This window comes from Homalodisca vitripennis, chromosome X (genome assembly GCF_021130785.1).
Source record: "Homalodisca vitripennis isolate AUS2020 chromosome X, UT_GWSS_2.1, whole genome shotgun sequence".
Classification (NCBI taxonomy): domain Eukaryota; kingdom Metazoa; phylum Arthropoda; class Insecta; order Hemiptera; family Cicadellidae; genus Homalodisca; species Homalodisca vitripennis.
Genome location: NC_060215.1, coordinates 22,487,296 through 22,631,474, shown reverse-complemented (window position 1 = coordinate 22,631,474; position 144,179 = coordinate 22,487,296). Strand labels below are relative to the sequence as shown.

Below are 144,179 nucleotides of genomic sequence, written 5' to 3'. Positions count from 1 at the left end.
AACCATTGAATGACAACTTAACCAACAATAGCATTATGTAGTTTAATATAATTCATATTAATTATTGATTATTACATTTAGAACAACTGAGTTAGATTATATATAGTTATGTATAGGTTTTAGTTATACGGTTGCTTTATACTATTTTACGTTAACTAAAAGTGAGGCTAGGAATATGTATTACGTAACTGGGTAACATGTGAAATTACTAGCCTATGTCACAGTTCCTTCGATGAAATGATGCAGCCGAATGTAAAATTTAAACCTCCACGCCATGCATCAAGATTGTAGACGCTATTGCAAGTGGAGTTATTTGTCCCGTTAACGGTTTAATTAATATAATTTCGAAGAAAAATAAATATTATCACAATATATTACACCTACAACCAATAAAATAAATTGTTAATCGCTTTCCTCAAATTGGGACTGAAATTGAATTAGGATAACCAAATTTGTTGTCACCGTTGCTGCCAACGTAGTTAACATTCGCCTGCTGATTTGGAAAAATCCTCTTGCAGAAAACATTACGTTGTAAGCGGCCAGCTGCATCAAGAACGTTTCCAGTTGCTTCCTCAGTCCTGCATCCAAATCCTGGTTGATCAACTTGCAGATTATTGGTGCTGTCTCGTCCGCCGCTTGAGTGACGTCAGAGCTCGAAGAGACGACAACTAGCAGGTAACAGATGTGACACAGTGTTGTTATTATTATTAAGAGACTTACGTGTCTTTCATATGCGAGATGACAGTAGAATGTGAAGAGTTTTGCGGTAACATCGAGAAACTTACAGAAGACTGAACCCAGTAGGAGGTCACAGTAGAATGCATTTGCCTGGTCTACAGCATCAAGCAGCATTTGGTAGGCGCGCATATATGAATTCATCTTAGTACTGGAGGTACTGTCTTGTCTGTGATCGATGCATCGCGGGTTCCGGCGTCGCACTGATTGTCTATAGCTCTGGATGATCAACTCTTGTCTGATCCTAGCCTTAACTAGTCTGAATCTCTTCGCAATAGATTGAGTGACTTCATGGAATTGGGCCAAAACACAGATTTGTCTGCAGTGGAAGACTGCAAAACAAACAAGTGTCATAATACGTCGGATGGCCATTTCGTGATCTTTTATAAACTTTAGTTTCAGGTACACGTGAATCACGTGAGATATTACAGGAGTAGCCGTTATAACAACAAGTATTGTAGTGAACGTCACTGTCATGCAACATGCAGGTGGTGCCAGTTGCAGACTGCGGTCAAATCTCTCCAGAGTGTTGGACACGTCGAGAAACTTTGAGTACTTCCTGGCACAGATGTAGAACATGACTATTTCCGTCAACGTCGTACTTATAATGAGTATGATCAAAGAAAAATGAGTTGTTTTTGTATTTAAAACAGAGATGAGACCTCGCAATGACCACACATACAGGTGAAAACTCACGATAACTATTTGTAGTACAACCACAGTCAAGCCCCACCAGAACAACGCTGGAGAAAATGTGAGTCTTCTTCCTTTGGCTGATTCTGTCTTGTATGTCAGTGGGAACCCCATCATTATTTGAGAAAATAATAACACTTGTTTTGTGAGAACAACCATTTTGCCGTACTAGTTTTCACATTAGTTCTGTTCTATTTTTAGTAAAGCCACAGTCAATCCCCACCAGAACAACGCTGGATAAAATGTGAGTCTTCTGCCTTTGGCTGATTCTGTCTTGTATGTCAGTGGGAACCCCATCATTATTTGAGAAAATAATAACACTTGTTTTGTGAGAACAACCATTTTGCCGTACTAGTTTTCACATTAGTTCTGTTTTATTTTTAGTATAGTAATAATCATGCTCCTACATTACAACGCTGGAGGAAATTTAAGTCTTCTGTCTGTCTGATTCTGACATGTATATAAGTGTAACTATCATTATTAAGTAACAAAATAATAAAACTGTTTTTGTGAAAACAACAGATTTGTCGTAATATTTTTCACGCTATTTCTGTTTCTTTGTCTATGTAGTACAATGAACTAAAATGTTTTTAAATACCTGTAATTGCTACCTAGTTGTACCAATAAAACTAATTTCACATGTCTTTTATATATTGAGTTATACAATTTGTAGAAGATTTATATTAATATTTATTTTATTTTCTCCAATTGTATATGTTTAATTGTTATATGTTTTTGTCGATCGTCAATATTTCCCCAGAAGCTACTCAGTGCAACTTATCGTGATTCACATTAACGCATACAAAGTAAATATGTTTAAAGTGTTAAGATATTTTGTGCGATTCAGTAGAACAACAATAAGAGTACATTCTGGGACTCATAGTAACATTATATGCCTAACTCACTCCAGGTCCAACATTTAGTCATACTCTGATTTTCTTAATTGTATCCATGACACTAAACAAAAGTGTGGCTGAATTGAAACAATAACCTATAAGATCAATACGTAGGGACATTATTTATTCGTCGATGTATTGTTTCAAACATTTAAAGAGCACTTTACATAATATGTATTAGAATTAATATCGTGCCGAGTAATATTGACATCTCTAGAGTTACCTCAAATAGAAGGTCAAGGTCGAGATTTATATTCAGCTGATCATGATTCGCCAGCTCAAATTGTTTTAAGTACAGTAAAATTTTTCAACATATTTTTTCCAGATAGGGTTTGTATGATTTTTAAAAGAATTACTTGTAATGTTCATAATTTATGTATATTAACTGTATTATTATTATTAAAGTATTCATTATAATATTATTATACCTAATAATATATTAATATAGTCGGTATCTTAGTTTTAGAATAATTCTGAAATTCAACGAAAGATATTACATATTTAAACTTTAAACAATCTTAAGATATTTAAATACAAAAAGATCTCGTATTAAATATATAGACCCATGAAATATATACGATTAAATATAATTTACAACCTTAGTATTGACTTACATGAGTGTGTTTCAAAGCTAGTTAGGTATTATTTTCTTCAGAAATGGTCAATAAATTAGCTTTTCACACAAATTTAATCCCCTTAAAAATAGACAATTCTCTTCTCAATTTTAAAGTTAAAAATCAAATTTATTCCTACCTGTTCATTTCACTTTTGCTATGATTATTTTTTTAACTGCATTAGTATTTGAAAAGGATCAAGCAGTTATTGGTCATACGGGATAAAGTGAAAAAATATTTCAGAAAATAAATATTAGTAAATATAGCTTCTTTCGTAAAATACAGTCCATCATGTGATGCACTTTACTTTCTTTATTTATTATATCTAATCATAAAAGGGCTCATTTTAACCTAAATCTCTAACTCGGACTTCTTTGCTGATTTTCTGTTGGTTAAAAATCATGCGCCAGTAAAGAAGCTATGTAATTATCAGGTCTGTCAACCCTAGGGTTGAAAATGCTACAGTTTGAATGCTAGAAATCGACAAGTACAACGAACCACAAGCAAATATTACGTTAGTACAAGCAAGTGATCTTGAGGTGTCTCTGATGTCCAAACTATGCAAAAGAGTTCTTTTTAAAATGTATGTTACGAAATTTTGGATCATCTTAGACAGACGTGGACACTATATTGCATTATTCACACACACGTCACATTGTCAAATTTCAGACGATTCACTAAAAGGAAAGTGAAATGGAGCTCAACTAAACATTCTTGTTACATCAAACCTTTTAACAATAAATAGGTTTCTTTGGCCAACTTGGAATGTTATGAAAACAAATACACCTTAATTTACTAACATTTTAAGTGATTTATACAACACTGTCAACATTGTACTCATTGCACTAAAATTCTATCAAGAAAAGTAAGGGTTATGTTCAAGCTTTAAATATAACGTTCAACCGAAGAATCATTCTTTGGTTCTAGAATATTATATACATGTATAATTAAGAAACATATATATTTATCATGATACCTCACGCATTTTCAACTGATTTTTAGATCTAGAAAAATTAATGGTATCATCTGATTAACATTTATTGGTACATTTGCCAATGAGAGAGAAACTTTATTTAAGGCTTCAAATTTATTTTACTCATGCTCATGGTAAGGTTTTAAAATCAGAGTAAAATTTAGCGTAGTTTGGCATTTTAAAAATGTTGTTTTCGACAGAAGGTTTTACGTACTTTACTTTTCAAATGAATTATGTTTCTGCAGTTTTCGGGCTTTAGCATCACTGATTATTTGTAGCTTCTCCTTTGCTGGGACGTTCTTTCTTGAAATGTGAGACTGTTTCATCCTTAACTGTGATATACGCTGTGTTTCACAGTGCTGTTGTTTTATGGCTTTCTTTGATTAACAGCGAAAATTCCTAGTAAATTATCTCAGAAAATTAAACCTAAACCTACATATAGAAGGGAATAGAGGGCCAATTTGTGACCACAATAAAATGAAACTCATGAAGAGACACAGCACAACCCTAACCTCCCTTCCACCAAGCTATCAATTTGTGTGGTTACAATAAAAATACATATATAACAATCTGGAATATCAACACAAAAACAAATTTCCTTATGATATAATGGTTTAATAAAAAGTGTTTAACACAATTTTGCAGACCGAAATCTATTACAAAGGTGCCTGCACCAAAAAACACAAAAGCTAAACAAAAGTTTTAACAATGTGTTTTGTACAAGAACCTCAAAAACATTTTTTTGGGACATGACACTTTTAGATTAGTTAAATATGACTTTGTGTATATAAGCTTCAATTATGAGTTTTCAGGTAAATTAGCAATTTATAAACTGCTAGGTCTACAAAGCTCTAAATCAATAACACGCTTCGCAGTTTTGACTTTCGAATGAAAATCCCGAGAAACCAACAGAGAAAACATTACCTGAGCAGCCAGAATTGCCATAAAAAAAGAAGAAAATACCCCGAGAAGAAGAAGAAAGTTTATTCAACATTAAAGTTTTTTTCAAAATTTCTTTCCATACAAATTAACTTGCGTGATCTAGTTTCAAAAATATATAGATATAGTATGCTTTTCTTAAATAGCTTATGTTATGTTACGTTTTCTAATATGTAGAAGTTCACTTTTTGTGAAAATTGTACATAAAGATAACATGAGTTTTGCGCTCCCCTTAGTCACATAATAAATTCAATCTTTCAAAACAAAGCCAATGGGGAATATAATGTGATTATAGCAAGTAAAATACGATCATATTAAAATTTGGTAACAGTGACATTTGTTACTGAAACATTCTCCATCTAAATCACATTAATTAGTATTACACTTGAAACTTCAAAGAAGACTATTATTTTCAAAATTTTACTTTATGAGATTGAAAAATGTTCAGTGATAAATAATTTAAAGTTAGTCGGGTTTCGATGTTGTTGTAAAAATTCAAACACTGCTTTATAATTTGTAAAAGTACGCTCTAAATCGAGTATTTCCGTTCTGTCTGACATACTCCTGGGCCGGCCACAACGTTTTTGATGATAAAGTTATGCTTTACTGGGTAAATAATAATTACTTATATACGCAATCAGCCACTAATTATCGATCTGTCAGATGCAACTGTCAAATTGGGCTGCGGTTATCAAGCCCAATCAAAATATTTCTGAAAACAAATGTTGTGTTTTGTTTAAAATGTAAGCTGAACCAGTCTTGTTATATTGATCGTCGATAGAAACGATTAAATTATGTAAAATACGGCAGTAACACCATTTAAATAGCAGTGTAGCTGATTGAAGTTGTAAGCAATAAATAAACGATACGATTTTATACAAAAAGCAGTTTAAAATATAAACTTTACTTTTTCCTTTCTATTCTTCGAATCCCACTGTAATAAATTCATATTCTGGTTTTAATCTATGATATACCTTTTGAAAGTAATTTTATGTTTCCTAAGAGACTGAATTGAGGTGTGAATTTTAATGTCCATGTCAAATTTAGAGTAATAGAATAATTTCCTGATGTTTTCAAGGTATTGTTTTAATCGGTAGAAACAATTTTGGTCCGCTCACGCACTCGACAGAACGCACAGTAGTCCGTTTCTCTAAGAGACTTCTTGTATTTGGCGTGGAGAGGTATTTTAAGTATCACTAACTCCTTCAGATGTCTACTAAACCGTTTTGAAAGGCAGAATGTCCAATTATCTTAAAGGGTGAATGAGGACGTACACACTCCCTAAGCTGCTCACAAAATACCGAAAATAGAGAGTTAACATCCTTAGCAATTGGATCAAGTACTATCAAACCATTCCGAAGGTCTCTCTTTACGCCATCAAGATTGTATCTGTTCACAATGTGTATAAACTTCCCCCTCTCTGGAGATGAACATTTAGTGTAATTCTACCAGTTATGCATAAGGGTGAGTGGCAACCCTCATTAACCAGAAGTGGATCTATAGCAGTAGAGACATCAAAAACGGAGTCCAATTGTACCTCACTCTCTTTCAGGACGCCGCTAATTTGATCAACATCAAGGAGAACAGCCACATCGAGCAAACCAATCCCGGACGCGGAGGCTAGAGAACTGTCAGGGGAGACCCAGTTGAGCTTAGGGAGATTAAAGTCACCAACGAACACGATACAGCTGAATGGAGAGTTACTGGCTATAACTTCTTCAAATATCTGAATTTTTATGGATGCATATTCCACAGATACGAGTGTCAGTATTGGTCTTTACTTTGACAAACGAGACCTCACATCGTATGTCAGAGTACAAGATCTCAGAAGATTCCTTCCGAACAGCTATCATCACGCCCATACCGTAGAGCTTGAGGCTAATATATGTAAATCTGCCTTTGCGATAAACTATGTAGTTATTACATCCAAGCTCTGAGCATGAAATAGAAGGATTCAAATCATAATGGTGGAATGAATTGTATGTCTGAGGTAGTTAAATATATATCTATAAATATTTTAACTCTGTAAACGACAAGTAATTATTAGTGTGTATATATAAATAACATACTAATAATAATACCCCAGTGAAAGTATGGGAGGAGATCACAGGCTGGTGGTAGCTGATTTTCAAAGAATGAGGTTTGGAAAGGATACATGCAAAAGACTAACAAGAAATCAGAGACATGGAAGTTAAAAGATAACGAAAGTTTAGAGAGGAGTTTGTAAATAACATTAGAGGAACGATACCCAAGGGGGAGGTCAAAACAGGAGAGGAGGAATGGGACAAATTTCAAGAATGCTATAGTCAAAGCTGCAGAAGAAACATGTGGACGAACTTCAGGTAAAAGTAGGGATAAAGAGACCCCTTGGTGGAATGAAAGAATTGCTGAAGCAGTTAAAGAACAAAAATAGAGCTTGGCGAGAATGGTTTAAGGATAGGTCAAATGAAAAGAGGGATAAATGGAAGAGACTTGCAAGGGCATCAGCAAAGATGATGAAGGAGGCAAAGGAGAGGACATGGAAGGATTTTGAAGAAAAACTGAAATCAAACTTCAAAGGAAATAAGAAGATTTTTTATGGGGTGATAAGGAACAAGACGAAACCTAAAGAAAATGTTGACTAAGGTGGTGGATGTTTCAGGGGAAATCAAATGGGAGGAGAAAGAGGTTTTGAAGACGTGGAAAGAGTATTTTAAGGAACTACTGGAAGGAACAGAAAATGAAGAGGAAAGAAGAGATATGACAGAGGAGACAGAAGATGAAGAGGATTTTAGTATGTGCGAATTGGAAAAAAGCGGTTAAAGAGATGAAAGAGGGGAAATCTGCGGGAATAGACGAGCTGACGGCTGAGATGATAAAGGCGGCGGGCCCATTGGGAATTCAATGGTTGTACAGAGTGATTGAGAGTGATTTGGAAGGAAAGAAGATACCAGAAGACTGGAAAATGGGAATAATAGTGCCGATTTTTAAGAAAGGCAATAAGCAAAAATGCGAGAATTACAGGGGAATAACTTTGTTGTGCCATACACAAAAAATTTATGAAAAAATACTGTTGCAGAAAATTAGACCAGTACTGGAAGAAACAGGAAGAGAGGAGCAATGTGGTTTTAGGAAAGGTAGGTCAACGGTGGATGCTATTTTTGTGATGAGGACAAGTGTTAGAAAAGAGGTGGGAATACGGAAAAGATACAATGGTAGCGTTTATAGACCTACAGAAGGCATATGATAAGGTACTGAGAGAAAGGGATATGGGAGAGTATGAGAAAGAGAGGATTGCGTGAGGGAATAGTAGAAAGAATAAAGAACCTGTACGGCATATGTAAAAACAGGGTAAGAATTGAAGAAAAATATACAGATACTTTTAAAACAGAGAGAGGAGTAAGGCAGGGAAGCATATTGTCACCTTTCCTTTTCAATATTATAATGGATGAAATTATTCTAGAAGTACAAGGAAACAGAGGAGCAGAAGAACTTAAGACAATAGCATATGCGGATGACATAATGATATGGGAAAATAGGGAAGAAGAGTTAGAACGAGAGTTAAACAAATGGGCAAAAGTGGCGAAGAAATATGGTTTAGAGATGAACATACAAAAAATGTAAAGTAATGAAAGTAGAGAGAAGGGATGGAAAATAACAAAGACGTGTTTAGTTGAAGGAAAAAGACTTGAAAAGGTGAAGGAATTCTGTTATTTAGGAAGTATCATAACAGATAGGGGCACAATAAGAGAAAGAGATAGGAAACAGAATATGGAAGAGTGGAAAGTTTTTCAATATGGTAAAGAAAAATTGTGTGGAGTTGGAACATTGGGAAAGAAATCAAAAGTATTGATGTATAAATCTTATTTCCAACCAATTTTATTATATGGAGCAGAGACGTGGACGTGGACTAAAAATGATTTAAGCAGATTGCAAGCTGCAGAAATGAGATTTTTAAGAGGGATAGAGAAGACTACAAGAAGAGATAGAATAAGGAACAAAATAACTAGAGAAAGATTGAAGGTAGTTTCACTGCAAGAGACAATGGAAGGAAGAAGAATACAGTGGATGGGGCATGTGAAGAGGATGGGAGATAATAGAATGCCTAGAATAGCACTGGAGAAGGAGGAAAGGAGGAAGAAGACCAAGAGGAAGACCGAGAGGAAGATGGGAGGACCAAGTGTGGAAAGACATAGAGAGAAGGGGACTACAGAAAATACAGGTGGATGAAGAGGAGACCTGGAACGATAGACTAAAGTGGGAGGAGGCTATGTACGACGACCCGTGAGAACGGAAACGTCTGACGATGATGATGATGATGACTAATAATTTAGTTTATTTAAATTTAAATAAAATAAATTCTTTTCTGTACTATGAGCAAAGGAAAAAAAACTGAACTAAAAACTTACTGAAAAACTGTTCGTACCACGTGTGTCACGTGTTTCAAGTTTATATGAGTAACTAGTTTATTGTTACAAAGTTATATATACACACACACACACACACATATATATATATATATATATATATATATATATATATATATATATGATATGATGTTACTGAGACTTTAGCAGAAGGCAAAGGTCACACAACAATAAGCTAAAACAGACTACTTACTTTAGAACTCTTATATACTTCTACATCTCAGAGCAATAGAGTCTGAATACATATCTTCACAAGCTTTGAAAAGGAACTACACCACAATCTATACAGTACTCTGGTTGGAAAAATCTGAAGATAATTTTGTCTGGACTACTCTGTGAACAACGAAAAAGCACATTTCAAATGTTCACATATGCCACTAAACAACAGTCTTGGTCTAATGACAATTACAAATCATAGAACCAAATGCTAATATTCTGGGATAGAATACAGTACAGAGGTAAAGAACGAAATGATTCACGTTACCAGTCCAAATTATACATAAATAAGATTCTGAAAATGTAATAATGTTCTTTGTTTCTTAAATAAGCCACAAAAATGACAAAGTCAAACTTCATTAATCCTACATTTTTAAACATCTCCGACTTCAATCAGTTTCAACTTATATATTGCCAGTTTGCATTTCTAAAAATATGTTTCAAAACTATTATATTTTATAAAAAAGTGTGTAGTCATTATCATTTTACCCTAATGTAACCAATAAAATTGTAAGGATTTATCCAGAAGTGTAAAAATGTAGCTTTTACCACTTTTTAGCGCTATTTAAAAATTGTAAATTAATATTCAAGGACGAATTAAGTAACTTTTTTAAACTAACAGTGAAGAGTAATAAAGCAGGCTAATTTTTATACAGCCTGATCTTACAACACTTTTTATTGAAAACTAATAGATAATAGAAACATATATAAATAGTAGATAATAAATAGATTAAAAAACTAAATTTTTGAACCTATTTACCTCCAAAAAGGAGAACAAAGTACGCAACTGAGGTGTAAGTCACCCCATGTACAGACTTAATCTTAATATCACACACGTAACATGGGGATTAGGAACGTTAAAGAGTAGAGAAGTGAATCTCTTTCGACACCTAGCTGCATCGGTCCTCCCGGTGGTGTGTGGCGCGCGTGGCTTTATAAGGCGACATTACACGACACGGTCCCACCGAGAACTGCATATTTAAACCTCTCTCCTCACTTACATAGACAAGTATTTTCTATCCGTATTTGTATATTGTTATTTAAAATGTTTTTATCTATTGATTTAAATAAAACTTTCCTTTGTAATTAGATTAATTAGAAATTTTATCAGATGGTCAATGAATTTCAAAGGTAGAATTTAATTTTAATTTTTGTTTAACAGCATTGAATTTTTAACACATTTTATTACTTTTTACATAACATTGTGAACATTTTCGTAACATCAGTTACTCTTCTACTCTCGAAACATCTGCCAGGAACACAACAAACTATTATTAACCACGAGCGATAAAGCATAAAAGTTAAAAGCAACAATATTATAACTGGGGCTTCCATTTTCAGTCCTGTATATATACTTGTCTCACTTATTACGGATAATATTTATACATATATAGGTGCGTATACATACATGATGCGTTTTCTATTTTGCAAATATTTATTTATTAAAAACATCAAGTTATATAATGACAGAGTTTGCGTAATGCAGCAAATATCTACTTCTATGGGGAATTTATTTGCATTAAAATTCAACATCCATTCAATTCCCTCCATCATAAACAAATTAAATGAAATGGGAGGGAAGATTTTGATTACAATACAAATTAAATTCAATAAACATCTATAACACAAAAACCTTTAGCTTGAATTTATCACTCACTACCCATTGCTTTAGGCTCATTTTGTTAGCTAACCTTACATTGAGCCTTACTTACATTGGATAAAATTCACTTATTTGCACAATTCATTTTTTTATATGTAATTGAGTAGCATACATTGTTTAAATACTGAGTTAAAGCTTCACATTCATTACAAACTAAGAAAATATAAATTTAAAGGTGATTTTAAAGACTTATTTAATAAAAACCTACGGTTTATTGGAAATTGGTTGCCAACCTACTTACATTAAATAAAATTCACGTATTTGCATGATTAGTTTATTTTAAGTAATTGAGTAGTATACATGGTTTAAATACTGAGCTGAAGCTTCACATTCATTACAAACTTAGAAATTATAACTTTAAAGGTGATTTTAAAGACTTTATTTTCTTTAGTGAAAACCTACGTTTTATTGATAGTTTATACTAAGTTCTCAAAAATGTTTCGTTCGAGAGCCAAATTCAAAGATTTTAGGAGACAGGTGGGGCAAGTATTTTCACATGTATATTGATGAAAGACAATATGGTTAGAGAGATGTACTAACTACCAATTATCATGCAGTACAAGGATTCCGATTGTTTTTAAAAGGGCGATCCTATTTTAAACCTTATTCTGTCCACTCTCATGGGCCACTAACCTGTGCAAGGATATTATCAAACAGAATAAGTTGGTTCACAGGTATAATATGTTGATCTGAAAACTGAAAACATTCTACTTGTAAAGTGGTTTCTTCTCTTGAAGTTATAACTTAAGGCTTGTAAATTAAGTATTAAAACTTAAGGATGTGTAACAGTTTTGTTGATTGATTATTAATAAATAATTAACAAATACAATAATTGAATAAATATAGCCTTAAAAATATATTTATAAACCTACCTGTAAAATGGAGGTTTGTATTCTTGTATCTCTCTCTAGTTTCTTTTGACAAAAGTTCAATTGGTTAAAATTCGAGATCTGAAGGTGAACTTCCAATTTCAACTGTTAGTACAACTTTTAGGATTTTATATGCATTTTTCTGCTGTCGAAGTATCATTGATGTCAGCAAAGAGAGTTAGAAAATCCTTCCTTAGTTTCACAATTTTTCCTTCATACTAGTTTTCACTTGAAAATTTCTGCAATTTTAAAAGTGCCCAAACTATCTTGTTGGTCTCAAAGATAATGTCTTGTTGTAAAAACTTTCCCATATTGGAACAAATTACAAACGATTTTTCACTTTTAAGATTCAATTCCAAAAAATAAAATTTTGAGTTCAGTTGTACTGCAAATGCAAGCTTCCAAAGCCACCATATTTAAGCTCTTTTACTGGCTTGGCCTATTAAGTCATGATCATATCCAGAGCTTGACGTAGATATTTGCAGCACTTTAGTTCTACTTACACACCCTGCATAACAACGACAGGGCACGTCTGGATAGTCACTGTATATTTCTGAAAGATAATCCTTAAACTGGCAAAGTTTCAGAACGTGAGACCTAATATAATTCACTGCCTTAACGACAACCTGCATTATTTCTGAAATCTCATTTTTACTGCACAGGACTTGGTGAAAACGTCCTGAAAACGTCCTAAACCACAAACCTTATCTAATCCTTCAAATGTTACTAGTGGAGTAGAGAACAACCACTATATTGATTGTATTTATTTACCAGAGGTTTTCCGGACATTTAAATTATACAGTAAATCAGTTAAAACTACGTTTAGACATCTGCAACCTGACTGTTTACTTAGGAGAATAATAAACCAAACACATAACTACGACCTACCACCACGACCATACCAGAGCGTTGTGACACGCATAAGTCAGGAATCACAAAACTTTGTTGTACGTCAACTCTACATGCACACTACTACTAAAACTGTTACTTAATAAAAACAAAACACTAATTATAAAAACTCAAATAAAGAATACAGGTCACAATAGGTATGCTTTAACCGACCAATTCCAGAGAATTGACCAGAAGCCAATACTAAATTGAGAGCATCATAGTAAATACATTCTACTTTTTTGTTTTCATGCTGGCAGATAGTTCTGAAACATTTAGGATAACTTCAGATTTTACCTGTATAATCAAATTCAGTTCGGGTTTTCACTATCAGTATGAAATGAATAATCTTACTTCTATTTTAATAATGCATTACTGGATAATCACTTGTGTATTTTACTATCAGTAATACTTTAATAAGGTTCTAAAAACATTGCGGAAACAGCAAATTTACAGACAGTTATGACTTTGGTTCATTGTAACACGTATTCAATACTGACTTTAGATTATGTAAATATATAGCTTTTCGTGTGTGTAATAAACGGGCCAAACATGCCAGTAATTTTAACAAACTATGAATGAGACCGACTGGGCGAGGGATATAAGAAGGTTTATGTCATTTGAGTTACACCAATATAATTTACAGTAATATACTACAGCATATACATACCGATACAGCGGAATATCGAAAAACCTGACAGTCCGTCAAATCTTTAGTAACTTTCTATGAAGTATTATCGCAATATGGGACAGACAGATATGCTGCCTTTTGATCTTTGGATCTCACAATCAAGAGGGTTCTTTCATGTACCTAAAGAACACATGTACCAAGTTTGTAGTTTCTCAAGGATATCTTAGCGTCCTTCTGGATTCAAAAATGACGTTCTTGCCACACGTTGAAAACAGCTGTGAAAAAGCCAAAACGTTATTCAGGAAAATCACAAGATGCATGAGACTTAAGTATGGAGTAAAGCCGGTTGTGATGTGTACCTTTTACAGAACAGTGTTTGTACCGATCATAGGATATGCCATCGAAGTCTGGAAACATAAAATCAGCCATACTCATGTAAAGAGAACTCTGCGCGCCGCACAACGCCAGGTTTTACTTGGAATGACCGGAGCGTATTGTACAACCTCCTTCATGGCGATCACTGCCACAACAGGGGAAATGCCGATTGATTACAAGTTGGATGAAATGGCTCTTGTAGCCGACAGAAGAAGAGGAAAGACAAACCTCTCCAAGGAAGCTATTGAAAATCAATTAATGCAACGTTGGGAAGATGAGTGGAGAAACTCGGACAAGGGGCGACACACATATGAGATCTTTCAAGACTTAAGGAGAGGGCAAAGGATGAAACATATTGAAGTGGACTACTTCATAGTACAATACCTAACAGGACACGGAGCCTTCAAGACGTATTTGCACGAACATGGGAAAACAGATGAGGACACCTGTGAGTGTGGAGAGGTTGATACACCCACTCACTCCCTGCTGGAATGCTTGGAACACGAGCAATTTAGAACAAATCTTATGCAAGCGATCGAAGAGGAGGAATTGGAATGGCCCACCAATCTGAAAATGCTGGTTGAAAATCCAAGGACATATCTTGAATTAAGAATCCTTGCTAAGAAGGTAATTCTCGAAATGAATCTGTAACAAGAAATATGAACAAGAAATAAGAATAACAAACAAGAACAGGAAATAAGAATTACAAACAAGAGCAAGAAACGAGACTACAAGAGAACAAGAACAAAAACAAGAACAGGAACATACTGGTAAGAACACAACACAGGAACCATTTTATTTTATTAAGAGACACTCCAAGTATAAAAAACCGCAGAACAAGAACAAAAAAAAAAAAAACAAGAACAAAAATTATACTGGTACAATGGAATAAGCCTACAACAATGGAACAGTTTTATTAAAATGACATGCTATCTCGAACAAGTAACCTGATCAAGAGCAGGAGTGAGGCCAAGAAGAAGAAATTATGAACAAGAACAAGAAAAGCCCCACCTCCCCGAAGGTTAGGGACGGGCAACGAAGACCTGGCTACCCACTGTCTCAGAGGGCAATAAGAATCCAGGGAACGGCCAAGAGGGCACAAAATAACAAGAAAACTAGAAAAGAACAAGATAGTATGATTAAAGCTGTAAGAAATTTTATATATAGACTTGACCAAACACTAAAAAAAAAGACAAAACCCGATAAGGACATAATATTGAGCAGAACTAAGTGAGAGAGAGACTGTATAATTGATCGAGAAAAGCAAATGAAAAAAGACCGAGATAATAAGAAAAAAAAATAAATCAACGAACGAAGACGGAGAAGAAAGAAGAAAAGACGAGAAGATCAAGAAGACGAAGAAAGATGATGAGAGAAGATTAAGAAGAAAAACTAAATTGTAACAAGAAGAAAGAAGATTGAAAAAGATTATTGTTAAGTACCATAAATTTAAATATTGAATTTGCCACTCTGGTATGCCGTAAGGCTGGTACAGGATTTAAGTCTTGTGTTGGTCAATGAAAAAAAAAAGCCTGTATCTGTATATTTTTATTTAAAATGTTTTTATCTATCGATGTAAATAGAAAATATTCCTTGTATTTAACTTATTTGTAGTTTTTATTAGATGTTCAAGGGATTTCATAGGTGAAATTTAATTTTTATTTTTGTTTAACAGCATTTAAGTTTTTTTTTTTTCCTTTAATAACATGTTCATTGAGAACAGAAATGGTGTCAATTATACATAGTCATAATTCAAATCACATAGAGAAAAAAAATTATACATTTGTAAATGAGACAGTGAAATGTTTTAACAGATAAAGCGTTCTTTGGGATCGTTTTAGTCATGTTGAAGGAACTCGTTGATGGAGTAAAATGGACGTTCGGCCAACCAGCTGTGAAGTCTTGATTTCAGCTTGCTTCCACTTCCTGTTCTTATGTCCCTTGGTAGACGGTTGAAGAATTTAGCACCTTTATATGTGGTTTTTTTCTCATATTGAGTGAGGCGATGTGCTGGGAGGTTGAGGTTGGCATTACGTGTGCAGTAGGTGTGTAGATCCGATCCTCTCAAGAGATCTTCTCCATCCACGTACATCACAACTTCTTTGATGTAGAGTCCAACAATCGTTAAGATATTTAATGATTTAAATGCTTCCCTGCAGCTGTCAAGTCGTTGCAGTCCGGCTAAAGTTCTGACTGCCTTTTTTTGAATGACCAGGATTTTCTCGATGTTTTCTGCAGAAGCTGCACCCCAGACGGCAAGGCCATACCTTAAGTGTGTTTCGAAGAGTGCAAAATATGCAGTTCTTGCTGTTGCTAGGTCACTAATGGCCTTAATTTGTTTAATTGCATAGACACTAGTGTTTAATTTTTAGTGTTTAAGTTGTAAACACATTTGATAAATTTCAAGTATTAGTGAATTTTGAAGAATAAACAGTGTAATTCTCTATTGTAGAACTACCTGTCAGGAACACAGAGAACTACGTATACACGAGTGATAAAGTATAACAGTTACATGCAACAACATTAAAACTGGGGAAGTTATTGTTAGTCCTACACAGATTCTTGCACATAAGTTGGTGACAGCGTCAGATATCAGACGTTCCACTAAGAGGATAATGAACTGAAGCTAAACTCGATGTTCTTATTGATTAAGCTCTTCCCACCGTAACGTTTTATGTTGAATTTGTATAAGACCAAATTCCAGACCACGTTAGCGCTTACAGAAAAGATGTTGGAGTGGTGTCTGTTATAGGGTATTAATATATACAAACTGTCCAACTTATTGGAATCATTTCTTCTGACTGGAAGACCTGAATATCTGGGACAAGGTTAACTTTGAATGACCTTTATTTGCCTTAGGAATAGCATTGAACATTTCAATTTCAATTCATTTTTCCAAACGAGCAATTTTATCACTTCTTGTAACAATGACGGTTTATTCCGATCACTGTATTTTCAGGAGTAACAGTCATTTTAAAGATGTAATCATAATGATAGATAGTTAAAAAACATGACACCTCCTCAACACTATTGAAATAATAAACTTTTATGTCATAACGATCAACCGTGCACACAACTTAAAATTTTATTCCCATGGAATTGTTTAGTTGGCTATAATCGTATCGTATAGTTTTGTGCATTTAATATTATTTTCTGTTTATATGGTTTTTGCTGTTATAATGATTTTTTTGTAGTTTACTTTATTTTAAATTAACCCTAAATTTGATAATTAATGTTTACCTAATAGACTAATCTTTATAATAGATTGTGCCATTAGTTTAATTCTCTGTTAATTTATTAGTTTGCATTTTCATGAAAGTCATGAAATTGATAGTTCAGTTTACAGCATAAAATTTTATACTAAATAGGTGATTAAGTTGTCTGTCTAATTTTTTTTCTTCTGACTTCGCCTAATGGCTGTCAAATGATTGTAAAAATCCATATGACAAATAGACTTATTTATTTATTGATACCACATGTTGTATATTTGGTCCAGAAAAGGAAGAAAATTAATATTACAGAATGCTTTAATGTTTTATGTGCATTTAATATATATTTGTAAACACTACCTAAAACTGGCCAGTGACATTACACAAAATGCTAAACAATTTGTATCCTTTTCTTTGTTACATCGAGTTATGGCCTCTGGAATATGCATTTAAAACTAACATTACTTAGCATTAGAACCAAGTTTAATAAATTTCTCTGTTTACCAGTATCATCTGTCAAAGAGTGAATTGACTCTTGCTTCAGTAAACTATTTCTTGGTTTGATCTAAATATTACCATACCGATAGTTTTGTCCTTCAAAATGAATCTATTTGACATTTTTCAGATTATAGTTCATGGACTGGAGTGACTCTTCAGGTGTGACAAGTTGCACGATGGTGTCTATCCCTTCTTAAAGGTGCAACACCATTAATAGGCAACTTTAGTGTCAAGTCTGTCAAAGAAAAAGTTTCATAGATTTCTTTAGTGGATTTTCTATTACGTAAGAGTATAGATAGTATTTTATATAACTAATGCAAAATAATTTATATAAATGAAGGAAATGTGGAGTACACTTGTGCTGAATTGATACCTTTGATTGTATTAATTGTACAGGAGATAAATCAGCCTTACAGATAAGGTGTGCTGATATATTTTACTACCCGAGTCCCTCATTCCAAGGAGGGCAGTCCAAGCACTCACTTTTCCGTGCCTCAATTTATAGCATTGAATGAGTTCTCTTGTGATTAACTAATACAATCAAACATAAACAATTACCATCAAAAATAATGTTAACCACATTTTAGCTGAAACAGTTTCTCTGTTTTTATGAAAAAAAAACAGACTTATTTGGGGGAGGATCCTTGGACACTGATTTTTCTGGGAGGTATTCCATAACTCAGGCCACCTTATAGGAGCATATTCCCAAAGACTTGCACGTATACAATTTCTTTCTTAAGCCGTACATGTAATTATTGGAAATAAAATTTTGATGCACTAAACCAGTCAATACTTTTTCACTGTTATAAAAAACCTTACTCCTGATGTTACCATTTTAAATTTATCAACAGGTTTTCATCTTTCTTCAGTGCTAAAATGACACAAGTTGAGAAAGGGTGAAGATGGATGACACAAACCAAAGATTTAATACAACTGTATTTATTAATAAAATACGTAGCACATATACCTGAGGATACATACACATTTAGATATCAAAATATTGGGTGCTACAATACTGAAAATTAAATGTCATTATTAGATGAAACGCACAAATATTAGCTTAATTGAATACACTGCTATTTCATAAATGAATTTTCTGTGTCTTTAAATAGAACCACGAAACATGTGCTGAAATGGCCAAATTTGTAATTAGAAAACATATGCCTGTGAGTTTATACCTTAAAATACAACTGATTTGATTCTTTGCATGAGCATAATACTGTATCAATACAAGATTTACAACCTATATGAAGAGGAATTTTACAATTGTTCAATGTCTTTAAGGAAGAATTAAAATGTTAAGACTAAAGGCAACCAAGCATATAAGAGAACCTACGCGTCATATTTCATCAAACAAATGTGAAATGTTAGTTTAGTATTTTGTGCGATACAAACAATAAACTCACAGCCTATGTATCACCACTAAAGTAAGCAATTAATATACAAAAATATAATGCATTGGCTACATTCATTTCTTCACCTAAAAATCATAAAATTGCTTCAAGGGACTAAACCAAAATTGAAGTTTTGAGCAGGATCAAAGGCAATTTTATAATCAAGGTCACGTAACTGAAATGTAAACATTAGTTCATAACAGGAAAAATGTTTATAAAAATATAAATCTAAAAATACATCTTGCATAAATGGCAGACATTCAAAATGAATAAGGTCAGAGTCAGTCTTAATAAGTAGTCTTCCCTCTCTAACCCTACCTCTCATATTTTTTTTATATTGTTCAGGTATTTGGAGACTAATATATTAACTCTGCAATTCTTAAAAGTGTACATAAATAGTACCTTGGCATTTTTATTCTTTATTTTAGTAATACTTCTTTGTGCATTTACTAATGAAACTGTTCCTTGAGAGAATAAGAATTAAAAACCCCAAATTTAAGTTATACAATAATTAATAGCACTATAAGTATCTAGTATGTTGTGTGTTGTTTTTGAAAATATTCAAGTTTTTTAATGCTGAAATTAAAAAACATGTTACACATTCATTACCAACAATAAGATTCGGGTTAGAGAGGTTATGATATAGCTACAGGAATGACAACTTGTAAAAACTAAATAAATGTTTATTTTAGTAGCCCTAATTTAGATCATACAAATTATAAGTATAAATGAGACAGTTTTATTTTGGAACCATTTCCCAGCTACTGTTTTACAATAAAAACAAACAGCATACTAATGATGAATTATTTCAATTTATTACATTATTTAAGAACTGTCCCTTAAAAATCTATAACTAATCAGGTAGTAGTTTTGAAAACTTTGTTTCATTTGCTCATAAGAAAAAAGCTATTTTGAATTTTGAGCTATTTAACTTTATTGTCTGATTAATAGAACTTATTTTAATGTATAAAGTACTAAATAGTTTGCATTATATCTATCTACGAACCAATACAACTGCTCACTAAAGTTTATACACTATGTAGTAATAAAAAGTAATACTTGTTTGTAACTAAAATTAACATTTTCCCCCTTAAAATACCATATAAGGCTAACTCATTTGGCAGTTCATAGATTGTGTATTACAAATCAGATGGATTTAATTGATTTTATTATCAGTGTTAATTTCTTTGGGGACAGCACATTCACTGCTTGCAAGGGCAATAACTGCAATCATCACGTAATACTACTAACACTACCAATTTCTTTGGGGACACCACATTCACTGCTTGCAAGGGAAATAACTGCAATCATCACGTAATACTACTAATACTACCAATTTCTTTGGGGACAGCACATTCACTGCTTGCAAGGGCAATAACTGCAATCATCACGTAATACTACTAATACTACCAATTACTTTGGGGACAGCACATTCACTGCTTGCAAGGGCAATAACTGCAATCACCACTTAATACTACTAACACTACCAATTTCTTTTAACTTGTATTCCATATAAACCTGTCAGTCGTCTACAATGCACCGTTTCTATAGAGATTCTGGCAATGTATTGAATCACTAAAGTTAATGAATTATTATAGTACATGTATTTGCCCTGCCTCTGCCACTGCTACTGGTTATCACTTTGATTACTTGGCTCTCAATAGTCTCTCTTAAACATTATGGATTGGTCTGATGTTTACATGGAACAAAATGCCACTAAAGCTAAAAAATTTATAAATAACAGGTTGAAAAATTAAAGCCTTGGATGAAAAACTATATTTGTATGAATATCAAAATAAAATATTTAAAAAATTTAAAGAAGCATCCACAAAATCAAATTCTATGACTCCGTAGATGATGGAATTTTGTTGGAAAACCTTCAAAACTTGGAATTAGAGGAGTGGCTTTTAAACCGTTTGAAAGTTATTTAGCAAACAGGAAGCAATGTGTAAACATTTATTATTTTTTCAGTGAAATGGAGTATATACACCAAGGTGTCCCCCAAGGTTCTGTTTTGGGTACACTTTTATTTTTAATATAAATAAATGATTTTTGTGATGGTAAATTTAAAGGTAAACTCACATCATTAGCTGATGACACAGCACTGTCATACACGGAAGACAATATTATTTGCACTAAAGAACAAATTAATGTTGATTTAATGGCAATACAGTAGTTGTTTTTAGCAAACCATATGTTATTAAATACAGTAAAAACTAAATATATTAGTTTTAGATTAAGAAATGAGATGTGTTTTATTGAGCCATTAATGTATAAATTTGTTAAATGTTTATGTAAAGAATCTTCAAGCAATGTAGCTTGTAAGGAAATAGGAAAAACAAACCATATCGAATATTTAGGTTTGATATTGGACCAAGAAATAAATTGGAAAGTTCATATAGCAGATTTAAAGACCAAATTAAACAATTCAATAAGATATTTTTATTTTTTAACAAGACTTGTAGTGACAAAATTTAAGAATGTTATACTTCTCATTAATTGAAAAAAAAAATAGAAGAGAACATGGACTAGTATTTTGGACAGGTACTTATAACATAAATATTAATATTATGTAAATTCAACAAAAATAATTCATAACATTAATTTTAAAACATTAAAAAGAGAACCTTCGTTGCCCTTATTCATAAAGTTAAAAATATTATGTCTGAAAATCTTTAATTTACAAAGTATTGAGACTTTTTTCACAGAAAAAGTGGAAATGCTTCTCATCACTGCAATTCATACAGAAACAGACTTAGAAATCTGGAACTAATAGTTACACTTAATCCATACAATACTTTATTTACGAAAACCTACAATTTTCTAGCACCCAGATTCTACAACAAAATTCCTGATTACATAAAAAAATGAAATAGTAAATAATACTTTTTTTAGATATGTATAACCTTCGACTGGTGGTTGGTAGACGAATGCACAGACGTATTGTGACCTTCCATCGTCAAAAATAAACTTCAAACAAAGAATTTATACAGCTGTTCAGCAATAATTTCAGGTAAATCAATGTTTTTCTACACACCCTGTACTTGAATATTTCCTTCCTAGCATTCTACAGTTGACAGAAAGATTCAATTGTCGGTGGCTTGCACCAATCCAATTCTATTCTTAGTACATTCTCGACTTAATGGGCAATTGCTGAGCTAGTTAACACAGAACATTACATTGTCAGGGTCAGAATAATCAGGGCTTCCCTGTCGTTTCCTTATTCAAGAACAAATATTGTGTAAAATGGAAAATAAAACTACTGCCCCCACAAACTAACACTGATAATAGGCCTATTTACTAAAAAAATATTAACGCTGATAAATAAATTAAACTGAAATGTATCAAAAGCCTTAGAGAAAATATTATGCATTTATTAATTTATTATTTATATCATTTATTAATATATTTTAAATTTTGGATATAGTAAATTCTCCAAATATTGTATTACAGAAAGTAATATTAATTATGATTTCATACATTTTATGACACTACAAATTTACATAGCTTTTAACAAATAATTTTAAAATATTTAGTAAAAAACTTACAGCTAAAGGTGTAATTAGCGGAGGAAATGTAGGCAATGGGAAAATATAATTACAACAATCAGACTGATGGTGTGTCATCCTTACTGTCACCAAGGAACTAAACAAAAAGTTGAAATAAGATTAACAAGTCTCTAAAATAATGACAAGAGAGTTTTACCAAAATGATAACCTTTTCACAAGCAAAAAGTGCAATAATGAATATATTATAAGTTTGTTTAACTATCTAGTCAAAAACTCAATGTTTAACCAAAATTTAGGTTCCAAAATTTACAATGCATTTATTTTTTTATAAATAAATGCTTCTTTTATAGTCAAAATTGGTCAGAAAATACAATTCACTTATAAATGCTTTTGTTATAAGGTGCCTAAATGGTCTTTAATTCTTTAAATGCTTATACCTGTTGGATGATACTCAAACTGGGTGGACAATACAAGGTAATGGTTGAAACTTTAATACTTTTACTTTAAACTTTGCAATGCATTTCCAATTTTCAGGACTTCCTTTACTTTAAATATTGTACAGAATTTAAGTTACAAGTAAAAAAAAAACACCAACAAGTATACAACAATACTTCCATACAGATCACTTACACAAAATCTATTAAACAACTCGAATAATCATTATTTTAATTTATACAAGAGACTTCATTTTACTGCCGATTTCAGTGTATATTGACACAGGGCAGTGATATAAATAGATATGAGACAAGAGCTTGGGAGCACTTTCGAGCCTGACAACATAGAACAGTATCATTTGAACGCCTCCCTTCTCAAGCTGGGTTCAAATTCATTAACAGTCTCCATAACACTAAATTTACAAACAAATCCAAAAAAATTTTAAACCCAATTAAAACACTACCTGGTGTCTTGTGCTTTTTACTCAGTTGGCAAGTACATAGAGCACACTTACGATTGATATTCGCAGCGGTGTTAAAAAAAACCACGAATTTTGAATTTTGTTTCTTTGTATGTGTATGAATGTGTGACTGCGTGCAGCTGTGTGGAAAGTCGAGTGAACACTGCAAGAATTGGTATTATTGACTGTTACAATACAATATAATATATATTGTCAACGCAATAAATATATTCTATTCTTTTCTATTCTAAAAGCATTCAACGCTGTGTCTCATAGTATTTTACAAACCAAATTGTCCTTTTATGGAATTCTGGACCAGGTTCTAAGCTTCTTGCATCTTATTTGAGTGATAGATACCAATCTGTACTATTGCTTGGTATTATGTCTAGTTTTTAGTTGGTTAAGCATGGTGTTCCACAGGGTTCTGGGCTGGGATCATTTTTTTTTTACATTTATATGAAAGATCTCTCCACTGTAATTATGGATGGAGTGAGCCATCCATACCGGTTTGCTGATGACTTGGCCCTATCCGTCACTAGTAAAAGTGATCACATCTTGAAACTGAAACTTGACCACTGTTCTAACGCTATACTGGATAAGCGTAATGCTGATAGGCTTAGTTTGGATGATAAGAAAACCATTGAAATCATATTTGCTTACAATACAAGAAAATATGTAGATTATGAACTAGTAAAATTCTTAGGTATTACGCTTGAACCTCACTTGGGCTGGGAGTCATATTGAGTATGTTGTGAGGAGTGTGTCAAAAGGGATCTTGATGTTAAGCGTACTTAGCATGTATGTATCTCAAAATGCCCTTATCACTGTATACTATGGTCACATACATAGCCATATATCTTATGGCATAATGCTGTAGGGTAACCATCACTCTAATAAGATATTAGTACTTCAGAAAAAGGCAGTTCGACTGATATGTGGGGCCAAAAGCCTAGAGACCATTGTAAGCATTTATTTGTTAGGTTAAGTATGCTCACTGTAACTTCTCTCTACATATTAAATTGTTTAATCTATGTTAAAAAGCATATAAACCGTTTTTTGCTCTGTAGTAATATGCATTACTATACCACCAGGCAACGTAATAACCTATTTATTAAATATAATAAATATTCAAGAACACTGAAGAGCTTTGAGGTCATGGCACAAAAATGTTACAATGTTCTTTCAGTATGCACGAGAAAACGAGAACAGGTTTAAACAGTCAGTGAAAGTCTTTCTGGTTAGCAACCCTATTTATTCAACTGCTGAGTACTTTTTAATAGATTTTATTAACTTGCATGTTTAAACTAGCTCTTTGTAACGCTTTTTGATTCTTTTGTGTTTTTAGTATTGTTTATTTATTATTCTTTTAACCTGTCCTGTGACTTTTTATTTATTTTACTTATTTATTCCATGTAATTTTAACCATACTTATAGTTTAATACTTTGAATGCAATTTTACTTTAGTCTAATTATCATAGCACCTTAAAATAGTTTTTATTATTGTATGCTACACTGGCGAGACTCATTGCATGTACTGTGTATGGTGAATAAATAATCTTGAATCTTTGGAGCTGTTGCAAAAAACTGTATTCTTAATTTCTCTCTTTGATAAGCATTCAAATAAATATAATATACATTATTTGACTGACATTACATATCATAAAAGAACTTCAGATAATGTTAAGGTGCAAATCAATACATCTCTTTCACAAGGACTAATACCGTAGTTACTGGGACATTTATTTTACTAACATTATTCTGCATAAGGTTCCTTACATACAGTACCTGAGGTTGAATTAATAACAGTTAAATTTTATAAATATTTCAGTAAGTGCCAGTTTATTATACAACAAAGTTATTGTTATTTAAGGCACACATTTGCTATTATTAGCATATTTTCATGTAGAATTCTGGATGCTGGATTATACACAGAAATAGATTATAGAATATTGCTTAACTTCCAATACCACTCACTAGTACTAATAGCAATGGCGTTTTGATTATTTATAAAAGTTGAATTGAATTTTAAATGTTACCCTAACTTAAAAAATACCACCACTGATTTAATTGTTTTTACCCTCTAGACAATAACAAGTATAAAAATACCTATTGCCTTGATCTTTAACGGCTAAGCTATTTAAATTGATGGAATGTATTAAAATTAATAATAGACGTTTTTGAAAAAATATTGTTGGATGAAAAACAAAACTTTGAAGAAAAAACCTCAAAAAAGTAGAAAATTGAAAACAGGATTTTTACGAAGGAATAAAGGCTACATTGGTAAAAATCTATTGTTTTTTGGGAGTTGTTAAATAGAGACATGCAGATGTTTTATAGATATACTTTTTTGAATAAGGCCTCAAAATCAATATTGGCAAAAGAAAACAATAAAATTCACAATTTCTTACTTTAAATTAGAATCGGTTTCACAAAAACTCTGTTTATAAAACTCAAACATGTTGAACCCTACTGCAGAACACAAAAGGCTATAAGTTGATAAAATGTTCTATTTTGTCAAAATAAGGTTTCAATCGGTTCAATCTTTTGATCACTGGGAGTGAATAAAAAGAGTATATTTTGACGTCTCAAACCACTTTTTGCAGTAAAAAGGAAACATAATGTCTTTGGCTTCAAATCTTAATTATTTACTCATTGTGGAACAAGATGTAAATAACCAAATTATTAAAGAGCTTTAATAAAAAATTGTAGCATATTTTACCAACCTAATTTATTGTTAAAACATTTACAGGCTGTACAAAACTATACATACTTATTATTATGTACAACATGGACAATGAACATGTAGATAAACTAAGACAAAACTCAACAATGAACAATAGAAATTAATACATTTAAAGTTTAAGAAATCTTGACATTCGTGAACTGTAAGTTTGCTATAAGTCTTGGCAGTAACAACAACAAATTTAAATTAATTAGTGAAGAACACACAACTTTAGATACTCAAAATACACTTATACAAAGCAGTAAAATCAAACATTTTGAAGGCTGTTAAGTTTGTGACTAGTAAATTGTTTCAATCATTGAACATAGCATATATTAAATGTGTGGTATGAAGAAACAAGCTAGTCAATGAGAAGTGTAGGATGTAGCCTACTCAGGTGCTTTGGTCTCCATGTGGGCACAGACCAGGGCTCCGATGATGGATACCAGGGAACGGTCCAGCCATGACACGGGGTTGGGGTGGAGAAGACCGCCTTCGTAGAAGCCTAGATGCCCTCCATGTGCCATTTCAATATAAGCCACTTTGTTTTGATTACCTTGAAAAATATATTCCACTTTAAATTGTGTACCATACCATTCCAAGGCACAAGTCACATCGTTGTAGTAATTAATGTGACCTTCCACAATGTGATATTGTGTCATATAAGTAAATAAAACTAATAGCCCTGTCTCACTTGCACACAAACAATTATTTTGGTATTGTACTATGTGTGCAACTCAACTTGAATAGGGCTGAGAATGCAATTGTCGAGAATACAAAATTATATGAACACAGCTGATATAGTGTAAACACAACTAAATCTTTTGCAAAACTGAAGGTAACCAAATCTTTTGTCATAGTGACTGAGACAACTATAATTAAATAAAAATATTGAGTTTGCATTGAATCAACCTCTCCCACCATAGCTAAGTTATGTGTAAAAAAACTCAGTTCCTACGCCATTCTTTGGGATCATGTCTAAAACATCGCAGTGCATATGATGAGACAATGAGAACACCTCTTCATTTAGATTACACTTTATTTTGTAGTCTAGTTATCTCTGATGTCAAAATGACTCAAAGTATTTGTTTAGAACTATTTCATCACCAACTCATTTTTATCTGTTCAGATAGAGGTGGACTCCAGATTGCAGGATTGAAGTCTGAGACAGCGTCCAATTTCCGATACTGCACTAAGCAGAAGCTAAACTCAACATTCGCAACCATAATTGTTTATACCTCATAACAATGTTGACTACGATTCTTGTAATTTTGCTTACTTAGGGCTATCATAGACAATTAATTATTGTAACTAATTTAACTAAAAATTCTTTATGGACAAGTTACGGGGTTAGGCAAAAGTGTGGAAATGGCTGTATAGCCCTGGAAAAGCATTCTCTACAAATACCAAATTCAGCACACTATAACAACTAAAAAAACGTGTTTTTAATGAACTTTGGGACTTTGTCCCTCTTTCCAAAATGGGGGATATGGGGGGTAACTCCAAAATTTCATATGACACACCCCATCATCCGATACCTCATTAGAAAGGTCTTGTTAAAAGAATGCAAATGGTGAAAACTAGAGGTGTCTATCTTGTCCCATATCAAAAAGGCACTTATTTGAATCGTTTGCATAGTACACACTTTTATCTTCTTAACCATTTCATAAAGAATACCTGAACTCTGCACATTTTTATAAATTATTGTATCCTTTTAATATTACCTTATATTTGTTAAAATTATAAAAAAAATTACATTGATTTTCTTCGTACCTCTGACTGACCATCTCCCAAAGGTGACATCTGATCACCACGTACTCAGAAAAATAGCTTACTATTATCAGTAACAGTATGCAGTATATATACAGTCCTAATGTAAAAATGAGTCTAGGGCATTCAAAGACATCCAGTGCAAATACAACAAAACCCAGTAAAGCAATGATTTGATCTCAAATGATCTGGTACCACGAGTTGATAGAAACTATCGTGTAGACAAAGGTTCAATATAAACATTTTCAGAATGGAATTTCCTTGATTGTCTAGCTCAGTAACTTTTTTGCAATGTTTTCCAAAACTTTGCACAGATAATCACAAAAAATGGAATGGAAAGTTCTTCCGACATGACCTACAATTTTACTGAATTTCAATTGAAACAGTTTTGAAACACTCAAAAGGTTCGGTTCTTGCACCAAGCAATATATACCTTTTTCAGCATCTCAAATATCACCTTGGCGGTGAACACAACAACAATGGCCAAGAATTATAGAGGGTCCAGAGACTCATTGCTATTATGATGTTTCTCCAAAAATACTCTTCAGAACTATTTTTATGATATGACAAGTGGTAAAACAAAAGCTACTGCTATGTATAAAAAAAACAAAGAAAAGTATGTTAAAGCAAAACATCTATGCATTTAAAACAAACAATCTTTCTGTTTCCTCATATATAAGGAGTAGAAGGACATAAAAAGACATTATAAATTGATTTTTCCTTAAGTAGTTTAGCAAATTAGTCTTTCCCTTTACCTACTCTCTTTATGTTTTACCAGCTAAAGCAATTTACAGGAAAATATTCATATCTTAATCACATATCTTATTTATTTCATCTACATTTTAGTAATGTTTTTTACATTTTTCATGAGGGTTAGTTTTATTTCATATATTTTTATACAAGGTATTAGATTTATACAGGATTTAATTTTGCATTGTAATTCAACACACAACTAAAAATCCAAGTAATTATAAAAGTATTTCATTCAAAATTAAAAATTGTAATCATACCTTAACCTTCTATCATACAGTGTCCCACAAAGAAATATATGTTTAGTCTGCTGTTGCATGCTTATAACGCCACGGATCACTCTAAAATTTCACACACTCCTTAATACACGGGTACAAAAAAATTCTGTGAAGACTCCACCTCTCTGATATTTACAGAAATAAAATTATTTAAAAAAAATAATTAAAATAACATAAATCATTACTTTTTAGGTCTTGAAAATAAAGTTTCAAAGTCACAAATTTAATTAGATACAAACAAATTCGAAAATAAAATTTAATGCCTAGGAAATTTCTGTGATGAAATGTTTGTAAACTCCAGTTTTAAGTTCTGCCTTTCTCAGTTATGATGGTCACCTGGCGAGCGGAGCAATAAAGCAAAAACCAGTATGTTTTTCTCATATAGAGTTTGAGAATACTTTTTCACTGGCTTCTCGTTCCAACAACAGATTCTACCATTTATCTACAGATGCTTTAGTTGGTTACCCAGGAAGACAAGCTGTAAATGTCTAACTAATTTCACATTATTATAAAAAGCATTGGCCCTTTCATAACAATTGTTCATATGTAAAAGACACTTTATAAATTATAACTAACATAATACTTCACAGTAAAGAAACAGTTTATAATGCTCTATTTTAGTGTTGTTTTTATAGTGCTGCAATACAATAAATATTAAACAAAAACTAATTTTTTTAGAGACATTTTTGCCTATACAAATTCAATTTTAATGGGACATTCCAGGAACCTCTATTAACCCTGGAACTGATCGACATTACAATGTCGAACTGATACACATCCATTTTGACAGTTCATATAGTACAAAAGTCAACACTACCATCACTATTTATATACCATTTCAAACAAAAGACTGCTGATTTCAATGGTGAAGTTTTTTTTCTGTTTTGGCAACAGTGATGTCACGGTGACATCATAAACTTGCCAGAATGATTGTCATCTAGCTATTTTGAACCAGGTGTCTGTCTGTTTTGGTCTTTAGATCTAGTCACAAAAGGTATTTATTTTGCGAGATAGTGTTGACTACTTATAAACGAGTTTATTATGGATATTCTGAATCAATATGTAGTGTTTTTGTTAATAATTTCATAGTTTTCCGTGGGATATGTTGCAATTAGTAAGCCTAGGTCAATCTAGGCTATTGTGGAGTGCAGTGAAAGTGTTTTGGAGCTTCAATATCAGTGATATATCATGGGTATGGTTTATTATATTGGTTTATAGCGTGTTATAAGTTTGTTTTACGCTCTTATTTAAATAATAACCCAAAACTTTAATGAGTTTTTCATTTGGGAACTTGTTGACTTGTCAGACTCAGACAACATAGGATTTGACAATGACACCTAGGTATCCCTTTATGCTTTCTGGAACCCAAAACTAAGCCAATATTTCAGAACATTTCCAAACTTAGTATTTATTTATTGTAAAATTAATATATCAGTTAATATTTCCATATAAAAATTTACTTTTGAATTTTAATTTTTGAAAATAATGTACCCTTAGTAACAAATTTAGTTACTTTCCACCACTTTCCAAACATAAAAAGAAAATTAAAATTAGGTTATTCATTTTTTTTGTAGTGCATATAATTATATAAATTTTGGTATACTTTGGAAACATTTAGTGTAAGAATTATAATTTTTGTAAATAATCCTACTCACAGTAACAAATTTAGCCTTTTGTGTACTATTTGTGGTTTTTACAAAATATTTAATTTTTCTTCAAAAGAACCTGGATACCATTGTATATTTTCTGAAAATAGATAAAATGAAGAATAAATTGGAGTCTCAGATTCTAATATTTACTGTATAATCATACTTTACCAGGTGCAGTCCCACCACTTAAAAAAATATATGACAAAAAAATTTTAATCTAGTCATATTTTTAATGGTTTATATAATATGTTTATATACCATAATCATCTCCACGTTCTCCTGAAAAAAATAATTTATACACATATAGGTTTATAGTAAAAATGTATATTTTACAAAATGTTTAAAGTACAGGTAAAAAACACCAAAAAATGGCTTGCCCATATGAGGGAAAAGTGACTGCCAGTACCAGGGTTAAAAAGTGTGGAGTCTCAAAGTGACTAGCAGTAACAGAAAACCACACATATATATATTTCTTTGTGAGACACTTTATTTAATAGTTATATTGGAAATGCCCAATCTTAAGTTATAAACTGTTCTGAGTTGTACTCACAGGCAAATTGGCGGATAGGCTCCAACAGAGGATCAGGTATCAAAGGATCATCCTTGCTGTTGATGAAGATGACCGGTAGAGTGATGCCTTGCAAGTAGTTTATGCAACTGCTCCAATCGTACAGCTCTTCCACAGAGTTAAAACCGTAAATCTTCCTGGAAAACATAAAATGTGGTTTTAATAAGTTTAAATTCCAAAACCAGTTTAAATTTTCTAATAAGTACGAATATTCTACACGTTGACCTACATTTTTATTCAAAATTATTTTTAGTAAGAAAGATAAAATGATTGATTTGGTAACCACATTGTAAGACAAAACAAATATGAAATGTTTGAAAGTATCTTTAATTTTTTTTAAGTTTTTTTTATTCACTTTATTAAACAAACATTGAAAATCACCCAAAACAAGATTGTCTTTCCTTAAGATTTTGACAAAAATATTATAATTGTCTGGAGGTGAGTGTACATGTGACAGTTTTTTTTTTTTTACTTTCCAATGAATTGTGAATTGTTATTGTTAACATCAACTTATTATTGCAGTGTTCAAACATACCTTGTGTAAACACTCCAATAAAATTGTCTGAATAGTAATTATTTTCAGAAAGAGTGGAAAACCCCTGCTGAATTTTTTACCTTAAAAGTACAGTTCCCAAAGTATCAACAACTGAAATAAGTTAAAGTAGATTTCCTTCTACTTTTTACTGCTACTGTATTCTTTTTGTAAGAATTTCAATAACACAAATAAAATTTTAAAGATTTCTATTGTCAATGGCATTGAAATTTTTTTCAAAAATTTTAAACAATACCTATTTCTATTTTACTCACCTAGTATATGCATCGTCCAATTCCGGTAATGTAGCTGCAGATATGATTTCTCTTTCATTCAGGTTATAGGTGGTTTTGACCTCTTCACTCAGAAGGATACGATGGTGCCTTAAAATGATTGTCTTCATCGCCTCTGTCATGGCATACAAGTACAAGCGGCGGAAGTTCTGCCAGTTCAAGAGCCATTTGGTGCCTCTAAAACATAAAGAACAATGGTTGGATTCCATTCAGTGTACTGCAACAGACTCAGTGAGGCTTTATTTAACTCATGCATTTCTGAGGCTGAGTGATAGAGAGCTTGATAGCTCTAACTGAGTCTTTGTAATAAAGGTATTTTTAACTTTGACTATATCTTACAATCAGTGTATTGACAGACGTTCAAGAGGAGAGATGATGTTAATCATTTATGAACCAAAATTGACATCAGTAAGACAGAATCCCATTTGTTAACATAAAACTATTTCACTAATACAAAGCCTTTTTTAATTTTTAATGTTATAGTATTATTTTTTGAGTTGCAGTAAAATATTGATTAACCAGAGGATATGCGCCGCAAGCCAACTTGGATAGCGAGATTCTCGGTTCAAAGAAACACAAAAACAATAACACATGTAAGTAACCAACAAGCAACTGGAACGCTCATTACAGTCTGCACAGTGACAAAACTAAAGGCTTGTCATAAATTACATGGCCAAGACAATCACTTCAAGAGCTCCATAACAAGACCAATGCTTGTTAAAGTTTTTTAATCGTCTGGTCAAGAATAAAAATAAAAATTATAATTTAACCCATTGAGGTAAGCATACGCACTGGTTACGTGGCACTTGGTCGGGAACAAACGTTGAGTCACACACTGGTTCCGTGGGGACATTTGACATTACTGTTCACGAGTTCATTGTATTTCCGCTAGATATCGTTAGTATGTATATTACTAGGTCTTTAGATATCACAAACAAATAAATAATTTCATTTTCATACTGTGGCTAACCTGACTTTTAAAATATTTTGTGTCTGTTTCACTACTGATCAGCTGATAAGTCATCTTGTACATTATGTTCTCTGACTGTTGGTTTAGATTATGTATAATGATGGAGCGTGAAATCTTGCATGATTTTGAAGTTGATAAAGCATTGTACAGTGATAGTGATGAAACCTCTGATGATTGCATTATACCCCGATTTAGAAACCATTTCACTAATTTAGTTCTAGACGACTCAGACCCTGAGGATGGATATTATCTAATATTTCTAATATATAATATAAAAATGACTTGTCTGCACCCAGTGTTGTAAACTTTGAATCTTGCCATACAACAACATATTTACCATAGCTACTGACCTTTGAGTGGAACAATTAAAAAATCAGTAGTGAGTATTTTATTTTAATTTTTTTAGTTTGAAATGAAATGAAATGAAATGAAATGAAATGATTTATTAGCCCAATAGAACATTACAATGTTATAAGGCTCGTCAAGAAATAATAACACTAAATACTAAATAACAATTTAAAAAAAATACTAACTACAAACAATAACATATAGCTAACTACAACACAAGTAACATATAGCTAATACTAGGTTCATGGATATTTATTATCTTATCTTAATTAATTTTCTGTGGACGAAAATCGTAAAAGTATAAATTTCAGTTTGAAGCATGTATTCTTTAATAGTTTTTTTTGAAAAGCCTTTAAATGTAGGAATCTCTCTCCATGCTAAAGGGTAATTTGTTAAAAAAATGACTGACTATTTGTAAGAGAAAGATGTTTTAAAATGGGTTGTTCTGTGTATAGGAAACAGGTAGAAAATAACTATTACGTGTTGTGTAGTTATGATGGGAGATAAAGGGATTGGACTGTATTCTTTTATATGTTTGAGTTAAAACTTCCATTATGTAAATACTTCTTACTGTTTAAAATTTGAAGATTAAAAAAATGTCCTCTACATGATTGATTAAATTTCAAATTTCCTAGAATTCGGATTTGCTCTCTTTTGAGTTTTGAAAACCTGTTCAATAAATGGTGAACTTCCCCAGGAAACAATTCCATATCTCAACACAGATTCGAAATAGCCAAGATAAATAGTTTTTGCTGTTCTTAAGTCAGTCAAGTCTCTAATTTTACGAATAGCATAACATGCTGAATTTAGTTTCCCATTTAACTGACTGATGTGATTTTCCCATCTAAGATTGTCATCTAAAGTAACACCAAGAAATTTACAATTTTTGTAGAAGTAAGTTTACTTTGGTAAAAAGTTTATTTCTCAAGTTGTTCTCTAAAGTTTTCTAATAAAGTGAAAATTAAGTATGGATGTTTTGGAAATATTTAAGGATAGTTTGTTAGCTTTTAAGCCAGTTAAAAATCAAACTAATGTTATCATATAATTTTTGAGATAGTTCAGTTTTATTGTCAGATTTAATCAAACTAGTGGTGTCATCAGCAAAGAGAATTAATTTGTCACATAAATTGAACTGCTTGGGTAAGTCGTTTATAAAAATTAAAAATAATATTGGACCTAAAACTGACCCTTGGGGTACGCCTGCCTCCAAATAGCGGGCAGGAGATAGATATTTATGGACAGAACCAGCACTGTTTTGAACTATCTCTACAACCTGGCTGCGATCCCTCAGAAAGCTACTAAACCAATTGAGAAGCAACTCCTCTGATGCCATAATACTCCAATTTATTTAACAAAATTTCATGGTCTACACAATCAAAAAGCCTTTGGAGGTCACAGAACAGGGCCACAGGTCGATTGTCCCTGGTCCCAAGGCAGTTAGCACATAATCAGTTAAACTTATGATAGCATCTGAAGTTGACAAATTAGATTGAAAACCAAATTGATTTTTATTTATTATTGAGAATGATTTTAAAAAAATTTTTCAAGCCGTAATTTTTACAATAGTTTCTAATAATTTTGAAAAAACTGAAAGAACTGAAATAGGTCTGTTAATTTTCTGCAAGATTTGAATTATTGTTTTTAAATATTGGAGTTACTCTGGCTACCTTGAGACATTCAGGGAAGACTCCGTGAGTCAGGGAGCTATTCCACCAAAGAGCAAAGAGGTTTTGACAGGATGTGGATGTGTTCCTTCAATATCCTTGGGAGGTATTCCATCCAGGCCTGGTGGACTTACTTGATTTAAATTTTACTTATAACTTCAATTATCTCTTTTTCACAAACAGGATTAGAGATAAAAATGAACCATTACAAATGGATTTGGCAAAAAATTTTGTGGATCGTAATGCTTGAATTCAGCAAGTCAAGTTGGTTTGAGATAATATGAGAGGTACACTTGTGAAGTGCCTGTTAAATGCTATTGCAACATCCATTGGCTCAGTAATATCTTGTCCATTAACAATTAGATTAATGTTTTTTTTACAGAAGCGAATGATTTAGTCTCTGAATTAATGATATTCCAGGTTGTTCTTGGAATATTTTTAGAGGGATTGTATTTTATTTACTAGGGGTTCTCTTTTTGCGTAAAGGACTATTTTCTTATGATGTTTTAAGGTAAGTTTTATATTCTTTCCAGCTATTTTCTGTGTTTTATTGACTTGGCTCTGGCAAACAGCTCCCTTGACAGGACAGCACTTGCCCTAACCACATCAGTTACCCAGGAATATGGACTTGACTTAAGTTTTGTTATTGTTTTTAATGGGAATGCTAATTCATAATATAATATCAACTTATCAACAAATTTTGAGAAATTTGCATCAACCGATTCACCAGAAATCACATCAAACCAGTCCTCCTTTTGCAGAAAGTCATGAAACATTCTATGACCCTGCTCAGAAACATATCCTATGTGTAATTATTTTACTATTTTCATTTTTTAGTAATAAATTATTGACATTTATTTTTCAAAATTTGAGAAAAATTATGATCTGAAAAGCCAGAGTGAAGGTTAAGACTTGATAGCAGATTCTGAGGTATGTTACTAACAATATTATCTAAACAAGATTCAACATTTTTTGGTAACTCTAGTAGGTTCATTTATAAAATATCTAAAATTATAACATTTTAAAATATTCTTAAAAAGCTAAAGACTCTGAGTTATGGTTTAATAAATTAATGTTAAAAATCACCTAAGACAACTAAGTACTTTTTCTCTTTCAAAGCTAATTCAAATAACAATTGCAACTTGGAAATGAATATATGAATATCGGAGTCTGGTGTTCTGTAAACAACTAACAGTTAAAATATTTAATTTATTAGAATTAGTTGAAATTAACTCTATAGAGGAACATTCAAAAACAAAGACTTCACTAAATTTACAAATATCATTACGTTCAATAAATTGTATATGATTTTTTACAAGAAGACAAGAACCTCCCCGTGTCAAACTAATTCTACAATAAATTGAGGCTACAACGTAATTTTTTATCTGAAAATATTTTAAGTTTTTTGCTGACAACCAATGTTCACTTATAGCAATTATATCTACATTTACATCATGACTCAGATACTCCAGCTGTATAACTTTATTTAGGATACTTTTGAGCATTTTGGTGTAATAAGGTTAAGGTTTTTATATTATTAATATATTTGTTTTTTGTGAATCTATATGGTTCTTACAGGTTAAAGAAGTATTGTTTTGTGAATGTGATATACAGGCTAGGTTACTGTTAATATTTTCTTGCGCTGGATGTTTTTAGATATATGTTTTTATTCATATATATTTTTGAATTTTTAGATATATGGTTAATTATTTATTCTTATGTAAAAAACAATATGGGCCATATTAAAACAATGCTAAATACACAGTTTGAAATGTTTCACTTCAAAAAAAGTGTGTTGTTTTTTATTTTTATTTCTTTTTGGCAAAAACTTTTTTTATAATTATAAGTTTTAAAATAAAGCATTTTGCTCATTAAATTTTTTTATAGTTATTACAGTATAACTAAACTCTTACATTTTCACCTAAATTAATTGCTGATACCAGGCCTGCAGAAGCTTCTATAACTACTACATCAATGGGTTAATTTTAAATTTGTTCATATAACTTAAAATTTACTACTCAAAAATCATTTGTGACTATCTTTAAAAATATTTGGTCTTAATCAGATCAACTGTTTTCAAAGTTGCAGTTTGGTTCATAAGCATATAAAATCCTTAATTTTTTTAGTTATCACTGGCATGAAAACAGGAAGTTATTGTGTAAATCATTTTATTTATAAGTCTAAACAAAAATATAAGCTAAATTTTAATGTAACTCCTGTTATTGTTGCTCTAATAGGTAGTTTGTGGTTAACGTTTAAGCCTGCAAATCTAAACCCTTTGATCCAAGAGTAAATGTTTTGCTAATTAACAACTTCACATCTTCAAAACTAATTTTACAATTATGATAGACCCAATCATGTATTTAAAACATATTTAGGAAATCCCAGGTTTCTTCTATTGTTTTTCAACAGTACGTTATAATTTTGGAATAGAAGGAGCAGCAGACAGGTTAATGACCTTGGATGTGTTGAAGGTGAGGGTAGTTTGAGCAGTGACAATGCATGTGTTCACTCTGTCACTTCATTCATACTACCTCCCTTCCATTGCTATCACACAACTAGTTTTCCTGCATTTTTATTTAAATATCACACTTGCACTAAACAGAATCTGTGTCTCTTTTCGCCATAGTTTGTTACTGTGTTATAATATTTACACATGTACTATTGTAATTCACCTTTTTGTTTTCTGTATTGCAACCAACCTATGATACGTCACTTAAACTTCAGATTTAATTTTTACTGTAGGTTTTTATTTGAAAAATCAGGACAATATTTTGTGTAGACATCATCTACTGGTAGGCACAGTCATCTAAGTCTAGCTGATTATGCGGACAAATTCAATTTTATTATATTGACTTGCAGATCAACATCTATACAATGTGGGCTAGTGGTGATGATTCAATATCACTATTTACTACTTGTGAATCCACAGTACACATAACAATAATAATAATAAATGTGTGCTTACAAAATATTAAACAAAGTGTTAGATATTTTCCCTCCAGAAAAATTAACAATTTGAGAGTTAAGGAGCACAATATACCAACAAACGGTTTAAAATACACTTTTAACTTATGTAAGTCCAATTTCTTACTACTTCTTGACAGCAGAGAGCACTAGCAAGTTGAGCTGACTGTTCCCAAAAGTATGCAGCAGGCACAAATGAGTTATTAAGAAACAAAAACTGTTTGGCATTGAATACTTACTCAATTCCATCGTATCCTTGACAAATAGAGATTCCCCCAATCAGATTTGGTACTTTCTCCTTGTCCTTCTCACCCAGGTACTTGGCAACTATGTTGCCACCCATGCTGTAGCCTATGCTGACTACCTTGGTCTCCGGGTGTCGCTCACACAGATGATGCAACATGTCATGGAAGTCATTTGTATGTCCTTAAACCAACAACACCACTAATTATACGATTTTCAAAATCATAGAAAAGTGTAATACTTGACAATCAAAACATTCAGTTGTTAAACAGTTGAACACATGTGACAGTAGGCCTGCCTACTGTGCAATTTGTTTTTCACAAAATTTATCCAAGTTGTAAAAAATTAAATAATACTAATATTAATGAACTATGCTAATGATTTCAACTGCATGCTTAGCGATGAATAAGAATACTGATTTATTTAAACCATCATTTTAAACGACTTTGATATGCATTTTACAAATCAGCTGTATTTCATGTTGACAAAGTCAGATTTACAAACAACCATTTTCTTATATATCTCTGTCAAAAGGATAGTTTTCAAATTCTCAGTAGTTATCTATAAGGTAATAACAGGTAACAATGAAGTTATAATAATTAAATATATATATATATATATATATATATATATATATATATATATATATAAATAATCTATACTAAATAATAATTAAATAAATATATGAATAATCTATACTAAATAATAATTAAATAAATATACAAGGGTGAGTGGCTCTTGGTGTGACAACATTTTTTGGGTTATAATGCAATGTAAATGTGATACAATGGCGGTTATAAAAAAGTCTAACTCCAAAAATTAGGTCTGAAATGAATTATTTTCAGTTTTTCTAAAATACCCGTATTTTTGTACGTAAATCTGATATTTCTTGTCAACGTATACACATATGTGAGCAAACTACATCATTTTTAGATTCTCCGTTCAATTTTCAATTTGAAAAAGTTATCGGTTCAAATGGTAAGAAAAGGAAATTAAGCTTCAGGTCGATTCAAATGGCAAAGTTGCTAAGTTTCAGAAAAACTGAAATATCATCGAACCCCATCTTTTTACCACACCTTGTACACAAGAATGTGTCAAGTGATATTAAAAACTTTGTCATTTAATAGGCTTTAAAATGGTATGCCATATGACCGACTATTTAGGTGCTTGCCATTAAAAAAAATCAGTATAGGTTAAAAGTTAACACTGAGTAGTCATAGGACGGTATAATAAACATAATCTTTGAGCATTAGTAAAGATATTTAATAATGGAACTTTAATCAATTAACAATAAGGTAAATGAAAATTAGAATACCTCATGAACACAAAACATTAAAAGTAAAATCATTGCAGTTCATTCTCAAAATGGCGACCTTCTTTTCTCACACAAGCTCTTGCTCGCTTTCTCATTGCTCCTACAGTCATTTTAAAAGACAGTTTTTCCCGAAGCCTTTGAGCAGCCAGACCAATTCTGCCTCGTAATTCTTCTTCTGAAATTACTGGGGTGGAATAATCTTTCTGCTTAAAAAAAACCCCACACAAAAAAGTCTATAGGTGTAAGGTCGGGAGATCGGGCAAGCCATGCGACAGTTCCCCCACGTCTAATCCACTCGGGATAGTTTTCAGTCAGCCATTGACGTACTGTTGCAATAAAATGTGGAGGGCTCCATCCTGCTGGAATATAAGCTCGTCTCTTTCAACATTTTTTAAACCATGGAAAACAATGGTAGGTAGGTCATGTTGCAAAACATCTAAGTAGTTTGTTCCATTTACAGTTCCATCAAATATGTGAGGGCCAATCAATTGGTCGCCTAAGACTCCACACCAAACATTAATTCTAAAACGCGTTTGAAAGGATTGTTCCCTTGTCCGGTGTGGGTTTTGTTGATCCCAGCGGTGCATATTATGACAATGAAAATTCTTGTAAACAATGACTCATCAATCCAAAGGATTTTTCGAAAAAAATGACACTGCTCTATGTCTCTGTTTAGCAACCAACGACAGATTTGTATTCTAGGAGCATAATCAGTTGCTTTCAGACCTTGAACAGGCGTAAAATGGTATGGATGGAACTTATTCTTATGCAAAATGTCCAAAACCTTCCATTGTGATACACCTACGTCTCTAGCAAGTTGTCTACTACTAACTTCTGGATCATTCCGAACTGAATTTAGAACTACTTCATCTAATCCTACATCATGAACAATGTGTCCTACTTCGTTAGGTTATTTGTGAACTGTACCTCCCTCCAAAAGACGTTGATGGAGTCTTGAGAACACAGAATGATTGGGAAGTCGGCGATCAGGGTAGCGAGCTTGATACTCTCTTTAGGCAGCACGCGCATTTCCATCACAAAACCCGTAAATAAAGTGCATATCAGCGTATTCTCGAGTAGTGAACTCCATGGCAGCCTACACTTGACTAAATTGAGCAGAAAAATAGTTCATTGGAGGTAGAAGTAATTCATGTGGACACTGGTCTTACAAAACAAGATAAGGAATGAATGTACAATACTGGTGAAAGTGATAAGATAAGGAATTAAAACATTGATAAAAGGATGTGACCATTAATCCGTAACTAGCATCCACAAATTATTAGAAACTTCTTTACTTCTTTGTAATCTCAATTCCTTGTTTTATGACGCAGTTTTATAAAACATAAAAATTAAGTACAGTTGTTATTAAATTGTTTTAATCTTTTTGTAGCTTGCATGTTTTTTAATATTCAAACCGATAAAAGTAGGTATCTGAATACTTAACTATGGTCATATGGCATACCATTTTAAAGCGTAATAAATGGCAAAGTTTTTAATATCACTTGACACATTCTTGTGTAGAGGATGTGGTAAAAAGATGGGGTTCAATGATATTTCAGTTTTTCTGAATCTTAGCAACTTTGCCATTTGAATCGACCTGAAGCTAAATTTTCTTTTCTTACCGTTTGAACCGATAACTTTTTCAAATTGAAAATTTAACGGAGAATCTAAAAATGATGTAGTTTGCTCACATATGTCTATACGTTGCTGAGAAATATCAGATTTACGTACAAAAACACGGGTTTTTTAGAAAAACTGAAAATAATTCATTTCAGACCTAATTTTTGGAGTTAGACTTTTTTATAACCGCCACTGTATCACATTTACATTGCATTATAACCCAAAAAATGTTGTCACACCAAGAGCCACTCACCCTGTATAAATAATCTATACTAAAACTATGATAACAATAACACATACATACACTTAATACACAAACAGAAATAAACATAATAAAAAAATACATCAATATAGATAAAAATGTACTGCTAGTATCACAGGCTAAAAAACTATCAACAGAATAAAATAAATTCTCTTTTAACCACCTTTCCATTATTATTTTAAATCTTTTTATAGGGACAGGCCAAGCTGTTTCCGGTAATTTGTTAAATACATTAATTTTCATATATAGGTGGCTGCTTTTACTTTTTCCAAGTTTGATAGTACATAAATTTAGAATATGTTTTTTTTTCTGTTAAAATAACTATGAATTTTCTTTGTAGATAAAAAATAACATGAAGACTTTTTAACACTCACTAAACAACAATAAACATACAAATTTGAAATTGTCATTATTGTTAGCTCCTTAAAAATTTGTACACGTTTCTCTTTCAGGTACATTCTTAATAGCCCTAAATGCCTTTTTCTTAAGCTTTTAAGCCACTTAAAAGCTTTTTGTGGACCACTACTACTGCCCCACAATGTTATTCCAAAAAAGCACAATAAGTTGAAACTAGCATGTCTAAGGTAATACATTTTCTTAATTTACGTAATAGATAGACAACTCTTGACAATTTCTTACATAATTGTTCAATATCATGGTCCCAACCCAGTCTACTATCCAGAAGTATTTCTAATAACTTAACAGGTGTAACATCTTTATAAATTGTATTATTTAAAGAAAATATTATTTTTTCAGTTTTTTTTTCATTAACAAGTAATAAGTTAGCTTCGAACCATTTCAGAGCCTTTTGTCAAAGCCAGGTCCTCCTCTGTTATCAGTTCATCTAAACTTATAATTATTCATCTATATTATAATATAATATAACCCCTAGCTACATATTTCATTACATCAGTTGTTTCAATTACATTCCACTTGAAAATTATATTATTATTATTTTTTAACTAATATTGCGATCTAAAACATAGTTATTTACCAGTTCTACGGCATAATTATCAGACACGTCCTTATTTATTTCATTTAAATCCAACACTTTATCAACATCAATAAAATAATCATTAACAATCTTAGACTCTATTAAAATATCCTGGTTTCCTTTTGTTTTGTTTGACTCAGCTTTAACAACATTCCAAGCAGCCTTACGTTTATTGACGGAATTTGTGATATAATTATTATTTGCTATTTTCTTAGAATGAGTTATTCTCCTCCTATACAATCTTTTAGCCTGTAAATAATCATTTCTATATTCATTTTCATTTGTTGTATTTATATTGTTCTTAAACCTATCATATAAATTAATTACATATTCTTTAAGTCTGTTCAGCTCTGGAGTGTCATTTTATATTCAATCTATTAGAACTTCTTAATTTTATTTTCTTAATTTTGTAGCTTTCTTCAAAAGTATATAAAAGTAAAGAGGCACAAATAAGGAGTGACTACACACTGACAGAGCCCCAAGGACTTATTTTAAAATTTTTAGTTTACGCCAGTTCTTCAGACGAGGTTGTAGGTGGCAAGGGTAATACTGAAAAGGTTGTCATGCATTTACTGAAAGAAAAACTAGGTAATGGACACAGTATCTACATGGACAACTATTACAACAGTTAAAGTTTGTTCTGTAGCCTCTTGATGCATTAAAACTACTCAATAGGAAACTTTGTGCCAAGACTGAATATTTATTCCAACTGAAGTAAAATCAGCCATGCTCAAAACTAGTGAATCCATAGCCAGATACGGTAACAGTGTGATGATCGGAAAATGGAATGATAAGGTTGTAAATATTTAAAAACTAAAACAATAAACTGTAAACATTGGCAGTAAGACAGTAGGGTTGTGGCACGAGGGGTCCACTGGTGGCTGATGGAACAAAATATTCATTACCAACAGAAGGAACATTCCAAATCTGGTTTGGACCTATATTCTACGCTTCTGAAGATAGTAAATAAGGTGAGATTTTTACAAAAACAAAAATAATAGCCCTAGGGTACTCATTACTATTGACATCACGCAGCAAATGGGTTAGTATATTAAGAGTCAATTTAAAACAGTTTCCAATTTACCACAAACAGGCCATACTCAGCTGAATTCACAGAGTGCTCATGGCAGATAAACACTGCCGCCATAATCACATAATACTCCACCTCACATGGCCAGATTAAGCCATTATTAACCTTTAAAATAAGCTTTGAACCATTTTATATTTTCAGAACTTTGCTGTTTACCTTTGCTTTACAATCTCCCGAACTCAAACAATCCTGAACTTTATTTAAATGGGGCTTGGTAATTCAACAACATTTTTCTTAATTAATAGCCATTTTCACTTCTTTGACTTGCAATTTTAAACTCTGAAATACTCAAAAAATCATTATTATGCCACTATTCCTGCAATAACAAACTGTATTGTAGCACCAAAAATGTACTTTTTATATTTATAGCTGCAGCAGGACAAAAAAGGTGATTTTTAATGTCACTCTTTTCTTGTAGCTCTTTATTAGCTTTCACATTTCAATCACCCATAATTTGTTATGAAACAATAGGTTATATTTGCAATCTTTCTTCATATCCCTTGAAACAGTTGGTTAACTTTTAACTTTTTTGTTGGGCAGCAAACTTGCTACTGGCTGCCTATGATAAATCTATTGTTTTAGCCTGCATTGTGATTATCAAACACCCAAATCACCTACCTTGATTTATAACACATTACAGTTAGTATACAACTCACTTGTTAGTGATTGACATTTAACTTAAATGAGTTAAATTTATATTACTTGAGATGAATCATGCTTTGTTAAAGTAAATGTTACTTCTCTTGAAATTAGTTCGGTCACAAAAACTAAAACACACAACAGTTTTACATACATCTGATACATGACAGAAGTCCGCCCTGAAAATAAACACAAATAGTTTTCAGCTGTCCAGATTTATTTTATTTTTCAGTTACTGATTACTTTGTATAATATTGATTACTGGTAGTTTGGAGGATTGAATATATTATTCTATTTAATTTTGGAAGAACATGGCAGAGAGACACATGTGTAACTCTCTGACAAATAATAATACTAATTCTAAACCACTTCTAGAAGTGCTGGAAACACAAAATTTTGCATGTGGCTCTGCCCTTCAGACCTCTGGGAAAAGTCTGAAAACTGGACATTTACGTTTTAAATCCCTCAAACAATTTGCAAAATTGTGCAATTTTCACTCTTACGGACCTCTCTTTGAAGTGAGGACTGTTTTAAGCTCCATTGCAGGTGATTTTTTTTCAATTTAAACTTGGCACAAAATAAAAATTTGATTTGAATACAAAATAATGCAATTTACAAAATAGGTTTCCTTTCCTCTATCTTCAATGGTTTAGCCGCAAAACGTCAATAAATTCAAATATTTTATAATTCTTACGTGAGAATTTTGTTTTTGGGATCGATAGCGACTGAACAGTTAATTGTAGCTTAAATCTTAAATTTTTCATAGCTAGACAATGATGGGATCTACAAAAAAGATCAGGAACCTTTTTGTTGTACATCCTTCTGTAAACCCGGAAACGCTCTCAATGGCAAAATCTTTGTGAATTGGCAATTTTAGGATGTTTAAAGATTTGTATGTGACCAAAATAATGTTTATCTGTCTATACGTTTTCTGTAGGATATCTTGAGAACGAAATGGATATCTTACTGCACTGAAGACATAGTTCAAAAAAGATATATGTACCTACATGGGATTTGGCTGAGCGTTAGTGAAGTTTACTGGGCTAAGACGTTTTCTAGAACGAATTAATTAAGCTGTGACCTTGAAATTTTGGCATTTTACATCATTTTCAAGTTAAAAAGACATAGTTCAATGATGGTCAACATGCTCCCCGAGAATTGGTTAAGCGTTAACAAACCCGCAATAGTTAAATCAAATCAAAATATTCTTTATTCATATTGTATTACATGAATACAATTGAATGGTGTCAAAAACTTACAAATTAATACCACGTATTTATGATCTTTTACTAAATTAAAATAAGAGTACCGTACAATATCCTCATAGTCCATTGAGTGAATAAAGGGTTTTATTTATTAAATACATTTTTAATTAGTTTTTAAAATTTGAAAAAAAAGTTTCTGATTATATATTTTCAGGTATTTTCTTGTAAAAGTTAATTCCAGTACATTGTGGTTTTTTTTCTAGAAGTGCCAATCGATGGGAAGGAGCAGCCAATTCGTCTCTCCGTATTGTGTTGTACTGGTGATTAGTACCATTAAGCATTTGCTCTCTGATTCTTGACCTGACTGACAATATTACTTCATTAACATATAGTCCATAAACAGTAGAATCTGTAGTTCTGCAATGTTTTCCTTTACTGAGCTTTGTGGCTTTAGGTTCAATATAATTCCTATTGCCTTTTTTTGTACTTTTAGGATTGAATCAAGATTTTTGGAAGTTGTTCCTCCATATAAAGATATGCCAAAACTAATTATGGAGTGTATATAAGAAAAATAAATAATTTTTAAAGTTTTATAATCACACAGATATTTTAATTTTCTTATTGCATGTAAACCGGAGGATAATTTTGAAAGAACTTTATCAATATGACTGTCCCAGTTAAGATTTTGTCCACAATTAATCCCAAAAAATTACCTCTTCTTCTTGGGATATTTTAAACCCACCTGCGCTAATTGGTGGTTCATTAATTTTACAGTTTTGGAACATCATACAATTTAGTTTTTTCTAAATTAAGGAGCAGATTGTTTTCAGTGAAATTATCAGCAAGACTGATTAGATCACTATATATTTTGATTTCGGCGCAATTTTTTAACACAAACCTTTATCAAAATTATATATAAAATAAATGATTAAATGCTCTTCATATTTTAAGATAAGTAGAAAACATAATCTTTAGTTTTTTCCATAGTCCCTTGACACAGTGTGGTCTTGTGGCTAATACTGACAATGCCACGTGAGTGTACAAGTTCATTGCTCTTCCCATGGTGTTATGAGTGTTTTAGCTGTAAACTTATAATATTATGCTGTAGATGGAGCTTATATTGGTCACTGTTAAATTACATTAAAAACATAAAACCAATATTTAGTACATTTTATTGTACAAAACAATAAAATGTACTAAATATTGGTTTTATGTTTTTAATGTAATTTATAATATTATAGTTAAGTTACCCCTATAGCAGGACTTTTTTTAATATAGCTGGTAAAAATACACAGAAGTTTAGTAACCACTCAATTACCTTAGTGACAGTAGCCTGTTGAATACTGTCAATATTCAACAAAATAGATGTTTAATGAAAGTAACATAACATTATAAAACAAACTCTACAGCAAAATATGGTACAACAAGGATGACGTGTTTGTCAACAAACAAACGGGTAACAGTCAGAGAGACAAGTGAACAAAAACAACAATAGAAGACAAACGGCTGTTCTAGTATCGGCATAGAGTAAACACAAGTTATATTTAATGAGAAATTACTACAAGGAAAGACATCGGACTTTGTATATATTCTACAAATACAAAGTACAAAACTGGCAATATAACATATCAGTCAAATTAATGGAAAAATACGAAATAGTTATTAGAAAAGCGAGAGATAGATCACCCACTCAGGCTTTTTCACATAGTACCTTACAGGCAATAGTCCTTACTGCTGGTCCTTAAAGAGTTAATAATAATTATTTACAATAAACTCTTTTGCCATGATAGAAGTGTTTCAAAGAGCAATAATTGATCAATTTGAGCATGACGATGTCATATAATTTATTATATTCTGGGTGCCCCGGTATCCCCCCTATTAACTTTCTTATGAATAGAGATCGAGTGATTTACTTTGGGCGATGTTTATATAACCAACTGAGGAGCTTTATAAGGTATGAAAATATTTTACTCCCCCTCCCCCCACCACCCAATAGGGTATTTTGGGAGTAAGTCAAAGTGTTTAAATAGAAACCCCAAACAAGTGAGACCTCATTTTAAAGGTATTATAAAAATAAGAAGAATGGTGCAAACTAGATTGGTTTTTTCTAACCAAAGTCCATTAGGAAATCCTGGAAATAACAATAGCTGGTATTACCATGACATCTCTTTTTGTTTACTAGTTAGTATGTGAGACACATTCAATCCAGTTACTGTGTCAAAGGGGTCTGAATGTGTTTCACATCTCCTCAGTTGGTCATATAAACATCCCCCAAAGTAAATCACTCCATCTCTATTTATAATAACGTTAATAGGGGGGGGAGAAGATTTTTAACACCTGGGATATAAAACAAGTTTCTTTACATTTTGTTTAACTGTAAATTATAATATTAATTGTATAATATTAACAACAAATATGTATAGTTCAAGACGCACTGGAAACTACCATGGGATGAGCTGGAATGTTATGAGTGCAATCTTTCTTACTGCTAAGATCAAAACAGGTGCATGGGAGATTAATGGTCAAAGCCCAACACATTTACTTGCACTGATTTCCAAAATATTGGTGAATATTTCTCATTTCACTATACACTATTCAAAATGTTACAAAATATACTGTAGAAAAGTAAGAAAAGAATAACAAAGTAACAGTTTTTGGATCACCATTTATATTGAGGGGATGCTGAGTCAATACACGTAGTTGCATGAGAAGTGCTCTTCCTGCAGCTAATGTCAGTTTCATTTCGCATTCAGAACAGATATCCCTACAATAATAGTCTGTTAACTTGGCTATACAAACAAGATAATGGTGGTACAGTCATACAGTCTACTAGATGATCAAGCACACAATGACCAACTATTGACAACAACAGTATGACAGTATTAAGAGTGTCTGCACTCCTTCTCCAGCTTAGCCATTTGTATATCTTTTAACTGTCTGATCTGCCTATTTCCAGTAACTTTTGTGTTTATTTTTAGAAAACAACATGAAATCAACACGCAACATGACTATACTAAGATGTATTACCAAGCTATTATTTATTCATGCACAAAATGACTCAATATCACAAAAGAACCTTATTAGTAATTCTACTACAAAATATATGTAACATTATTTAATGACATTTAACTGTACAATAATAAACTAGTTTTCACCAAATGAAAATTATTCACTTTTAATAACTTGCAAACTTGTATAAAGTTCAAGATAAACATAGGTTTTTTTCATTAGCTGATCAGTTTACACAAATTAAACAGAACTAAACCACAGCTAATTCTATTTTGCTCTGCCACTTTTTAGGAAATAAAGTGTTTGAACTTCATTTTTTGGAAATAAATAAGTTTTAGAACTTCACTTTTTAGGAAATAAATAAGTGTTTGAACTTCACATCAAACTTGAAAATTAACAATTTCTGTATTAAAACACACATATTTTTAAATAATAATAAACATATTATCGATGCAATTTAAGCTTGAATACGTATTCACTTTAAAATGGTCACATTAAGACAAAATACCAACACAGAATTCTGACAAATTACTAAACTTTTTTTGTTCAGATAGTTTTAATTGCTTTTTATATTTTAGTTAAAACATAATTTTTGTCTAAGTGAAAATGTTTATATGTATACCAGTTTAAAATTAAATTAAGATATTCTTTAAATTTTTGCAGTAAATTTGATTTCAGTACAACGAACATTTATACAGAAAATTACAAACCTCTTATCTTAAGATTTAAGTCAATACTGTCAAGTAAACATTATATTAATTACATATAGACAAATATTGAAAAAAGAAGTCAAAAAGCATTTTATATATATATTTATTGTAACTATTTTTTTTTTTTTTTTACCAAAGGACTTTTAAACGGATTAGAGACAAATCTTATATATATAAAAATCTTGAGTCACGATGTATGTTGCCAATAAACTCCAAAACGACTGAACCAATTTCAATCAAATTTCACATGTATCCGTAATTTAGTCTAACTTAGAAGATAGGATAGTTATTATCTGAATTATTCGCTTATGTCGTGAATATAAACGAATAAAATGAAGAAAAGTTTTCAAAGCGCCTGCACATTATAACCTGCAATTACGAGATAGATACGTATATTAAACAGTGAAACACTATTTGAAGGCGCTAAGTTATGATGTATAATTGTCTAAACTAAATTTTTGGTTGAACTTAAAGGTTGAGTGGTAGACCACTTTGTAATAAAATACATTATGCATGTACAATACATTTTTGACATATTTTCTTGATCGTGACATCAAGGTAAAATCTACATCGGGGTTGGAAATATAATTTACTTCAACCAGAAATGCTCATACGCGGGCAAAACTTACGAAAAGCGTGCGAAGCCGCGGGAAACAGCTAGTCCTATATAAAATTTGTTTTAGACAGGTGGATTTGATTTACTAATAACAAAATTGTATGTCTAAAATAGCATTTATTTACATACCTACATGAAAAGTATAATGTTTTGTGACTCACCATATGTAAATATTCGACTAGTAGTGACTGGAATGGTTGGCAGGGCTCCAATGTGGTTGAGGACGGCACATCGGTAACCGTGACACTGAGCGTAGTGGACGAATGTGCGGATATAGACACTCTCTGAAGTATTACAGATTCCAGGAACTATTGCCAGAGTGATATCATCTATAAGCAAAAGTCCAACATCAATAATAATAATCTATTGTTTTTAACACACAGTTGCAGATATTTAGGTACTTATTTTTAAATTTATTATCATTTTTTTCAGTATTCTTCCCCTTTTCTTGGGCAATGTCTGAATATGTTTTTATATAGTCCCTCATTAAAAAAAATTATGAGTGTTGAATTGGAAATAAGACTGATATTCCTTCAACTTGGAAGAAACTCCAATGGGAAAATATCACCATCTAACTACATAAACCAAATTAGTCTGTTTATAAGGGAAATTCCATGACAGGAAAATCCAAAATGTAGGAGACACACTATTGGGATTTAGCAAAATTATTAAAGTTAATATACACCTACATTGTTAAAATCAGATAATTAAGACTATTTAAAATAATATTTAAAGTTTGTATAGAATATTCCTTGCACATAACAATTAAAAAGGGTGTTTCTGAACTTACGTAAAACCCCTGAGAAGTGTGACCTAGTTGTCAAAATAAGTCGTTGCTTTCCATTGACATAAGTCCTCAATATCATCTTTTAGGTAATACAGGTACCCAAAGGTAGCCTCAAAAATTTGATATTTAATTACAGCAGAAAACTAATTAACACAAAATTACAACCATTTTTTACTTGCGTTCATTTTTTGTGCATAATTTGTTTCTTCCATATCTGGTCATAAAAAAATCTGTGACATCTTTTCCTTGGTGGATTTTAAAGTCGTAAGTGTTCAATTTCCAAAGAAAATCTTAATTTAAATTACAAAGAACCTAAGATTGGAAATGTAAAAAAGTTTGGTGTTTTTTATATTTTTATAAGTACAAACTAGCATTTTAATAAAATTGACCAGATTGCTCATAGACCAAGCAATAAAACAATGGTTGTGGGTTAATTTTGGATACCGGAGTTCTGAAAATAGGCACTTGCAACCTCATGTTTATATAAAGAAAACATCTCATTTTGACCTATAGAATAATCTCCTGAGAGGTTTTACGTAGGTTCAGAAACACCCTGTGTTACAAATCAGTCAACTATGTAAAATTAAACATAAGTAGAATTTATGAAGGTAATAACATTATTACCATTCACATAAACTAAAATACTACGAAAATCAAAATTGAAGATATGTTTGGTGTTTAAACTGACTTTCAAATTTAAGGTATGCCAAAATCACGATAAGTTAAAACATGAAAAGAGTAAAAAAGAATTACTGACATAAACTTATAGTTATTGTTGTTTAGAATTATCAACTGACCATACAAAATACAAAACATGTTATTTATTTAAACATTAGCCTCTATTAGTCATGATTCAAATACTACAAAAAATGTCCTATACACCACATTAGAAACTTTGTTCAGTAACTTTTCTTCACTTTTTTAAGATGCAAACTTCCTTTTTCTTACCGCTCCTGAATTAAACCTAATTTCATTGACTTTGACCCGGTTAAGGAGTTTAAGTTTCGCTTTAGCTTTCAGTTAAGCTAATTATCACTCCTAGGCACTAAATAAATACAATTATATTGTCTAACTGATTATTTTAAAATAATAACACATTACTTTCTGAGAGCACAGCCCATAAATTACAATTCATCCCAATAAATATTGATTAGATTGTTGGTTAAGAAATTGATGGGCAAAACAGTAATTCATGTACATCAGATTGTTTCATAACAGCATTAGTAACTTGATGAATCACATTTTAATCTATCACATGACAAATGTCCACTTTCATAATGTTCCAGTTGTTTCTATAGATGTTGTAATTCTAATATTTATAACTAATTCCTCTTAAAAAGAATAAACACATAGTAACAGTAAGTTTGTAATCCTCGTAAGGGATTGGGGAGGGGGTTTGTATATTAAATTATACGGTGGACAAACACGTAAAATTTAATTTAATAACTTTGTTTCATGAAATTTCTACTAAATCTAGTATACAAAATGATGAGAATATTTTATTTTTCAATAGAATATGAATAAAAATTTACTCTTGTTGTGTATGAGTATGATCTATGAAAATTCATTTAGTTCACATTCGGTGCAATTTCAGTTGGATACTGTTACATACACATTGTACCTTGAAGTTGTCAGACAAGTCAACTTGTACAAGTTTTATTAGTCAATAATATAAATACTGGATTGCTAACCCAAACGGTGTAAGTCTAAAGAAGTCATTTTGATTTATTGTGATATACAGTTGATTGGAATGGCCAATAATTACTGATATGATGGGAATAATTTCTTAAGTTTTCTATTGGCTCCTCCTGTAGTTGTATTTAATAGACTTGATAGCTTTTACTCGATCAGCTGTATACCAAAAGTGGTAAGACAGAGACTAACTGTTTATATTGAATTGAATTAGATAGCACAAAGTTAAGTAGCTTTAGTTTTCCTCCAATGAAAGATGACTAAAATAATGTAAATCAATTCAGTTAAATTTTACTTTATCTGGTCTTGTTTCCCATATGCAATTATAAAAAGCATGAGTGAAAAGAATATTTCATAAATTTGCACAGACACTACCATAGCTACAGTGAATTGTATTTATTGTTTGCTTCAACCATTCACAGTGTTTGAGTACACCGAAGTTTCTGTTGCACTGTGAATTACAGTACAAGTAAAAGTAGTAGAAGTGAGTTCTTACTTTGGTATGCAAGTTATTAGATGTCTATATGCAATTAACATTGAACAAGCTGATTTCCATTATCAAATCTGTATAATGTGTGTTGACAGTAACAAAATTGTGAAAAACGTAAATTAACGTAAAGTAAAGATGCCTTATTTTACCAGGCGAAATTAGCGCTAAGAAGCCCCTCTCTAGCACTTAACTCGGGGACCAACAGCTTAAAGGTGACTTCCGAACCACCACCAACGCATCAATGAAGAAACTTAGGAAATACCTCTATGTTAAGAAACTTTAAAACACCGCCATTTTGGATAGGGTAAGCCTTTTGAGATCCAGTTAACGGCATTGTGTTCTACTATAAATGATCTTTAATTTTATGTACATCTCGACCTACACTCTTATTTAAGATTTTGTTCTGACTCCTTGCGGGACATCCTGCTAATGAGATAAAAACCTGACAATCACATAAACAATTGTATTATTATGGGTAATATTGATATACCAAGTCTCATTGCTTTACAAGAAATGGTTAAAAAGTTATTAAACCATTCCGGGATTTTTCAAGCACACTGTATAGAACTTAATATGGTGCTATTAAAAAAAGTGTTAACCAAAACATTCCCCTATTTGGTAACTAATACTCATAAAGGTATGCCCAAAGTGCCTAAAAGCTCAGGTGGGTTTTCTTTACATAAATATACTACACCAAAAACACCCAAAATGAATTGTTCCTTCTGTTATTAAAATATAACTATAAAAACATTAAGCCATAAAAAGTAAGATCATACACAATTTTGTATTTTGGTTTCATTCCCTAGTTGCATAGTACATCCAAATTAGATCTAGAATATTGTACCAATTTACCCTCATATTTGTGATCAAGAGGCTGGTATAGGTCATAGGTGAGCAAAGAGTTGTCTGGAAGATTCAGCTGGATACGTTCTCCTATGGGCCAAGGACACTTGAATCTCCCTATGACGCTGTGGACTACGGTCTGTACATGTCCACTAAAGCCCCAAAGACGTGTTGGAATGTACCTGAGGGAAAAACACTTTAACTTAATTATATGCAAGAGATAAAAATATATAATATGAGACAAAGGCTGATTCGCAATTACTGATATCTGCAAAAAAAAAAAGCTACATAGAATAATCACAAATTTAATTCTCATGATGGAAGACATCTTTTTCTAAATAGGCTAAATTTTTAAATAAAAAAAAATCAATATAAAATCTTTACACAGTACCGGTATTATATAATGGTATAAACGGTATCTGACGCCGGATCACATTGAACAATATGGTATGTGATCTGAGGACAGGAAAGTACCAATCGAAAATGGCCCTGGCATCATTGCAGGCTTCGGCACAACCCTGCACTTCTGGTGAAAAAAGAAAAGCATGCCTCGAAATAGTACAAATTCAAGCTTAGAACACGTGAGCGGATGTAAAGGTTATCTTCAACTTTAATACTACTAGTAACATACCTAATGTAAACCTATTTATATCACGTAATAACAAGATGGACAGAGTTGCCTACTTCTCGCCAACATTGCTTCCTTTTTGGAGGCAGAAAACAAGAACTGATCGACATAACAACATGTAATTTTCACAATAAGTCAAATAACGTGTCCTTTCTAATAATGTACATTTTAAGGTACCAGGTAAACTGTTTCAAAAATAGTGGTCTCCGGATAATACCAAAGTACCAATTATTATTATTTAGTATACAAAAATTGTAATAGCTCATAACAATTTCATATTTAGACCAGCAGAATATTTTTAAATAGACTGCTTATAATGAAGGATAGCTGTGAACGGACAAATAAATGACAAATTACTTGGGTTTGTTTCATTTTTCCAAAAATAAGTTTGTATGGGTCCGTTTCTATTTCGATAAATATATCTGTCTATCTAATAGTCTGATCTTATGTTCCCTGTCTTCCCGCTCCATCCAACTCACTTCACTACGTTACTTGTTTCTCAGTAACCTAATACCAGGAGAGCATTATCAGAACTGGTCCGGTCCTAGCCTCATTGCTTGGCTGTTGCTGGTTCCTGAGTAACCTAATAACAGAAAGACGTTATGACCACGCAAAATCATTCAGCCCAGCTGTTACTGAAATAACACAGTGTTGCTGGTAACACGTTATCTCAGTAATAAGTTACCCCTAAATTACTAAGTTACTGACACTAAAACGTTATATACCATCCATTTCAATGGAACCAAGTAAAATGGCGATGTACATGTGTTATTTGTATCACAAGGTGTCAGACACATTTAATCTACCTTTCAAAATTTTAAAAAGTAACTTAATGTTACAGTTTTGTTTGTTGCATTTTACAAAAATACACAGTCTGGATAGTTTTTTATTCATTATTAAGTTATTACTTTTTAAGGTATTAAATGGATTATATACTATAATTTGAAATACCTATAACATATTATTTCAGAAGTTGTTGAGGATTCATTAATCATGAATATCGATGATTCCATAGTCTTGAATATCGATGGTTCGATTGTGGTGGTGGCCACTTATTGTACTGCAGCCTCAGAGCACCTAATACCCTATCTGATGGTCTACTGACCTACCCAAGATCCAACAGCCTTATCCAAGAGTTTACCAACCTACTTGAGAGCTTGAGAGCTAACTGCCCTATCCAATGCAAAACAGACTACCACAGGCATACAACCCTACCCAAGAGTACACCCAATCCAAGAGCCGACTGTCCTGCCTGAGGGCTTATCATCCATTCCTCATAGGATCTTCTCCCAATTGGGAATATTTTGTTATTAGTTTTTGGGACTTTCAATTAAATTATTATCCTTTTCATTTATATAGGCTACACTTTCTACTTGATAAACCAACAAAAAATGTGAACTGGGGTCTTATAAACTAGTACTGTGATGATCTTCTTTCAAGGATTAGTTTCCGCATCCCTGGATCAACCAGATCTCGAGACTTGTTTTTCCGTCACCAGTATTCCACATCCTACACCTACCATAGTTGTCTGCCTAGACTCCAAAGAAGAGGAAATGCACTGTCTTCGGGGCTGGGATATGATTTCTTCTTTGATTCCGAATCAGCATTAAGAAGACTTTTTAAGTTATAAACTACTTACTACTATTTATTCTTACTTGTTATTGTGTACCAATTAGTCTTGATCATATGTTTACCATATCATGCACTTATTAACATTATTTATTGTGTCCAGTTCACATCTAAGTTTGTGATTTGTAGATTAATTAGTCATTGTTGTTGCTTATATAGTTATTATTAAATATTGTCATATGTTATGTTATTGTTTAAATTATTTATATTGTTGTTAACTTATTTATTTTTATCACTGTTAAATTTATCACACACATCAAATTATTGAATTTTTATCTATTTATTATTGTTAAAATATCATTATTATTGTTATTATTATTATTATCGTTTCTAACTTATTTATTTATACACTGTTAAATTTGATTTTTTTTTTTTTTTTTTTTTTTTTTTTTTTTTTTAGTGTAACAACGTAAGTAGATTGGTTGAGCAGTGTATACGGTGAGAAGTGATAGGTGGCGCCTTTATAGGGTCACAAAATTAAGTGAAATTGTTTGGTCCTGTGTGGAACTTTACTAATTGGATTAGTTCGGAGCAGAATAAAGTGCTTGGTGGCGCCTTTAAAGGGCCACATACAGAAATTCAAAAGTGGGAAAGTTCTCCTAAAACTGATTGTTATTTATGTACAATTGTTAGTTGCTTTTTGTTATTATTTAATTTACTCGTTATTGTTATGGATTTTAGTTGTTTTTTATATTCTTATCAATGTATCTGTCACTTATTTAGACTATCTTGGTAAGTTCTCTTTTATATAATATAATTAATAAGTAAGTAGTCAAGTATTCTTGAGTCTATAATTTGTCATTGAATGGAAATGGTGTAACCGTTGATACAAATAAATAAATAAATAAGTACCAATAGTATTGACACTACCCACATTAAACCTAAGTGCTATATTTTTCGTTTGACTTTTGAATTCACCAAATTTTTGAGGACACTAAAGCATTGTTAAAATAATAATTATTTAGCCTATATTCTAAAGACATAAAAATTACCAAAATGCTTAATTTAAAATGGTATAGGCCTAGGCCTACTTTAACTTCTTTAATGTTGGTCATAAACCTAAAAGCTGGACATAATAAATTGTTACTTACGGATTTTCAAGAATAGGTACCATTTTCAATATTACGGCTAAAAAGTTTTCATCCTTGCAAAATAACACAGGTTTTTGTGGTGCACTATTGACATTTAGAATACGAAACAAAAATATCAAAATAAGGGCAACAAATGCTAAAACAGCGGTGGACATTTTGACAGCACTGTAGATTACATTTATATTTAAAATTAGAATACTCGTGATTTAAATCAAATTAAACCACAAATTATTATTTCTCTATAACGCGCAAATTTTAAATCTAATTGAACAACGCCAGACTACTATTAAAAGAACCAGATTTATTTACACATAACATAATCCAGTTAACCTCAAATCTGAAGAATAAACACAAATACACCTCTCTTGTATGAATCATGAAGTGAAGATTAAATAATGAAACCTTACAATCCATGATTCACGTTTCCAAAAATAAATCATTAGGTTTGAGATTTCCCAGAATAGCCAACAGTACGAGTAGATGAAATCATATATTTACATAAACGTCATATAAAGATGTATGCCTACCTATTTTTATACATTTTAATAGAAAAATAATACCTATAAAATCAATTGTATACTCTATATTGTCTACACGAAAATATGGAATTAATCGCACCAATCTTTTTATCCTAACAAAAGTAACATTGTTTAATAACATATTTTTCCTTTATCTCTTTTAATATTTTAGTTCGTTTGTGACTGAGCAAAAATTTATGTCAAGTCCATCTAAACCCACTAAGAGCAATTTATTATAAAACTGCTTAAGAATCTGTTCCACACAAAAAGGAACAAGGTGCACGCCACACCACGGATTGCACAAAGGCTTCGCAAAGGTTACATGCAAACCTTCAAATATATGACTGATTTCATTTTAGAGATCTCCTGCAAGCAGATCGACAGACATACAATTTATACAACACAGAATTCACACAAAAATTACGCTCAGGCAAATTGCATAGTGATAGGCTTCGCTGAAGATTAGCGAATAAAAATACACAATCACCATTATTAACACTAATCAACACGAATACAATACTTTTTAACTGGGCATTTAAAAAAACTGCTTAGAAAGCTATATCTAGGCCTTGATAATAATTTTATTTAATTAAACTCAGGTTAGCCCATAACACTAGGTTAGAACAAAAGACAAATGATAGCTTTCGTATTAGAGTAAAATTAAAGCGAAACTTGGATAAAATAATGTTATTTAAAACATTCCATGAACCCATCTCTGATGACAGATAGGTCCATATGGTGTGAGCCGTACAAATGCTTAGTAAATATATGCACGGAATGTAGCAAATTTTAATTTAGTGGCAAAAAGTGACTCCTTTATGTGTTCTAACTGTGTCGCTTTGGTTGGAAATACACGAAACAAACAGATATACCTGTGAAGCAGGTTAAAGTAAAATTGTAAGCCGAGCTCCAAATCCTGGGATTTGAGAAAAATTCGATTGAGAGAGGAGACGGAATGAGATATTGAAAGAGTTTAAATTGTCTAATACAAAAAAAAACCTGAAACACCGAGAGTCCAGAGTATTGTAGACGTTTCTCCATAGTCGGCAACAAATCGTTATTGTGTGCCCATGGATGAACTTTTCTTTATGAGGGAGGGATTGTGAATTTTATGCTGTAGGTCGAAGAAAGGTGGAGGTTCATGATGAGATTGGAGCGAAACGGGGTATGAATGAGGACAGGTTACATATGCTGAAAATAAGGCTGACCTCCAAGAAAATGTTTAAAATGCAAAATGTTGTTTCAGCAGACACCCATGAGATACACTGTGTGAGATACGCCCATGGGACAGCTGATAAACAACAAGTTAAATAAGAAATGGGGAGCCGAGGTATGGGTGTGTCTATGTTCATCTTTTTTGGACGTTTGCTTATCAAAGCTGAAGTATGTGGAGGTATCTGGAGAGGAATGAATGTTTGGTGGTTTTAGATAGTATGAATAGAAGTAATGACTGTTTGAATGGATTAGAAGACACATAAACTTTACTTTGCTGAAAGCTTTATTTCAAAGAATACAGTGGCTAAATCCGTGACAGGAGGGTTGAATGAAACCTCTACAAGAAATAAGCTGCCGTAGATAACTTAGCGTGCTATTGGCTGGGAACGGTCTAAGATTCATAAAATGCAAATCTATTTTATGAACGAGGTGCTGGTTTTGGTTATTAAACGATGACTCAGATTTCACTATCACCAAACTGACTGGTGATTATAGTGATTCATCATAGCCCGGGAAAAAGGTATGGGATCAAAGGAATGGGATAGGAAGGAAGGCGATATATATTGTTTTGTTTGTTTTTCCCGATACATTCCGAAAGCGCTATGTAATACCATTCACACTCTGACAGATAACCGGTTTCACAGCATCAACGACTACTCTGAGAAACTGGGTATCACGGCCCTAATTTAGCATCTAATAACTTGAAATGTAAAATAAAATTATTATTGCTAAACAGGTATCGCACCATACTGTAAAGCTTAAAAGCCATATAATAAACCATATACATTTATGTATATAAAGATCGAAGGGCTCTTTTGGGACTAAAGGTAAAATCAATCTGTCAGGATTCGGTAAACAAATTTAACCCGCCTGGTTTAGACGTAAGAAACCCAATCCCTCAGGATTTAAGTTTTAATAAAATAATAATATCTTTATTACATTTAACAATTTCTGACATCGTATCGCAACCGTCAACTTATATACATTCTGTGCAAAACCATGCACACGTTTTATAGCAGTCAGACATAAATGTTATAAATTCATACAGGTACATCCATTCCGACATCAGATCCAGCGTTAATTTTCTTGGTTTCTAAATTTCCTAGCGACTTCTTCAACACAGTAAATGCTTAAGACAACAAAAAGCGTTTGAGACGTTTTTTTGAATTGATTTAAGATGTTTGAATATTTTACACTTTCAGAGAGCTTGTTGATTTGTCTGACACCAACTTGTTGCGGAAGGTGATGAGATAACGTAAGTCTGTGTTGCTGTGTTCTGAAGCTGTCCCTGCCTCTGGTTTCATATTGGTGAACGTTCCCGCCACGAACTAAGGCGCACTTGGACACACAGTACATGATCACCTCAGAAAATATAAATGTAATGGAAAGTCAGCAATATCAGCTCCATAAAAAATTCCTTAGACGACTCTCTGAATTTCAATTTTCTAATTACTCTGACAAAATGTTTTTGGAGTTATAAAAACTCGCTCCATTTTGTTTTTGGAACAAACCTCTCCATAGTCTTATTGCATACGCTAAATTTGCATGGATAAAGCTGTAATACGCCATGTTTAAAATGTTTGCGTAACAGAAAATTGGTTATTGTCTACATGTTCGTTCCAGGTCAGTCCTATATCAAGGAGTATATTCAAAAACGTCGTGGAATTAGTTTCCTCTAAAAGGTCTTTCTCCACAAAAACAGCAGGCCCTCTCCATAATCTCGCTGTCGAAGGGAGAAATTAACGACATTTGATTTCGACTGGTTGGTTTTCAAGTTAATTTCCAAAACGAACTCAATGATGAATTCAATTCCGTGAATGATGTGTTCTCCTGATCCTTAAGAGATTTATATTTTAAACAGATAGTCGTGTCATCAGCATATTTAATTAGTTTCCAATGCTGGATTACTGCAGTCAATTTGCCAACGTATATCAAAATAAACGAGGCCAAGGATTGAACACTGAGGGACATCATGAACAATTTGGATTTTTTCAGAAACAACGTTTGAAATCTCTACGCACTGATCTCGATCCTTAAGGTAAGAAGTGAGCCATAAGTGCGGGAGTCCGCGGAATCCACATTTTTCTAACTGGTACAACGGTGTCTCGTGGTGTACACAGTCAAAAGCTTTGGAAATGTCGAGAAATATGCTAAGCACGTAACCTCGTCACTCAAAACCATCGACATCATTTTCTACAAGATTATTTACTGCATCAATTGTGGATTAGTTTTTTCTCTTCCAAAATGTTCAGGGTTAAGAATAATTTATTTTGAGAATATTGTAATTAAACGATATCTTCTGAGGCTAACTACTTCAATTCAATAAGTTGGCGACCCTGATTTAACTTAATGGGAGATGATCCAGAATTTATGAGGAAAACTGGGAGTGGAACTTGTGTGGGGGGGAGTAGAAGGGTGTACGAGAATTGGATTGAAATGATTAGACTCCATAGTCCATCCATAACCTCTAAAAACATTTATTAAGTGTGTTGTTACAGCGATGCCTGTCGTGATTGTTATGTTTAATCAGTTAAATGCTGAACATGCTAGTCTTACCCGTAGTTATATTTGAGTGTGTCTTATAATGTTTGAGAATTTATAACTATTGAGATGTGGGTTTTTACAACTAATGTGTCAGTGTCCACAGGAGTATATAATTGTTAATATTATTCTCTGAGTTTATTATTATTTATTAGTAATTAATTTAATATTCAATAATTATACCATATAGAAATGGCTCGATCTTTGATACCAAGTCAACAGAAGTTAGCTGAAAAGCTAACCTTGCTCAATGATAGAGGAATTGGAATGCTAACAAGAATATACAACATCAAGAAGGTCAGTAATCTGTAAATTTTTACTGTGCATTGCTTACAAGTATTGTTTGCACCTGTGTTTCTATTATTACTCAATGAACTATACCCTGTAAACCCTATAAGTTGTACAGTGTTCTATAACAAGACCAATTTTGAGGCTAGGCCTAGTACATAATAAACATGTAGGCTAATATAGAGTTAAATTGTAACATACAATAATTATTTCAGCTAGTTGTGATTGAGATTGTTTACATTACGAAATTTGTAAGAAATCTAGTGTTTAATAAAAGATGTTTATTGGTATTAGGTTAAGCCTAAGTTTTGGAAATGTAAAATTTGTCAAGTTTATTAATTGCAAAATATTGAGAGGCATACACTCCTCTAATAATACTAATAAAATGTACTTTACAACCTCCGTTTTAACATAATCCTGTCAATGTAAGCCAGTACTTAAGTAATACCTAATCATATAAACTTGTATGTACTCTGTCTGCAAGTTACACAACCAAATTCTTCATTGCGTGCTGAAAACCCCATATGAAACAAGTGTACTTTAAATTAGTTTCAAAACAGATTTAGCCAATATAGACTTGCCAGCACAGAAATTATAGATGGTTAGTTCTAGGGTTAAGTTACTGTATTATAAGATTATAAAGTGCATTCTAAGATGTTTATTTATTTAATTGCACTGTAACATATATACCATTTTACAATAATTGACACAAACACTATATAACATGATAAAACTCTAACAAGAGCTAGAATTAGTAGATAGTAATTCGTTTTTAAATATAATTAAAGGTTATATGTAAAGATTTTTAATAAGTAACATTATAATTAGTAAACTTCACACATGTAAACTTAAAAATAACATTAATGACTTTGAAACAAGCAATTTAACAACATGTATTAAAAATAAATAGTTATTCGAATGTGGTATGAAAATAAATCATCATAGCAGTGTTAACTAGTTCTCAACAAGTACGGTATAGGAAGCAAAAGGGAAAGGAAGGAAACATATTATTGTGTATGTAGGAACTGATTGCTTTTTACAGCCAAGTGCATCATTACACCTGTTATTCATGCTCATGGACATGAGAGAGCAAAAATGATATAATTCAAAGCTTCTAGACTTTTCCCACTCCTACTCCTTACATTGATAGCAACCAATAACGTGACTAACAAACAAGGCAGCTCAGAAAAATCTAATGGGAGTCTAATGTCATCAGCACAAAGGCTGACTTTAGGCTCCAATTAAGCCACTTAATCATGTTTTGTGTGTTTGTCTGGTGTTTTGTAATTTTGTGACTTCTAACTGTTGATTAAGAACTACATCAGGACACATTATTTTGTTTAAGTAAATTAATAAAGTTGATGTTGATAAATATTTTACAATAAATATAATAATTTATTCTAATGAAAAGAAATGTAGTTTGGGTATTGAAGGTCATTTATTGTCCCTTAAAAATGTTATTACATTAAATCATATAAATATTTATATATAAAATCATAGTTACTACATTCAAGGCAACAAACCGCTGTAAAGAATTAAACACTGCACATACTTTGTATGTCCATCTGTGTGTCGTATCTGCTATGTTGACTGACAGTAGACCTGACAGAATTAGGTCTATTAATTTTCAAGAAATTTGGATAATATTTCAGGGGAATTTTGAATGCTATATTTTTAATATTTGCTATATTATGTTATCTTAATTTTTTTTCAGAACTAGGACAGTAGTTAATTCCTAATTTAAAAAGTGATACAAAACTTGTACAAATGCTTGTACAAATGACTTAAGTAGGCAAGAAAATTATTACTTCATTTAAATTGTGTTTTGTAAGTATATAATTTAGCAAAATTTTGATCACTAGTAAATATATAATTGTTGTTGCAGGCTTGTGGAGATGCCAAATCCAAACCTGGTTTTCTGTCTGATAAATCTCTTGAATCATCAATAAAGTATATTGTTAGACGATTTCCAAATATAGACACTAAAGGAGTAAGTATATCAACAAAGTATTTATGTTTTATATATATATATATATATATATATATATATTTATTTATAATCTGTTGTCGATGCTTTAATAATGGGCTTGTTTTATTATTTAGTTAGGGTTATTTTTTGAGTAAACCAAAAAACCATTAACCATAGAAATTGTTTTCAAATTTTAGGTGAGGTTGGTTAAAGTAAGTGATAAATCCTCTGAATTTCATGGAATTTGGAATGAACTCAACCATGTGAGATCACTGTTCTTTTAATTCTCTCGATGCCCAAAAGCCTGTGGTTGTAATACCCACAACGACTTCAATTCATTGCAGTTAATCATACGAGATGTATTTGGAAAGTAATTACCATTTTGGAAATAAGTAGTAAAACAATTTACAATTCCTTCTGCATAGAAACTTCGTGTTAGTGACGATAGCCACAATCCGAAGTGCTTCCTGCCGAGATCGTGATATATGTGCAGGGAGTATATAAGTGGTAGTCAGACGGTACCAAATTCGGGCTGTATGGTGGGTAATCAAACTGCTTCTGTGCACTGCAAGTCGCTTGGTTTTGTGAATATTGGTAAGCATCTTTGGAACCCATCAGGGACACAGCTTGTAATAACCTAGGCAGTTTTTAACAATCTTAGACCAAACAGTTTGTGAAATTAGTTTGAAAGTATCGTCATTGTGAACCGTCTGTCTTCATGAAGTTTTTTTATCAACTTTTCTTATGAGATCTTCATTGACAACAAAAGGGCAACTACTCCGAGCCACATCATGGATGTTTGTTCCAACTTCATTTAACATTCTAACATACTTTCTCACCATTCTGTCAGTTATCACATCTTCACTATAAATGTCTGCAACATCATGCAAACACTTTCACTGTCACTTGAAAATCTGAGTATCTCTTCTAGCACTCGATTGTCTTGAATATTGTCACGATTCTTTGTATTTACTAGCAAAAAAATCGTTGTAAACTAAAGTAATAGCAAACAAAACAATAAAAATGCAGACGACGTTTTAGCGGAATGACAGCAAACGACAGACGCAACGCAACTAGTTCATAAGCAAACCATTTTTTTTTTTCCGATATTCCAGATGACTGCCAACTACATTTTATAGATCTTAATCCATAGAGTAAGACATAAAAACATGGAAATAGCGAATGACTATCAATGCCAAAGTCCAAGTATGTTTAAATGTATTTTTACTACAGTAAGAGTCAGTGCCGTCAAAAGACGTTGTTGGCAGTCTATGGAATTCCATACGCGACGTCAAATCATGTCAGCAGTGAAAGTGTTAATTTGACGATAAATTTCAGCCAGTTTTTTATGCTTTGTGTTAAAAAATTAAATTACAGAACGATTCTCATAGTTGGCGGAATCAGTAATTTTCTTAAACATTTTAAATGTTCACAACAAGCAGAAAACACATTTTAGACCAACCAAAGTGGGATTGATAGCACGTGAATAAGGAAGACCTACACACATGCGCGGAAAACTGACTGCAGTGCTGTGATGAAATGCAATGAAGTGGTACTTACTTTTTGAACACACCTCGTACTACTGTGGCCACTGAAATGGCTTACAGGCATTGTTCTTTCCCAATCTATGAAACCTTATCTCAGGTGGATCTGAAACATGGAGTGTTATGCTGTCATTGCTACTTGAATGCTATTAATTTGTCTCATTATTCTTATGACATAAAACTATTTGTTGTATGGGTTTGGGTTTCCCAATATAGATTTAGATCGTAAGTTAGCCCAAAGTATTTTCCTGGCTCTTTAGCAGTTATTTCTGGATGACTGTGACACATTTGAGTCATTGTGAAACAATGTTTTAATTATTATTGGTGTATCACAAAAAAATTATAAGAATACAACCAAATTCTTGTATTATATGAGATTTCTTTAGAAATTAAGTTGCTGAGGCATCTGATAGCCAAATGTGTGGGGTTGTGATGCAATCTGAGTGGCGCTGTGTAGCTACATTCAGTGTGTATGTGTGGCAGTGTCACAGTGTAGGTCACTAAGGGCATTCTATGCTCTCTACATTAGTGTTAAAAATGGCCATGCAATCAACTCTCCTATCAACTGTGAAGTACGTAGCATTTTAACCCTAAGCGAGCCACAAATAAATAACCAAAACTACTCCTAAGAGCCACACACCTTAAAATTAAAAAAATTCCCACAAACCAAAACCAATTTTTTTATAATTCTTATAACATAAGAGGTATGAAAAACGACAAAATATTTTTTTTTAAACTCTTTATTGTTAATTTACAGCCAAAAAATGGTTAAATTATAATTTCACTGAAAAAATTTAATTTTGACATTCTATGTGTTCATATATAAAATTAACAATAGTTGAACACAATATTTGTAATATTTTACAAAAAAACAAGCATATGGTAATTTTTATTTAGAGAAAATATAAAGAATATAGTAAAAATTTGTATATACAAATTAAATAAAAGCAATGAAACTACAAAAAATTTCAATTTTCCAAGTATAAAATAAAGAACATACTACATTTTACAATATTATAACATGAGAAAACTTATAAATGATACTTATTGAAAATGAGCTACATATATGTGATCCTTAGGCGTAGGTTTGTTCTGTGTGGTACAGTTCAAAACACAGGTCAGGATGCAAGGCAGGCTTCGACGCGCACGTTGCGCACAATAAAGCCCTACATCACGATAATAATACATAAACTACACTGTACATTGATTAAAAATATTGATTAACATCAAAATTGAAAAGATAAATACGCAGATCGAAAATAGAAGGGCGAATAAACATCTACCTCACGGAAGTCTACAGGCAGACTGAGCGCGCGTCAGTAGACGTCGTTGGCTTGCGGGAGACTATGAACATCCGGCCGCCCGCCATTTTGTCGCTCGAACAAGAGCCGTGACCTTCAAAATAGACACAGACGGTTGTCCCTTGTTTAAATAAACCTTGTTTAACAGTTTTTACTAATTTTGTTACCCAGAAATGCTTTTAAATAATATATTTAAAAAAAATTTATTTTGCGTCAGTGGACGTTGTTGGCTTTTAGCGCTAGTTTAGGCATGACGTCTAGTAACGTCATTGGCTCGGAAAGGGTTAAGATTTCTTTTTGCAAAGAAATTGTAACTGGTGAAAATTCATCATGAGTTGTGTTCTGTGTCTGGAGAAACTATTATGAGCTATACTGCTGTTAAAAATTCTGCGTATTGTTTTATAAAGTATAAACCTGTTTGCCCATTTTTCACAATGAAATTCAAAGTGGCTGACTGTCTGAGGTTACAGATGACCTCGTCGATCAAATCAATGATAAGGTTACAGAAAATAGAACATTCATAATCACAGATCTTCCACATCATTTTCCTCAAGTATCAATAGTCATCTATTGTATGAAATTATGTGTAAGAAATTTGAATATTGATTAAGAGTTGAAAACCATCTGTCATACAGATGGCAGAATTGTATTAAATAACTAACCTATTAAAAATCTTTAGTTAGGTATGATAAGTGCTTAAATTTACAGTGGAACCTTGTTAAGTCGGTCTCTCCGGGTAACCCGGGGTCAATTTTGTTAACATGTACATATTGATGTGTGATGTACAAATGTCAAACAACAAATGCTCTGCAATTTTAAATGAGAATACAAGTCTATTATGACATAAAAGATATGATAACACTCATTAATAATGAGTCAAATCAAGATTAAATTAAAGAACAGAATAGGCTACTCAGCTGATGCTGATGTGTATTGTGTATATTATTCTCCATGCTACTGACTTATTAGAGGGAATGTGGTGTATGACATGACACTGATCAACCCGTCATGTCGACTGCTTGCGTGCGATGTGGAGACTTGGTTGAAGGCTGAAAGCAATGGAGATTTTGGCATGCTTACTGATAAGCAAATTATTGCTGCCAGTGTAAATACAAACGAAAGCAGTGACCATTAGGGAGAGAAAACAATCAAAACAACAAATACTTACAAGCTTTGTTTCAAGAAGTAAACAACAGTAATTCTTCATGTTATAATAATCTGTTACCACAGTTTAATATATTAATTAGTGTTTATGTACAGTTTATTCACAATGATTATGTATTCTAATTGTTTACATATTTTTCCCTCATATCTCATTATAACCCAGGTCTTCGTCATTTCGGATCTAGTCTGAAAGTGAAAATAAGTCGGACTCCTTTCAAAATATAGATCAGTATTCTACATACTATGAATCTCAACACTATTGTGTATTCTCTTACTTCCACTCACAACTTTAAATTAAATTTAAAGAAACCTCCCATTTCTGTAAAACTACTGAAATCTGGCAGACAACAGAAGAGTTTTTTAATGAGAATATTTACTTCATCAATCATTGTACTTCAAATAATACTTCAGAAAATATAAGTTTCAAAGCGCAAGTTTCCCTTTCATCACCCACACTGCTAAAAAAATAGTATACCAGGAACAAACAAGAACATTTCTCCCTCTACAATTGTTTCTAACATGGAGGAACAGCAAAGAGTTTTAGAGGAGGGTCAGAACATTAAAGGATATTTTTTTTTCAAAAATCAGTTAATTTGCAAGACTTTTACAAACTCAAGCAGAAAAATGGCAGAAATTCGACAATCATACATCAAAATGTGTACAGAATGGGGAATAATGGAAAAGTTAAATCATATTCTTTTTTCATTATAGTAACATGACATTATAGTAATCACAGAGCATGGGGATCTGTCAATAAAAACAAAGCTCTTTGGACCCTGGTAAACAGTGAATGATGAAGTGACCAGTTGGTAATTTACCTCACTGGTTAATTGGTCCTCCAAGGGTTAAAACTGTTATAAGACAAAAATGTACTTGTAAATACAGTTGCTCTTTCACAGAAAGAAATCATTGAATTAGATCACAATCTGAAGATTTAATTCTGTAAATTAAAGTTAGGATTGTCTATATAATTAATATTAATTGTATAATAATCTAATTATATAACATTATTAAGGTTTGGATGAAGGTAAAGGAACATATGTTCAGTTTTCATCAGGCCTGTCATGATATACAGGTTTAAAGTTTTGTCAGTTGAGTTACATTTGAATCATAATGTGTTTGTGAAATGTAAATTCTTTCTTCAATATAATTTGTTATCAAATAATATGCATCATATGATTTGTGCTTGGTCTGTACATGGCCTTTACAATAACACAATACTGTTATGGATTGAAATAGTTATTGTGGTGAACACAAAACATGTCTGTTTGTTTTTTAAATTATAAAATATAATAATAAATTAATATTGTAAGTGCTTTATCATAATTTTGTTAGCATTCATTTTTTATTTTATTGCTTTGCCCTTTTTGTGAAATTTGAGAAAATACAGTATTTGTATATAAGATCACAAAGATTTTTCTAAAATCTAATTGATTAGATAATTTTTCTGAAACCACGATGAAAGCATAGATATTGGAAAAATGTTCTGACACTTCTCAAACAAATGTTTGATTTTAGCTCCGACATGCAAAGAACTGATTGAGATGTCACATTTGGTTGTATAAACCTTTATGTCTCTGTGGTGTATTATGACAATTTCAATCCCATACACAGCTTAAATGAACCATTAACTCATTAATTGACATTAAAGAAAACTGGATAGCTAATCCATTTTTTCCTAATATACATTGCATATGGTACTACAGACTTCCTGCTAGCTGTGACAGCAGTATAAACACACTACAAATACACAGCCTTGTCTATTGTTAGCAGCTGTCAACCTAGCTGCAGGTGACTTGTTTTAAAACTATTGATTACATTAACTGTTTGTTACAGCTGCAAGCCATAACTCCAATACGAACTGAGATTATTAAATCCCTATCTCTCTACTACTACACATTTGTGGATCTATTGGACTTCAAAGACAGTGTTTGTGAGCTACTCACCACTATGGACGCTTGTCAAGTACATCTCGATATTGTAAGATTATTTATCATTACTCTATCAGTGTATGATATGTGTCTTGATTGTTTATGTGATATATAGTCAATTGTATTTATTTCCTCTCCAGTACGTGGCATAAGAGATATCACTGGAATGGTCCAAAAATCTCATGTTGGCCTTTAGTAGAAATATTTGTTTTTGGATCTCCGAGATTAAAATATAGGATTTTACAAAATATTTATTCTCCATGTGTGCAAATGAAGTGTGTCTCAGTGTTTGTATATTATATGTTCGTCTTCAATACAAATCATTAATTAGAAAATTAATTTTATATTAATGCAAACTAACTTTAATAAATGGTATTCTTTACGATCATCTCCATTTCATTAATACACTTATTTTGACGTAAAGTCAATCGAACAACTACAATAAATGTTGATGATGGAGCTTGTATTGGCTACTATTAACTTAATTACATTTAAGCACATAAACCAATACCTAAAACTTTTATTTTTGTGAGGCCTTTCAATAGCACATGTGTCTGACGAAGATATCCAGTCGGTCTTTTGATACAATGGTTTAGTTAAAGTAACCTAATCTGAGGTGATTGAGATAAGAACAGCACATGTTTTATTTTTGCAAATGACCTATTATTTTTTTATTTATTATTTTTTTCATTATTTTTTCTTTTTGTTTATTTCAGTGACAAATACAACTCCTGACAGTGCTAAGCTTATCAGCTAGGGTTTTTAAACGCTTCAACAATAAATGTGACACCTGTATTACATGTAATACATAATTGAAAGATTTATTTAGGATGAAAAGAAATCATTCTTGAAATAGAAAGAAACATAAAGCATATTATCTGTCATAGTTAATGTACTTTGTGTAATACATCCAGGTGACGTCATAAAAAGTGACAAGGTAGGTTGGAGACCAGATAGTGGATTGTTTTTGGGCTTACACCTTATATAACTGTGTGTTGTTCCTTTTTATTGTATTGTTCTGGGATTTCACTGACATCAGATTGTATGATTTGATTAGGAAATAATACAGATTTTAGTTATAATACATAGTTTAGATTCCTTTTTCCTTTGACTTTTGTACCTAACAAAAGATAAGTAACATTAGAATCAGTAAATTGTATCGTTTTTGCCATAGTAGTGGTAGTCATTTTACCATTAAATGGCAGGCTATTTAGGGACGTTGTATTTAGGGTTTTAAGCCGTAAAATATATAAGAGTGTAAACTATGTATGTTCTTTTTTCAGCATAATATGAAAAATATTAATATTTCAAACTGATTTGCATGTACTGTATATTAAGTGTAAATAAGTTAATTAATTAATTATAAGAGTTATTAAAAATGTTTGTAAACTTAGAATTAAAATAATCTAAGTTAGTCAAAATTTGCTTAATGTTATGTAGCTTGCAATTGCAATTTTGCTAATTACAAGTACATTTTTTATTATTTTATTGATTTTAATACTATTATACTAATATTTTATTAATACTTCTATTGTTAAGCAATTGCCCATTGTCTTATTACGTGACTTAGAATAATGATGCACTAACTGTTATTGATGTTCATGTGAATAAAGAATTATTGTCTATTTTCTATTTGTAAGAACTCTAATAATACTTTTTTTGAGAAAATTTGTTCCAACCTTTTTTGGGATCCCCATAAATTCAAATTCAAGTTCTTTATTGCCAGAACATCTTTACAATGTATAGCAGTATCAGAAACAAATTCAGCATGAACTATCATCTATGATATACATTGCCTAGGCCTAATAACAAGTGGCTATCCAATTACAGCATAATAATCACTGATGTCATATGGGCTGATATTAATCAATAGCTTTTTTACACTTTTCTTGAAACAATTAATTTCAAGTGATTTAAGATGAGAAGGAAGAGAGTTGTAGAGTTTAATGCCTGTTTCAGCAAAACAATTTAAAGTGGTTTTAAGGCTACATTGAGATGTTCTAAGAGAATTTGAGTTTCTAGTTTCTAGGTTATGAACAGATCTATTTGTAGGTATGGCATGTAAATTTCTTTTTGTATACAAAAGGCAATCTAAAATATAAAGTGCAGGTACTGCAAGAATACCATACTTTTTAAATAAAGGTTTACATTGAGTCCTCATGTTTACATTAGCTATAATCTTAATAGCACGTTTTTGTAAAATTAATAATTTTTTTTGTGTTACAATCATTGCCCCATACAATAATTCCATAAGATAAGAAACTATGAAGGTAGGCATAGTAGACAGTAATGAGGATATCTGTAGTTACAACATAGAATATTTTATGTATGCATGGTATAAAATATTACAAGTTTCAAAACAAAGTAAATTCTTTAATAACACTGATAGTACAATGTATCATGAATCACTGTGTGGACCCATCTCAGTGGTTTTTGAAGTGGTGTTAGGGTTCTGTGGAGGTGACTAAATCAATGATTTCACTCATGTCATTATTTTTGTTCTTATTTCAGTTTTTAAAATTGAAAATATATAATGTGTAAACAATTTAATACTGATATTATTAGAAGTATACTCTTGTAAGAGAATTGTATAGTTGTTTTCAAGACGGTTTAGAGGGAGCTCATGTAAGTATTTTTGGGACTTTTTCACTTGTTAAAATCTAAATTAAATTGTCAGTTAGTATAGTTTAGTTCTATATAAAGATGCACATGTTGATATTTAAATTGTGTTAAGAAGATATAAACAACATGTATTTTTTCTGCAGACTTTAAATTTTGAGCTGACCAAGGCCTACTTGGACCTTGTGGTGGCCTACGTCACTCTAATGATCCTTCTATCCAAAGTAGAGGATAGAAAAGCGGTGTTGGGACTTTTCAATGCAGCCCATGAATTGGTTCATAATCAAAGGCAAGTGACTAGCTTTATTCATATAGATGTTTACAACAGCCAAAATATTTCAATTTTCAATAGAAAATATAAGTATGTTGTGGAGAGTGATAATGTTTCCCTATGGTCAGGAAGTAGATAAGGAATGATTCATCACACAAAGAGATAAGTGATAGGAATTTCATAGTCACATACAGTTATCTCTTTTAAGTATTTATAGTATCTAGACAGTTATCCCCAACATGTACAAGTAAGTGTATGTAATACAATACACAAATTCAACCATACAGGATCTTTTACGATAAATAATCGATTGTGTAAAAGCATAATGCAATTGTTGCAAAACAATACAAAAGTTATTAAAAACACTCAGCATTATCAATCAAATTAAATGGTAAAAAATAATTTCCCTATTAAAATATTTCTTCAGTTCAGTTTTTAGTAGAAAACCGATCTAAGTTATATATCCATTTACCCTTTTGTGTATTCTCTCCCATTCTATGAAAATGTACTTTTTTCCCGTCTGCTGAATTGTAAAATATTTCATTCTCATGTATGCATTCATTAATTATTCACTATCAATCAATTCAAATATCTGTTCATTAAAATGTATATGGTACAAAGAATTTGTGTCAATGACCTTTATATCTAAAATTACTTAATAGACATGTTGCAGTCTTTTTATTAAGTACACTACTAATACCTAGATTCAATAAAATAAAACTTTAAACATGTAATTTAAGATATAATAATGTTAAAAACACAACATTCATAGTTGAAACTATGTGTAAAAGATTTTTAGTGAATAATCTGGAGTGCTTTTAAAATTATATATTTTCCCTAAATCCTAAAGTCATAATTGGTTCATGTCTAATATTACTTTCTAATACATTAAAAACTTTTCACAATATAAGAAGTTTTTTTGCTATGAAATTTTAATCGATGTTGTGGAATATTTACATTATTTGTACCTCTGGTATTCTTAAAATTGATTTAATTTCTTACTGTTAGTATCCTCAGAATATTATAAGTTATAGTCGCGGCAATAATATTTTTCACAATATAGTTTCACAACTTCATTGCCCTTTGTTCAGCGGTTTATTTTGCTCATATGTTATAATAATGTTTTCCACTATAAATAATTATATTCACAATATTATTGAATAAAAGCAACATTATCATGTACCAAACAGTGCACTTATCAATCATGTAATAAATTAACATACTCATTTCAGGTGGTTGATTAATTAGTTATATATATTTTTTTAAATATTTATCTTGAAATTATGTGCAACTACTATATATTTATATATAATTTTATATATTTATATATATAAATTTATATATATATATATATATATATATATATATATATATATATATATATATATAAAATTCAACCCAAGTTGTCCTTAGCACAATGGTGTATTAATTTATAAAAGATAAAATTAGATTGATGAAATGACAATGAAATATCAGAAGCATGTCTTTTCTATAACATACGTGCATAGTATGAACTATCAGCTTTTAACAACAGTGAATTGTTTACTGCTTGTTTTTGTTTTGTTTTGGCCATATCTGTGATATATCCTACTGTAGCGTTCATATTCATAAACTCATTTCAGTCAATCATGGTTTCAGTTTAGTGATACTTGGTATTAGTTAGTATTCTTTCATGGAAGCTTTTTTTATAACTTTAACCGATTATGTATATCCTGCTGATACCAAATTTTGATAATGTAAAAAATTATTAACAGTAATAGTTAATAGTCATTGGATGGTGTTATAATAACGATTTTGGGTTGGGTAAGTATTTAAACTTTAAACTCTAAAACACATTTTTGTTATGATATTTTTTAAAATTTTATTTATTTGTTATTTTTGGAATAGTTATTAAATTAAATCACTTTATGGTAATAATATTTTTCAGTTTTCTTAGTAATCTTTTCACAAGCGTTCAGTATGGTATTTATGATAATTTATCATAATAAAATTTTTTTTGTTAAATTGAATGTTAATTAAACTTTTCCAAATTATTTACTGACGTATTAATAATTAAAGTGATATGAAACATTCATAATATAATAATATAATTTTATTTATCAAACATTCTTTCAAGAATATTTTCAATTTTGTTGTATTTGCTTTTTATTTATTCCGTAGGAATGTTACTAGAATACATGTTATCAGGGAACAGTTAATTTAGGATGTTAATAAATGGAAGATAATAATGCAGATGTTTTTCTCTGTTTGGAGAGATGAACATAGGTTTTGATTTGCTAATCAAGAAGCTGTCAAACTTTGAGGCTGACGCCAAAATGTTCTAACACGGGTTGCTGCATTTGTTACAGTGATCAAAGTTTTCCTCGTCTTGGACAGATGATTATGGACTATGATCCTCCCCTCAAGAAGTTGTCAGAGGAGTTTGTGCCTCATGCTAAGCTGTTATACTCTGCTCTAATCTCGTTATGGCCTATCTATATTTCTCACAACCTCTCCGCAGACAAGTGGAGGTAAGATACAGTTAGTTGTTTCTAGTCAAACATTATTTATTAATGTTTTATAAAATTTAGTTAGAGTATTATAATATATAAAATAAGATAGATGAGATACTTTATCTTGTATGAAGGACCTGCTTTACAAATATGTGTCACTATAATAACCATCACCTAATTTTTCCGGTTCACACCGCTTCAAAGCATTGTAAATATTATTAAATACTTCAAGATAATTTGGCCTCAGTCTAGACTCAAACCACTACAACTACAGCCAGTTTTCAGTTGCCTTTTAAATTTGCTTTATTTTCGGCAAAAAACTTAGAAGGAAAATAAATACAGCAAACTTTTCTTGTTTTGTATTAATACACTTTATAAATTACTTAGTAGATAGAGTTTACACTTTTGCTACAAGAGAGCACCCCAGGATTGATTGATGTGCATGAAAAGAGCACCAAACTGCATGAGGGGTTGCACCCATACAATGTAAAACTTCAAAGAATTTAGTCCTAGAAAGATTTTAGAATAGTAGGACATAGATAGCCAAAGCACTTGGCTGTCTAAAGCAGGTGCACCAATAAAAGGTAACATAAGAAGGACTATGTTTAGAAGAATTTATTCATTATGGCAAATGTAAAATATATGTGACTAGCTACTTTACAAACCACTTACCATTCTTAAATACATTCACACTTATCATACTGTATATATAGGAATATGTATATATGGAGCCATGTCTAAATTTAACTTAGATAAAATTCTTACTAATCAAAAAAGCCTTAAGAATTGTGCTGATGTAATAAAATTTAGTTACAGTAAATTACTTATTTGCTAAGCTTAAAATTGTTACGGTTTATAGTTTATTGAGTTATTATTTAGTGTCTATTTGAAACAAACTACTGCTACGACACTTGTAACCAAGTGATTTTCGACCCCACATAATTTGGAATTTCACAAAAATAAAACTAGTTGCACAGATAAAAAATGTTTTTCACAGTTGCCAAATTAATTAAGATGGAATAAATTTAAATACAAACTAAAACAATATTTAACTGAGAAAGCACTATACTCCTATTCAGAATTTCCCTAGGTACTCTATGCTAGAAACATTCAATAAGAAATTATACAACATGTAAATTTTCAGAATCTGTAGAAGTCATTTCAAAGATTTCTGTTTTGTTATCACAAGTATTTTTGGTCCTTTTCTATTCTATAATTTAACATAGTTATTTGTCTTGAATTTATTCAAATACACTGTAATGTGTGACTTATTGAATAATGTATATTTTGACTTTAACTAGTAAAACTATGTATCATGACTCCAGTTATGTGCAAGGTATTCATTGATACTTTGCACTCCTTGATACAACACTTGGTTAGTCAGACTAAAACTACCAAATCGATTATGACTACAGTGATGAGTACAAATCATAATCATTTAGTTTTTAAAAGGAAAACAAAATAAAATCAAACAAAGAACTTTCTTGTACACTTTTCAACTAATCATATCAAACTCAAATAGTGAAATGCAAAACCAAACAAAATACCTTCTATTCTAAAATACTTTCTCTAAATCAAAAACTCCTTTATTTTCTATCTATGCACTATTGATTTAAATTGAGGTGGTTTATGTATTGTCCCAAGTTTTTAATGAGCTTTGTTAAATTTCAAATATTTTACTAAATGTAATATTCGATTAATATGTATCTCACCTAGCTCAATTTAATATTTTAGAAACATTCATATAGTGTAAATTAATACTGAAGATTTTGAAAACATAAGAGGAATCACAACTATCAAACATAGAATAGTGTATTGTTTCAATATCTTTCATGTTATAATAAAAAGGAAACATTTACTTTATATAGGTTTAAAAACATAATAACAACATGCCACTTCATACAAAAATGTGATAACTTTTAAATTTAGTAAAACAACTAAGCATATGATAGGTTAAGTTATTTTTTGTAATAAAAATTAAGGAGGAAGGAAAAAATAAACCTTAAGTTAGTTTTATGGACTATTTAGACATTGTGTTTTAAATCAATGATACTATCTGTAAATACTTTGAAATATCTGAAATTGAATAAAATACTTTTTTCTACACTTAATCAGCTCTTGCAAAAGGTAGAAACAAAATTAAACAAGTCTAATCAAAGTTTAATCTTAACTTTTTTATAATAAAATCAAAATAGTACTTAAAATTAAAATTTGTAAGAATTCAATTCAATTAATGCATAATTTCAATTATCAAATTCAAATAGGCAATTTTAAAATCTTCATTAAATATAAATTAACTTAATTACACATAAAATATATGTTGGTTATAATGAAGTTTTAAATCTAAACTATTCGGGAAAGTATTTAAACTATATAGTAAAACATAAAAAGTATTGATTACTTGAACTCCAATAGTTCAATAAAGATCAATTGAAATGTTTGCAAAATCATCCTGTACTTGTTATTGGCACAAAATCCCACCCAGTTCTGTGGTGGTCAGAGGAATGTTCAAAGGCTCTAAAAACCGCAGAAAATGTCTAAAAAATATTTAACAGATGTCCTATGGAACAAAATCTTGAAAGTTACAGAAGATGAGAGTAAAGGCAAGGCAAGTTTTCAAGTTGAGTCGGTGACAATCCTGGTTAGATTAAATTGAAAAAATAAAGAGAACCACTCCTGCGTCTGATCTTTGGAGAAAACTACGTTCAGTTTGCAGCAGGCCCTGTCCTCCTTCCATAATTGGTCTAGAACGTCGCGGTGATATAGTGACAGATCCTCAAACAGTTGCCAACTTGTTTGTGGCTCACTTTGAGGAAGTCTCAAAGACGTTGTCGTATTTGCTCGACTTTCAACATTCTAAAGCTGCTCAGGAAAGATAACCTATTAATTTAAATCGAAATAACGACTCCCCTTTAAACCTTCCCTTTACCATAAACAAACTTAATTTGTCCTTTAAGGCCACATCAAACTCCACTCCAGGTCCTGACAACATACATTATGCCATGTTGCGGAACCTGACGGAGGACACTAAGAAAGACCTTTTAACTTTATACAACAAAATTTACTTAGAAAATGTATTTCCTACATCGTGGTGTCATTCACATATTATCGCTCTACATAAACCGGGCCAGGATAGAGCGTCTCCAAGTAGCTATCGGCCTATATCCCTTACTAGTTACCTCTGCAAAGTCCTTGAAAGAATGGTCAATAGAAGGCTTGTTTGGTATCTGGCAAAAACAATCTTCTGTCGTCTGCTCAGTGTGGATTTCGGCAGGGTAGGTCTACTGCTGACCATCTGTTATGTTTGGAGACGTTCATCCTAAACTCTTTTATTCAAAGAAAACACTTAGCTGCTGTTTTCTTTGACTTGTCGGAAGCCTATGACACTGCTACTACCCAATGTGTGTTTTCACTGACTTTTATTAATTAGCAAGTTATGTCATAAATTTATAACACAATAAATAAAACTAAAAAACATCGGTATTTATTGTGTTATAAATTTTATGACATAATTTGCTAATTAAAAAAATTTTAGTGAAAACACATTGGTTAGTAAAGTGAAACGCCGCCTACCGCATCAGAATATGACGATCCAGTCAGAAATGGCAGCGCATAATGTACTTTACAATGTGTACCTAAAACAACCCGCCATTTTGGATTGGATAAACCTTTTGAGATGCGGTTTGCGGCATTCAACTCTACTAAGTGAGCTCTTTCAAATGAGGTATCACTCGACCCATGCTTCAATTTAAGTTTTCCATGTTTTCCTCTGTGGGCCGTCCCCCCATGGTTGGCATGTCATGGTAATAGCAAGGAAAAATAATTTACATAGTCATATGACACTGTGCAAAGTTTATAGATGTTATTTCCTATGGTTTTTAAAATATTAAGCCGTACCCATACTTTTCAAACACCCTGTATAAAAACTATACTATAACTATAAAACAATATAGTAATAATAAGTATAAAATTAGTTATATCAAATATCTATATAGTTTATACTTTTACTTTATAGCATGATTAAATGACGTTACAACAGTAGGCAATTGAGGCCATTGATAACCTCTTGTGTTTTATGGCCCTATAAAAAAATTAGGCTTTCTAATTATCTATAATATTTGTTATTTATTTAATACGTTTATTTTTTTATCGAATCACAGGGTCAATTTTCAAGTCAAATTATTTTTACAATCTATTTATAGTTTATTACATCAAGATTGTATTTCTATCCATAAAAAAATGCAGTATAAATTTTAAAAAAGTAGCAAACCATGTCTAAGACCTCAAACTCAATTTCTAAACTGGCAAAACCTTTAACAATAAATGCATGAATGTCTGTTTGTTCCAGGTCTGATCAGAAGTTAAGCCTTGTTGGAAACCCAGGACAGTTATTAAAGCCATCACAGACAGAGACTATATCCTGTGAATACTTGGCTCTCGAGTCAATGGAAAGATGGATTATATGTAAGTAATTACTAATTGACCTTAATACAAATTACTCTCTGTATACATTTATTTAGTTTATGAGTACATGATAATATGTGAGTAATTCCTATTTAACCTGTGTAACTTTATTTTCTCAAAAAAATTGTGTAGTTTATGAATACATTATGTGTATCAATTAAATGTTTTGACTAAGTGTAGTTTTTAAAGTTTAAATCAAACTAAGCTTCTTTGACAAACTGTATGGTAGTTGATAATTTTCCAATCAATTTTGATAGCCTCGTTACGTAACAAGGTTACATAATATTATGTGATTTAAATACTACCACCGATTAGACACCAAGAATAACAATTATAAAGGTTTAACCCATTGCGGATCGTATTGTTTTGGTGTGCGGGCACGAATTAATTTACGATCAGTGGCCGCACGAACAGCAATGGTGCGCCACATTGTATCGCTCGCTATTGTATACTAGAAATTCAGCTGTGAAGGTATTCGTTCAGATGGAACATGGGCCTGCTGGGGTATCCATGATGTAGGAACGATAACATGTGAGCAAGGTTCTGGGGTGGCAGGGATGATGTCTGAATCATAGTCTAAATAAAGCGGCTCGGGCGAAGCGATTTCAACACCCGGGCCATTGTCTAGACTAAACCCGCCAACATGTACGTCTGCGTTGTTTAGTTCTGTGTCACTAACCTTAAAGTATTATAATAACAATTGAGGAAAACACCCAATCAGAAGCACTAAAAAGCAGAGAGTAAACTCATATGAATGATTTTTCAACTTCAACATACAACTGCGATCTGTAGGATATTTATAAAACTTTAAAAAACTCTTAACGTAGTCCGTTGTTAAACACTCTTAGTTGACAAGTGAAGACGATCGCCCAATCTATCAGACATTAATAGAACTATTTGGAGTGAAACTTAAAAGCAGACCGCTTTTGCGACCTGAGCTCGTCATCGTTAGATCCGGCCGCTACGTGACGAGCCCAGCTCGTCAGTGATCCGCAATGGGTTAAATATCTGAATCCGTCAATTAATTCAGATGAGGAAACCGGTTTTTAAATTAGAATTCTATAAGGCCTTATCAGAGTGTCAATCACACATTTTGAGATTTAATAACACTTAGTAATTAAACAAACAACATTTTACAGCAAAATAAGAACGATTGGCCAATTGATCAGATACCGTATGACTGGTGTATAGTTGCAGTTGGATCTGTTGTCTGGTTGACTTAAACCTCATTCTCTATCCCATATCTTTGTTAATGTGTCTTCTACCCTGTCTAAAGCTCCGCAACATCCATGTGTCCATGTCTTATGTTAATTTGACTTGGACAACAGTTAAAAACAACGCAATTCTGCTTGAAGGGTTATAATGTTCGCACATTTTCTTGGAAGATTTAAGAATACAAAGTGTTGCTGAGAAATTTATACAACTACATATTCTTCCATGATAATACACCTACTAATCCAATTGTCTCAATATTTCATTTTTTTCACATGAGTACTCAATTTGATTTCATTTTATTTACACAAAGAACAGTGTTTTGACAACATACAAAAGTAGGTATGTACAAAGGTACAAACCTCATAAATCAACCATAATGTAAGAATGAGGATGATAGCTTACACAAAAGAATTTATTATTATTCAACACATCATCCTCTGCCACTAATTCCCGTAAATAAGAAACAAATTAGACTACTAGCAGGGTAAATACTTCTTTGTAAACTCCCAACTTAGTACAGCTATATTCTGGGACGTTTTGGATACCATCTCATATTCTAACATCCTTGATTAAGAAGTTCATTATTAACAAATGTTTTACTTAATTAATATCTTAATTCCAACTCAGAGCATGACTTTCTCTTCCCTATTTTTAGGTGTATATTTTGTTACTGCGGTGGACATTTGTTTCGATATCATGGTTAAAGTATAAATCTTTTTATCACATAATAGTTTTCCTCCCCTAATTGAAATGTGTAATTTGAAAAATTAAATCTACATAGTGTAATGAGTTTTAAATTTCCATGAAGTATTGTCTGAAAAATTTACTTTAGTATTATTTTTATTCAATACATTTATCATTTAAAATTTCATAATGTACTCTGAAAACGTATTATAGTACTGGCAGAGCTGGTTCAACAGTACCGGGTCAGACTGATTATCTGAATATTGCTAGTTCAGTCCTGTTACTGGGCCAACTCCTAACTAAATTTTCATGCCTATTTGACCCGTAAAAAGCTGTTGGAACGGGCAGGGCAATATTATTTTATAAACACATTAAATAAAAATTAACATGGAAAAATACTCTTCACTTTCATTTTTAATGGCTGTAAACTATTGTGACAGCACTGCAAAATGTGTATATATTTTAGTCAAGAATTTAAATTAAATGTTTATTTGAGCAAAATATATTACAAGATCAGTTAACTCTGATGACTGATTGATCATCTGTTGATAGTCTGTCTTTCTCAATATTTTCGTCTGTTTGGGCAGTTGATGATCATTCGAAATGAATTGTCATCAAGTGACATGTCAGTATTTAAAACAAGCATACCAGTCATACACTTGAAATTTTTCCATAGTGTAATCTCTGTATGCTGTTTTCCATCAAGTGACATGTCAGTATTTAAAACAAGCATACCAGTCATACACTTGAAATTTTTCCATAGTGTAATCTCTGTATGCTGTTTTCCATCAAGTGACATGTCAGTATTTAAAACAAGCATACCAGTCATACACTTGAAATTTGTCCATAGTGTAATCTCTGTATGCTGTTTTCCATCAAGTGACATGTCAGTATTTAAAACAAGCATACCAGTCATACACTTGAAATTTTTCCATAGTGTAATCTCTGTATGCTGTTTTCCATCAAGTGACATGTCAGTATTTAAAACAAGCATACCAGTCATACACTTGAAATTTTTCCATAGTGTAATCTCTGTATGCTGTTTTCCATCAAGTGACATGTCAGTATTTAAAACAAGCATACCAGTCATACACTTGAAATTTTTCCATAGTGTAATCTCTGTATGCTGTTTTCCATCAAGTGACATGTCAGTATTTAAAACAAGCATACCAGTCATACACTTGAAATTTTTCCATAGTGTAATCTCTGTATGCTGTTTTCCATCAAGTGACATGTCAGTATTTAAAACAAGCATACCAGTCATACACTTGAAACTTTTCCATAGTGTAATCTCTGTATGCTGTTTTCCATATTAAAACTGTTTCAGCAGTATTTTTAGCTAGCAGGTAAAACTTCATAGCTGCACGTTGTAGTTAACTGCCACAATAAAAACTGAGATAACTGACAATCACTAGCAAAAACAATCACTACTTATGAACAAAACAAGCCAGGTGGCACTAAGTTGTGCTATACATGTCCAGTGAGGTAATTACGTGCCACGTAAACCCCACTGCCAGCAATACTATTATAGTTTTTTGGGTACTCGAATAGCAAAACCCATTAGCTCACATATAGAAGAATTGAAGAATTGAATTTATTTCCAACAGCAAATATGTACAGTCATTAACAAAATACAATCTTTGGAAAGACTGACCACTTTTACAAGTAGTGTGGCCAGTGCGAGTACTTAAATTACAAGTATCTTATCTGCGTCCAGATAAAAGTTCAATTGTTTCAGCCGGGCTGCTCTCTGTGGCGTCCACATAAGTCTTATCACTACTATTGATCTAAAACACTACCAACTTAAACTCAGAACCAAATCTAAAACTGAACTAAAATCTTCCTGAAGTACAACTTGTACCTTTTACTCTAAAATAGTTTTATTTATTTACACACAACTACTTTTCCTTTATATATCATAAAAATAAGTTTCCCTGTTGAAAATGAACTACATGAAATAAAAATAAAACTTGGTTAGCAGTTTAAATGAAATTAAAATAAACTTTGCACACAAAAATAATTCAAATTCAATAATAAAATAATAATAATATAATAGATTACATAACATTACAAACAAACTTAAAATTAATCCTCGTTTATTTACATGGTTTTTATTATTTTTATTTATTCATTCTTTATTTGTACAAGTAATTTTATTTGAAAAAGAACAAACAATCCTCTATTGTCAGTAAAAATTCTTTTAATTTCCTATAAAAAAAACTTATCGTTAACGGCAATTTTCAACTCATATGGTAATTTATTGAATAGTTTCGGCCCATTGTACATAAAAGACTGCTTTAGGATTGATTTATTGACTTTTGGTAGTCGAAACATTCTCTGGTCTATACTTCTAGTACCGTAATTTAAGTCCGTAGTTCCCAAATTACCACTTTTAATGTAAAATAGCCTAAGTACCTTAAATACAAATAGATGTTGCAAAGGTAGTATTTTAAGTTTAGCAAAAATTGGGAAAGAACTGTCACGTCTTTTTTTATGAGAAATAAATCTTATAAAATGGTTTTGCACAACTCTTAATTTCTCTATTAGATATTTAAAAGTACTTCCAAAGCAAACTAACCCATATTGTAGTCTTGATTCGACCAAAGCAAAATACAGAGTTTGTAACAAATGTTCGTCACAAAAATTTCGTAGAAAGTAAAATTTTCTAATTGAAGATTTAAATTTTCTTTGCAAAACTGTTACGTGCTTATCCCATGTTAGCTTCCGGTCAAAAATGACTCCTAAATATTTAAAATTATCCTGTTTTTCAATTTGCTTACAATTACATAGATTTACGTCGCCTCTGCAAGTAAATTCGTGAAATACAAGTTCAGAATGAAAGTTGAAATCATTGAAACCAAAATTTACATATTTTGTTTTCTCAACGTTTACAAACATTTTGTTTGTAAGACACCAATTTTTTAAAAATAAATCATCATTAATTTGGCTAAATAATAATTCCGTATTCTTCTGGGAATAAAAGAAGGCAATATCGTCGGCGAAGGCACTAGCCTTGCCATTAAAACTGAGTTCCAATAAATCATTTATAAATATCAGAAATAGAGTGGCAGAGATGACACTTCCCTGCGGCAACCCTGTAGTGACCGGCAGTGGCGCGCTGACAGCGTGACCAACCCGCACACGCTGCTCCCGCCCCGTGAGGAAGCTGCGGAACCAGCTCAAGGCTCAAGGCCACACCCCGCACTCCCGCCATCTCCATTTTTAACAACAATATGTCATGATCGACCAAGTCAAATGCTCTTTGGAAATCAATGAATAATCCCGTCGATTTACTACCCTCGTTTAAACTAGAATAAATCAAATCCGTTACATTAACAAGTGCATCCTCGGTAGACGATCCCTTCCTAAAACCATATTGATTACCACTAAAAAAATTTATTTTATTCAAATAACTAACTAATCTTATTTTCATTAATTTCTCGAAGATCTTTGAAAAAATAGAAAGCAAACTAATAGGACGTAGGTTGTCTAATTTAATGGAAGTGTTCTTCTTATAAATAGGGACAATAATACTAGACTTTAACTTCTGAGGAAACAAACCTGTAGAAAAACTTAAATTAATTATTTTAGCGAGAACAGGAGACAATACGCGAGCAACATGTTTCACCAATGCAACACTTATATTGTCGAAACCAGAAGATTTTTTATTTTTTAAGCTTTTAATAACTTCAAACACTTCATTTTCATTTGTTGGAAGAATAAAAAAAGAAGACATCCTAGGTAATAAGTTTAGCTCTATAGCATCGTTATTGTAGTATTGCATATTATTTTGTACAGCGATAAAATAGTTGTTTATTGTATCAGCTACAATGATTGGATCAGATAAAATTTCTCCGCTATCTAATGCTACCTTTTCAACGGACTTTTTATTAACTGCCCCACTCAAATTATTAACTATTTTCCATTGAAGGGCTGTATCTCCCTTTGCTTCATTAATTTTCTTAGAATAATATTGATTTTTTGTAAGATTTATTTCAAGTTTTAATTTATTACAAAACCCACTATAATAGCATGAAAAATTTCTATCATATGGCCTGGATTTATAAAGATGAAAAGATGATATAACTTATTTTTTCTTTTCAGTTTTTCTAATAGCTTATTATTTATCCAAGGACTGATTAATTTAGCTTTGTTTAATTTATCATTTTTCAAACATTGACTTTTTTTACATTTGTCTATAGTATTTAGTAAAGTTTTTAAAAAAACAATTAAAACTATCATCAATATTATTATTTATAAAACATTCATTCCACTGTATCAAATCCAAATCTAATAATAGCTTATCGTAATCTATTTGGCCTTGAAAGTTATTCTGATTATTTACGCTATTATTTACAACCTGATTTTTACAACTAGGAAGCGTCAGTTTTAAGCCTAACATACAATGATCAGTTAAGTCAACATCAAATATTGCACTCTTAAACATGGAAACATCACGGTGTCTGACAAAAATGTGATCAATACACGACTGTGAGTTGGCATTGATTCTGGTTGGACGATCAATTAACTGAACAAAGCCATTACTACTTAATAAACTTAGATAACTATTTGCATTTCGTGTGTTCTCTGTTATGTTTAAATTTATGTCCCCAATTAATACTGTGTTATTATAAATTGATGTTAATTCATTGCCTAGCTCCACAATAAAATCATTTTCACTAAAACTGTGTAGCCTATAAATGCAAAAAAGATTAAAAAAGAAGTCTTTAAAGATAATTTTTAAAAGTAAGGTATCAGCTGTTGTTAAGCTCAAATTTAGGTTCGACACACAAATTTCGTTTGATATGTAGCATAAAATTCCCCCCGATCTTAAATCATTGTTACAGCAATGGAATGTGTTGTAACCAGGAATATTATAGACTTCAACTTCGTCACCACCAATCCAAATTTCGCTAAGAACAATAAAACTTATTTTATGTTCAATTTGATTTAAAACTAATAAAACACTGTCAAAGTTTTTTCTGATGCTTCTTATATTTGCATAAATTATGTTCTGATTTAGGCCTAAGTGATCTTGAGAAATATAAAAATTATTAAAACAGTTAGTATCTACGTTTGTATTTTGATGCATATTTTTAAATATGTTTACTTAGTAAGGTTTCCATGTTTGGGTATTTTGAAGTGCAACTTACATGCTTATTTGAGTGAGTCCATATCTGCATAAGTTTATTTTCTTCACCGGTTCTCCCTCACTTTTCCGAATAAAAAACTATATATAACTTGATAACCCTCTAATACTTGTTTTCATGATGTGGATTGCTAGAGTTGGGATAATTCCATTGTGCTTATTTCTTTCTATTTTTTCGCATGAAAATCAGTTAAATAATTTTAAATAAGAAAAATCGCAGGGACAGGATATGAAAAATAAGGTAAATAGCGTAGTGATGAAGTTTTTGGCTATAAAACCTGATAAACCCGTCAAGAATCACCAGGTGTAGGTGTGTTGCCTTGGTAAAGAATCCATTATAAAAATCTTGCGCAGAATTTGGCATAACATTATTTTTAGTTAGGATTGTACGTACATATAGTTTCTCATTTACATTGGTCAGACTCATCATCTTTTATCATTAAAGTCATTATCATTTCTATCTTTGCCATTATTATGGCAATTCAAATATTATTGTGATTTACTTTATAAATTAATATTGATGTGGTAGCATTTATGTATTGATTTTGAACGCTTGTTTTGTATAAAGAATAATTTTTTAAAGGCAGCAAATGAAAATATTAACAAATTTTTCTTATGCTGCACAATGTATTTTATTTATAAAAATCTAGATGTTAAAATTTGAGGATGTAATAAAACAGAATGTATAATTTCAAATGCAATTTGTAAAATTTGTTGGTGAATTATTTATAATAAATTACGATGGGTGTTTAAAATATGTTCATAATTTAGTTAATAACAAATCTCAAATTGCCAAAAGACAGTGGAACAAGAAGAAGTATTTTGTGGGTTTTTGGAAATACACATGCAGTGCCCAAAAGCCAAGGAAATACAAAACATTATTTTAAAACATAATTCACCTAGTTTTACATTAGAGCAGTGTGTGTTTAAACTATACACTTACTAACTGTATAAAGCTAACAGTCTGTTGTTGTTTTAGATACTAGAAACAAACAACTTAAGAAAATAAGGTATTGCAATTTCCATAAAGAATAAGCATCTATTGAATGTAAACTATACGATAATAGTTGGGAGAGCCAGTGTCCACACGGTCTAAGACGTTGGACTTTGGATCTCAGTTAGAGATAGTGCAGGTTCAAGTCCTGTTTGTGACTGAAGCACTTTTTATCAGTAATATCAACCATGTATTATATATGATAAGATCTCCTTATTCTGTTTGATAAGATCCTGGCAGAGACTAGTGGCCCATGAGGACAATGAGAATAAGGCTAAAAAGATCTCCTCCTAATTTAAAATATGGTCCTCTTCTATTACAAAAATTTATAACCAGAAGTAATGTAAACCTAGAATAAACCAATGGACGATAAGATAAGATAATAATTAGGTAAAAAATTGACTAATGTTCCTGACCATTGAATACAAATGCGATCTTGCAGAATAAATAAGAAACAGTTTCAAGTAGTTTTCGTTGTTCCCACTAGATACTAGTTTTGTTCTTTTATTTATATCTTTCAGACCCAATAAATCAACCATTTCTGTATAAATAATTTACTCTTCATATTTTTTACAAACCCTTTCAATATGCAGGGACCATTGTAACAGAATCTATATGAAATCCCAGAAGCTTGACAGATTCCATGTTAATTTCTTGCTTAACGCTTAGAGTTAGGTATTGTGTTTTTTTGAGGATTGGAAGATAGTTTATTGGAAGAAAACCAGCAAAGAGCCTGCTCTTCTGCTTGTTTAGTGATATGTTTTAAATAATTAAGATTTTTGTGACGGGCCATTAAAGTGGTATCATCAGCATAAATAATCAAATGAACATTTAAATTTTGAGGCAAATTATTTATATATACTAAGAAAAAGAAGGGACCTGGAACAGAGCCTTGAGGCACACCTGTCTTGATGAGTTTTATAGATTAACTTCTATTTTTTACTGAAACAAATTGACTCCTATTAGGTAGATAAGACTGAATTATTTTTAATGAGCTATCCTCAATACCGTAGAAATTTTAGTTTATTTAACAGAATATTAAATGGAACACTATCAAAAACCTTCTAAGATCACATAGAACTACAGAAACTGACTCTTTTCTTTCAAAAGCATCCTAAGATAAATCAATCAAATTAAGTACTCCAGAGGTAGTAGATTTATCCTGCCGAATACGTAGGGCATACAATTTGTTATGACCTACTTATGTAATATGACATGGAAGGTTTTTTACTGCCATTAATTTATTATGGGTGGGTGTTGTCAAATGTAAACATAACTAGATAATACATCACCTTAATACAAGAAAGGAAATCATGATCATACGTGATCTAACCACTGCTAAAACGTCGTACTACTCTCTTTTCAAAACGCTTCTACAATGTTTATTATGAATCTGAGGAAACTCATCCACATTCATAATCAAATCAAATCAAATCATTTATTGTCAAGATGTAATGTACATACATATAACAACGTCAAATATTAGGCTAAAATAGTCTATTCTAAATTTTCTCTTAATACAGTATAAAAATCATTGACACTGTACAGGCAAGATTTGAGTAACAATTTTTTTTTACACAGTTCTTAAAATTAGTTCTACTTAATTCTTTTATATCTAAAGGCAATGCATTGTACAGCTTAATTCCTTGATACTTAAAACTGGATTGGGTGCTTGAAAAATTACATTTTGTTAATACTAGGTTATTTCTATTACGTGTATAGTAACTATGGATATTACTATGGTTAGAGAGATAGTTAAAATTATCTTTTACATACAAGAGCACATATAATATATAAATAGAAGGCAGTGTTAAAATATTAAGTTTTATAAAAAGAGGTTTACAGTGTTCGCGGTTTCCTACATTACATAGCAGCCTTACAGCTCTTTTTTGTAGAATAAATAGCTTGCTTGCAGCTTGTGAGTAACCCCACAAAACAATCCCATAGGTTAGACAACTGTGGACATAAGCATAGTATATCTGCAGCTGAACTTGTGGTGTTTTTTGTTTTTTTTAATACAAGAGAGGTATGTATATGGATACTTGGAGAACTATCACCTAGGGAGTTCAAATCATTAATAGAGCCCAATAACCTTACAATATCTTCATTGGCTTTTTTGTACTTGTAACACACTACTGTCTGACCAGTAGGAAAGTAGGAAGAGAACAGACTACATGAGGGCCAACCCCTTACACCAACTTCTGGAAGCAATAATGGGAGCAGGTGACCAACTGAACATCTAACCTGTGAAGAGAACTAAGTATGTGGCTAAAAAGATTCTGTTTTCTTGATAAAAGTTTTAGGGGTTCTAGACAGTAACCTTTCATGGACAAAGCATGTAAACAACATCTGCAAAAAGGGCAGGTCTGGCATCTATGTTGTCAAACGACTGAAATGGATTGTAACTCTGGAAGCTGGGAAAACAGCCTATTATGCACTAGTTGAATCTCATATGAGTTATGGTTGGTAGTTGGGGTTGCTCTTCTGGAAACCTCAATAGAATATGTGTCCTACAAAATAAAGCAGTTAGATCTCGAGCCGGTCTAGAGCCTCTTCAGAGTTGTAGTCACTTGGCATACTCACTGTTATAACCCTCTACATCTACGAAGCCATCTTACCTGTTGACAGGCTAGACCTACAAACAAATGAAGACATCCACAACTACCACACTCGCCATGGCTCCAGATACTTGTTACCTCAACATCAGGCTGCACTTTATGGGAAAAAAACTTTTTTACATTGGCCGAAAACTCAGAAACTTGCTACCAGACAACCTTAGGAACTTACCAGGAAATAAACTCAAGAAAGAACTTCGAGATTTTTTAGTGACAAGACCAGTATATACTCTGGAAGAGTTCCTGACAAGTAGTATATAGTCAACTTAAGTATTCTTTGCTCATGACATTATTACTGTACTTAATGTTCATTTAATAAAGAATTTTGATTGATTGATTGAATATTTTGCTTCTGACAATTGTCACTTACATCTATTCACTACTTTTTTGTTTTTACCATATTGATATAATTTCATATGTAATTCTTGTATCTTATTGTTTTTAACTTATATAACTTGATACTGTTACATATCTTAAAAATATTGTAGCTAAAGAAACTTTTGATTGGTCGGTAGGTAATTATATAAACAAAACATGTTTTGGTTTCGTGTTCATGTTTGTCATATGAAAGTCGTTGGTTCCAATTGGTTTCATGCTGTGACATCTAGCTAAAGAAACTTTTGATTGGCCGCTAGGTAATTATATAAACAAAAAAACATGTTTTGGTATTGTGTTCATGTTTGTCATATCAAAGTTGTTGGTTCCAGTTGGTTTCATGCTATGTCATCAAGCCCTCCAACAAGAACAACCGAACAAGCTCTGGCTCAGTGCTCTGGAGAACAGTTGGGTGGTGGCTCTCTTCAGGGATGAGGTCATCTACATACATGCATATATCCAAGGATTCTTTGATACTATCAAGGGCTATGGCAAGAGAATATCTGAAGTCAAGGACTGCTATAACCAAGCGATACAGAAAGCGTGAGTATAATGTCCTATTTAAAAAAAGTAATACCATAATTATTTAGCTATTACTTTCTAATTTTTAGTTCTGAAAACAATCGTAAGGGTTAAGTTAATATTAACCCTTTTAACCCCGACGTCCGTACTATACGGACGTCGTAAAAATGGCGTCAACTCCCGACGTCCGTATAGTGCGGACGTGCACTTTTTATTACTTTACTGGCCATCTATTTCACCAAATGCTTTGAAATTTCACAGACTTGTGCACAAAGATATTTTGCATCGAAATATATTAGTTTGTAATGGTTTGACTTCGTATTTTGTCAGTCTGTGACTGAGCAATTGCAGTTTGTCTCGACTGACTGCTCACGCTTGTTGCAGACAGCTGTATATCACGTGGTTGTGAATATTCCGTTTTCTTCACAGTTTTAAGTTTAAGCAGTGTAAAGTAAGGCAGTTAAAGTTTAGTTTATTATTTGTTTGATTTCAAAATGAGTAAAAGACATCGTTCAAAGTCTCCCGTAAGTGAAAATGCACTAATTGGTAACCTAGTTGCAAATGGTGTGGATGTGATTAGTGACCCCAATTGTTTTGGTGACCACAAGTGCTAAAACATTTTGTAGTGATGTAAATATTGTTTTAAAACTTTTTTAAAATTTAGATTACGAACAGTTTTTAGTTATTTTGTCAGAAATAACTTTGGTTTTATGTTTATTTTAAGTACTGTAAATTTCAAAGGTCTTGTTACATTGCCTTGCCCAGAAATGGCAAAAAGAAATATGTACACAGCTTTACAAAAATTGATGTTACTCCACTTGTAAATAAGGTAGGCCTATAATTTTTGTTTCCTTTTATTAAGGATTAAATATATCATAAAGTAAATGGGTATTTTTGTGTCAAATATTTTTTATCTATATGGTTTCCATGATTAAACTTGAAATGTTTTCATTTTTATTTATTTTTTATGTATGTATATGTATGAAAAAAAATTTTCTTTCAAAATAATAAGTTTATTTGTATATTTCTGTAAGCTACATGTATAAAGACGTAAAACAAAAAAAGAATTACCTAAATATCTTAATAAATAACTGAGTTATGCATTTTTTACAAAACCCTTACATTTTGTCTGAAAATGGCTTGGGATTTCTGGCACATCACTTGATTTAATAGCCAGGGTTTAAAAGTGTTAATAATATAATAAAATACAGATTTTTGTTTTCAAAGTTTTAGTTTAAATGTTTTGTTTCTTTTTTAGTACTCTGTGATCTTTCTGTATATAGTTAAAAATTGAGTTATTACAACATTTTTGACTGATGAACCAGTTTTTACCACGTTCAAGATGTCCATATCAGGATTATATTTAATGATTCTGTGCCTCGCCCCTCCCTCTTTCCTACTGTATGTAGTTTTTTTTAGGTTTAGATAAAAGAATAATCAAATCTAATTTTGAATATTTAGTTTTTGCTCCATTCATAGTTATTGCCTATTTATAAATCCAATTTAAAAGGTTTTATGTACTGTCTCTCAATTAATCATCAGTAGAAGTATTTAAATAACTCTTTGATGTCCTATGATTTAAATGCCCTAATAATACAATATAAAAAATTTAACAACTTTACTTTTTCAAGCTGGAGTAAAGTGAAAACACTTAATCCCCTGGCAGGTAATAAACATCGTACTAGGGCAGTTAAACGGAACAGAAGAAACACACATTGATGCTGATTTAAAAGAATTAAATATCACTCTAATTGATTGATCATTATTTAAATCTAACACAAGCCTGTCATTTTGAGGAGGAATAGCATGTATAAAATTAATAATGAAATACTAATGTAGTATGCAGTATGTACTAATCATGACAAACTCACACTGAACAGGCTTCACTGGAAAACCTCGGGCAGTCATTTTTCACCCTAATTCACCCTAAATCTGACTTATCTTTCCTTGATGCAACATTTATAATAACATTCAATAACAAAGTCTTGAGTATATTTCACCTTAATTTACAATCAATTAGGAATAAATTATTTTCTTTAGACTTAGTGTTAGATAAGTTAAGCTGTAATGTTTTATGTATTAATGAGCATTGGCTATGCCAAGATGAAAGCCTGCTCCACATTCCGGCTGGGTTCACTTTAGCTGCTACTTATTGTAGAAAACCACCACTCACCAAAGGTGGCTGTTGTATCTTTGTGAAAAATGGATTAGATTATAGGATTATTAATGTACAGAACTTTTGTGTAGAAAAAGAGTTTGAAGTATCAGCTATCTACTTGCAGAGTGTTCAAACTGTTATTGTAAGCATTTACCGAACTCCGGACTCAGATGTTGCTATGTTCATTTACCTTTTTGATATTTTTCTTAAATTTTTAATACATAAATATGTTGGGACAATAATCATAGCAGGGGATTTTAACATAAACATAAAAAAGAATACAACTAAAGGTGAAACTTTTCTGAACCTTCTACGATCATATAATCTGTATTGCCTAAATAAAGAAAACACAAGAAAAAATGCCTGCTTAGATAACATCATAACTAATGAGTTACCAAATAGAACTAATTGTGAAGTCTTTCAAACTCATCTATCAGACCATTCTAGTGCTATTGCTACATTTAATAATAAAACCTTGTTAACCAAAGAAAAAGAAGTTATGTGTCGTAGTATTAGGAATGTAAAACCATGTGCAATTGCTGTATTTAAAAATCATCTTGAATTATTGGATTGGTTAGAGCTAAGTTCTTTTAGTAATGTAGATGAAGCATTTAGTTATTTTATAAAAATAGTATCAGATACTTATAATTATTGTTGTAATGTTAGAGAAATTAAGTCTACATCCTTAAAAGGAGAACAAAAAGTCAAATGGTTTACTCCTGAACTTAAAAAATCAAGAGAGATATTGTTGTTGTTGTATGATAGGTTTCAGAAATGCAATAGTGATTTAGAGAAAAATAGGTTTAAGAATGACTATATGGTGGCAAAAAGATCATATAGATTTAAAATAAAGCAGGCAAAAATAGCAGCAAACAATAACTACATTGAAAAGTTTAATAACAAGTGTAAAGCAGCATGGAACATTATTAAAGCTGAAACTTGTCAAAATGGTAAAGGAGGTGAAACAAATAATATTGAATCAAAACAACTTAATGAGTATTTTACCGATGCTGCTTATCTTTTGAATAATAATGTCATAAATGATGAGACCAGAGCTTTAAATTTTTTAAATCAGTACCTTATATCTAATCATAATAACATATCTTGTAATTTTAGATGGCGCAACATTACAGAATATGATGTCTTAAAATGTGTAAAAGAGTTGAGTTCTTCTTTTTGTGAAGACATATATGGATTTTCCAATAAGATCTGAAAGGAAGTAATTCTATTTATATTGAAACCCTTAGTATACTTATACAATATTATGCTTCAGCAAGGTATTTTTCCAAGAGTTTTGAAAGTTGTTAAAGTCACCCCTATCTATAAGAAGGGTGACAAGTCTAATCCTGCTAGTTATTGTCCTATATCATTGGTTCCAATTTTTAGCAAGGTATTTCAGAATCAGAATCATTTTTATTGTCATTTATCTTTACAGATTGGACAAAGTCAGTATATATAGACATAAATACAGTTCTCAGCGAATACCACTTTACAAATTAATTAAGTTAAAACAAACAGCAAAACTTAGTCCAACTGACAAATAAATATATCCTATTTAAATAAAATTTCTATGAGTTTAAGAATTCTTCTACTGAATAAAAAGCTTGGCTTATCATCCATTTAGCCACTTTTGTTTTAAACTCTTTAATGTTTGACAGTCTCCATGCTTCTGGTAACTTATTAAAAAATTTTATCTGTAGATATTTATGGCTCTTAGCATATTTTTCCAACCTTACAACAGGCAAAACTAAATCTTTGGCATGTCTAGTGTGATAATTATGTACATTTGTAAATTTAATAAAGTTTGTAACATTTTCTCTGACATAAATTAAATTCTGAAATATAAAAATGCAAGGAACAGTCATTATATTGTAGCTGGTAAAGTAATTTCTGCAACTTTCCCTGTATCCTAATCCAAACATGATTCTTAAAGCTCTTTTCTGCCATATAAAAATTCTGTCAGCACCCACACTATTTCCCCATAACATATTGGCATACAATAAATGTGAGTGAAAAAAACTAAAATATGCAGTCTTCTTTAACTCCTTACTAACACAGGACTTTAATTTTTTTAGTAAGAAACACACTCTTGATAGTTTTGATATTAAATTATTAGTATGTTCATCCCAAACAAGTTTGTGGTCTAACGAGACACCAAGAAGCTTTACTGGTTTGGAAATGTCATCCTCTATTTCAAAATTTCTCAATGAAAATAGTATGAGTTCAGTCTTACTTTCATTAATTCTTAAAAGATTTGACTCAAACCATAGACTAGCCTTATTAACTACTCTGTTCGTGTCACTTAAAACGCTAGCTAAATAGTTGTCTTATTTGAGTACTGCATTATTAAGAATCAATTATATTTTTATATGTCAAACAAGGGGTACATTTGTAAAGAACAGTTTGGTTTTATACCTAGCCGTAATACAATTTCAAGCTGTGGAGTCAGTGGTTTCGAATGTTTTAGATGGCTTTGAAAATAAAATGATTTGTTCAGCTACCTTGATAGATTTATCTAAAGCTTTTGATTGTATTCCACATAAATTACTCTTAAAAAAACTAGAAGGTTACGGTGTAAAAGGTGAGGAATTGAAGCTCTTTTCATCATATCTCAATGGTAGAAAACAAATGGTAGTACAAGGTAGAGACAAATCGGATCTTAAAAATGTTACAATAGGGGTACCACAAGGTTCAGTGTTAGGGCCTTTTCTGTTTGTAGTGGCTGTGAATGACTTTGCGCACAATATACCGACACCCTTACCGATCTCTAGTGCTGTGCTTGTTGAGATCGGTAAGGGTGTCGTTCAAGATATTTTAAACACAACTGTAAATAGTACTAATATAAGTCAAATTAATTTATCTCTGTCACCTGATAGATCAGGACAATGTATTTAGCCTACCTGTATGTACAGCACTGCCATGCACAATACAAAAATCAATCAGCCTTAATATAATCTTCTTAAATATTCAAGGTTTAAAGAATAAGGTTTCTGTTTTGGAGAGTTTCTTGCTTGATTTAAATATTTCAGTGGTTTGCTTAACAGAACACTGGATGTCAAAAGATGAAATTATTAGTTCTTATCCCATTGGGTTTTCTTGTGCTGCAGATTTTTGTAGATCAAAACAAATAAGAGGAGGAACCTGTATATTTGTTAGTGATAGACTAAAGCCTAGGGAATGTGATGTAACAAGGTTTTTGTGACGAACTAAATTTTGAGGCAGCAGCTGCAATACTAGATGATTGTAAAAATGTTGTAGTTTCAGTATATCACTCTCCCAATGGCAATCCACAGGAATTTTTTTGCTAGTAATGGAGAAATTTTTAAATTTTATTATGAATTGGAAATTTTACACTATTATAATTGGGGGTGATTTTAATAGTAAGTTTTGATATTACAAAACATACCAAAACTGCAAAATGAAATTTTTAAACATTTTAAGACAGTTCAACTTTTTCCCCTTGAATAAAAATGCAACCAGGGGTAAAAAATTGCCTAGATAATGTTTTTTAATCTTTAATCACAATTTATATGTCTCCTCTGTAACTACCTTATCGTTTCCTTACTCAGATCATGATGGGATACTTGTTAATGCATGTCAAAAAGACGGATTTGTTGACTCAAGGGGTACCTCTCAACATTATAAATAGTATTCAAAGCATGGGTACTAACCTAAAAAGAATATTAAACCTCTCTCTTTACTTCTGGAGTCTTATGATTGGCCGTCCTTGTTAAAGTGAATATACTAAGCAAAGTTCTGCAACACTATTTACTAAAATTTTTGATGTTATACTGGAATAGTATTAATCATTACAAAGTTGTTAAAAGGGTAAATAGAAAAAGAACAGAGCATAAAAACAAAATACAAACAGATTGGTATACAACTGAATTAGCTATCATGAAGGAAAGGCTACTGTTCTTGGACAGATTAAGAAAATGTAACAGGGGATAATATACATCTAAATATGGGGTTTTATGAGTTGAAGTGTAAATACAGGTGTTCTATAAAATGAGGCAAAACATGCTAAAAATGTTGAGTACATTCAATAATAGTAAAAATAAATGTAAAGCTGCCTGGGATGTAATTAAATATAATACAGCAAACAGCAAACAAAATATTTGTAATATTGAGCCTGATGTGTTTAATGATTTTTTTCTCGAATCTGTAAAAGAAATTAAAAATAAGGTTGTTAATTCCAGTTTTACATTTGTTGAACTTATGGAATCAATCTCTAATGATAGCTTAGTACATTTTAAATGGAAAATTGTTACTTCAAATGATGTTTTGGATGCTGTCAGGGGAATGAGCAATTCTGATAGTCAAGACATATATAGTATGTCTAACAATTTGTTAAAAAGTATTATTGGTAGTGTGGCTGAACCTCTGGCAGTGTCTATTAATCATCTGCTTCATGACGGTATTTTCCCTGAGCAACTCAAGATTTCACGAGTATGTCCAATTTTTAAAAGGGGTCCTAAGGACCAACCTCAAAGCTACCGCCCAAATTTCTGTAATTCCTGTATTGGGTAAGCTAATTGAATCATTGGTTTTGTAAGCAAATTACTACTTTCTGGGAAAGTAATAACCTTCTGGAACCTTCACAATTTGGGTTTAGAAAGGATAAATCAACTTTTAATGCTCTAGATCAATTAGTTAGACAAATTCACTCAGCTTTCGAGAGCAAGGGCTTTGCTCGGGCTACTTTTTTGTGACTTGAGCAGGGCCTTTGATTGTGTTGATAGTAAAATTCTTATATCTAAACTAAAACATTACGGATTTTCTGGGCCTAATCTAAATTTTTTTGAATCATATATTAACAATCGCAAGCAACTGGTCTTTAATAATGGTAAGTGGTCTAAAGAAGCCCTCGTGGAGTGGGGAGTTCCACAGGGCTCCGTCCCTAGGTCCCCCACTCTTTTTAATCTATATAAAATGATTTACCATTATCTCTTTAACTCGAAAACCATATTATATGCAGATGATACTACACTTTTTAATGTCAGTCAAAGTGTACATGATCTGGAGCTGTTGGCAAATGATACATTAAAAAATGCATCAAACTGGTTTCATGCTAATGGGTTTTTGCTAAATTAAAGACAAAACAACAAAAAAGTTGTTTACTCTTAGGCATATTGCTGGGTCATTGGACGAAAGCTATTCAGACTCAGTTAAATTCTTGGGTATCAACCTTGATAGAAATTTGACATGGGCAACACATATTGATTATCTAAATAAAAGACTCTCACGAGTCATTTATCTTCTGAGTAGACTGAATGATATTGTACCACTAAATTCTATAAGAGCCGCATACTTTGCCTTTTTCCAATCTGTTTTTAGATATGGATTAGTCCTATATGGTAATTGCACCAGAATTTCCGAAATACTAGTATTACAAAAAAAGGGCAATTAGGGCTCTAAAAAAGTGTGATACCAGAGAGCATTGCAAACCCCATTTCATAAATTTTCGTTTTCAGACGGGTTCTAAATTTGTATATATATGACTCGGTGGTTTACATCCATAAAAATCCAAATTTGTTAAATTTTAAACATAAAATTCATGACCACAAACACGCGTAATCGAAACAATGCTGAAATTGGACATTTTCGATTAAGCAAAACCCTCACCAGTCATGTTGTAGTATCTTTGAAAATTTATAACTTTCTGGAGAAAAAATATTGCTCATATCCCTTTGATATCTTTAGGAATAAGTTATATTCCTGGTTGTTGGAGAATCCGTTTTACAGTCTAGATGAATTCTTCAACACCAAAAGTATTGATTTTTAATGTGTTTGTTACTGTTACTGACAATTTGTACTGTCATTTTTGTGATTTTTTATTTATTTTATTTAATTTACTTGTAAGACTTTATTGACTATTGTATTGACTTGGTTAACAATAAGCAATATACTATGACTTTGTCAATGAATGTAATACATTTTCATGACAAATAAAATTATTATTATTATTATTATTATTATTATTACCATGTTTTTCTGTACTATATGCTGATGACACCATTCTAGTGAGTAGCAATGAAAAAATAGACCAGTTATTGATAAATCGTAGGAGGCTGCTAGATGATGCAAATGAATGGTTCAGATCTAATTCTCTAGTTGTAAACCGTGATAAAACAGAGAATATATGTTTCTCTCTTGATAATAATAATTATGATGATTTAAATTTTAACCCTGTAAAACTTTTAGGAATATATTTGGATAGTAAGCTAAGCTGGGATGTACATGTGCAAATGATGTGTAAAAAATTGGCAAGAGTCATCTACTTACTTAGAAAATTAAGATTCTGTGTTAGCATGGATATGCTCATGACAGCCTATTATGCCTTCTTTAATTCACTTTTAATGTATGGAATTTTGTTATGGGGAAATAGTAGCGCTGCTCAAAAAGCTTTTATATGGCAAAAAAAGGCGCTAAGAGTTATTAAAGGTTTACCTGACAGAACTTCTTGCAAGCCCCTTTTCAAAGAATTGCAAATTATGACTCTGCCAAGTATGTATATATATTCATGTTTATTAAAGTGTAAAGAAAATTTAGAAACATATCAGCTCAGACAAAATATACATAATTATAATACAAGGAACAAAGGCAAGCTAGATATGGTAAATTTTAGGCTAGAAAAAACTAAGAAAAGTCATTTATGCATGGAAATTAAACTTTTCAACAACTTCCCTGATAACGCATGGAGAGTTAGTATTGTCAAGTTTAAAACTTCTATTAGTAGTTGGTTGAAGGACAAAGCCATTTATTCATTTGACGAGTATTTGTCCTGTGACACTAGTGAAATAAAATTTTAGTCTACTGTTTTTATCTTTCTTGTTTCTTTTAAAGTTTATTTATTATTTCTCATTGGACAAAGCCTTTTGATGAGCATTTGTCCTGTGTCAATCTTGACGCCACCGTTACAAATTTGTTGAGTTGTTATTTGTTTCATTCTCTGTTATTACTTCTTATATATTCTATTTATTGTCGTTATGTTATGAACTTATTTATTGTAGTTGTACATTAGTTTTTAATTATTTATTTATTTTATTATGGGCTTATTGAATAATTTTGTATACAAGAAATTAAGGAATTTGGTATTGGCTAGTTATATGAATATTCTGACGATGTCAATTGCATTTATATATGTTTAAAGACAAATAAAGAATCTTGAATCTTGAATCATTTAACATATCAAAAACTACAATTTTTCTAGGAGTTCACATTGATGAGAGTCTCACTTAGTAAGGCATATTATCTGATTTCTTTTCTGCCTTCAAAAGTAGAAAAAAACTCTTAACATTTTATTATGCATATGTATATTCCTAACTAACATATGGCATTGAATTCTGGGGTGATTCAGTTGAAGTAAACAAGCTTTTTATAATTCAAAAAAAGATAATCAATAAAATAAACCACATTAAGTATGATGCATTCTGCAAGCCCAGTTTTAGACACTTAAACTGGTTATTCTTCCATCTATATATACCAGACACTGGTTATGATGAAGAAAAACATAGCTAATTTCAATTAATTCTCAAATATACATAATTATTCTACCACACACATTAGTACTCTTATTTATTCTTTACATAAACCATGAGCCTTTTAAAAATTGTCTGAGTATGGACTAATTCGTTTGCATAATAATTTGCCCAATGATGTCAAATTAGAGAATTGTTTGGAGGTTTTTAAAAAAGTGAAGAGCTATTTGCTAGAAAGGTGTTTCTACAGTGTAAATTAATTCTTAACTGAAAAGAAATAGGTCTTTAATAATTATTTAAATTATTTATCTTTGTTCATGTTGTGGTGTGGATTTTTTTTGTTCGCTGTCTATTGATATATTTAATGAGTAGTGTTTAGTATTTTATGTTTAAATCTTATTACTACATTCATCTATGCAACTTATATCTAATTTATATTATTGCTTAATGTTTTTTTTGTTTAAATTTTATTCTATATGTCTTATCTATACAATTTATATGTATTTACATTTTAATTGAAGTTAGGCGTTTTTAACAAATTGACATGTCATCTACCATAAGGTAAGTAATTACTGTACATGGTGTTATGTGACAACATAAAAAAAGGAAAAGTTTAAGTTCTACAAAGTATTTTTTATTAACAAAGCCAAAAGTGATGTCAAATTATGTTTGTATTCCGTCCAAAAGAAATATGGTTAGGATATTTGTACTCTTTTTGTTTCTTTTACACCCGGGAACTTTTTCATTCGAGCTAAGAATGAGAAAGTTCCCGGATGTAAAAGAAAGAACTAATTAAAGCTAATTAAAGTATAATAGGATAAAATCTTATTGATTTTTATTTATAAATTTGCTTTGTGTCCTACTTATATTTTAAAAGTGTCTTTTTTGTTTACAGAACCTACAGGCACAGAGAACGAAGAAAATTTCTACGGACGGCTCTCAAAGAACTTGGTCTGATTCTGACGGATCAGCCTGGGCTCCTGGGACCAAAGGTGACCTTGCTTTTACAAATTTTCTTTTACTACTTATCTATCTTAGCTACTATTTTCTCCAGCGGACAGTTACATTTTAGAATATCAGAAATCAGTAATTCTTAATTGATAATCTTTAAGATTACAAGTAGCGCCAATTAATGAAAATTTACATAGTTATAAAATATAAAAGTTCATGTTGGTCTTGGTTAAGTTGTCTGTCTCCACAAGTAAAACTCTTAACTCCAGTTTTTTATTGCTGTCTTCATTTTCATGTGGCTGTCTAGATTTTTCTTGGTTTCTCCTGGCAAGCTTTAGAGTTTCTACCCGGCATAGGTTGTTTTTTTCTCAAATAGAGTTGTTCTGTGACGAGGTAATGGAAAGTCTTGACCATGTCTTGTATTATGCTCATGAAAATCTACTAGAAGATTGGCTTGTAATAACAACATCATAACTAACACCGTACATGATGTAAGTTAATCCAAAGTTTTCAAACCCCATATATCAGATCATTATGACCTTTATTGTCAGATACTAATGGGGAACATTGAAAGTGAACAGAAAGATTCATCACCTTGTAGTTTTAGAGTTCTATCTGTAAATGCTATTAATTTTCTTAAATATATGTTAAGTAAGACAGACTGGAGCTATATGCCCTGTGAGCGTACTGTAGAGTTGCTATTTACAAATTTGTTAGGTTATCTTATAAATTCCTTTGATCATCAATGCTGTCCTATAAAAACTAATAAATTCAAGCATAATAAAACAAAGCGAACAAAAAAGTGGTACAACAATGAATTGAAAAAAATAAAGAAAGAGTAATTCTTTCCAAACCGTGTATGTTTGGAGCTCCACTGTGAAAAAGCATCAGTACAAATCAAGCAAGCTCGCCAAAACCTTCATATTATCGGTATCTGTAGAACTCAAGGACATCTGAACTTGTCACTAGATATAATTTCACAAACACTTGATAACATTCCCATATGGAATAGCCCTATAATTCTTATAGGAGACAAATATAGACGTACTGTCACCAAACCGTGACCAAGTCAAACTAAATGAAACCCTATTGGGCTATAATATGACTTGTATTGTTTTATCCCCGACAAGAATAACTCCAACAACCACCAGCTCAATTGACTGAGTTTGCACCAATCTCCAACCAGTTGACATAACAGTAGACATCCTTCACACTGGTTTATCTGACCACACAACACAACTTTGTAAAATACAACACTCTGCTCCAGCTCCCCAGATTCCAGTATCTTACCGTAGACATTTTAACTATAGGAACATCACAAATTTCAAAACTGTCCTCAAACAAGAATCCTGGTAAATTGTGCTTGCTCAGGATAGTGCAGAAGATGCATACAAAATATTTAGCCAAACAGTTGCACTGGCAATTGATCTGACCTGCCCCATGGTGAAAACAAGAAATAAACGTATAAAGCTCAATAGCATCTTTGACCGTGAGGCCTCACAGCTTAAGCAAGCATTCCTAGAGGCCCAGGAGAGATACCTTCTGAATGGTACAGAAGAGTTTAAAAAAGACATGACGGATAAGAATATACTAACATAGTATCTGCCATTTATTTCAGGCATTGCTGATATTCATAGCTCTGTGCTTTGCTCGGGATGAGGTCTATTGGCTCCTGAGACACAACGACAACCCTCCTCAACAGAAGAGCAAAGGAAAGACTGCGGAAGATCTCGTAGACAGACAACTTCCCGAGTTGCTTTTCCATATGGAGGAACTGAGAGGTTTGTCTATTTGTGTTTCTCAGTTAAGTAATTGTTCACAGTTAAGTTCACTGAGAAAAGGAAAAATATTAACCATATCCTTGATTTAAAATCAAACTGGAAATATGTTTTAGAATAAGCTTTAGTTATGTACGAGGGTCGTCCAGAAAGTAAAGAACGTTTTGTTATAAGTCAATAAAAACAAAAGATAAGAGCATGAAAATTTATTTATAAATACTTATAAACTTACTCTATTTTTCTACAAAATCGCCGGAACTGTCAAGGCACTTGTTGTAGCGTGGCACCAGTTTTTCTATACCGACGTTATACTGTTCTGCCGCCAAGGAATGAAGCCACGTTTTTACTCCTTCTTTGAGGTCTTCGTCACCCAAAAAGTTTTTTTCCGCCTAAAAACACTTTCAACTTTGGAAACAAGTGATAGTCACTCGGAGCCAGATCTGGACTATACGGAGGGTGTCCAAAGATTTGCCATTTGAAAGAATTGAGTTCTGCTTTGGTTCGTGCACCGCAATGAGGCCGAGCATTGTCGTGGATCAGCACCACTTTCGACGACAGCATTCCGCGTCGTTTGTTCTGAATTAGGCCTCTGAGTTGATTGTTTCGCCTCTCGGCATGAACTCCACATGGATTAGGCCTTTTCGGTCCCAAAAAACTGTTGCCATCAATTTCCTGGTGTTCAAATTTGGTTTTTCTTTCCTGTTTTTTGTTGGTGAATTCGAGTGATGCCATTCCATTGACTGGAGCTTTGTCACCGTAAACTGCCTTAATTTGCCTATAAATTTCAATAGGTCGAACATTCTGTGCATTCAGAAACCGTATCACACTACGCAGTTCACACTTGGCAGGATTTTCAATTAACGCCGCCATTTTAAACTTTCACAGGAGACGCAAACGTGACCTCACGGTACCGCTACTCAGCTCACACTGAGGCAGAAGGTGTGGCTAACGAACAAGCTATCTACCGCGGTGGTGGGTGAACTGCGCCGCCCGTGATGCGCAATCGTTCTTTACTTTCTGGACGACCCTTGTAGTTTTAATCATTGACTATGTACCAGTTTTTGTTACACGTGATTACAGAAAACGTATTGTACAATAAATATTTGTATACTGTCTGTTGTCTTAAATATGGAATACTTCATCCATACTGGGCACTTAATAAACCGTAGAAACGGAAGGTACTTGTCATAGGGTGTGTATCATCTTCTGTGGTTGATATTCAATGTATATTAAAGAATTGTCCAGACTGGTAGCTTATCTCTACCAAGAAGCATCAAAGTAAAATAAATCTTACAGAGTTTACAAATTACTTAATTAGTCAGGTACTTCTACTTTACTTGATTGTTTGCAAACAATTTGCTCATTTATAAATAAGTAAATTAAGTTTATCAATCAAACATTTCACATACTAAAATAAAAACTCTGAAAGCGGCAGCCCTGCTGTGTTCAAGCGGGTGTTGTGTAAGTGGTTATTCTGCTCGGATCAGGCTAATGTTGTGGCTTCCATATGAACAATATTGTTTCCATTTATAAACATTTTCAATGTGTGTGTATATTTGCAAACTTTGCTAAAAATTAATATATTTCTATTATTTTAAACTAATAATTTCCCCTTTTATTAATTGCGTATGAGCATTAATTGTGGGCTTTGCGCAAAAATGTTGTGATTCAGTTGCTTTATTAAGTGTTTAACAAGCATTGAAACATTCTAAACATCACATCACAGAGTTAAATCTTTTGTCACTCTTAAAACATCCTCACATGATTTGTCTGTGTAAAAGGACTTTATGGTTGCAGTGCTGGTGCGCAAGTACAGCCAAGTGATCCAGCGATACTATGTCCAGTACCTGGCCGGGTTCGATGCCATCGCTCTCAACCAGATGATGCAGAATCTCGCTGTCTGTCCTGAGGATGAGAGCATTATATTATCTTCTCTCTGCAATAACATTGCTAATTTGTCTGTCAAACAAGGTAAACCTGGAAATTGTTGGCACTTACACTCATATACCCTCAGTAATGAGTTGTAACATCTAGTGCTTTGTATTATACGAAAGTCAATAGTGTTTCTTTTTTAATTTTCTTCATAGATTTTGCTAATATGTTTTGTTATAGTAACTTTTCAAACTTTAAAAATGGAATTTTCATAAATTAGGAGAAAATTGTATGTGTTTCATAACTTAACCAATTCAACCAAACTGTTTTATTGGCATAAACATTAAACTGTTTGCCCTCATTTTAAAGAAATGCTGATACAAACTTCAAAGACGTGTAAAAAATCTGATATCAGATGCTGCCATTTAGGTAACATCCTAATATAAAACTTTTGTTAGTTCCAGTCCAAGTCTTTTAAAGGTCTTTCCATTGAGATATTTGTCCACATTGTTATGTAGGAAGACACTTAGGTTGGTTTATTTTGAATATTTTCCTATTCTGATGTTGGGCTGATCTTTTGGGGAATGGCCCCAGTTAACTTTGTTGGGAGAGATATTAAATTGCAAAAAAAGCTGTTAGAGTGATGTGTGGCCTGGGTAGATGTGATAGTTGCCGGGCAGTGTTCACTAATGAAAACCTTTTGACTTTGCCTGCAATATTCAAAAACCTGCATTATTTCCCTACATATAATCATCTGTATTCCACCAGAAACAGAGATACACTCATTATTCCGCACCACCACAGCAACATCTTCAAAAGATCCATGTCCCAAAATGTTGGTCCCAAAATATTCAATGCTCTACTGCATAGGGTGAAAACTTCTTCAACTGAGGCATCCTTTAAAAATAATTTAAAGCAGTACTTGTTAAAACATGCATTTTACTCTGTGGACGAGCTGTTGGACAGAGCTCCGTAGCCTGGGCCATTAACGGATGCGTGATTATCTATCACTTTTATTTTTAATGACAATGTTTGTATAATAGCAATTAATATTTTAGGTTATGGTATTTATAACATACTACTATATAATACATAGTTCTGATATTATATAATAAAAACTATTTAATGACTATGTTCTATGCATGTATATGTCTTTGAACAATAAATATTTTGATTTGATTTAATTTAAACATATTCATTTGATATTGTGTAAAACTTCTTTAATTTTCAGTTGAGGACAATGATCTGTTTGATTTCCGAGCCTTGAGATTGGACTGGCTACGCCTGCAGGCCTACGCGTCGGTTGCCAAAGCCCCACTTTCACTAGCAGAGAACCGAGACCTCGCATCTTTGCTCGATACCATTCTCTTCCACACGAAAATGGTGGACTACCTCGACGAGATGATGGTAGAAACCTCAGATCTGTCTATATTTTGGTATGTATGTATGGTTCTTTAGTCAGTGACAGTTTATCTATTTCAAACAGCACTCTTAAGTACAGTACTTTTCATATTGTTAGTTTTTTAAGAGGTTTTACTAATTTGTCATTATGAATTGTGTTGTTTTGGATGAGCGAGTAGTGAAATTTTATATGTAATAGAATAAATTTGGAATATGAAAAGTTGAAAAATACATAAGATTTTTTAGTAATAATATATGGGAATAGTCAGTGCCTGCACTAATGACCACTATTATACTTACTATAGTAAAGTGTCAGACTAGGTTAGAGATAGCACTGGTTCAAATCCTGTCTGCGATTATAGTACTTTTTATCAGTATGTCGACTTTGTACTGTACCAACTCTTCTACTTATTCCATTTGATAAGATCATAGGCATTTGGCAGCAGTCTCTTACACATGGTAACCACCTCTGTATGGGACATAAAAATGTAGTCTTTCTTGTGTTAGGGGACTATTGATAATTCCAGCTATTTCAAATGTTTTGTACAGTCCTTTAATTATGTGTTATGTACTCTATAAAGTTTAAAATTCCAATTTTTCTGTTATCTATAGCATGAATGTTCTGTAAAAGCTGCCAAATTATTGATGATAGGTATCCTTCTTTTTCAGTTTTTATAGCAAAATATTTGAAGATCAGTTCCACATGTGTTTAGAGTTCCCAGCACAGAATCGATACATCGTCGCATTCCCTCTCATATGCAACCACTTCCAGAGCTGCACGCATGAGCTATGCCCAGAAGAGGTAATAAAATTTAGAATTTGTATTTTAATTTGTTATAAACTTTCACAGGGTTAGTGAATTCACAATAATCTGTAATGTACCACGCACCATGAGTGTACGAATCTGATGAAATGGTATTTGTCACAGCGACATCACATTAGAGAGCGCAGCCTGTCAGTGGTAAATATGTTCCTCGATGAGATGGCCAAGGAGGCCAAAAACATCATCACGACAATATGCGATGAGCAATGCACCATGAGTGACAAGGTAAACTTTTTCTATTTATCTCTCCTTAGCAGACTGAGAATGCACGATTGCTGTATAGTGTAAACACTGTTGGTTTGGAGGGATGACTTGATGTCGGACATTTGCAATCGTTAGTGCAATGTTGTTTCCCAATGATGCCAAATGTCAATAACCAATTATTACTCCATATCATCCGTTATTAGTAATGAGCTTTTAAAAAGAAACTATTATTTTATTAATATTAATACTATAGAATGTTTACATGCAAAATACAAGGTATACATTCAGTGAATCATTTAGCCGTTCTTTAAAAAAAAATGTTTTACAAATCACCAAGTACATTTGTTCATTTCAAGTTAAGTTTTGGTCAATTGTTGATCCTAGAATTGTTTTTAGTAAATCCTAGAGTTAGTAAATGGTCTGGTTACTGATTGCACATTGTGAAAATTACCAGATTCCCATCACTGTCTGTCTGTAAGAACATTGTCTCTTGTTGTGAACAATGTTTAGTGCTGCAATCTAGTGATCTGATATCATCAACACCTTAGTCCATTCAGTTTCACTGTTTAAGATGTGTGCATAAAGTGACGGATCAACTGTAAAAGATGATTTGCATACAATGATTTACTTCTTGGAAACATTTTAACAGACTGTTCAATTGATGTTTCATTTTGTTTTTGATTTCCTTCCAGTGTTATTGATTATCATTTTTCGGTCTTGGTCTTATGATTGTTTGTTTCACATGTATGTTTATCTGAGTTACTGTATTTGATTTATTTTCAAGTTTTATATTATTCACTAAAAGAGTTCATTTAGTCATAACATAGTTTGGCAATACTGTTTTATAATTATCTAAGAGTGTTACTTATTATATTATTTAAGTTGCAATTGTTTATGAACATTGTGTTTGTGATTATTTTAAAGTGAATCTGGGTCTTGTACAATTTATTAGAAAGAGTTTAACTCGGTAGGTAACAACGCCAAGGAAGTTTTGTGATTTTTAACCATTGGATTTTCAACTTCATGATGTATAATTTATGTTTTGACAATAGTTTGTCATATACATGTTTTTTGTGTAGGTATTGTTAATGTAAGATGTACCAGCTCCCATCCTATTAATTCCTTCCCTCCTTTCTTTTCAGCCAGTTTTCTCTCATTTGTTCATTTCTCAATGTTTTCTTTCCTATTAGTATTGCTGCTGTATCTAATAAATAAGTACACATTCAGCTAGCTGAAATAATACTTTACTAGCTTCTTTTTGTTAAATATTACTAATTCATGGTTGCTCATTACAGTTTTTGACAACTAAGTAAACTTCTTTTCAAAATAATGTGACTGTTTCAGCTGTTACCAAAACACTGTGCTATGTTGATATCTCAAGTTGTCAATAGAAAAAAGAAAGAGAAGAATAAGAAAAACACATTAGAAATTCCTAAGCCCGGAGTTGAAAGTTATAGAAAAACAAGAGAAGAGTTGACAACGTAAGTATTACTCTTTGTTTTGTTTCCTTTTTTCTACAGGGTATGGCCAATACATCAGTAGTACCTCTTTACACTTCGTGTGTATTCGAGCAGATGTGAAAGTTCTTGGCTCTGTGAACTCTGCATGAATAAAAAATGAAATATGCTATGGGAATTCAGACCTTGTCTTGTTCCTTGGAAGGAATTCTATGGAGGCTGGTCCCCTTAAAAAGTACAAAATTTTGATTTGGTAAATTTTCTTGAGTGCTGCACTTAAGAGGAAGGTGAACTGGACCTAAATTCAACATTCACATTGAATCAGCCCTTCCCACCATAGCTGCGTTATGTGCAGAAGACTCCGTTGTTCCACCATGCTTTGAGATCGTATCAGTTAATATCATAGTGCACCCAATTGTGCACATGAGGCAATAAAAATGACTCTTCATCTAGACTGCACTACGTTTTGTAGTCCAAGTGTCTCTGATGTCAAAATGATATGGGGGGTTTGTTTTAAGCTACTTCGTAAAAACTTGAATGAAATAGAAATTGTAGCTAAGAGGAACTAATTAATAATTATTTCTGTAGTAAAGATTTATTACTAAACATTAACAAAACTAATTCAATTTCTTTATGCACAAAACAAAATAGGAACTTTACTGTTCTTTTAAACAATCATTTTCTTTTTGGAAATATTTTAACTGTAAGTCTGAGAAATTAGTTTCATATTTACTTTTGACATTTTCTACGATCCCATCTTGGATTCTGTTATTTTTTTAATAACAGTAGGGGTGATGTAGCCTGTTGGACTAATTTTTTCGCAATATTTTTTCTGTTGTTTTACTTGCAGATTTCAAGTTCCTAATTTTATCCTGCAATGAGGAGTCTTTTAAAGATTCTACTTGAATTTTAGTTTTTAACTGTGTCCTTGTTTTAATGAATGGGCTAGTTCCTATTATCGTCCGTGATTGAAGATTTTTGTGTCATTTTGATTACATAAATTCAATGACATTTATTATTATTATTTTACTATCAGAATATAATTTGAAATATTAGAACTAAAAGTAAATAAAAAAATCAAGAGTAGCAAAAAGAGCAGACTCGTAATTGGATTTGAACTTGATACATTTAGCACACCAGTTTTACACTATCCTACTCAGCTATCAGACATGATAGCACTGGCAAGTCTCACTTTCAGATTCACTGCAGATACGACTGGAACATGCTATCTCTGGACACTCTACATCATTAACTCTCTTATTTCCCTGATAACATTTTCAAAAACCAGCCGTTAAATGTAATGGTCTCTTCTTTTGAGTCGTCATTGTATCACAGTTTCATGAAATGTGCAATATCAAATGTGAATGTTAATATTTAAAAACTTAGTTTATTTAGGTTAGTCCTTGGTTAAAATCGTTTAGTCTGTAAAATAAAATAAACTTAGCTCAAAAGGAAAGTCCTGATTGCTGAGAATTGTCACAGTCTTGAGTTACAAATAACAAGTTCAAAACCTTCACTACAATATACATTTACAATAGTATCATTTAATTATTGGTAATGTAATGGTAAGTTTATGTAAGGTTAGGTTCACTCTTGTTTTATATATTTAATCACTTATGTACATTTTAAATGAAACCAAATATATATTATGTTTTGAGAGGTAAGTTTGTAGTTTTAGTTATCATATTAGACACATACATACAGTAAAACCTGTTCAAGAAATATAATATTGAGTTTCGAGCACAGAACACAGCAAAGGCACATATGCTTCATGGCAAGCGATGTCAAGGGCAGTTCGCAGAACTCCTTCAAATATATTGAATGCTGACTCTGCATCTTCAGCATTGTGGACAGTATCCCAGTTTTTAATGGAAACCAGTGACTTGAGCTGGTTGAGGTTTCTCCTTCCCATTTCTCGGCGTAGAGTTTGTGTATTGGTATAATTTTTACTACGGTCCACACTGCACATTTGAGCTGTATTATCTGATAGTCCAGTTTGTAAAATTGTTGCACTAAGGTCATGTTCTGGAATATTCCATACACAGTCTTAATTGAAGTGCTTGTGTCAGGTGTAATGATAGTTGGTGGTAAAGGGAGCCTTCTTATGTTTAGCGTTGCCAGCTTGTTTTCAAGCATTATGTGGTCAGCATGGTTAGGTTTTAGTCTATCAATATTTATATCTCCTGTCATAATAAACCACTTATTATGTGCTTGACTATGTTTCAGGATGTTTGATAGAATGTCCAAGCTAGTTTGAATGTTTACCCCAGGAGGGCGGTAAATACCTAGGAGTTAAAGATGCTTCCCTCTGATTGTTATGTGAGCCATTGCAGCCTCGAGTACCCTGAAGCCTACATCAAAATTAACAAGACTGAAATTTTATCTAAAATACAGCATAGCTACACAAAACACAGAACTAATTATGGATTTACTACCCCTAGACTAAGTCATGGTTCGGAACTTGTTGCCTCATTTTATCTTCTCCAAATCATCTTTAGAAACTTGCCGAGGAATTAAAAGCAGAGAGTGACAATGTGGCTGTTTACAAACAGAGGTTGAGTCAATGGTTGTACCGCATTGGTTGGGAGGCTACTGAAATATACTAAAAACTTTAGTGGTGGGATTAAAAAGTTACAAATTTCACACATGTTGAGGAATTATTTTGGAAAGGAACTTTTACTTCAGGTTTGTGTTTGTTTGGAGCCATTTTACATTTTTTAAATAGATTTTATTAGTTCAAATTAATTACTAATCATGCATAGAGGTAATATATGTTCTAAAAGAGTTAAAATCTTAGATTAACTGCATAAAAATTATTTTTCTTTGTATTTTTCATGGACAAGGTTCAAGTCATCAACATTAATGAGGGAGGCTGAAGTGAGGTTTTTAACAAAGAATCAAAAGTTAATCAGGTTGTTACTTTCATACATTTCCAATTGACTAAAACAGTTTGAAATCGTAATAAATTTTTCAGTTTGATTTAAATTATATGTTTTAATTTACACAATAATGTAAAATTTGACTGACATTTACTTACAGATGCATTATGTCTCTATATTAACAAGTTATTCACAGAATAAATCAATTCCAGAATGGACAAGCTCCACATGGCTCTGACGGAACTGTGCTACGCTCTCAACTATTGTTCGACAATCAACGTGTGGGAGTACACTTTTGCGCCACGCGAGTATCTCCACCAACACTTGGAGAATAGGTTTGCGCGTGCTCTCGTGGGCATGGTTATGTTCAATCCTGACACCAGCGAGATCGCTAAACCCTCTGAACTGCTAGCCAGTGTACGAGCCTACATGAATGTACTTCAAACTGTTGAAAACTATGGTATGTGCTTTTCTGTAATATTGGTTTAGTAGTAGTAGTCACATTGAATGTTTAATCACACTCAGAATTACTTAGGGAAGGATTTGCTAGAGCAAGTGTAAAGTACCACACATTGAAAGTAAGGGGGACTCCTTATTGAAAGTAAAACATTTTTCAAGCAACATCTCTACACAGCAAGCTTTAGACAAGCTTTGCTTATCGATAATGCTCTAAGCATATTGTTTTAGAAACTCGATTTTTTAATTTCTTCAGCTAAGTTAAAAAATTATTGAGATCTATATGAATATGTTCACTTGAGACCAAATTGACCTTTTGGAAACTAAACTAAAACATTCAGAGTCAGTTCCTGTATCTTTGAATGAAATGAATGTTCTATTTTTTTTTATCTTACCTACCTAGTCCTTACTTAACTTTTTCAGCCTTTCTGAAAATCATTTAATAATCTGTAAAATATAATAGACGGTCTTCATCATACTATGTTGTGGTCTTGTTTTGTGTACTATTATCATATTGCATTATGTTACTTGTACCTGCCGCTCTGCGTGTAGTTTGTTTATGCCATGCTCATTAACTGATGAACATTACTGTTGCAGTTCACATTGACATCACCCGTGTGTTCAATAACGCCCTTCTGCAGCAGACTCAGCAGATAGATAGCCATGGTGAGAAGACTGTTGCTGCACTCTACACACAGTGGTACGTCTAACCCTTTCCACTCCAATTATCTCTCCTCTCATGGCCATGTAATTTTCAGTAAGATCTGTCTATTTTATTTGTTTTTTACCTCTCAAGAAAGGTATTTTATTTGTTTCTATTTATTTTCAAAGTATTTTTATAGTTTTGATTAACAAAACTTTAATAATAAGGATGTTGATATGATAATAAACACAAGGATGTTGTCGTCCATTCTTTGTCAACTTATCAATATTGACGGTCACGGCTCTCTATATTCTGGAGGCAGTTACCTTTGTTCACAATAATGGACTACCAAGAGGTCGTGACATCCATCATTACAACACTCGAACGGCAGAAAACTTTCATCTTCCTGTGCATCGAATGGCCCTGTTTGAGGAGAAGCCATCATACATGGGTATGAAGCTGTGGAACTATTTACCAGAAGATCTGAAGAAGAGTAACACAAAGGCTTTCAGGAGTGAAGTAAAGAAGTGGCTACTAGAAAATCCTTACTACACCATTGAAGAATATCTAGAAAGAGATTTTTGATGGGAAAAAACAAGACCAATTTATTGCATACAAATTTTAATATTGTTAGTTTTAAGGACGCTGTTACTATTCTCTATGAATATGTAAATAAAGAATATTGTCTATTGTCTATTTCAAAATTAAATAAGAATAATAACTGTATGTTTTCTATGCTGTGTTTCAAAAAATAAAATTGATTTAAAGAAAAATCATTTTTGAGATAAAGATTCCTGAAGAAATTATTCTCATGAGTTTTGTTACTAATTAAATACTTAAAAAAATAGTAATGGAATTTTTCAGGTTGTCATTATATTTACCACCTGTCAAAACCTGATAGCTCTAAGCCGGGAGTCCTAAACAATATAGTTTCAGCTATTAACTGCTCAAATCTGTACTTTTAATTTCAATTTAAAAGATTTTCAAGTGAGAGCTCAGATTCCATAGGTCAAACAGAAGTAATCAAAAGACCGCCAGGTTCATCATAGCCACTCACTTGTGTTCAGAAATGCTTGAGGACTGACTGTGTTCCCTACCTCTCCAATCCAGCCCTAATTGTGCATGCTATCCAAGTCAAATCGTAATCTCTAAATTAAACTGCTGGAAACCGTAACTCACAACCTTAAGGGTTCCAATTAACCATAACTGAGTGTACAGCACTATTTCCAAGTATTCTAATACTTAAGGCCATACCACTACTACTTGTGAACCCCTGGTTTCTAAAATGGAACTTAAAAACAGCAAAGACCATGTAAGCATCAGTCTCTGTTCAATCAAAACTCGCTGGATTTCACTGTTTCTAGTACTACACTATCAGAGTACTGTACTTCTTTGTTTAGTAACTCGTGGTGGATTACACTATTTCTAATTCTAAAACTATTAGAGTATTTCTCTGTTTTATAAATCTCTGTGTATTGCACGGTTTTCAAGTAAATTAATTCTTATGGTCACACACAGAGTTCCTACTAATCTTCGACACCTGTTAAAACAGGTGTCAGCAAGTCTGGAAGGAATATACATTACATTCCTCATCGTAAAATTTTGTGAATTCACTTATACAATAATTTTAATTTTGTCCAAACTATATTCCTCTACCATTAACTCCACTATATTACACTCCTAATGGTATAACACTACTTAGCTGCGAGCTCTACCTATTCCTCAGCGTAATGGTACAATCAAAATGACCGGTCTAGCAATCCAGACTCTCTTCAACTCTCTCACTCCCCTCCACTGTGAGGTAGGGTCATAGCACCTAACATGTAGCTGACCGTAGACGTGCAAGCTCTACCTATCCCTCAGCGTAATGTTAGGATCAAAATGACCGGTCTAGCAATCCAGACTCTGTTGTCCTCCCTTCGCCCCTCTCACTCCCCTCCACTGTGAGGTAGGGTCGTTTCAACTTGTGTGCATTCCTGTCCACACTGGTCGTTCTTCCAACTCTTCACCAAACATCCACTAATCATACAAACATAACAATCTTCAACCTAAATAAACTATTTAACTATTTCTTAAGAAATAAAAATATCTTTGTTCCTTTCACCTTAGTAGGAACATGTTTAGTTGTTAGTATAACTGAAAAAAATGAGTGTTCTTATTAACAAACTTATTAATAATTTGCAGAAAACATGATGTATTTTTAATGCTTACAATATTAACTACTGAATTTATTTTATTTGGTTTCTTAGTAATAGTACTATTAAGTGAACTCTGAGAGAAATAATCAAAATTAAATAATAATATAATAAGACGTGTTGGATAGAGCAGGCGCAACATCACAGTTTATGTGTTTTTGACGCTTGTCGAAGCTTCTCCAATAACTGAACACTATAAGTTAAGAGCATCTGTGTTGTGCAATACAAGAAAATTCCATAGAATGCTCATCAGCTGAAGTGTTTTATTCCTTAAGAATGCTTATTTTCGCACTGTCAATGTAACACAATTTTTAGAGAACTTGACTATGATCTTTTCGGCCATCTTTTATACAGTTTGGATATTGCTCTTACTTTGCATCTGAGATCTAATATTACTGGGAATAGGTTTCGGTGATGAGATAAAAGAATATGTTACCATTTGGTTAAATTATAGGCAGCACCTTTTTGTGATGGAGGAATACATTGAACAAACAAAAATAAATTAAATTGTCATAGTAACTTTTTAATAAGCAAGTAATTCAAATTACAAAAATGTACAGAACAGTACAGACATTTTTTCATAGCTGCTTTTTAATGTGTGTTGTCATTATTGATGAAGGATGTGTGTAACAGTAGTGTACAATATGATGTTTTCAGTTGGGTCTCCATTTACATTTTGTAATGTAATAAATTGAAGAGTGAGAGTGTGAGAACATTTTGGAAACTCAGTAAGTGTCAGCATAGAATACGTATAATGTGTTTAAAAATAGTTGAGTAGTAGAATGGCTGTTTGGGAATTTAGACAGTATTTCGCAACGGGGCAGCACAACATTGTATCTAAGTTTTGTTACAGAGTGATACTACAAAAATACATTTTATTTAAGGATGAGGATTAGTCAGAATCATAAGTATACTGTTGAGATCATCATTTAAACTTAAAATATATGGAACAGGTACTCATATAAACTTTTACAGGTACTCAGAAGTTCTGCTGAGGAGAGTGAGTGCTGGAAACATCTGTTTCTCAATGAATCAGAGAGCGTTTATCAGTCTCACTGCCGAAGGAGCTATACCCTTCAATGCAGAAGAGTTCTCAGATATCAATGAACTAAGAGCTTTGGCTGAGCTCATAGGTCCATATGGAATGAAGCTTCTCAACGAAACACTGATGTGGCACATTGCCAGTCAAGTCCAGGAACTCAAGGTATGTCAAATACATCTTTTGTACTAATGTATTCTTTTAAAATGCTGTCTTAAAGCTTCTTTCAAATAAATATTCATTCTAGAATGAAAGATACAAGAAATGTTCTAAAAGTTACTGAACTGATCTAAATCAATTTATTTACAAAAGATACAACTTTTTGGACTTTCTTCCCTTTAAAGTACACCTATACATTTCTCCCAATACTGTTTCCATTGTTGGAAAGACTCTCTGATCTCATGAGCTTTAATACTGTTGAACCTTTCCTATTAATTATCTTAACTTTTATAAAGTGATAAAAATCCTTCCAAGAGTCAGGTCTGGTAAGTACAGGAGCTAAATATGATGGTAATAGTATTTTATATTTTTTGTTATTATTTATTTATTTATTTTTTTGTAAATGAGAAATACAGAATGGACAGGCACATCATCACAGTGCAGCATTCAATCTACACTTTCCAAGCTCAGGTATATCTTCCTTCTGACAGCCTCACACAAAGGCTGTAAATCAGAAAATCAGAAATCAGAATTGGAAGTAATACACATTTATAAGGTTTTATTTTACTAGCTCTTATTCATCCAACTGTGATCATCCAATGCTGTTGTTTTCAGAAACTAGTTGCTGGGAATAAGGAAGTACTAATTGCTCTTCGCACAAACTTTGACAAGCCAGAAATTATGAAAGAGCAGTTTAGGAAGTTGCAGAGTGAGTATATACAGTATTTATGATTTTTTTCTCATTTATATATTATTTTAAATCGAGGAAGTATTGCTTGTACCATTTTTAATTACTTTTTTGGGAGATATTTATAAGAAAGTAAATGAACTCTTTGGGGACAAACTTTAGATTTATTAAAAGATTTTAGTGATAGAGAATATGGTAAACTTTTGATATATTAACCCTCCATCAGGCGCTTAAAATTAGAAACACCATCAGGCGCTCACGGAGGTTTCCTCCAGGTTAGCGAAAAATGAATATCATTGGGTCGTTTAAACTTTTTTTATTTGTTTAAATATTCATACTGATTTAATTACAATGTAATATATTCATTTTTAGAAATTAAATAAAAATTACTCTCTTATGTAATGAATTTTCCAAATAAGAAGTTCAAAATCTTAAAAAATGTTATTGTATAGTAACAACATGATTAATTTTAAGGAATAATGCAATTAATTGTAAAAATATTTAACCTACTGTAATAATATTTGGAAATTAACTTAGTTTTTAACTTCTTACAAAAACAACTTACTTCAATTCTTCAGATATTATACAATAGTAATGTCAATTATTACTTTGAAATCAAAATTTAATCTTTACTAAAACTTCTTTTACGCACTACACAAAGTTTCAAAACATTTTCCTTCTGGTTCTTATAACGACAATGTTCACTCCATAAACAGTACTGAAATGTTCCCTAGCACACGGGAATTGTACTGACAAGTCTCTCTCTCGTCTTCATTCTCCATTTCACAAAATTCAAATAAAATATATTATAAAACTTAAAAAGAAACCATCACAGGTCACATATTTAGGCGCACAAGGATTATTACTCCATAAAAACTAAACACAATAAGGCGCTCACAGAGATTTCGTCCAAGCACTACAAACACAACATCGGGCACTCACGGAGGAATCGTCCAGTCTCGCACGGAAGTAGATCTCATACTGACAGATTTTGACAAAGATAAGCGGGAGGCTATTGTTTCGCTTCCCCGAAAGATGCTCGTGAAGTACACTGCGGGAAATGACTGCCAACATCAGAAAAGTAGTACTATTTTTAATAATAAAAAATACACGGAGGAAAACTCTGTTTAGCGCCCGATGTAGGGTTAAAAGTAACACAATGGATTTTGTATACATCGACTTTGTCACTAAAATTTGTATTTTTCTCTCTTGATAGCACATTGAAAACTAGTCAACAACTGAAAATCAGCTGAGACAGAATTGAAGTGTTTTTGGTGCAATTATATCAGCTTTTGTTATTGTTGTTTCTAGGAATAGGCCGATATCGAAAATATTTGATGCTGACATCAAGGTAGTGGAATTCGATACCAATACTGATTTCTGTTCTGTTTTCTCAATAAAATCTGTTTGTTATAAAATTTATTTTGTTAACGGATTTGTAATGTCATACTATAAATATTAATATCGTGAATATTATGAGTAAAATTATTGGTTGTGATAATATTGTAAAAGGAAACACTAGATAATATAATTTCAAGAAAATAATTATTTTTAACCGAATTTCTAAACTTTATTTAGTTATAACTCACACTATGATTATCAAAATTATAAATGTTAACCGTTTACTTTTAAAAGGTTTTATTTTAAAATATGAGTGATGAAATACTTTTTGCTTTACACTTGTAATAAGAGAAGTATTGATTCAAAGAATGGGACAGACTGATTGATAATAACCACATCATAAACAACTGGTACTCAACGGAAATACTGGCTTCTTTTAACGGCTGTTCTTCTTTCTACAGTGTATTCAATTCAAGAATCAAGAATGTTCATTGTTGTCCCACATTAAGCATTAACAATGTCACAGGATTGGCATTAATTAGGCTACATTTCATTATAACTAGTTTCTTATAAATAGATTAGATTTCCTTATAACTAGTTTAAATTATGGCACTAAAAACTTACTTTGCACCATCAGAGTTGCCCCAATAATAAGTTAATTGAAGGGAAAGTGATCGCAGCTGCCTCAAACTACTTGGGTTCGCACAGAGTCAATATTTACAACAACAAAAGAATTTTGATGAACATCTCTCACAAAAATAGTTTTTAAATACTGTACTTAATTTATTACAAAAAAAGACATGTAAATAAAATATTGTAACTTTCAAAGTGTATTTGAAGCACTTTTGTTGATTTAATTCAATATTTTCCAGTAAAATACTTTGAAAATATTGGTATCGGAATTGAGTGAATAGAGCTGCGGTATTTTGATCATGCTAAATATTGATGTAGTTATGTAATAAATATCAGAATCAATCTATCCGTGGTTGTTTTATTCACTAAACAACAATAATAAAATAAAATACATGGAAATTCAAAAATGTATAAATATATATATATACATCGACTTTGTCACTAAAATTTATATTTTTCTCTCTTGATAGCACATTGAAAACTATATATTAAAAACAATATATATATATTATTAATGTAGTGTGATAAATAACAATTATTCATTACACAAAGAAAATCTGTCTTTTGATGCTTGATTATATATATATTCTTGTTAAATGCATAAAAATTTAAGTTAATTTCAATATTAATTAAGTTACTAACTAAAATAATGAAGTTAGTAACTGAGTTAGACCTATCGACTCTTACTTTGTTTAAAGAAACTACATTATGTTGTTCTATACATCTTCAAACAAATCCTGTATTGTGAAAATAACCTGATCTGTTATTTACGAATATTAACAGGGTACCCTCTTAATATTGTGTGTTTGTTCATATGTTTATGCGTTTCAGGTGTGGACGATGTTCTGAAACGGATGACAATAGTGGGAGTCATCCTAAGTTTCCGCCAACTGGCTCAGGGTGCCCTAGTGGATGTCCTAGAAGAGAGAATACCCTTCCTCCTCAGTTCAATCTTGGATTTCAGGCACCATCTTCCCTCTGGTGATCCTATGGTAAAAGTTTACACCTCAAATAAGGATAGGTTAATTTAAATTATTTCAATGCTCGATCCCGATTCTCATAAATTGATTCTTGATTCCATCAAGTCCAAAAGCATATGCAGTGTAATGTATTATAATGGAATATAGTGCTGTAATACATTTAGTTTAAGTTTGTTATCTATTATATAAATTAATTTGAATTAGATTGCTAACTATTCATGTATTCCTAACCTATATTTTTTGGCCGATAGTATAATTTGAAAATGTAAATTACAGTTCTATATAAATAAAGTAGACCAGTCTCATTCTTTTGTTTTTTCTGTGTTCAGTTAATAATTTTTATACTGTTGATTATTATCATTGTGAGATGCAGTTTAAAAATTAATAAATAAAACTTAATAAAATCTACTGCCAATGTGAAGTGTGTGCTTTTTTTAACTATTGTAAAATAACAAAGGCCCAGGTCAGGACATAAAGTCACATTTATGTAAATCATTAACTGTTTTGTGGTGTCCAAACATAATTTTGAATGATTTCAATGTGTTTATCAGTAAATATGTGACCACAAAAAGTGCTTCATTTAATTTATTTATCTCATTTACATATATACAAATATAGTGCCAATAGAATACACGAGAAGGTACCCACGTGGGCAAAAGCCTGTGTGTGAGAACCGAATCCATCTTCACTCGAGTTTGCAACCACAATAGTACTGATATACAATGTAAATTTTAGAACAAAATTAAAATTGTATGATTTAAAGATAATAACTAATAGTAACATGCTCTGTTTGGATGCTTATTAACTAAATTCAAGCAGTGTAAAAAGTAATCATTTAATCACTTATGATAATGAAACTACATGACAAAGACTCAACAAATTATATTATATGAAGTTATATAGCTATAAGATGTAAGACAAAATATGTGATGAGCTTAAAGAATACGCAAGAAACATTATTTTATGAGCTATAAAAAAAATAAAAAGGAAAGGAAAAAGAAGGAGAGAACAAAAAATTGTTGTCGATTTCTGAAGCCTACTCTATATCGAAATTAATGCATTCCTTCATGAAGAAAAAAAACACACACACACACACGCGCAAAACAACATATACACACACACACTCGCGCTTTCAGCTTACATATTCCATCCACACAACCGCATGTGCGGGGACACACACATCCGCACCAAATACAGATACAAAACTCCATGCACTAATTAAGAATGCTCGCACTTGACCCTCACCACGGTAAACACAAATTAAATATATTTAAAATATCATCACAGTATTATATCCCAATTTTGCAAAACAAACGGCATGAACACAACACCCCAGAGTAGATAGAAGTAAGTCAAGTCAAGTCAAAAATCTTTATTAACAATTTCTTCAAGAAATGTAATAGAGTCACAGAATTTACAATCTTGTTTACAAATAAAGTTAAAGGATTTAACAATAAGTCAAAATTTGGTTTATTTATTAATTGTGTGCAGTTCTTCCTAGGTGGTCCTGTAGTTCCTGCAGCGGTCAATAAATTCATTGAGGGTATAGATGGTTTCTTCAAGCAGCCAGTTTCGCAGTCTTCTTTTCAGAGTGTTGTTGTCTCCTCTCTGATTTCAAAAGGAAGCAAGTTGAAGAGCTTTGCGCCGGCATATGATGGTTTCTTCGTAAAGAGTTCCATCCTGTGTAGTGGGAGGATGTAATCCTGTGCGTTTCTAGTTGCATGCCCTCGAAAGTCTCCAAGCTTCTTCAAGTTTTTCTTTGTGGCGTGAAGAATTACCTCCAGAATATAGATAGCTGTTACTGTCAGGATTCCGCGATCTTTGAACACCTGTCTGCAGCTTTCATGCGGCAATAGACCCACCATAGTCCTTAGGGCACGCTTTTGCAGGACAAGAACTTTTTGAATATTTGTACTAGATGTACTGCCCCCACAGTACCACACCATATCGTAGGTGACTCTCAAACAGAGAGCATGGTAAGCGGTGGTCATAGCTTCATCTGTACTGGTGGCCTTTACCCTTTTCAGAACAAATGTTGCCGTGCTTAGTTTTTGGCAACAAGTAGTCAACATGCAGAGTCCATGAAAGACAGCTATCCAGAATCATTCCCAGGTGTTTTAGTGAGTCAGTCATTATTATATTAGGAGGTCCTGATACCCTATCTTTTAGTCGTCCCAGGTTCATCTGCTTTGTTTTTGTTTCATTTAACACAAGGTCGTTCTTTTCACAATAGTCTTGTGCACATACTTAGAGATATGTATGCATTTATTTCCAGTTTTCTGCAGACCTGCTGGCAGTGAGTAGTAAGGCCGTGTCATTCAGCATACATGATGGGATAGCAGTAAGCTTCTAAGTACTTTGGCAAGTCTGAAACACAATAAGATGAATAGAACGGGTCCCAGGACGGATCCCTGGGGCACGCCCGTGTTACACCCCTAGGTTCTGAAAGCCACTCTCCTCACTGACCCTTCAATAAACATGTTTGATTTCAACAATCTGTCTTCTGTTACACAAATAGCTTGTGAACCATTTGAGAGGTGTTCCCCATATTCCCAGAGAATCAAGCTTCTTCAGTATTAGGCTGTGGTCAAGACAATCGAAAGCCTTGCTTAAGTCTAGAAAGGTACTAACAACAGAGTTTCCAGACTCAAAGCTATCGATAACAAAACTCAATCAGGTCAACAAGCCCAGTTGTAGTGGATTTTCCAGAGATGAAGCCGTGTTGTCTCTCTGGTAGGAGCTTGTTAAACTCAAGATGTTCAATTAGTCTTATTAGCACAACTTTTTCGATGACTTTAGATACCGTTGGGATAAGTGATATGGGTCTAAAATTGGTTATTTCATCTCTTTGACCTTGTTTATGCAGAGGAATTACAGTTTTTAGTTTATTTGGAAAGACTCCTTGTGAAAGCGATTTGTTTTATGATGTCCTTCAAGGGAGCACACAACTGTTCTTTGCAGAGCTTCAGAAGTCTTGAGGAGATATCATCTACACCAGCTGACATTGAAGATTTCATTCCTTGGATGATAATCCTGACTTCTTCACTCGTTGTAGGTTTGAAAAGCAACAAGTTTGCTCCTCGAGTTGTGCTGAAAGACACCTGTACCAACAGTTCTTGGGGGGTTATTGGCTTTTAAAGTCTTTTTCTGCCACTGTTGTAAAGAACTTGTTAAAATGTTCTGCTATCTTCAAGGGTTCCTCAGTTTGCTCTCCTGCGATGCTTAGCTTCCATTTTTCTTGTTCAGCACTCATTCTCGAAGCCCTCTCACAATTAATCATGCTCCAAATCATTCTACTTTTATTTTCAGAGTCAGTTATCAACTTTTCATTAGCCTTACGCCTGATAGATCTTAATTTTAAGTCATATTCCTTTTTTGTTCTCGAGGCTGCTATTTTGTCTTCTTCCTGACCTGTGAGAATGTACCTGTTATTAGCAGCAATATATAATCTTCTTAGATTATCTGCTTTCTGGGCTGGAGATGGTTAGCTTAGATTGTTGACTATTGCGTTTTGAATTTCTGTAAGGGCAAGTTATGTCTAACACGGTTGTCAAAATGTTGATAAAGTTATCATATGCCATGTCTGCTTCTGATGCCTTGTAGATTTTCTTCCAAGATTGGTTAGACACTAGGTTTTTAAAAAGTCCCACGTTACGAGAGGTGAAGGTTCTGTTGGAAGACGTTGGGTTCTTGTTAGATCTACAAGGAAACTTGATAGTGCATAACTGCCCTGTATGGTCGGATATGCCAGTGTCCACAATATCTACATCTATCATGGTATTGTTCAGGATTAGTGCACACAACGTCTATGGATGAGATGGATGTGTTGGTGATTCTTTGTTGGTGGTAGATCAAGCCTAACTATGTCATAGGAAGCTAAAAGATCACGGAGGAGGAACTTCTCATTGGTATCTTCCAGACTGTCAACATTCAGATCTCCAACCAAACAGATTCCGCAGTTATTTTGTGGAATAGTGTCCAAAGCCTCGGCAATCAATGCTAGTGTTTCATCAAAAGGAGCATTTGGAGGTCGGTACATCCCCCAAGACAAAGAGATCACCTTTCCTGTCATCATTTTTACGGCAGCCATTTCACAGATTAATTCTTGGCTTAGATTAGCAATGCTGTGATCTTTTACAGAGTTGGCTAGAGTTTTGCGTTTGTATATAGACACGCCCCCTTTGAGATGGTTGACTCTGCAATAGGAAGTTATGAGGTTATAATTGATCAGATTAGCGTTAGGAAGAATGCTGTTGCTAAGTCCATGTTCTGTCAGCACAACTATGTCAGGCTTAGAATGATCAAGGAAATGGTTGAGCCTATCAAGTTTGTTGCTAAGTCGGTCTACATTGTGGTGGAGAATTTTGGTTTTCTCAGGTGAGTTTTTTCCATCTGCGTTTCTAATTTGGGCCGACAAACCTGTTGGTTGTTGGTGGAGTGTGGGACTTATAAATTTACCTTGTCTGGATTGCGTTTTGTTAATTTTTGAGTTTATGAATGTTCTGGTCGGGAAAAGCTGAGTCTGTTTGAGCTTCACTTTTTTCCTTTTTGCCTGTGCTAAAAAATGTGAAGAGTTTGGTGCCTTTTGTACAAGATCTACTCTCTGATCAACTTTGTTCTTCTGGTTGCCCTGATTTTCAGCATTGATCTTGGTTCTAATGATAGAATGTTTGTGTTTAAGGTACTTACAGTTTCACCAATACTTATTATCTTGTTCTCTTCACACAGAATAAGGTTTTTTGGTTGAGATTATAGGTCTTGGTCTCTGAGGTAGGCAGGGTAGTTCTACATATGAGCCATCCTCATAGCGATGAATGTCTGGGAACACAGTAGACTGAAGGTTGCTGCTGAAATTTGAACCTGTTGGTGGTGAGATTTTCTATAGTGAACTATTGCAGAGATTTGGTGAGTTTCGGGAGTAGACTGCTAAACTTCTTGGTTCCTTCCATTTATTTTTTTTATCCACTTGCTCAAGAGATCATCTGCTGTTGGTGTAATGTATTTAAAAGATCCTGTATGTCTGGTTATGGCGACTAAGCAGTGGGGCAGTGAGTCATATATTTCAATCTTTATACTTGGATGTTCGTATTACTATGATGTTCTCCGCCTGTCTCCCTTGGTATTCATGGATGGTTGAAAAGTATAGTGTTTGCACCACTCCTCCCCAATGCAATTAACCAGCTCATTGACTTCTTTTTGTATGCTTCCACTTTAATGTTCCAATTTTCTCTCAGTTGCAATGATAAATTTTGTTAGATTGTGTGTAGAACGTAGAAAGAATTTGTTTTATTTATAGACTTAGTATAACAAGGTGTGGCAATACCAATATTTAACCTATGTCTTGTATTGTATGCATGTTCCACTTTCTCTAAAAATTAAAATTTATGCTTGAAACCGTACGAAACAAAACTGTTAAGAATAGTTGACTAATATCAAGAATAAACAATCGAAACTAATTTTCTGATGGAAACCTCCTTGGTTTTTTAAGACCAGCTTTTATAATAGACTTTTGTGTAATTTATAATGGTTTTATTACTGTATTAGAAGCCCCTCCCCACGAAATGATTCCATACTGAAGGATTGATTAAACATATGCGTAATAAACAATTTTGATATGGCGGAAATTAAAAACACGTGGCAATGTATCGAACATGTAAATGCATTTTCGTAGTTTGCTATTGATATAGCTAACATGGGCTGCCTAAGCGAGTCTATTATCGAAAATTACTCCAAGATATTTAAAAGTACTAACACGTTCGATACTATGACACTGACAGGGTATCTGGCGGCCACCGCACTGCCCATTGTACATATTCAGCTCTAGACCCACTTAGTCGTGGTTAGCTCGCAGAGACATGGCCATGTGCTTCATCTTGCCTATATTTACAGTCAGTAGATTACTGTCGAACCACTGTCTAATGGTGAGAAGTCTTCGCTCAGCATTCCTATAGAGTTCTTCCCATATATGACCCTCAAATAACACTACTGTGTCATCTGCATACAAGTATAACGTACCGTTATTAAGAACAATCTTTCCTATATCGTTTGTATAGATTACTTCACTCACTATACTACTAAATAACTTATTTACATAGCAGATAACTCTATTGTTCTGATTTCTCCTTAGCCTATTGCAAAAACTATCAAATCCTTTAATTTGAAACATCTCATATTCTCCCTCTTCAGACCAAGTTTCTTTGAGAATTATTAAGTCAAAAGTTACTTTAATGCTATTTAGTACAACCACTAGCTCATCAAAATTTTTATTATAGCTCCTGATATTTATATGAATGCAATATATTTGTGCTTGAATGATTAAATATTCTGTCGACTTCACATTCATCCACACAGTCGAAACATGCAACATATCTTAAATTATCCACTTCAGCAAGGTCACCCATTATCAATCCACACATTACTCCACCCACCACACCTTACGCCTGGCTGTACACAGTACAACATCTACAGTCTTATATTAGCTATCCTCTTAAACTATTATCGTATTTGTTATATGTTATGTTTACAGTTACCAGATACACACACTCACATTCATATATACATACCGTATACATAAATACACATAAATGCATGTACATACACAAACCATCTGTATTCATTCATGCACAGAAACACATGTCCATGCATTCATACACTTAAACACATATACAACTCCATACGCATGCACTTATACTAATACGACTCATGCATACATTATATGATATAGGGACCTCCATAACCCGCACATGACAAGCATACCCGTATGGTCCTCACATACGCACTCGTGAACACAACATGAATTTTGTTAAAGAAATTTGCATTCCCTCACTACCACTCTGCTTACTATTCCTCTAATATTTCATCTTACTAAGTAGAAAATGTAGTCATATATTGATACAAATGAGAGTTAATGATATGTACAGAACGCCAAAGTTGATATAACTAAAGTTATTTCTAAATTACTGAAACAGCTGTAACTTTTCGATAACATCACAAATTAATTATTTCACGTTATATATAAATGCATGGCACAAAGAGGATTATTTGTGCATCTTTGTGAACAATGTTTGTTTTATTACATTTTATGAACATTACGTATATACACATGAAGGTGTCTCACTTAACCCTACATCAGGCGCTAAACAGAGTTTTCCTCCGTGTATTTTTTATTATTAAAAATAGTACTACTTTTCTGATGTTGTCAGTCGTTTCCCGCAGTGTACTTCACGAGCATCTTTCGGGGAAGCGAAACAATAGCCTCCCGCTTATCTTTGTCAAAATCTGTCAGTATGAGGTCTACTTCCGTGCGAGACTGGACGATTCCTCCGTGAGCGCCAGATGTTGTCTTTGTAGTGCTTGGACGAAATCTCCGTAAGCGCCTTATAGTGTTTTAGTTTTTATGGAATAATAATCCGTGTGCACCTAAATGTGTGACCTGTGATGGTTTCTTTTTAAGTTTTACAATATATTTTATTTGAATTTTGTGAAATGGAGAATGAAGACGAGACACTTGTCAGTACAGTACCCGTGTGCTAGGGAACATTTCAGTACTGTTTATAGAGTGAACATTGTCGTTATAAGAACCAGAAGGAAAATGTTTTGAAACTTTGTGTAGTGTTTAAAAAAATTTTTAGTAAATAATACATTTTGATTTTAGAGTAATAATTGGCATTACAATTGTATAATATCTCAAGAATTGAAGTACAGTAAGTTGTTTTTGTAAGAAGTTAAAAACTAAGTTAATTTTCATATATTATTACAGTAGGTTAAACATTTTTACAATTAATTGCATTATTCCTTAAAATAAATCATGATGTTATTATACAATAACATTTTTTTAAGATTTTGAATTTCTTATTTAGAAAATTAATTACATAAGAGAAAAACTTTTATTTAATTTCTAAAAATTAATATATTACATTGTAATTAAATCAGTATGAATATTTAAACAAATAAAACAGTTTAAACGACTATGATATCCATTATTCGCTAACCTGGAGGAAACCTCCGTGAGCGCCTGATGGTGTTTCTAATTTTAAGCGCCTGATGGAGGGTTAATTGAGATTCATGTAAGTAATAAAGCAGACAGCCACAAGTACAAGATATAAAATTTATGTATGAGAAAAACTATTTTAAAAACCACAATTTAATTATTTTAGTATTTAGATATAACACACATATGAATCGTGAACGATTTCCCCTAAATTTAAGTTACATTACACACACAACATTTTTACAGTTAGTAGTGGAAAATTTGATTAATATATTTGTTTGTTTATCCTAAACAGTTATGTACAGAAAACCAATTTCGTGAATTAAAATATCATGCATACAATTCATGATAATATAAAAACAGTAAAGATATTGACATATTTACTGAGATTTGAAAATTGAGTTGATAAAATAACCATCTGAACTACGGAAACATACTACAATATTAAACGCAGTGAAAAATATAACTAATTAATATTAAATAAACGAGAAATTATAATGTTCAAGGTATAGTACAAACCGCTTATATTTTGTTATACTTGGTCTAATAATTGTTCAAAATAATTTGGTTTTATAGTGACAATAGCAACTTTAGCTATTGATAACAAATACTTTTTGTCTAACTAACAAAACTTATATACTTAATGTATTTATAAAATAAAGTGGCTTATTTATAATTAAAATTTCAAACTAAAAATTTAATTATCAATAGCAATACCTAAACTGAAATACACTAATCTTCTAATAGTATAAACAATTTGGAAATATTTAAACAAAAACAATAAACCCATGCACCGACGGTATAAAACCAATTAAAGCTTGTGTAAAGAAAAAAAATACTGTCTGTTGAAAATAAAAAATGCTGCCCTTAGGACTTGAATTTTTGGTTCCAATCTCACCCAGCTATACCGTCCAGATCTTCAGCAAACCATACTCTCTGTGTGTGGCTTCCTTCTTCCTTTCGAACCAGGATCTTTCCCTCGACAGTCCAGCTTCAATTTTATTAACAGAGATTAATGGCATTGCAGTTTTACTGTATTACAGAGACAGAATGATAACTCTGGATACAACAGTGATTGCTAACCCAAGTTTGTTGTAGGTGGTTAGTGAGATGGCGTCTGCCGCCGGACTGACATGTAAGGTGGATCCTACACTAGCAGCTGCTCTTCGCAATCAGAAAAATGGTAACGGGATAATTCATTGAAGCAATATATTTTTCATAATGCTATCTCTGCTGTAATGTTTATTAGGGGTATTAAAGTATAAATGAAATTTCCAAACATGGGTTTTACGTGAACTTCAAACACAGCCCCTTATAGGTCAGTTAGTGAGTGATCTTTGATGATTGTGTTGTTGTCCAAAAGTACCAATCTATTGTTTGTGATTGATATTTGGAGAAGATCTGCCATAAGTACGTAATTACCAGAAGTAAGTTTAAATTAAGTACGTGGTGCTTTTATGATGTTTCAGTACATGGTGTTGGTCTGTTCACATTCAGTGACAGTAATTTGAATATCTTTGTGAGTTGGTTGTGGAAAATACCTTTTTAATAAAAGTTTGACCAAAACCCTATGTGCAACGCATTTGTTAAGACTACTAGAAGTGACATGCAGCTCAGCACACAGTTTCTTGCTGGATAACAGTGTTGTCATAGATATATCTTTGTTAAATAGCATATCAAACATTGTGATAGTCACTGGAAGATATTTCTCCTGACCCGTTTTAGAGTAAGTAGAATTTAAAGAAGTTAATTTTTAAGATATATAATTTAAGTTTAAAGAACAGTGTTTCGGGACCCTGGAATCAGAGAACGAAACCATTTTTATGAACACCAATGATGTAACTCATTTTTGTATAACATTCCATGGAGGAAGTCAGAGTCCATAGCTTTCTTAGTAAAGGAGTTTATAATGTAGGCAAATATCATCAAGCCCTATGATAATTTTAAAATGCAATAAGACATAAGTAAGGTACATCTGCTTTCAAAGTTCATGCAAAATGTCAACACCATGTCCATAGTAGCTTTTGCGCAACAGAAGCACACAAACATACAAACAATCATATATATATTCTGATTACACTGAGAGCAATACTCAAACACGGGAAGGCAAACAAGTTGCAGCCCCATCTTCAGTGGCTAGAATTCCGCAACTTGGATGGCAGATGCCATGTAATTATTAATTGGATCTTATATACAAAGGGATTGGGAATATAGAGGACTTGGACATAACACTAGTAACAACTGACTATAGTGAAAATCAATTATCACATTGCTTCATAGCTATTTTCATCACAGACTTTTAAACGTACTATAATTGGGTATTCAATGTGAAAACTATTTTGTATTTGTTTTTTTCAGATACGGATGAAGATGAACATCTGTTGGCTTGTTTGTTGATGGTGTTTGTTGCTGTTTCAATACCCAAACTGGCACGGAATGACAACTCTTTCTATAGAGCATCACTAGAAGGCCATGCAAACAATATTCACTGTATGGCGGCTGCAGTCAACAACATTTTTGGGGCACTTTTCACAATTTGTGGACAAGGAGACATTGAAGACAGAATGAAGGAATTTTTAGCTGTATGTATTAATTTTCGAATGTGATATTAATATATTTTTAGGTATATGAAACAAAACTGTATAATAAATAGAAAATGAACATTCTTATTGATGTTTGAATATTAAAGCAATAAATCTTTTGTTTAGCTTGCCTCCTCAAGCCTGTTACGATTGGGGCAAGAAGCTGACAAAGAAATTACGAAGAATAGAGAATCTGTTTATTTGCTCCTAGATCAGGTAACATAATTTTTCTGTTCAGTATTATTAGAATTTATGATGATTAGAATCTGTATTCCTTTACATATTTTTGTATGAAAAAAATCTGTACCTTGGGAGAAAATGTTAAGGCAGATTGGTAATATTTTATAAATAAAAGATATTAATAAGATGTTGACCCTCTTGATTGGTATTATATTGTACTAATATGAAATTATAAAGTGATACATAAAGAAATGTAAAAACATTTTTGTTCAGGTCAGGTCTAATTTTTGTTTATTTTTTACAAGGGCTAACATTTCTGAGAAAAAATAAGTATTATTATCTTTTGTAAGTTATTTTTAGTATGTGTATATGATTATATACAAGGTGTTTGAAAAGTCTGGGTACGGCTTAATATTTTACAAACCATAGCAGATAACATCTATAAACTTTGCACAGTGTCATATGGCTATGTAAACTATTTTTCCTTGCTATTACCATGACATGCCAACGGGGGTACGGCCCACAGAGGAAAACATGGAAATCTTAAATTAAAGCATGGGTTGAGTGATACCTCATTTGAAAGAGCTCACTTAGTAGAGTTGAATGCCGCAAATCGTATCTCAAAAGGTTTATCCAATCAGAAATGGCGGGTTGTTTTAGGTACACATTGTGAAGTACATTATGGGCTGCCATTTCTGACTGGATCGTCGTATTCTGATGCGGTAGGCGGCGTTTCACTCTACTAACCGATGTGTTTTCACTGACTTTTTTTTAATTAGCAAATTATGTCATAAATTTATAACACATTAAATAAAACTAAAATGAATTTCGGCTACCGACTTACTTGTAACAGTCATTGAAGAGCCACATTCGACAACCAGGAATCTTGCTACTGAGTATAACATTAGTACATATTCTGTATGGAAAATTTTAAATTCTAACAATTACCACCCTTACAAGGTACATCTTGTACATGAACTATCCGAGGACGATTTTGATAGATGTATCGAATACTGAGATACAATGATGCAAAAGTTAGATACAGACCCGAATTTTGTTATTGAATGGCCTTTACCTGTGGTTGACTATACTAGTACTGCCCCAATTGTTAAACAGAGTTGTGAGTAGTAGATTAAATTATTTATTGAACAGTTTTTAGAATATTATACTATTTAATGAAGATTTTCATTTCCAGGTCAAATAACTTTCATATAACAATACATATATTCATTCCGAATCATTATATTGGATATTTATTATATAACACAGATTAGATCAAATTTGGATGTTACTTGGATTTCCTATTTTTAAAAGTAGTATTTGATAACCATAATTGTGGTGACAAAATTTGTTTACGTTTTGTTGTTTGTATCAATTCACACTTAAATAAACGTTTTAATGTTCAAGAAATATAATTAATTATTTGAATTATTATAACTTTTTAATCGTGCAGACTCTAGATCTATGATTAAATGCCCAGACTTAATTTTGTAATTTATTAATACAACGTATGAGCGAATGAGTTATTTAATAACTACGTTGTCTGGTGTCAGAGTTCTCGAATGGCATTTCAACTTGGAATCTCAGAGTAGATACAACATAGTTTGGCCAGCTGCACGCCAGTTAGTATACTTTGTGGAATTTTCAGTTTTATCCTACACAATAAGTATTATATATAGTTTGGACTGACCAAGTTATACTAAAGGATTACAGTTTGGACCACTGAAGAATTATGCTTTCAATTGTACTGGGCCAACGACATACTAGGTCTATATACCTGTAATTTCGAAATTGAAACTTTACAGCAACTAATCTAGACCAATTTGTACCTAATGGCCAACACAAGTCCTATATATTTTATTTCAGAGAGAAATCAATTCAAATTCTTGTTTTGAAAATTTGCGTTATTTTGTTACCAATAATGTTGTGCAAGTGTTCAAACTCAAAATGCGACAAATACCAAACCAGTGACACCACGAGCAGGGTCTAGTAGGACGAACTCGTACAACATTGTAACACCTTTCTGCCACATTTGCGTTATTTTGTTACCAATAATATTGTGCAAGTGTTCAAACTCAAAATGCGACAAATACCAAACCAGTGACACCACGAGCAGGGTCTAGTAGGACGAACTCGTACAACTTGTAACACCTTACTGTCACTCTCCTCCTTCTCGACTTCACCATCGATGGAGGAATAAAACAACTCGACTCAGATCAACTGTACAACAAAAAGCTGGCATATTATTATCTGCACACATCGCTGCTGTCACTCTATAGTCAGATGGACGAAATTAGAGTCCTACCTAGGATCTGTAATATCGTTTAGTTAATCGTGGTTAGACCTCAGTATTCTTGCAAGTGCCCCTGGTTATATTTTTATAGCTATAAAACAAGAAAGTCTTTAAACGATTGATCCTCTTGAAAATATGAGTATTTCTAACATACCACAATAAACTGTTCTTAGTTCATTCTTACATTTTCTACACTGCTATTACTGTAATGTAGAAATCAATTATAATATTGATGATTTAAATGACAGGATCAAAAGAACCCAATACTCTTAACTACTACTGATACGACCACTCTACTATTTTAATTGGTTTGTTTAATTATTGTCGGTATGACCACCTACTACCCTATTATTTCTATGCAATAACTTATTCTATAATTTTAATATTTGGAACAAATTTAATATTAAACTTAGTTATCTTTTGTATAAAACTTTTTTTAGATATCTTAGAAATGTAGTATGTAAATTTATTAAGGGGTTGGAGGGATCTTGATATCTCGTTTGTTTATGTTGTACATTCCTCAACACGGGACCACAATAATTTACAACACAGTCACTTGCTGCCGTATTTAAAATTCCACTATATATTTTCATTTAAAAGGGATTGAAAACCGACGGCTGTTGTGTCTGACCTATATCATGTCTCCGCCCCCTTGAGCATACAAGAAATCGAAATCGAGAGTAGGCTTGGAGAATGACTAACTGAATAGAAAAAGGAAAGCCATCTATATATATATATATATATATATATATATATATATATATATATATATATATATATATATATATTATAAATATATATGATATACAGGGTGATTCACGAAGATATGAAGAAACTGTGGAAGCTCATTCTACATGTAAAAGTTATGAGAAAACTTTACATAAACATGGGTCCGGTAATGCTTTGTTAGCAAGTTACAGCTAGTGATAGGGTTCACCCGAATTTCAGCTCACCATGTTTACAGTCATGTTTTTATGGCTTCATGTTACGAGGTCTTCCTGAAGTTCTGATATGCTAGGTTAAAGGGCTGCTTTAAACGTTTATTATGGTTTTCGGCATTGAATGATACAGGTCCCAGAACTGTAGAAAACTAGTGCAAATGACAAGAATGGAGTGAAAAAACACATCTATTTTGTTATTTGTTATCTATAACTGTTATTTCACTAGGAAATAAGATCAAAATTTTTAATAAAACTTGTAGAAAACTTTATTCTAAAAATAAAACTGTGTAAATAAAGTACTCGTACTTTATATATAATAATAAATAATATATATATATATATATATATAAATTTACCCTTTATGCTTGTATTGGTTTTTTAACATTTAAATTTAAGCTTATATATTTGTTAACTTTTTATACCTCCAATTCTTCTGCTCTTATTAAAATAACTATTGGCACATCGTGTATCTGATTTTGATTGGTGGAAACTAAGCCCGAATATGGAGTTCCTCAGGGGTCAATGTTTAGATTTCTATTGTTTCTGCTGAGTATAAATGACCTACTGTATATTCAAGCAGCTACATTACTTTAAGCAGATACCACAACTCTTATTGAGGCTAGCCAGAGCAATGTTTCTGATATATAAAATCCACATATTGTTTTTTATTTCAATCGGTAATTAGACACAGTTTAATTATTTGTGGTAATTCTAGCAGGTTACACAAAAACTTGACTCCAGAAAAGAGGAATTACAAAATCTGATCCCTTAGATCAATGCAATCCAGCCACTTTTCATCCAAACTGGAATTCAAACAACCAACACCTCCACATTTATGACTTAACCCTTTTAACCCCAGCCATTTTTCCATGGACTTGCCAGAAAGCCCATGGCGATAAGGGACCGTAGTGCAGAATTGAGGGAAAATACATCTAGTTTTCTTATTTTTGAAGATAATTTTTAGGTTTTTTGTTTTAAATTGTTCACAAATAAGTGTACTCTTAGATGTAATAGTTAAAAAGTACTTTTACAGAATGATTTGTTTTTTTAGCGTATTTATACATAAAAAATTTTTTATTTTTTATAGTTTGAACATACATAAAGGGTAGAAAAAAAATTGCAGCCCCTGAAAAATGAAGCAATTTTGTTGTACACATATTTCTTACTACACACACAAAATTTGAAGAACTTTCCTTGATAAATGCAGGAGATATATCCAATTAATTGTATTGCTGCATAAGCTTTTCTTCACATATTTCCACATACACGTCAGTAGAATTATACAGATATGGATACTTGTTTTTGAACTTTTGAAATAATAACAATTGTAAAATAACACAAACTAATTGTAATGGTTTGTAAGACTAAAACTTGTTTAATTTTTCAAAAAAGTAAAAGAAATAATATTTACAATATATACATTTTATATAAACAACTCAATTCATTGTCTTCAAAAATAGCACATTCACCACTAATAATAGGGTACTTTGGGATTATACCGACCACACCAGTATGAAGAACACAAAAATATAAATTTATAGAAACAAACATGATAGAACGAAAAAACAACTCTTTAATTACTAACTTACAAGCATTTCCAGGCATTGTGATCGGTATTGTTGTCGCTGTTATCTTATCTTTCTCGAGAATCCCGATTACGACAGGCCACGCGGCATCACATGATTTGCACGGGACATAATTGCCTTTCCATTACTTGCCTTTCCATTACAATTCAATTTATATTTCTGATCAGATCCTCTAGAATTTGATATTTTACTGATAGGTACTATCTCGAGGGATGTTTTTCTTTCGTTGACATCAGCGCGAAGGCATGGCACTCACATTTTGGGTGGCGGAGTGTGATCAAGAATAAAAACAAGTTTTGAGTGTTTTTTCAATAAAGAGTTTAGTTTTAGTTTGATCATGTTTGTTTTTATTGAATTTTTGTGTTTGGAGAAATGTAGAGGTAAAACACGGAAGTACAACAAAGCGACGCACCAGCTGAAAGGGCGGCGAGACTCTGCAATCACGTTATCTACTAGACCGCTCGACTTTGACCTCTTCTGAGGATGGGGAGGGGTTTGCGATAAGACAATTCCTGTTTTATATTGACGAAATATTGTTCTACGCTAATCAGTAGAAGCAAAATGTCAAATAACGATTCATGTCTGAGTGTGGTCGGTATAATCCCAAATTACCAATAATAGTGTTTATCAAAGTGTTTTCTCTACGATGTTTACTTTTTTTTTTTACTAATAATACAATAAATCACACGAAAAACAACCGCTTTCAAGCACGCAAACTAATTGAGGTTATAAGTCAGCATACAACAACAATGCAACTGAAGTCGTCTGACAGCTGACATCGACAAATAAACTACGCTCAACGACGATGAAATACTATGCCAATTGGAAGGTTTATTGTTTTTGCATGTAGCCCGTTTCTTCACCGACTACTATACCGAAACTGATGGCATTTGGACATATTATTAGCCAGCTACATTAAATTCTCGAGACGTCCGGTATATCGGACGTTGGGCATTTTAGCTAGACCACCTCTGTCCGATATATAGGACGCCGGGGCTAAAAGGGTTAACTAATTACATTGTTGAACATCCAGACTTTTTAAATTTCATAATTCAGTACATAGTTACAGTACTCGGCAAAAACACAATACTATAATAGAATGTTACAGATTTAATAAACTTTAAACAGTCTAAATGTGCTGTCACTAAAAGTCTATAATCTTATAAGACCTTGATTAAACTTTATCATGCTAAATACAAATAATTGTTTCATTTGCTTTTACATAACCTTTTTTATTCCATTGATGAGGTTTTCAGTCTAAATAATATTGAATTGTAATTAGTCAGTTTTGGCAGTCCTTGCTGATCTGCATCTGCTCCTTTGCTGCTCTGTTAAGTTTGAAATGTTAATATTTAATTTATGTTTATTACGTTTTTAACACTGTTAAGTTATTTATTATTTGATTTTGTACTTCCTATTTGTTTCGATAATGTTGTTACCACTGATTATTATTTGTTACTGTTTTGTTATTGATATTATTTACGATGCAGACCTGGCTGTATAGCTATTGCAACGTCATTGTGACTTTGTCAGTATCTGTAATAACTATATGGCAGTAAAATTATTAGAATTTAAACTATAAACACAACAACTCAATTTTCTCGTACAGTCATGTATTGTACAAGAATCATGTACGCAGTTCTAAAGTTATTACTCTTTTGTATTAAAGTTATTGTATAATATTTCAATGTTTTCAGATTGTCCAAGAATCTCCGTTCTTAACGATGGATCTGCTTGAGTCATGTTTTCCATATGCACTGATTCGCAACGCATACCATGCTGTCTACAAGCAAGAACACTCCCAGGCGTAGTCATGCAGAGTACACACATTCCAACTCCTTCTCGTGTAAATATTCTTCTGTGGCATCTTATACACTTTTTGTAATTACATACATCTCAGTCAATTGCATTTGTATATTTGTAGGTGTGTTTATAACGATTACCGAGTCTAATTTGAGAAATGTATGCTTTATTATAATTGTTATTGAAAATAGCTTAGTTATTGCCTTTTATTCTCTTTTATGGTTGTCTGATGACATCCAAATTATAACTGAACAAGATGATTGTAATGATTTTAATCATTTTAATGAAATAAGTATTTATAGTTAGTTATTCTGTTATATGATTCAAAATAAGGATATTGAGGGAATTTGATGAATGTATTACAGTTTATATTATATAATTATTGTACTAAAGTACTGTAAATGAAAAATTGGGTGTGATTTGTATGGTGAGAAAATTTAACAGCTTACTACAAGTTTGTTTTATTCATAAATAGGGTCAGTTTTCATATGGTGTACAAAAAGAGTTACCTGATGTTGATGTGCATTAAATCCATTAATATTGGATATATCCTATGAACACTTCTGCTTTTTTATCATTTTACATTTCTCATATTCTCTTTGCAACATGTTTCACGACCATCCACTTCACCAAAACAAAATGATTTTGCATTCTTTCTGTTTTCATACAAACGAATGAATGGCTGTCTCACTATTGTATCACAACCAGATGTTATGTTTGTTTTTCCAGTGATTGTTCCTCTCATACAAAGCACTTAATTACATACTATTCCTTCCTTTAACATAATACCTTTTACATACTATTTGTTAAGAAATTGTATAATGTAAATGTAAAAAATGTAGTGGGAAGTTCAACAGAACCAAGGGCAGCAGAGTTAGAGTTTAAAACATCTACTTTTTTCTGCACAGAGGTAGGTGATCGGACACAGGCTTGTAAATCTGAAACTCCTTCTCTCATTTTCAAGGTCTGTGATCGCCACAGTCTTTAATTTCATTATATTTCTGACTCACAGTAGCAATATTTTTGCTTATTGAAGAATAACATGGCAATACTGGATCGCTTCTGTTATGGTAGGCAATAGAAGCAGACTGAGTGTCAAGATAAAGTACTGACGAGGTCAAATTAACACTATCTTTATTTCTCTTATCTAATAAAGCGTTAATATTTGCATTAGAGTTATTTGAGGAAGGAAATTTCTTATTGTAATTTTAATTAGATTTTGATGCATTAGAATAAGAAGTTGGTTTATCAAAAATGGTTCAAATATCACGAATGGCTTTCAATGGTTACTTACCTTGATAACCGTACTTGATGATAACCTAATATTTTCAGCTTCAACACAATCCAACCTATTACACAGTTCACTTTGATTCTGCATTCATTCAAAGATCTGATCTGTCAAAATTTTATGTGAGATAGACAGTCACAAGAACTTTCATAGTTTTTTAATGATTACATGGTTGGTGATGCACTCTCACATTGACTGCGACACTGCATTCAGTTGCCACAAATAAAATTTGTCTTCTCATCTTTGGAAGAAGAACAATCTTTCTTTTCCTTCCCCACACAAGCAAAATGATACCACTTCATTTTAAACCTTCACATACAGTGCTATTTGTAGCTTTACGTGGGAAAGTTCCAACACAGGAATTTTACTTGCTGTCGCCACCATTTTCAATCAAAACAAACTTGATTAATCTAATAAATACCACAAGAAATATTGGCGGTACTGTATTTGTAATCTTATTTATACAGTTAATCAGCTAACCATAAAATTCAACTCTCATAATCAGTTGACTTTTAGTCACCTCTTAACCTAACCAGTGCGTATTACCTGCATAATTATTTGAAGATTTGGTGAATTTGAGATTTGGTTACAACACATCACAGTCATTATATTGTGAAAACGTTACTTTCCAATCGTATTTTACACTAATGTTGATTTTATTCATTATTTTGTAATAAAATACTTTGAAAATATTGGTATCAGAATCAATTAAAGAACCATAGTATTGAGAATACTCGATACTGCTAAGAATCGAGATGTCAATTATCGGAATCTGCCCATCCATAACTAAAAAATTCCTTGAGATTTGGAGGATTCTTTAATGGAATATGTGAACCGACCTGTAAACTTTATGTATAATTTTTGGCAACTCCATTTAATTCTTTTTTGTAGGAGATCTCATGTTCGTTGGGAATGAGAATTGCTTTGTTTCAAATCAAGCTGTCATTCATACTTGAAAAAAGATTCTTGATGCATGTCTTAAGTTTTGCGTGTGATTTTATATTTGTCTGAAAGACCAATTTTGTAGTCAAAGAAAGAATAAGAACCAGAAGGCTTTATTCTTGAACATAGAGTACAGAATTGGTATCAATAAACAATTACAATAATGAACATTAAATAAGGATCACCTCTGGATGAAACAAATAACAATGGTCTTGATTTTGAACTCCTTATACAGTTGTAGAGAACTTCACACTACTAAGATTAAAATCACCAATATTTTACACCATTATCCTTTCTAGAAAACTACCCAAAAATTATCCTTATTTGTAAATAATTTGATTTTGTGTCAGATTGTACTGTAATCAATAATTATTACTAAGCATGAAGTTGTAAGTATTGTTTGCTTTTTATGTGAAAATCGATAAAAGGTCAAAAGGTTGTTTTATGTTAGCAAAGTAATGTGTTTGATCTTATTTATTATTGTTATAATACTTTATTCTTATTTTATATTCTTCATACTTTACAAGTATGTGCTTGTGTTTAAGCTTAAGTTTAGGGACATATCAATAAATATCGTGTTTGGGGTATCAACTTCCATAGAGTCCATAAACTTTTTGTAAATATTGCTATTGGCCAAATTTGGTTTAACGTGTGCTTACCTAAAAATAAGCTTATGTTTTTTAAATCAATTGTTTTCAATTTCTGATTTTTGACAAATTAATTAGTGCTTTGAGAGTAATATATGGTTTGTAAATTTTATTTAGAAAAAATTAGGGCTGATATTTTAACACGTGAGAGGTCACATGAAGACAATTTGCTTACGTTTACTTTTTTTAAATTTTGTTCAATAAGACATCTTCTCATACAAACCATATGATTAGTTTGACCAATTGTATTTCAGAATATACTATTTTTAATTACGAGTATTTGCAAATAAAACTGCATCATAAAAAACTTATTACAAGTACTGTACAATTTACCTTAAAATTTAGACTAAGTGGGAGGTCACATGTGAGCAAATTGTCTCATGTACTTTTTGTAATAAAAAATTTGTTTTTCTTCAAAAGTAATGTGTTTAGTAAAAACAATATGCAAAATGTTACTTGAATTTAGTATAAGTAAGTGATTGTATTCATAAATTGAAATTGTTTTCAAGGAATATTGCAAAATGGGTGTAGGGGACAGCAACATTTTAATTATTTTGAAAATAAATGGGTAAAAGACTAACAGATGTCAAAATCTTGTGAAAACATATATGAGAAGAGATAAGACAAGTTCCCAAGCTGCTGATATTGTTATAATATATTAATAATATTAACAAATTAAAAAACCCACAGCAAACTGCAGTGGGTGCGACCTCTTGCTAGTTAAGCAAGATTATTAAATTCACTTTAAATGTAAAAACTTAAAAACTACACCAAAATTAAAATAAGGAAGTGCTATTAAAAACACTCCATCCATTAATTGATTTTTCCAAGCATATAAAAGAATAGAAATAAAGTTCATTGTATTTGATTTGATTTTTTTTTAATAAAGGAGAGGCCGATCCCCTTTTAAGCCTTATGTCCGTCGTCATGGGGCACTGGCCTGAGGATCTTATTAAACAGAACAAGAGGGAGAGTCGATACTGTACGAGGTCGAAGGTACTGATGAAAAGTGCAACAGTGTTGATAAAAACACAAGATTTCTACACTTGAAAGTCTATCAATTAAAGCAGCTGAGAATACAAACTTGTATTCGTGGCAGTAGCACTGCTGTTTAGGGCTGCAACAATAAAAAATTTAAATCATTTTTTAAACTATCTGGTTTGCTTAGTGTTCACATATCAGTCTTATCAATATGGTAGACTGTCATAAATCTGTAATCTGCATTCATTGAGAGTGTTGGATATATCTCCAAACTTGAAGAAGTGTTGAAGGCCTGACATGCAAATTAGTAATACAGTTGGGACAGTATCTTTATAGTTAATATTCTATGCTAAACTTATGTCTTTTAGTTTACCTTTGTACGGAGATATCCATGAAAAGTTTAAGCTTGTTTATTGCCACTTGGATCTTTATCGCTTTTAGGATTTACATTAATCCTTTATCCAGTGTACCAAATTTTTCAACTAAGAGTTAAAAGCAATGAAATGTAATAGAATGCATGTTCTTAATAACAATTTTTTCTTTAACTTTCACTTTGTACAAATAAGTTATTCATGATTGAAAATAATATAGGGAAGCAGATGATTTCATAAAAGATAGGGATATTTTAGATTCCCGTTGCATGCAAGCGGTTTGAAATACACAAAACTGTGCAGGTTTGAGTGTTTAGTAGGAGTGTTCAATTCAATGCACACGGTTTAGTATTATAAGCTCACAGGTTAGTTCAGAAAACAGGTAAAAAAACATGCTGTTATTGTAAATTCAAAATCAGGTAATTCTGTGATCCTGGGTATGCCCCCCGACTTATGAATTGTGAAATTTTACACAATTTATTCTGATTATTTGTTGAAAATTGTTATCTCAACTTCATAACATTTCTTTACTTAGTTGATCAATATTTTCATGTAAAAATTTCCCTCTGCCATTATGTACTCGTACAATGAGTGTTTCACAGAACAAATTTATTGAAAACACAATTTTGAAGCAGTGAGCCAGTGTGTGTGCGCAACTGTTTCTTGCCAACGGGAAGTGTACCACATACGGCTCAATGTATTCCACACCACCAATGAGATAACCAGGCAAAAATATTTGTGAGTTTATAAGGGAAAGGATTATTATTACAGTCAGTTAAATAAATTAAAAAAATTAACTGAAGTCGTATTATTGTAACAACTATTTTAATGACTACTCTTAAAATTTGTTTAACATGATAAAAATTCCCTATTTTTGTACTTTTAATAACTAATACTGATTATTTCTATGTTTAAGGTAGGATGCATGTTTTGTCCAGCTCTCTATTTATGTAAAAAATGTTGCACACTGATTTGTTATTTATTTAAAACTGCACTGATTGGGTATAGTTTTGTCATTATATTAGAGCACCTGTAAAAACATTTTTCAAACTGGATAGATTCCAATTTTCATATTTCAATACCACAAATTTAAAATTGAGGGATTGACTTGTGTTTTATATAGCTAATGTGGTGACAAGTTTCTAAAAAATGTTTCTATTTGTAGGCCTATATAAATTATATATATGTTTTATTTATTTATTTCCAGTCAGTTGTACCATGCATGTTATTGATAGAGTAACTATAGTTTAAGTTTAAATGTATTTTATTGTTAATTGAATCACTTGAAGCATTGCCAATTATCACAGTTTTAAAAACTATTTAATTATAACTTAATTTTTATTGGTTTGTTATTAATTAATCTCTCACAATAATATATTTATTTATGCAATTTCTAATGAGATTTGAAAAGTATCATTATCCAAGCGATGATATTTGTTCAAAGATTTGTAAGATTTTAGAAATAAATCCATGTTTATCACCTAAAATGTATTTTTCTCCAACAATAAAATGTTTTCCATTACATCAGGTAGAATAGAGAAATAGTATTTTGGTAATATCTTTGTAAGAGAGTTAAATTTGTTTAGTTTTGAGCACTTAAAAGGAAGCTACGAATAATTAATTTAATTTACAGTTAATCATCAGACACCAAAGACCATTTATTATCGTTAAATTTGTCTGAAATATTACTAAAATAATATTTCTACATTTTTAATTCTTTAGACCATTATAATAAGGAAGAATGCAAATCAGCTGTAGGGTGCGCATCTGAGGCTCCACTTTTAACACGGGACTAAAGTTTAAAACTGCGTTATGAACAGGAATTCATCTCAAATTTACTTTATTTAATTTTATTATTTAAATATTTCTCTTTATGAAGGAAACAGGATTTTTCCGGACATTTGCCATCGTTCAGTGAAACAAGAAATCAGTAACACTACGTTTCGAGATCTGCAATCTGATCTCTTCTTCAGGTAAAGAACTAACCTAATACATAATTACAAACTAGGTTAAAATAAACAAATCTTACCAAAGCATTGTGGCACGCCTAAGTCAGGAATCACAACCTACATGTTGTTTGTCAACTACACTAACTCTATAAACATGCACTTAATAAAAAACTATACAAAACACTAATCATTAAAACTTAACTACGGGATGCACCCGTAGGAATTAACTACGAAAATAACCTTCAAACAAAGAATTTCTCTTTAGATGCTCAGATTATAGTGTGTCAATGCTAATTAAGTGTTATAAATATGATTATCTCTTAATACTAATAGTATTGAGTTCCTTATGGAAAAATGGACTGTGAAGACAAATTTCTAACAAGAAAAATGGGGCTTAAAGTAGAAGGAAGACTTGTTCTGGTCCAAACAATACGATCATTGTATAGAGTATTCCAAGTGAAGATGGAGTCCACATGTCTGGTGAATTCTACTGACGTGATGGATTATGCTGCTGGATCTAACAGTGGTGTGTGGAGATCAGTGATCCTGACTTGTGGCTTCCGGATCAAAATGTTGTGAAATTAATACTTAAATCCACATAATGTAGCTGTGGTGGGAAGGGTTGATTCAATGTGAATGTTGGAGTATCGTCGGCAATTTCGGAGATGAGCGATTTTAAAATCATAGAAATCAAAGCAAACTATTGCTGTGTAATTGCAACAGTTTATCCAGGAGGTCTGGTATGACTTCCTCTCCAAACTGATACAACAGATTATTGAATGCCGCAACGAGTTATTGTACAGACAGTCAGGCATACATACTAGACAATGGCATTATTTTAAA

At 32.0% G+C, this 144,179-nt stretch overlaps 3 protein-coding genes across 3 annotated transcripts; 1 reads left to right on the top strand and 2 right to left on the bottom strand.

Moving 5' to 3' along the window:
• Positions 1-402: 402 nt before the first annotated feature.
• On the bottom strand, positions 403-1,542 carry LOC124369390 (putative gustatory receptor 28a). Its single transcript, XM_046827390.1, has one exon. The coding sequence runs from the start codon at positions 1,540-1,542 to the stop codon at positions 403-405; it is 1,140 nt and encodes a 379-aa protein (XP_046683346.1).
• Positions 1,543-18,520: 16,978 nt separating this feature from the next.
• Positions 18,521-57,166, bottom strand: LOC124368769 (abhydrolase domain-containing protein 2). The gene is made up of 7 exons (XM_046826120.1): positions 56,775-57,166; positions 53,436-53,608; positions 49,776-49,943; positions 38,151-38,337; positions 31,945-32,139; positions 31,120-31,274; positions 18,521-26,678 (listed from the first exon to the last, which is right to left on the bottom strand). Exons 1-7 carry the CDS (start codon positions 56,927-56,929, stop codon positions 26,512-26,514), a joined length of 1,200 nt encoding a protein of 399 aa, XP_046682076.1. The 5' UTR covers positions 56,930-57,166; the 3' UTR covers positions 18,521-26,511.
• A 3,743-nt stretch (positions 57,167-60,909) lies between these two features.
• Positions 60,910-142,874, top strand: LOC124368767 (membrane-associated protein Hem). Its single transcript, XM_046826119.1, has 23 exons — positions 60,910-61,345; positions 63,222-63,326; positions 69,151-69,294; positions 72,011-72,153; positions 74,484-74,645; positions 78,976-79,091; positions 90,456-90,666; positions 101,180-101,276; positions 102,854-103,016; positions 104,811-104,984; positions 106,117-106,321; positions 106,956-107,088; positions 107,215-107,334; positions 108,658-108,794; positions 111,862-112,109; positions 112,703-112,805; positions 115,919-116,147; positions 116,757-116,850; positions 119,635-119,795; positions 128,872-128,956; positions 130,132-130,355; positions 130,482-130,571; positions 137,053-142,874. Exons 1-23 carry the CDS (start codon positions 61,241-61,243, stop codon positions 137,164-137,166), a joined length of 3,363 nt encoding a protein of 1,120 aa, XP_046682075.1. The 5' UTR covers positions 60,910-61,240; the 3' UTR covers positions 137,167-142,874.
• The last annotated feature ends 1,305 nt before the right edge of the window (positions 142,875-144,179 follow it).

Coding starts and splice junctions, on each gene's coding strand:
- LOC124368769 (XM_046826120.1), bottom strand. CDS start 56,929: ATGTCCACCGCTGTTTTAGCATTTGTTGCCCTTATTTTGATATTTTTG. Junction 38,338..49,775: donor TAGTCGAATATTTACATATG/GTGAGTCACAAA, acceptor TGTTGGTTTAAG/GACATACAAATGACTTCCAT. Junction 32,140..38,150: donor CAAGGATACGATGGAATTGA/GTAAGTATTCAA, acceptor TTTATGTTTTAG/AGGCACCAAATGGCTCTTGA.
- LOC124368767 (XM_046826119.1), top strand. CDS start 61,241: ATGGCTCGATCTTTGATACCAAGTCAACAGAAGTTAGCTGAAAAGCTA. Junction 107,335..108,657: donor AATGCACCATGAGTGACAAG/GTAAACTTTTTC, acceptor TGACTGTTTCAG/CTGTTACCAAAACACTGTGC. Junction 116,148..116,756: donor GTCAAGTCCAGGAACTCAAG/GTATGTCAAATA, acceptor TGTTGTTTTCAG/AAACTAGTTGCTGGGAATAA.
- LOC124369390 (XM_046827390.1), bottom strand. CDS start 1,542: ATGGGGTTCCCACTGACATACAAGACAGAATCAGCCAAAGGAAGAAGA.